At 42.5% G+C, this 144,179-nt stretch overlaps 1 protein-coding gene across 1 annotated transcript; it reads right to left on the minus strand.

The window, feature by feature from the left end:
* Positions 1 to 7,740: 7,740 nt before the first annotated feature.
* LOC148019345 (transcription elongation factor SPT6-like) lies at positions 7,741 to 101,003 on the minus strand. Its single transcript, XM_087660978.1, has 15 exons — positions 100,735 to 101,003; positions 100,556 to 100,649; positions 92,538 to 92,595; positions 92,374 to 92,464; positions 92,094 to 92,145; positions 91,803 to 91,980; positions 64,073 to 64,264; positions 63,880 to 63,999; positions 63,332 to 63,700; positions 63,141 to 63,248; positions 36,331 to 37,119; positions 36,126 to 36,252; positions 34,899 to 36,043; positions 34,607 to 34,816; positions 7,741 to 10,936 (listed from the first exon to the last, which is right to left on the minus strand). The coding sequence occupies exons 1-15, from the start codon at positions 100,844 to 100,846 to the stop codon at positions 8,393 to 8,395; spliced, it is 6,189 nt and encodes a 2,062-aa protein (XP_087517104.1). The 5' UTR covers positions 100,847 to 101,003; the 3' UTR covers positions 7,741 to 8,392.
* Between the last annotated feature and the right edge of the window lie 43,176 nt (positions 101,004 to 144,179).

Below are 144,179 nucleotides of genomic sequence, written 5' to 3' on the forward strand. Positions count from 1 at the left end.
TTTGCTAACCCATGAAAAATGGGCAACAGTGCTCCTAATGCCGGTTAATCCGGTGTACCTACTGGAATTGCGATAGGTCGTGCCATGGCTACAACCGGATTGCAACAGGAGTTTTATATCCAACCATCGTCTAGCCCTCTCAGCACGTTCTGCTTTTTGTATTTCGGCTTGACGGTCCTTGTCAGAGGACATAAACCAACTATTTGGTCCCTAAAAACCCTAGATTCGAGAACCACCACTTGTTGGCGGCTCCTGGCAGACGCGCCACTAATGGGACCTAAAATGGGTCGGCACTAGCTATGGCACTAGCCGGACCTCATGCATACGACAGACAACCCCACCACACGGCCTCATGGGCCAGGAGCATCTAAAACTCACTTTGCACTAAATGCTTATGACGACTTTACGGTTGTATCTAATATGTAGTCCAACATTCACCTTCCCTTCTCCACAGAGGGAGATCCCATAACATATAGGCATAATGCCTCGTAATACACACATACGGAAGCACCTCTCGGCTAATTGCCGCGGCTCCACTGCGACTCTCCTGCACCTCGAGGATTGGCCCCAAGATGCATCGCTCCAACATATAAAACATAACACACAAACTCCACTCTTTCATAATTCAGTGTTCCAGGAGATTTTGATTTTCCTCACAAAACTTTCCCCAATGGAAGCACCCATCTAACCGACAACTTAGGTTTCCTGTCCTCTCAGCGTTGGTCAAAGTTTATCAATCAATTACAATGCATTCTAGGAGATACCACGTGGCATGCTTGATGATGACGATTGTGCACAACCATTTTATGATTAAAAAACTAGCCATGTGAGGTGTGGAAAACAGCCCTTTCATGAATTTTAACTAGGCGTTACGTGCTGCGTTGCTTTAGGGACTAGCACTAGAACTTCCGTGCTACTAGTCACCTATATTTAATTATGGAACAATCCCTAAATGCTATGCACAAAGAGGAAAATCAGAATTTGTATCTTTTCAGCAATTAGATTGTCACACAAACTTCCTCCCCCCTCACCGTTTAGGTGTTGCTGCGGTGCATAGGTGTAAATGGTTCTTTTGTATCATTTTTGTATGCAAAAAATAATAAACACATACTATAACACAAAGGAAAAGGCCAAACTGAGGCTTAACCTCATGCTTTAACCTCGCCAAACATTCACGCATATAAATCTTATTTTTCCATATTTTTTAAGCACGAAACTCCCAATTTTCTCTATTTTTCACTATTTTTTCTATTTATTATTCATAAAAAATAGGTATTCTCTGATTTATTTGTGTTGCCTTATTATTTTGATTGAAACTTAACATTTTCTCTGAGTTTATCCCATTTCCACTCCTTTTTCCCAACTCCAAATCGAAAAAACCACTAATTTCCATTGAAAAATGACATTTTGTGGATTTTAAAGAATTAATAACGGCTCTAAATCATTACGGGTTTTGCATTTCTGTATTTACAGCCCTCAAACATGATGTAAACAAGATTCAAACAATCATTCATCGCATATGAACAACATTTGGACCATGAAACAACAAAAACAATCAAATTTCTTCATAAAATTGGAGCATACCACGTGTCTTGCGTGTTGCGGGTTTTTTAATGATTATTCTGGGTAGTCCACAGACCCACCAGCAGCCATTCTTCAGTGCTCAACCTCTTTCCTTAGCCTTCTCTTCATCTTGAAGCAATCCAATCACAGTCGGACAAGCATTCTTCAGCCCCTCTTCTTCTTGATTTCTTGCACATGAATTGCCTCTATGCAGGAAAGAGAGGGAGGAAAGACTGGTTTTTTATCTCTTTGCTCAGTGCATCATTCCTTGATCCATTTTTGGCGATGGAGGGTGAAGGATAGAAGCATCTCAGGGCCAAGAGGATTCCTCCTGCCTCAAACCGATCAGAAAATGATAAAAATTGGGGAAAAAATGGGGCGCAAAAAACTGATGCCCCTCCCTCTCCCCACAACATTTCATTTGTGAGCTTCTTTTAAGCTCCCAATTAGAGCTTAAGCTTAAAACCCAAATTATCTAGTTCATGACTTTTGCTTTCACACTTCCAGCAAAAGTGGTTTTTTCGCTTTTGGAGGGGCAAACAATATTGGATTCGAGATCCGTCTAGATGGGTGGTTCCATGGCATCGAAATTTACAAATATGGGCCCTGTCACGCTCTTCTCGGCTTCCAGATCCAATAGTCGCTTCACAACCCCGAAGCTTACAGGGATTAAATGGGGGATCAAACAACCTCGGAATTGAGATCTAAGACTTGCGTTGGATTCCTGACATCGTTTTGCATCTAGAAAAACTTCAGCTTGGCCATCCGCCATCATTTGATTTTCCATGAAAATTAGCACTAGCGCTTTAGGGACTTGCCGCTTAAAATCGTACTGATTTCCACTGCCGCCTTCAACGAAGTCTATTTTTTCCCTGATATTCGTAATTTTTGGCTATTTTTAAGCACTTCTCAACATCAAAAATCATCTATCATATGCTAACTTGGAAAGAGCAAGAACATCTTGATGAGCACTATGATGGGCTTCTAGATAACCTTCAATGACACATCTCAGATCAAGAAGCCAAAAAGCACCACTTCATATTTACATTTCATGAAGCACTTTGTCACTATGACTTTTCTGGAATAGAGGAGTTAAAAAAAATAAGTTGATGGATGAAGCCAATTTGAGAAATATCAAGCTTCGATAACGACTGAACTCAAATGCCATCTAATGACTATCTTAAAGGAACAATGAGCTATGTGGTGGTTTCAAAGAGACCTGATTTATGTAAACCCTACTTACTTTTGTATACTAACTTATGTCCATGGTATGGCCTTAGTGGGACCCATCTAGGCTATCCCTTGCTTGACAAAATTCTAACAGAAGAGGAGCTACATATTGCTAGCAAACTAGGGTAAGAAACAATACTACTTAATGTTGGACAATACTTATCCTTCCTAGTAAAGTTTCCATGACTCCTTTGATGCTTGTGCTGCACTAGAGTATAATCTTGAATTCTATAATTGGCTTCTAACATCTTGGAGTGACATGAATTCATAGTTGTAAACATGCACATAAATTGATTATATTTTCAATGGTTGTGTACAAATCAAACAAAATTTTATTTATTTATATTTTCTTTTGTCAAAAAAACCACACACCCTACAAGGAATAATAGTCAAGCAAAGATAACCACAATCAAGGTCAACAAACCTAGACTCAAGTAAGTGATACTTTTTCTAACATATCCCTATCAATGGGTTTTGAAGCACATCAAATGTATGCACTCTCATACTTTTATCAAGTGAATATAAAATAGTCAAGTGATTACACATGCGGATCAGATGTTTAAAGCCACTAAGGACTACCGTCCCTTGGAAATTTTACCAAAAGCATCATCAAGCAATGAAGGTCTACAAGGAAACTATCACTGAAAGAGATTTTGAAGACCACATCTATAAGATCATGCTCCATATATAAGTCTTCCTCCATTGACATTCTCTTAGCTATTTCCTATTTCCAAGGATAAGTCACAATACAATGAGAAGAGAAGTGCCAATCAATGGTGGCAATTCTACTATCAACCAAGCACTAACCTATGGGATACCCTTTCTCGAGTCCCATGAACCACTCTATCATTACTTCTTCGGGTTATCCCATCTTAAGAGCCTCCTTAAGTCTCTTGAACTTGTTGTATTCTTCTCACCGATGCTGGAAAGTCCTATATCATATTGTATTTCAAAAAAAAGGGAGAGAAAAATATGCATGCATAAACATGGAATTACACTTATGGGTGCTTAAATTAGATATGACTAGTGGCCTTGGTCAACCTACTCCATCCCTAACCCCTAGCCTCACTTCCTATTCCCCTACATAAACTCAAGGCAAATCAGGGCAAGACACACCTAGGGAGTCTCCACTCGCCTATGCTTGGACCTATCTCCCCAATTCACTCACATAACTTTTTCTAATCTCTCATACCTACGACAATAATCTAGGAAGCCTGACAATCAACAAGTCAATTAGGCATTAGTCAATGTTGTAGTCCTACTTAACATTGTAGTCTATATTCATGGAAAAGGACCTCCATCATCACACCGATGAGACTATGAGCCCCATGGGCCACACAACACTCCAAGGTTATTTTCATGATGCCCCACTAACTCCTCTATCCCTCGGTAACAACTATACTTCCCATCACCTACCCATCAATTAGCGCCCTACTTTATCAATGATGGAAAAGCAAAAGCCATCGTTCTATCTTGTAATTATGTAATAGCCTATACAAGCACATACACTCACATAATAATTGCACTATAACCAATACACAGATTGGGTCCTCAAGTGTGGGACAACAGTGTGGCTTTTGCCTCAAGTTCATGACCCATCTCCCAATCCATACATATGTTGTGTGTACACAATCGAATTAGCACTCCCCTAGGGAGATAGGACAAGAGGTTTGCCCTTGCAGTCACAAGCTTTTATAGCAGCTTGCAACTTCTACCTCCAACTAATAACCTCCATAATGACTAACGTAATCTATTCTACTTAATTATAAACAGTCTCCCACTAGAAGATCCTAATTCCGTGAGCTGCATCTAATTCCCATCGCCACTTGTTTCTTAACATCCAATGTGCAAAACAACTCCAATCCCCACAATGATCTCCCAATAACATCAAACTCCAAATCCAGCTCCAACAATAGCAACTACTCTTCTCACAAGATCACACAACTATCCCCACATTCTTCATCTTTGGTGTAAGCTAAAGCATGCTACCCCCCATGACAAAGAGTGCCATAGGACTAGCACTAAGCTAGGAGGGGGTAATGTTAATAGTCAAGTGGAAAGAATCGTAGAGCAAAAGGTGGACACAGGCACCAAAAGTAAAGAGAAGTGAAAATCAATCGAAGGGTGCAAGGCTTACAATAATTTTCTATCAAAGTCCATAATTATACAGTTAATTATAATATTACTTTAAAAGTCGAGAGTAATGCCCGTGCAAGTTGTAATAACTTTTCTTAAGAAGAAAAAACCCTATCTTGGAAAGGGCATAAGCACTAGCTTTCATTCAATTTTGTGAAAGTTAGTGTAATCTAAGTATGTATGCATAAACTAGGGAAGACTAGCCAAGAGCCAAGCTAAGAGCCAAATAGGAGGAATGAGCACCCAACTTAAGTGGAAGCCCAAACTCAAAACCCCATGTATAAAAACTGAAAATTAAATGGATAAGCTCATTTTTTTAGTGTGCAAACTTGAGAGCGTGCTTCTTCTTCTTGCTTCTATTCTATTTACTTGTGCTTTATTTTGAGAGTGAGGGAGAGTGCGTAAGGTAGGTGAATCTCCTTTCTTGTGTGTGCTCTTCTCTTCTTCCTCTTCTTGGGTGAGAGGTAGATTCGAGGAGAGATTGGGTTATCTTTCTCTTTCTTCGCATTTCCTCTCGTGGATCAGATGTTTGTTGATCAGATCATGAGCCATGGAGAAGAGGTGATGGATTGTGTACCATTGCATGGATCATGAAGCCACTATCAAGCCTTCAATTTGTAGCATTCAAAAGGAAAGGTGATGAGTTCATTACACCCTCGTTGGTTCAGTTCTTGCTCAGGTTGATGAGTTTAGAGAATGTATAGGTTATGTGCAAGGTAGTCATTCCCAAATTGGATGAAGTATTTGAAATAATAAGCATTCTGTCAGGTCCAACATTCGAGCTTGGTTATGTGCAAGGTAGTCATTCCCAAATTGGATGAAGTATTTGAAATAATAAGCATTTTGTCAGGTCCAACATTCGAGCTTGCGAAAGCTCTGATAGCATTTCATAAGTATCCACTGTCAAACCTGGTAGGTAAATGAATTGGCATCTCAATCTATCTTTCCTTTCTTGAACAATCGATCCAAGGCTATCAATTGCTTACTATGAGAAGACCCTTCATTTATGCAAAATTGATTGTACCTAATTTTGCCTTATTCATCACTTGTTTGATTTGCCCACAACCATTGTGGGCATATACATCACATCACATCATAGAATATTATAATATAGCACGTGGTTCTTAGAAATTATGTTAGAAAGTTTGGCATTGTTCTTCTTTAGGAGCACAAGCTCACCTACTTGCAAGCCACATTGGTCCAAAAAGTAGTTCTAAGGAACTCCTTTGCCTTGTGGGACTCAATTTTATTGCCCACTCTGGACATGCACATGTTTGGAGCAAACCTCCATTTCTCTAAAGATCATGAGTTACGACGGGATTCTCACAAGGTGAGAAATTTGGGTCAAATTTGAGATTAGGGGCTCATGCATTGGGACCCACAACTGAGACCAAAAGGTTTTTATACAAGTTGACAATTTGGTTTACTTTTTAGAATCTTCAAAGGACGTTTTGAGGCAAAGGTTTTGAGAATCTAGGACTATGATACAAATGACAGCAATGAGAGTGCCTCAAAAGTGGAGGCTAAGCATAAGCACTTGTTAGATGTGGATTGGTCTCTTGTCTAAAGCGAATGCTCTAAATGAAGTGATTACTACCACATGTAAAGAGTGGAGGAGGATAGCAAACTTACCAAAGAGAATCAAAATCATATTAGAGCACATAGGATGTTCTTATTAGAGGAACAATGTGATTCCTTGAGCTAACAAGAGATGACACATAGATCCCAATCAACTTACTTGCATGATAGATGGATCGAGACAGATGCATTCACATTATCTTTTTGGCTATATTAACAAGTTTAGGGGGAGGTTTCAAATAATTGGGATCACTATGATCTAGATAGTGGAAATGATTTTAGTTACTAATATTCACCATTGACTAGTCTTCTCAACAAATCTCAATTAGAGCTCTAAATCATATCAGACTCATTGAGAACTATCTTGAAAGAAGAGTCGTAAAGTTGAGATGCATAGTTGAGAGAGAAACACGGCTAGATCCCCTATCCACCAAACTACAATATTGTATGCATTTCCTCATTTCACAAATGACTAGTAAGCTTGCTTGAGCAATCTCAATGGGCACTTGAGTGCTCAAGTGAGAACCATAGTTACAATAGGAGTTTGAGATGATCTAAGGATACTCATCTCCTTGGCATCTAAATGGTGATAAAAGGTGCAGATACATGGATGTTCTGCAACATCCACTAATATGCTTGCAATGTGTGGCATAACAACATGCAAGCCTATGACTCGGCTATTGGATCCAAACACAATTTTTAGCACCATGGTGATGATATTGAGGGCCCGAACATGTACAAGCACATGGTAAGCAACTTGATCTACCTTACCATTACACATTCCAACCTTAATTATGGAGATGAGTTAGTGCATCTAATCACCTAGGAAACCTCACATGGATAAGTACAAAGGATCATGCAATATGTTAAACTAGAATATGGATTGCATTGTAGGTTCGATGTAAATCCCACACTTTATAGATATGGGGATGCCGATTGGGTAGGTAATGCATATGATAGGAGATTGACATGCTTGCTAATAACCTAGTGTTTAATCACATGAGCACATAGAGGTCCACTACAACTTTATTTATGAGAAGGTTCTCTGTGGAGATGTGCACCTACAATGTCTATAAAAACATCATGTTGTAGATGTCTTCACAAAATCATTGCACCTAGAGAACTTAAGAGTACTTCTAAGATGCTCTTGTACTACATAATGTAGACCAATTTATATCTAGAGCAGTCCGAAGTACTGAAGAAGTTGGCTTGATATGGACTACCACTACATTTTCTCTTTGAACTAAGACTGCCGTTAGTGTCAACTTCACATTTTGAAAATCACCTTAAAAATACCTCTAGTTCAGCCCGTGAACATCTGTCTCTCTAAACTGAGATTAGACAATTTTTGCCACAGGACAATCTTTCTATTTGAACGACCCAACTATACACTGGTTGTCAAAACAGCTCCAAGAACAGTCAACTATCCTCATATTGAGTGACAGTAATACAATTAACATCACACACATTGAGCTCACTATACACTGGTCTTCAACAAAACCTCCCAAGCAAAGTTCAACTATCCTTACATTGAGTGGCAATAATACGACTAATATCAGATCCACTAGTGTTCTTTTCAACACTCAATTTGTCCATCCTCTGGTTCTCTCACTGTCACCATATGATAATGCACAAGATTTGCTCGCAGTCGATAAAATTCCTTCCACATTGACCCTTACATAGAGTGCAAGATTGGCATCCTGATACAACGCCTCTACTTTGTCCTGTAATCTGTCCTCAACAATCATACAAGTCTTTTTAGCTACATTCACATGACAATTCAGTACCATTGCAAAACTTGTGTCCCAATCCAACTTTCATTTTTGGTCATGCAGATTATATTCCTATCAATTACTCCCAATTTCTGCTTCAGTCACACTATTCATCAACCCCATCCCTCACTTTGATTATCATTTACTGAACCTTCTGCCCATGAACCCCATGATTTATCAGCATTGTCATGGCCTTGATTTTGAGATTCACTACTTTGCCCCATATCAAAGCCCAATGCTCCATCTCCACCAAAATTGCCAGGAGTTTGTGACCATTTCCCACTGCCACCTCCATATCCACCTCTATCACTTTGCTTGTGGGAATCCCATCCACCTCTGCCACTTCTTCCCCTTCCACTATCCCACGCTTTATCTACACCATCATCAATATCTTGTGCCCATCTGCCGGAATACACTTTATTGTGTACCTCAGTCGGTGTGCACTCTGCCCATCCACCTGAATTCACATTCTCCTGAACCTCAGTCTCTGTGCGATTAGTCCATCTACCTGAAAACTTATCATGCACCTCAGTCAGTGTCCTATCTGTCCACCCACATGAATTCTCATGCCTTCTTTGTGACCAGCGACCTCTACCTCTACCTCTTCCCAAGGCTCCTCTGCGTCCTCTACTGCCCCTAAAACTTTCCTTTCCATTTACGAAGTCACAGCCCCCTCCTGCCCATTTTCCAAACAATCCATCAGACTTTGCATCAATGCCTAAATCGTTGTCTTTCTTCCAATTGACATCACCCCATCCTGATCCTGGCCCTTGCCTCTCACTTTTACGATCTCTTTCCAGTGCCTCAATTGGTGTGCAATCTGCCCATCTGCGTGAATCCTTATCAAGAGCCTCAGGTGTGCAATTTGGCCATCCGCCTATATCCACCTTGTCCTGTGCCTCAATCGTGGTGCAATCTGCCCATCTGCCTAAGACAACCTTCTTCTCTGCCTCAGTCAGTGTGCAATCTGCCCATCCACCTGAATCCACTTTCTTGTCTGGCTCAGTCGGTATCCAGTCAGCCCATCCACCTGAACTCACCTTGTTCTGTGGCTCAGTGACTGTGCAATCTGCCCATCCCCCTGAAACCACATTATTCTGGACCTCAGTTTCTCTACAACCAACCCATCCACCTACGGCCAATGTATCATCGGCCTCAGTTGGTGGGTGACATGTCCACCCAACAGAATTCTCATGTGCTGATCTTTGTGACCAGCGACCTCTACCTCTACCTCTTCCCACGCCTCCTCTTCGTCCTCTACTGCCTCTAAAACTCTCTCTTCCATTGCCAAAGTCACAGCTCCCTCCTGCCCATTTCCCCAACAACCCATCAGAATTTGCATCTATGCCTGAATCCACCTTCTCGTCTGCTGCAGTCAGTGTCCAATCTGCCCATCCACCTGAATCCACATTATGTGGCTCACTCGGTGTGCAGTCTGCCCATCCACTTGAAACAACATCATTCTGGACCTCAGTTTGTCGACAATCGGCCCATCCACCTGAGTCCAACGTATCATCCACCTCAGTTGGTGGATGATCTGTCCACCCAGCTGAATTCTCATCCACTGATCTTTGAGACCAACGTCCTCTACCTCTTCCCATGCCTCCTCTACTGCCTCTAAAACTCTCTCTTCCATTGCCAGAGTCAGAATTCCCTCCTGCCCACTTTCCCAACAACCCATCAGAATTTGCATCTATGCCTGAATCCACCTTCTCATCTGCCTCAGTCGGTGTCCAATCTGCCCACCCACCTGAATCCACCTTATTGTGTGGCTCAGTCTGTGTGCAGTCTGCCCATCCACCTGAAACAACATCATTCTGGACCTCAGTCTGTCTACAATCTGCCCATCCACCTGAGTCCAACGTATCATCTGCCTCAGTTGGTGGATGATCTGTCCACCCAGCTGAATTCTCATCTGCTGATCTTTGTGACCAAGGACATCTACCTCTACCTCTACCTCTTCCCATGCCTCCTCTTCGTCCTCTACTGCCTCTAAAACTCTCTCTTCCATTGCCAGAGTCAGAGTTCCCTCCTGCCCATTTTCCCAACAACCCATCAGAATTTGCATCCATGCCTGAATCATTGTCTTTATGCCAACTGACATGATCTTTTTGCTCATTAGAGCCCCACCAAGAACTGTACCCAGAACCTTGGCCCACGTCTGTATTATTTTCATCATCTCTTGCTCTGTCATTCCCAATCCAATCATCTGACGAGTTCGTTCCCCTTCCTCTACCTCTTCCTCTAAACCCACCACTCCTCCCACTGCTCGCAAATCGACCACCTCTTCCACGCCTTACTTTACCATCATTTTGAGAAAATCCATAGCCACCCTGACCTTCAGATTTGGAGCCACTCTTTGCAAGAGAAACTGATTTCATAAAATTGACAACTGTGTCTATCCTACGAAACATTTTATCACTGTAGCTGTAGCCATCTGGACACAATTCAAAATTTGCATGATGAACCTCACCATCCATGCTGTATGAAACTCTTATAGTCCCAGGACTTTGATGGCAGACTGAGAGACAGTAAGCAATGCCAGTATTCTGATTAAGAAAACTGCACACATCTGTGTTGTCATCAGTTTTAAACTCCTTCAACTTTGTTAGTTCTTTCCATCTGTCCATCAAAGGACAAACATAGCATGCAATCACCTGCAACATAAATCCAAATCTTAGGTGATAATACTTGGATGGAAAAATGCTGTCCTACTTAAAAACTGATCTTTATCTCTCTGCTTGAAGTAACAAAACAAAAAGATTAAAGAATATAAGGATCTGTGAAACTTGGACTTGTTAAGCCACTAAAATTAAGTCATGCACTGATCTCAATTTCACATACATTAATCCCTAATTTAGAATCCTTAAAACAGCCCCAAAAGCAATTACCAAATATTAAAATCTTTATTTTTGAACAGCCAGACAAATGCCCAAATCCTTTGCAAAAGAGCAACTTTTGGGCATCCACACTAAATCCTTGATCAAGCAGCCATTAGCTCTTCACCTTCTCCTGCTGCCCACACCCCATCACGAGCTTCTGCCCTGCTGTTTCAGCCTGTTGTCATCACCATCTGGCTGCTGCTCTGCCCTGGAGGACATCACCCAGATTCCAGAGGTCCACCACTGCTGCTGAAGGCTGTCAACCTGTCTCGAGGCTATGTTTAGCCTTCATTGCCACCCATCCCTGTCATTATTAGCTTCAACATTATCATTTGCTGCTGCATTCTGCAGTTTCCAGCCTGCGTTTCATCATCCAGCAGGCCTGCCTGCTGTCCACATCATCCTCCATCTACAAACATGGAGCTGTCATCACAGCTGGCGAACCTTGCATTTTGCTATCTAGAGTTATCTATGACATCCTGATTCCCAGAAAACTGTGTTTCACTCCCTCCTTTGCTGCCCACATCATTATCATCATCATTGGTGGATTTTTGCTGCTGCATTTGGGATCCATCATTAGTACCACAAGAGTTCTCCGCAACTTTGACACCATTCTGAGCTCATCTCTACCACCAGTCCTTGATACATGGTGGTTCAAGGTCCTCTTAATATCATTCAAATTCTCCTACACTCACCTTCATTGAGCATTCATCAGATCATGGTCACCATGTTGCAATACACTATGTGTTTTCCCTAGCTTTCTTTCACATGGTACCCAAGACTGTCCTCTCATAAGATTATCATGCAACTATTAAGAAAGCTCAGCACCCAAGAGCATGTGAGAAAACCTTCCAAGATTGTCTCACATCTTCGGCACCCAAGAGCATGTGAGAAAACCTTCCAAGATTGTCACACATCTTCATCAAAGGAGTCCCCCTCAGAGCCTGTTCCATAAGGCACTAAGTACCCTCAATCTCCTACGATAGAAGAGATAAATCTCCCTCAGATGGAAGGTCTCTGGAGTCTCACCAAGGAAAATGTTATTTTCTCACTCAAGATGAATACAAAAATGTTATCTTCTCACTCAGGATGGATACACTGCACATTATGCAAATTCCTTCAATTGCCTACTCACACCCCCATTCCACAATACTCCACATTGGGCGGTACTAATCCATTAGGCATGCATCCCATAGGTTTCAAACTTGTCAATGTTGGGCACTAGTCAATGAAACTACTACTAGGTGGAGCAAATGCCAAAGAGGCAAGAGTCATGTAACTAAAAAAGACAGGAGTGACATATTCAATCGTGTGTGTAGAAATCTATCGATTGCAAAATGTAACCATATGTTGTAATGAGATACAATGTAATGCACAATGTGTTGGGAATAAAGGGTCACCGTGCCTCTTATAGTGTTCGGGTGTGCACACACCCTTACACATGTACTACATACATATTATCAAAAACCTAAAGTGGTACACTTTGTGATTGTACCCACATCGAATCTCGTGCTCTCTCTTCCTCACTCTACTCTGCACTCACTCTCTTTATGTTGACAAAAAGCATTGTGTGTCGCAATCCTCGCGCACTTGCTAACAAACTAGTATCAAAGCAAGCAAAGGATTGCACACTTCCTGAGGCAGGCAATACTTGACAGGTCAATCTTGACCAAACAATCAAGCTTGAGCTGGACAGGTCAGACGGGTGGCGTGAGTCAAGCATCAGCAAGTGACGGCCTAAAGCATCAGCCATGAGCTGCGATAGCCAGCTGAGACAAGTCGAGCGAGCAGGCAACGGGCTGAAGGTGGGTCAAGCATGACCACGCAGGCACAACAGGCCAGCACAAGTGATGGCCTGGCAAGCAGGCAACAAGCTAGAGGTAGTTGTCAAAGTGCCACAATTTGACGTAGGTGACTGTATGGTCAACAACATTAACAATCTGGCTTTTGTCATTTTTTTATTTATTTAATTTTCTGCGATCTGTTCCCTTCCCTCTAAGGGGTGTTTGCATGCACAAGCTCAGTGTGAAATTTCAAGCCGAAAAATTGGGGCTTTTCTCGCATTTGGGGATTTTGATGCAAAACTGAACAATTTGACTCAGAAATTGCAAAATTGGTGCACATTTGCTCAGGAAATTTTGGGCTTTTCACATTTTAGTGAAATTTTGTCAATTTCACTGAAAATTGTGCCCACCGGACCCGAGAAAATTGGGGCTTTTGTAGATCAATTTGGGCGGATTTGCCTTTGAAAATTTGGGGCTTTTGACTGCAATTGTCAAATTTGTGCCCGAGAATGCATTTGGAGTAAAAATTGTTGCAGAATTTTCAGGATTTCAGATGCAATTGGTGCATTGGCCTATAAATTTGATTGTAATTGATTGTGGAGTGCAGTAGCAGACATTCTCAAATTCTGGAAATCAATTTGCAGATCTGAAATTTCTGCAAATTCTTGATTTTCACTGCTGGTTGGTACTTGCAGCATACCGTGGTCAAATTTTGGGGCTTTTCTGTTTTTAGTGCTGCTGAGCATTGTTCTTGCATTCGACAGCATGCTGCTTGCTGAAAATTGGAAAAATTTCAGCACATTGAGACAATAGTGGTCAAGTGTGACACAATTTAGTTGAATACAGCTTGCCATTTGCTGTAATTTCCAAAAATTTCCAGATTTCTAGGTCAAGCCAGCTTCTGTTTATGCTCTTGTGCGTTTGGAAGAGTGACATTTATCATGAAAAATCAAGGACAAAGTGATGTCTTCACTTATGTATCTAAAGAGGATAGATTGGGAGGCACTAACTATTCTTTGTGGTCCTTCATGATAAAGAATGTACTTGCTGCAAAAAGTCTTTGGATTATGTCAGTGGGGAAGAAGTTCACCCTAGAGATATAGCTCCTCCTACTCCTCCAGAAGGTCATGGTCAAAGGCAAGTTCCTATTCAGCCACCACCCCAAAGAACAGTTGCATAGAAGGCTTGGGGCACTAGGGATGCCCAAACATTGTCACTTATTGCATTGGTAGTTCAGCGGTCTATAATCCCACATATCCAGTCTGCTACTACTTCAAGAGTAGCATGACTTGCACTTGAACATATGTTTGCTGGAAAAAATGATACTCACATTTCTTTCTTAAAGGAGCTTGAAAATGTGAAGATGGAACTAGGTGATGCTATGCAAGATCACCTTAATAAAATTCAAGACTTGTGCGAGTAGTTGATGAATGTTGATGAGTATTGCTCTAATACTCAGATGATATCTACTACTTTGAATTCTCTACCACCTTATTTGGCCTTTCACGCAACACCGAATCTTACAATGCAAATTTCTACGCAGCCACTTACCTTTCTTCAATTGGTTAGTGGCTTGTGGTTGACTAGGTGCTTTATGCAGCATTGAAGTGCGGAGCATGATGAATCTAGGTGTTTGCCCCAAATAGGATATCTAGCAAGCTTGAGGTACATGTGTTTATTAGCAAGTTGTGTGGCCACCTAAGGGATGTGAGGACTTGATACATGCAAGTTCGATACCATGTGTGTAGGTCCCCATGGGTGCTTGGTTTTGAAGGGGAAATCCAACTACTATTGCACCTCCACCACCTTGTTGAGTGACAAGATTGAAACCTATGGGATACATGCCTAATGGATTAGTACCTTCCAATATGGTATATTGTGGAATGGGAGTGTGTTTAGAGGCAATGGAAGGAATTTTTGTAATGGGTGGCCACCTAAGGGATGTGAATGAAGACTTGATATGTGCAAGTTTGATACCCTTGTGTGTAGGTTTCCATGGGTGCTTGGTTTTAGAGGGAAAATCCAATATTGCACCTCCACTATCCTGTTGAGTTGGGTGCTGGTTCTGACTGGCTCAGTTTCATCTGGACCAAGGTAGACTATAGATAATTCATCCTTTGTGACCCTTGTCACCTTCTGAAGGTGGGCCTCAAATTCTCACTATTGCTACAACACTTCTACCACATCTGAATTTACAATAGCCGCAGCTCTTGCTTCTTACTCCCCAAATTCGGGACAACTGAATCCATTGATGCTTGTACCAACGTTGGCTGTACAGCCTTCCAAATCTCATTTGGAAGGAGAGGTGCTGACAACTGCAAATTGAGATATTGCTGACTTATGTGTAAGACATCCACAAAAAAGGGTTCCAAATCAACATTTCCTGCCAAGAAGGTTGCCTCCTCATCATCATCTAAACCTTCCACCATATTAACAGCCTTGGCCACCGCTGGCCTGAATGTAGTTGGTGGGGGAGAAACCTTGCTCAAGGAGAACCAGACTTTATGATGTTCCCAGCAGATAGTCAACAGATATCAATCCCACTTATGACTAACCCAAGCATACCGTAAACATGGCCATCTTCGTAGGAGGCGATAATCTTCTCCTGCATGTTGCATGTTCAGAACCACTCTTGCTCAAGCAGCAAATTTCCACAGACACGACTCCTCTGTTTTTGGCTACACAACTCTTGCCTCTTTAGCATTTGGTCCACCCAATAGCATTCTTGTTGATAATTGCTGAACACATGGCATGCATCGGTGGACTTGAATCCACAGTTGTAGCTAATCTTCAATGTCACCTTTGGTGATCTAGGGTGGGCTCATCATGGGCAGTGACCAAGGGAGCTTGAATAGGAGCATTTTGAATTTGGAATTGTAGAACAAACTAGAATGGGAATCATAAGGGAAGGCACTCAGAATGGAGCTGAAGGATGTAGTAAAGCAGGAATAGGAATTAGACTTAGTCCACCATGTCCCTGAAGCACCATTGGACCCATGGGAATAGGAGGGAGAGGAGGTCAATTGTGGACCAATTGTGGACTAGTAGGCCAACGAGGTAACGGTGGCCAATGGATGGTAATTCAAGTGATGTTGTTGCATCCATTGGTCAATTTGATTCCATAGAGGGGGTTGCAGAATATTGTAAAAGACAATGTTTGAAGCCAACATGTCAATGAACGAGCTCAAATTGCACCTTTTGTACTTCCTCAAAGAGGATTTTTGCAGTGATGGCTGCTACCTTCTACACCAATTGAACAAGGTGATCCGATTGAATCATCTTTAGAAGGTGATCTTTGAATGTCGGAACTGGGTTTAGGAGATGGCCCAAAAGAATAGTGATTGAAAATGGCATACACCCAAATTCTACTGGTGATAACATCAGAATAGCTCTGGACTATGGGATTGCCGAATTTCCTAAGATTGAGAGACTCTTCAAGTCTACCTGCTATTGTCCGGACCTCGAAATAGGGATTGGCTGCAGATCCTCCATTGTGGCCATACCATCCCGCAACTTGATGGTGTACTTCATCCTGTTCCACCCAAGGACTGGTAGGATTGTCCCATGAAAATTTGAGTTGTTTTCTAGAGTAGGTTACTAGATTCATTGCTAGATTCGAAATTTGTTCAATTTTCACCATAATCATAAGCTTGGGTATCGAAACATTCCGCCTACCAATGCCTTTCCTGCATAAAGAGGAAACATTGTTTTCTAGAGGGGCGGGGAACACCACCTTGACCACCTCGATCGCGTCGCGTCCTCGTCCTCCACAACCCATGGCAGTAGATGGATAGTCTTGTTGAGTATAGTCTAGCTCTTGTTGAAACCACTTTGTGAATGCCACTCGTTGCATCATAAGTAACCCACCCTTGCTCTTTTACCAGCCACGTTGCCACTTTCTTTTGCATGCACAATTCAAACATTGCTTCCTGATGGACTGGATCTTTTTTTTATTGGGAAAATTTATGTCATAGGCCACTCGAACTACTGAGTAAAGCCATCTAGATCTGAAGCTGATCGCTTGAACTTAGGAAAGGGGACCTTAGGCACCATCCGATGGCGATAAGGAGGAATAGAAGGAACGACACTCATAATCATTTATATATTTTGTTGCAGCCAACATATGGGCTCTAGTAGAATGAATGTGCAAAAAATGAAAGAGGTGGCGAGGAGAAGTACTGACCAGCTAACTTTAATGTTGTCAAAGGGGCGATCAGCAGACATGGTGGAGATCCCCCGGTGTCGAGCTTAAACAAGCATTACATGCTGATTTAGCCTCTTAAACAGCCCCAAAATGCTTAATTAATTAAATCCCTAATTTGGTGCACAATTCGAGAGAGTTTTAAAACGGTACATGGTATGAGGTCCTTAAACTTTCTATAAATAGGCTGGCTGCCCTCCATTCAGCCTCAATCTCGCTTTTGCAGTTTTTACGTACTAGAGCTTTGCTGCCCACGACCCGTTCACAGAGGCCATCTCAAATGAAGTTGCCCTCGCCTTGTGCCCATCCACTAGTGCATGTTTTGCTGTCTTCATCTCAATGTTCAATTGTATATTTATACAGACCATCTCCTAGGCTGTGTTTGCTGATTGGCGACATCTTCTCCAACTTGGAGACTCCCTTTCCCTACCTGGCCACTTCACTCCCAGCTGCATTTGACATCTTTGAGGTTCATACTGATTAGGGCAACCCTGTTCATTGCTGCGCTTGCTGATTTTGCTGCTACCTGCCATCTGTTTGACACTTGGAGCCTGCATTTACACCCTACTGTTGCTGCCAAGACTGGTCACACCATCCAAGTACTTGCTTTGCTGATTTTCTCTTTTCCATTTCTTGCTTGCAACAGAACCACTCTTCGTGGCTGCATTTGCTGGTGTTCGACTCTCAAAAGCTGCCTTTGTTGCATTTTGGGATCTATCAAGAGTACAACACACTCTATTTCTCAACACCTCCGCCTGGGTCCTCGAGACATGAGAGTTCACGCTACAATTTTCATTCCTACATGGATTGTTTGTTGCATGAGCATTGTATATTCAATAGTCATTCATTCATTCAAATTCATTGTGCTCATTGTCTCTATGTTGCCCTAACCTTAATTGTGTTCTAAGTTTATGCTTTGTTGTACGCTTTAGTTTATGTTTTTGCATTTGGGGTGGGCTTCACAGCTTGTTCCTCTATCTAACATGGTCAGAGATTCTTCGAACTACCATGGAGTCCACAGATCTTATGAGATTTCACAAGATGAATACGACCTCATTCTCATATATCAAGCTCAACACGAGATTAAAACTAAATTTGAGTTTTTCCCTTTAGATTCAATGCACTGGTCTAATGATTTCTCAAGAAGGACGGAAGTTTCACAAAGAATTGATCACCCTTACATGGAAACTGGCATGGAGTGCAAGCTATTTTCTGCTCCACCATCATTCACTCCCATGTCGCGTACGCATGATACTTCTCAATCTTTTGATTTTACTATCTCTTTTCCGCAAGATATCGAAGATGCTTATGATCAAGAAGCTATCTACGCCAAGTATTGGTACATTAGCCTTGTGCCCCAACCGTCTACTGGATAGGGCTTAGGTATCCCAAGGCCTCCACCTTCACTAGCACTTTATGCAAACATTCATGTTCCAGTGCCTCCACATCAATCAGCATCCATTGGACACTATCTGCCTATTTCTATCTACCCACCTCCCTCTCCTACTTATCCGCCTCCACCACCTCCTTATTCCACTTATCCCACAACTATTGGTTCTTTGTTCTCATTAGTCAAACATGCCTTTAATGATAAAACTCTTTTTAACGGGTCAAACTTCACTACTTGGTCAAATCTGATGAGACATGTCCTTGACTCCTAAAACCTATGGGATCTTATGCAAGAGTTGGAATCCCAACTCGATCCTGCACTTGTCCCATACAAGGTTGTCCATTCATGGAAGGCTAGAAATGCCCCCCCTATTGTCGAGCTAATGCAAGGTCTATTACTTCAATTTCATTCACGGCCTCAATATTTTGACTTGGCATCTAAGCATTGGGTACACTTGACTTATTGTTCTGCGGCTCAAGATAGGACCCGTCGCATCAATTTAGATCATGAGCTCCAAAATTTTAAAATCACTAACCAACCTTCTCGTTGAGTTCTCTAGCATGGAGGCTCCTAAGTCCTCGGATGATCAGGTCACATTGTTTCCAAACAAGTTGTTAAGGAAATACTTCTATTTTGTGCAATAGGTGATCTCATAGCCCATCATGCCCACATTCTACGAATTCAAGTGTCAGCTACTGTTGGGTTGTTCGATTAGTTTCATAGTTTGACCTCTATAAAGGGAGCTTTTGTTGCTTCTTCTTAGAAGGGGCAATGAGGGAAGGGCAGACAAAATCAAAATTCCAATCAAAATCAAAATCAAAACCAAACTAATGAGACCCGAGGAAACTCGTAGTCATCCCTAAAACCTGGGTGGTAGAATGTATCGAAGAAAAATTGGTATTTTCAACATTGTTAGAAGGCTGGTCATTTTGATAACAAGAGTTGATCACAAACAAGATACATAACACCAAAAACTAAGAATTATACCCTCGCCCCTCAGTTGGGCAAGCCACAACAAGGGAGGCAAGGTGGTGGTAACCCTTAGTAGGGGCAATGGCAAGGCCAGACCCACGCTGCCACTGGTGAGCAATCACAGTTGACAATGTTCTCAAAGCCAAAGGGCTTGTCTAACTAGTCAGGAGAGGGCCTACATTGTCTCCATGGAGACATTTGAGGATACAAGTCATCTACATTTGCAAGTTGCCTCTTGACAAGGTGACTACAAAGGCCCACTCATTACGGCCAAGTACTTCAACTACTCCTTGGATTGTGAACAATGGAGCTACCCATCACATGACACCCATCGTGAACATTTTTCCCTCCCAAGCCCTTGTAGCTGAGCACCTTCGAGTTGGAAACAACTCAGTCACAATTTAGACTCGCACTTGCATCAGTTTTTCCATTGACTAGGGCCCAAATCGAGCTACACTGGATTATGTATACATATTACAATGTCCCCCAGCTTGGGGTGAATTTGTTATTCATTCAATCACCTTGCCAATTGGGTCGAGCAATCTTCTTCACAACAACCACAGTTGAGGTCCTTGACTCTTAGATTGGTCTAGTGATTGCTCGCGATGGGGCACAACCTAGAGGTCTGTACCACATGATATAGTTTCTTTCCAAGCCAACAATCAAGGCCCTTGAGTTCCACTGCTTCTAGGCTTTAGCTCCTATATGGGAGCCTACGAGCATTGAGTGTCTTTGGTATTTTTCCTCAAGACATCAAGGATATGACTCTCTTTATGAGTTGCCGTGTTGACAAATTGTTGATGGCCTTCCTATCCTCAAGATATCGCGAGGTGTCTATAAAGGTTGTCAACTCAAAAAACAGCACCGTATCCTTCCTCAACAATCTACACATAGAGTTGAGGCACCTCTCAAATTGATTTGGGTTGATCTTTGTGGTTCAACATCCACCCCTACCTTAAACAGTACATTGTACTTGGTTTTTTATTGTGGATGATTATTCTTGTTACATGTGGGTGTACTTTTTCAAGCATAAGTCCAATGCCTTCATATATTTTTCTACTTGGGTATTGATGGTGCATAACCAAAGTGGTCTTTGTGTAGGACGCGTGAGGAGTGATAATGGGAGCAAGTTTACCTCCCCTCCCACAAGTTGTTCGATCCTCGGACAAATAAGGTGGTTATTATGAGAGAGATTGTTTGATGAAAGGGACATTGTTTGTTCTTCTATACTAGATTTTGTGCCCTTTTCTCACATTGTTCCTACGGAGATAGTGCCTTCTAAGCCGGGTCTACTACCTTCTTCTAACCCACCCATAGATTCTTCACCTCTTCAAGCCCCCTCCGCAAGACCCATTACCTCGTTGGTACCAACAGACCATGCGGGATTCGGGGATCCTTCCATTGGATTCCACTCCTTAGTGCCCTAGAAGATTTGCCCAAGTCTGCATCTTAGAATTCATTTATGTCGCTATTTACAACTGATTATATAGTGCATTTTGAGCCGGATAGTTGACAGGAGGCTCTTTAGCACCCCCAATGGCGAGAGGCCATGAAAAATGAGCTTGAGAGTATTGACCAAAATAAGGCTTGGACCTTGGTGGATCGTCTGAGCCACAAGAAATTCATCGCGACAAAGTGGATTTTTAGGACTAAGCTAAAAGATGATGGGACTTTGGACAGATTCAAGGCTCACCTTGTGGTGTAAGGGTTACAACAAAACCAAAGTATTGACTATGAAGAGACCTTTGTTTCTACAAGGCTAGCTTCATTTCATTTGTTGGTTGCGCTTGCCACTCTCCACGGTTAGCCAATCTATCAAATGGATGTCAAGGGTGCCTTTCTGAACGGTTATTTGGAGGGAAGGTCTATATGGAGCACCTTAGATTTTCTTTTGTTGATCGGAAGGATAAGGTCTTTCACTTATGGAATGCTCTTTACGGGCTAAAGCAAGCAATGTGGTCTTGGTTCTAGAGGATGGATAAGTTCCTTCGGACTCAAAGTATCATTTTATGCCTTATGACACAAACTTATATCTGTACTACTTCAGAGGGAATCATCTACATCTTACTATATGTAGATGATTTACTTATCACTAGCTCTAATTCTATTGCCATAGCAAAAATAAAGGCCCAACTTTGCTCTACTTTTGAGATGAGAGACCTTGGTTTGTTGTCTTACCTTTTAGGGATGAAGGTAGTTCAATCTGAGGCAGTATTTTTGTCTCTCAACAAAAGTACGTTCTTCAGTTAGAGGACTAGCATTGCACAGATCAGACATGGCATGTGGCCACGCCTCTTGATCCCATTGTCCATCTTTCTAAGAATACCCTCAATCAACCCTTTGACGAGCACACCTATAGGTATGTTGTAGGGAATCTTCTTTCGTTGATTCACACTAGGCTAGATTTAGCCCTTTGATGAGCACACCTATAGGTATGTGTAGGGAATCTTCTTTCGTTGATTCACACTAGGCTAGAGTTAGCTTACTCTTTGATTTCTTAGCCGGTATTTTAATGCATCACATTGAATTGCTTGTTTGTGTGTTTTGAGATATTTGTGGTGTACCTATTTTTATAGCCTTAACTTATAGATCTAGTTTATGTTTGCGGGGGTACACTGACTTTAACTAGGCAAGAGATCCTAACACTCGGTGTTCCCACGGTGGCTACCTCTTTACCTTGGGCATGGCATCCACCAAGCCATAAGCGAGAGACGATGGCAGCTTCCACGACGAAGGTTGAGTATTAGGCTCTCTTCAATGGTACCATGGAGGCCATCTACTTGAGGAGCTTATTGCCAGCACTACCCTTCCCATGTGACTCTCCCACCGTTGTTTAATTGGAGATAGCAGCAGTTAGCTTAGCTCAAAGTGTGAAGACAATAGAGTAAGAGAAAGTGTAGTCACTGCTCGATACACAATTAGTTGGGAAGTGTGTAACTCAAAGTACAAAATACAACCCTTAGACTTTAGGATTATGTGGCAGCATTCACACATGAAAGTGTGTAATGTGTAATAAGTGACCGAACTGTGTAACATAAATACACAAATAAAGGGTAATATGATTGGGGAAAAAAACTTCTTATGGAGAGTAAAAAGTGCCCCAGTGTCCTACGTGCAGATCACCAATACTCTTATGTAAGCGTAGGCGTGAGAGAAACCCAATAAACCCCTCTGGAGTGAAAAGTGATCAACATACAAGGATTGTCCACCAAAGGAGATCAAATTTAAAGCATTGTGAAATGCTGCACATTTGTCACAAGGAAGAGCTTTGGTGAAGATGTCTACCGCATTTTTTTTGGTAGGACAATAGACAAGGTTGATATCCCCTGCATGTAACCTCTCTCTGACAAAGTGATAGCGTATCTCAATGTGTTTCGTGCGTGCATGAAACATTGGGTTCCGTGCCACTGCAATGGTGCGACCCCCCACCCCGACTGTCTCGCCACACCACCCTCGCCCAATCACTGCCCGTTACCCCGTCACGTCGTTGCATGCCGCCATCGCACCTCCCCCATCTCTCCTGCCACCATAGCCCCCCCCCCTTCTCTGACCGTCATCGCGTCCCCCTCCCTAGCCGCCATTGCGCCACCTCTGCGCCTCCCCCCCCCCCCCACTTCCATCCGTCCGTCACTGGGCCCCTACCGACGTACTGTCCTTCCACCGTCTTGCAGCCTATTCACCACTGCCTCCCCTCCCCCCGAGTGACATCTCCGACTGGCTCTGGTCCCCCCCCCCCCCCCGGCACCTGGCCACTCGCCTACTCCCCCTGCGACAGCCCTCCCGCATGCCCCATGTGATAACCCCCCACCCTCCTCCGCCTGACTCACGCCTATCCCGCACCCTTAGCCCCGGCCCTGCGCAGAGTCCCCCGCCCCCCCCCCCCCCCCGGCCGCCCTAGAAAGGACTGTCCCCCCTACCCTAATAGCTCGCTGCCCCCCCCCCCCTCTCGCCGCACTGCCTCCGTCTGCAACCCTGAATCCATTTGTGGTGTGTCAAAACAGAAGTGGTCTCCCCCCCTCACCATTGATCCCCCACCCTCCAAGTTGCTCCCTCGATCTGTAGCAACTTCCCCCCCCCCCCCCCTCAGGTAGCACCGAGACTTGATTGGTAGTCCTCGTAGAAGGTACACGCAATGCAAACCTCTGGTCAGACGCTGGCGCACTCAGTGAGTGCCTCCCAATCAAACACCTTGCGCATCGTCCTCTTTGAGGAGCAGCTCTTAGCCGTCCGAGCTAAGGAGTTGGAGCTAAAGGAAACAGCGATTTACGATCAAGTAGTAGGACATTCCCCAACCAGGGCCCAGCTTCGGGACTAGCTTCACTCCATGCTGCACATCGGCATAGCGCAGATCTTGGAGGCGGTCCTAATGGGCCCAGGGATCTTCATGGTCCGGCTCAGTTCAACGGACGCAGCTCGTGAGTTACTCGCCAATTCACCATATGCATCCACGAAGGGGTTCATATACATGGTCCCTTGGTACAACGGCTTTACTGTGGAGGCGTTTGCACTCCACCAACAGGTTTCTCCGGCACCCAATCACCCTTCCTTTCCCTAGCCTGGCGATAGAGTATCGCCAGTTGGTGAAAGACTTTAGTCGGCTCTTCAACACTATCCTCCCCGCGTCCTTTGTGGATGCAGTGACAGCGGCAGAAGTCCCAAAGGTACGGATGGCAATGAAAGAGGTCAAGGATATCCCACAGTTCCTAGAGATTGAGGCGGGCGAGCACCCCTTTAGGTAGCAGGTCCTTGTGACGGGGCAGCCAGGGCAGTGCCTGCACTGCCACGACTTTGGGCATTAGGCAACAGGTTGCATGCGTTTCGGAGCCAAGGTGGCTCCGCCGACAGGCCCACAAGTGGACACTGATGGCTTTACACGGTTTCAGGGACGACAGAGAGGGAGACGGGAAGGGGGGGCACAGCCACTGTCTCAGACCCAGCCTCAGCAGGGAGTAGGAGGGCGAGTGACGCCCCCTCGACAGAGCACTACACAGCCCTCCCCTACCCGCCCCACCCAACAGGACCACAGCCCCCCACATCCACTGCCAGTGCCACACACTACCTCTCCTGAGTCCCCACAGGCCCCACGCCCACTGCCCTCCACATCCCATGCCCCCCCCCCCCCCACTGACCCTGACCCACAACCCCCCCACTTCCAGGACCACCAGCCCCCCCCCCACACTTGCCATGTACTTCCGTCCATCCCACCATCCCTCGATCATCCTCCCCCCCACCGCCTCCCGTACCGAGCACCCCCCCGGATCCGCACTTGGTTCAGGTGATCCCCCCAAACCCTCCCCCCCTCCGCCCACAGGAGGTGATGAGCCACACATGCCTACACCCTCTTCGCACCAGCAGTCCTCCCCTTCCCATACTGCCACCAGCTCATCCACCCCTACCGTCCGTCACACGTTCCCAAGACAGGCACACCTGTTGCCACAGGAGTTCTCCCGCAGTGGCCCATGGTCTTACTTGAGAGTTGCGGAGCACGGAGAGTTCCCACTACCTCTAGAGGTGGGGATCTTCATGGTTCGTAAGTCAAGGAGGGGCAAGGTCCATCTTCTAGCACCACCGGACGGACCAAACTACGCTTTTTTTCTTCGGTCCTCTCACTCAGGGGAGTGGATGATGACACAGATAGAGAAAGAGTTGAAGAGTCAGGTGGCGGACCACACGTCCCAGTGGATGGGAGAAGGACTAGCATTGTTTGCATAGCACTGGCCTAGTTGCATGATGGACATTAACTGGTGGGCTGGTGCCGAGGTCCCTCACCTGAGCATTATCTTTCGAACCCCTCTGGGCACAAGCGGCCCGTTTCTACCAGTGCACAGAGTCTCGACTCTCCACATGGCTGATAGATGCATTGATAGTACCACCTGGAACTTCTATCACCCCTATAGTCCGGGCGAGGGCCACCGTGGGGAAATGAAGCTCGCCGTCTAGACCGGCAGCAAAGCGCACCTGCATGCCTCATAGCTCCTCCTCGTCATCAGCAACCTCCACACCGAACAGATGCCTGTTCGGGCAATCACAGGTTTCCCTATGAGCTTACACCTTGCATCCTGGAATGTGAATAGCCTCCACTACAGTGGGGCACGTGGTTCCAAGAAATTGATTGTTCGACAGGACCTGCAGCCTGCCATGGCTGGAAGGATCGACATCTTACTTCTACAGGAGCACAAGCTCACCCTCGCCCAGGCCCAACGGGTAGGGAAGGTACTCCTAGGCAGCTCGCGCACTTACTGGGAGCATGCCATAGGAGCCCACGGTAGGAGTGGAGGCGTGTGCACCTCTATTGGTCCGAGTCTTACCGCTTGTGTTCGAGACCACGGGACGATAGTGGCAGGGAGGGTGCTATGGATCAGATTGGATATTGGGGACTCGTGCCTTGGAGTCCTTAATATCTATGCCTCTACGGAGGTTAGGGCACGCAGCAGGTTCTGGGTGGAGATCGTGGAAGGACTCCCAGAGGTGGATTCCTGGATTGTTGGAGGAGACTTCAACAACCTAGAGGCTTTGGAGGACTAGCAGGAAAGAGGGAGAAACTACCAGGGCATGGCCGAGGAGGAGCAAGAGACATGGGAGGTATTTCTATCGGCAGTAGGAGCACGCGATGCCTAGAGAGACCTTGCCTTCCACAGGAGGGAGAGGTCGCTGGACTTCTCTTGGGGATACAGACGGCTAGGTGGAGCCCTGCTGGAGCGGTTAGACAGGTTTTATGTGGGAGAGTGGGGAGGCTCTCGGGGAGGCCAGATTGGCGGCCACCATGTTGTCCGATCATTGCCCGGTTCTCCTGACACTAGATCCCCCAGCATCTGCCCTAGATTCATGTTCTTGTCGGATCCCTGACTCAATCTACAGGAGGGAGGAGGTGACGAGACAGATAGAGCAGATTTGGACCAGAGAGAGGCAGGAGGGGCCAGATCGCAGAGGAGGTCGCAGAGGCCCTAGCTGGGTCGAGCAGGATTTGCCAAGAGGCAGCCATACAAGCCAGGCAGCAGAGCTGGGAGGAGGAGAGAGCACTTCGGCGGGACCTTGCAACCACGCAAAGATTATTACAGGTGGCACCTGGGGATCCCACTCTCCACGCACAAGAGGTGTGTGCGCGAGCAGCCATTGCTCGCCTAGAGGACAGGCGCTCTAAGTTCTCTTTCCGCACCTCAGCAACTTTCTAGGCACGGAAGGGGGACACGATGCGCAGGGAGTTTTTTCATGTGCACCAGCCTCGCACCTCACGAGAGCTGATACACAGCCTCCGAGATCAGTATGGGAGGATCCGTTCTAGCCCAGACGAGGTGATGGAGATTGCCACCGACTACTATCGTCGCCTCTTCCAGCAGGAGACAACCTCACCTAGAGAACAACGATGTAGACAGTAGGTCTGGGATAATATCTCATCCCTTGTCACAGAGGAGATGGGGCACTCCCTCCTAGCCCCCTTCACAGAGAAGGAACTAGACGAGGCTTTCCATTCACAGGACGGGCAGAAATGCCCGAGAGAGAATGGCCTCTCTAAGGCTTTCTCCACTACCTTCTGGGAAGTGGTGAAGGACCCCCTACTGTTGGCCTTTCAAGAGATTTTCACTTCAGAACAAATGCCAGGGAGTCTATCAGCAGGCCTTATCAGTCTTCTCCCCAAAGGGGAAGACCGGTTGGAGCTTTCCCAGTGGAGACCAATCACCTTACTATCAATGGCCTATAAGGCACTGGCAAAGATGATTGGTAGGCGACTACGCCCCTTGCTTCCAGACATCACCCATGACACACAAACAAGCTTTGTCTAGGATAGAAGCATCTTGGACAATATATTCATCTTCTTTGAGACAACAGAGTGGGCCTAGTACAGTGGGCAGAGACTGGCTGTACTACTCTTGGATTTTGAGAAAGCCTATGACAGGGTGGACTGGGATTTCCTAGAGGGTACCATGGTGAGATTAGGTTTCCCCCAGGCTTGGATTTTCGAGATCTCTGCACTTTACAGATCGGCCACCAGCAGGGTTCTCATAGGAGGGAGGCGAGGGGAGGAGTTTCAGCTGTAGAGATCGGTCCGACAGGGCTGTCCCCCTGGCCCCATACCTGTTCCTTCTCTTTGCAGAGGCGATGTCTCACTTCCTTAGGTCACGTGTGAGCGGTTTAGGTGGCCTCCGACTTCCAATAAGAGAGGAGGCCAAGTTGTTAGACTCAGAGTATGCAAATGATATAGCGCTTTACATAGAGGATGATGAGTTGATACTGGAAAGAGTGAGATTGGCTCTTGAGTTGTTCTGTTCTGCAGCAGGAGCGAAAATCAACTGGTGAAAGTAGGTTGGTTTCCTCACAGACCCAGACTCTAGCACGGAGTGGGGAGTCCACCTGGGATTTAGATGGGTGAGCAGAGGACAAACTATCCGGTACCTAGGGTTCCAAGTGGGACTCCACATCACTCCCGCCTAGCAGTTTCTTCCAGTCCTCGATTCTATTTGGAGGAAGCTGACCTACTAAAGCACGGCTCGCCTCTCACTAGCCGGCCAAGCCCTGGTAGTTGACCAGGTCCTCCTACTAACGGTAAATTCTACATGGCCACTCATCATGCAGGGAGATTGATACTGAAAACAAAGAAAAAAAGTAGGCATGTGAGCCATCGATCAGAAAGAATGTAGAAGCTTAAGCAATCTCCGCAAGAACCATAGGCATGGCATCTTCCCCTCTTTCTTTCTCTTCTTCGTCTTCTTCTTCTTCATGGGGACCAAGAGATTGTGGCGAGAAGGGGAAGATGATGATTTAAGGCATCGACTGCTCTACTTATAAAGGAGATGATGACAAGGAGACTATGCTCTCTCTCCAGGGATCCCAGGGCCAAGGTGGCATGGGCGACCATTATACGACATCGGTCAGAGGGAGGGCTTGGGATCATAGACCCAGAGTTTCAGAGTATGGCCCTCCTGGGCAAGCTAATTGTCCGCGGCCTCACATCGGGAGGGCAAACTTGGAAGGTCCTATTGCAAGAGGGTCTTCAGGACTGTGGACCGAGGCTTGGCGGTGAGTGGAGGCCGTCCCTGAGATGGATCTTCACATCAGCCCAGATCACCCTTCCTACGCAGCTTGCTCCGTGTGTGGCAAGGCCTCCGTAAGGCCCTTATCCAGAGCCCCCCAGGCTGCCAGGAGGAGATAGACCGTCAACCGGTGTTTTGGAACCCCCAGGTCAGGGATCGGGAAGGGGCACAGATTGGCGAGCGCCCCCACATCCAATGGGCTGGTTGGGAGGCTGGCCTGGCTCGTACCATCAGGACATGGCGGGAGGTGTACAGGATGGCAGACGAGGAGGTGCTAAAGCAAGCATCTGGTTGCCAACGAGAAGTGGAGCAGAGGAGAAGGGAGATAGACGCAGCAATACCTTAGGAGTGGCTTGCTCCCCCGATTCGAGAGCCGATAGAGCCCGGGGAGGTATGGACTGCTAGGTTTTCACCAGCAAGCACCCCCCTACAGGTGGCAGGAAGAGTGGGTGGCGCTCCACCTGGGACCTTTTTCACAGTGCAAGAGGGGGGACGTCTGGCTCTTGACAGAGGGCAGCAGGATGAGGGGATCACTGTCCTTTCATGGAAGAGGATCCGGGTGGTTGGCCTTCAAGGGAAGATATGGCGGCTGGACCCTTTGGTCTTTTGGCAGGAGCTCAAGGAGTGGCGTCTCTGGATCTGGGAAGGAAGGCCACTTGAGGAGCTGGAGTGGGATCCAAGAGAGTGGCTTTGGTCGGCCACTGCGATCGCCAAGAAGCCATTGAGGTTCTTGGAGTACACCGCCAGGATTGGCAGACACATATTGATGCAGGAGGACATGGATTGGGCGTCGTCACGTAGCAGGCACTGGGCGGTCTGGCGCTGCCTATGGGTTAGCTGGAGGCCGAGGAGGGTATCGTATTTTTTATGGCTGGTGGCACATGGAGGCTTAGCGGTGGGAAGCTGGCTTGCCCAAATGCAGGAGAAAGTTTGTAAGTGCCGCACACAACAGTCGATGGAAACCCCAAAGCACTGCCTTTGGTCATGTGAGGCGGTACAACTCGTGTGGAGAGGAGTATGCCGCATCTTGCGCCGCATAGCACCCAACCTTGGATGTATCTCTTGGGGTGCTTTCTGTTGGCAGGCGGTCAGCCAGGGCCGTCTCCTTCTATATGAGGCGGGATGTAGGGCACGATATTCATGATCGAGGCAGGGTCGTGCGCAATGGTGGGTTTAGAGGCTCTACCCATCCGCCAGGTGCTGGAGCCCATAGCAGACCGCTCTGAGGTATGGGAAATCATAGGGAGTCTTACTGGTTGGCATATCTGGAAGGCGCGGTGTCAAGTGGCTTTCGGCGGAGAGAGACTTTTGTACAAGCGATCCTAGCGGAGCTCTAGACCTCCATCATCCACTCCCTTCGAGGCCAATGGGATCAGGTGCAGGGCGAGTCCAGGGCTCGTCAAGAGCTCCGAGGTCATTTCATACGCACTTGGGACGGCTAGGACCTGTTCGTGATGCAGGCAGGCAGCCCCAGATGGCGATACACCCCCCTCCACGGATTCTTGCCCCTATCCCCCCCAGACCGCCTTGAGAGGCTTGTATATATGATGTATCTGTGACTTTCACCAGCTCCAGCTTGGTCTATCGAGCATGAGCACTTCTTTGTATTTCGGTTTTTTTCTTAAGTAATATAATTAGCCACACCTTATTTACCAAAAAAAAAAGCATGTAACTATAGCAACCCCCTCCCCCCCGGCATAAAGCAATCCAAGAGTCCTAGTATCTTGCAAGTAATGAAGAACACGGTTCACAGCTTGCCAATGTGACATGCGTAGACTGTGCATATATCAACTCAGGGCTGAAACTGCAAACTAAATACTTGACCTTGTGTTGCATAAATAAATGAGACATCCAGCTACTGGAGCATATATATGAATGTCAAACATGTCACTGGCAATTTGCAAAGACAGCTCAAGTCCTATCTCCATTGGTATACTTACTAGCCTGCAATTCGAGAAGCCAAATCTCTCAAGGAGTTTACCAATATATCTGGACTGTGACAATCCAATGCCTCTAGTATCATGAATAAGCTGAATGCTAAAATAGTAATGCAAAGGCCCCAAATCTGATATTTTAAAACCTTGCTGCAAATTTTTCTTAAATGCTGAAATCTGATCAACATGTGTCCTTGTGAGCAAAAGGTCATCCACATAAAGACAAATGACCAACAAGGATCCCCCCTCTTTACATACAACATGTGTCCTTGTGAGCAAAAGGTCACCCATATAAAGCCAAATGACCAACAAGGATCCCCCCTCTTTACATACATAATGAGTAGACTCCGATGGGCTGTTAATGAACCCTTGGCTGAGTAAGAAGGTATCAATTTTGGCATACCAAGCTCATGGAGCTTGCTTCAAACCACAAAAAGTTTTTTTCACCTTACATACGAAGTATTCAGATCCTTCAACTACAAAACCCATGGGTTGTTGAACATACACTTCTTCCTGAAGTTCCCCATGTAAAAATGTAGTTTTTATATCAAGCTGGTGCACAATCCAACCATGGGCAGCCAATGCAACCATACACCTGATAGTAGTCATGCAAGATGTAGGAGCAAATGTCTCCTCATAATCAATGCCTTTCTTCTACGCATAGCCTTTTGCCACAAGCCTAGCCTTGTACTTATCGATGAATCAATCCGCTTTTCGCTTCAGTTTATAGACCCATTTAATATCATTGGCTTTCTTTCCAATAGTCAATGTAACTAAATCCCATGTTTGATTCTTCACGATAGAATCAAATTCAGCTTGCATTGATGCCATCCAATGCAAACTTTGTTATGCATCCTCAAAAGAATCAAGCTCATCATCAAGTGTGTTTGTTGCCATAACAAACTCCATAGCATTAGCATGATCATGCAGATGTATTTGTCTTCGAGTACGACCAGCGAGAGGAGCATCGAAATGATTGTCTTGCAGAGTCTACAAGTACCATCTAGGTATTGTTTGGCCTCCTAATTTTGATGAACCTAAGTTCAGCATCTTGCTGAATATTCAGATCAGCCATAGGTTGAATTTCTGCATAATTTAATGGAGCAGCCAGCTGAATATTTTGTTTGTTTAATGAAGCTCCAACTGTATCACCAAAAGAAATAGGCAGCAGCCCTTCAAACACATCGTTTGCAGCCTGATATGTGTCATAACCAGCGAGAGATCATTTTAATTTTTCATCAAAGATCACATCTCTACTGACGAAGACTTTCTTGGAAACAAGATCGTAGAATTTGTACCCTTTGCTTTCACTACTATACCCCACAAATATGCACTTGACAAGCTTGTTGTCCAACTTTTTTCTCTCAATACTTTGGGAATATGAGCATATCCAAGATACCCAAAAGTACGAAAGTGACCAACTGAAGGTTTTCAGCTATTCCAAGCCTCAAAAGCGTTATATTTTCAAAGCCTTAGTAGGGCATCTATTCAAAACGTGACAAGCACACATAATTGCTTCCATCCTAAATCCATATGGTAATTTTTGGCTTTCAACATACATCTGGCCATCTCCACAAGTGACCAATTCTTCCTTTTAGCAACCCCATTCTGTTGTGGAGTATATGCAACAGTAGTGTATTGATGTGCAATGCCTTTTTGCTTCAAAAAATTATTCAGCAAGGAAAACATGTATTCCCCCCCCTCCGTCCAAATGGAGAGTCTTAATCTGATAGCTAGATTGATTTTCCACAAGTGGAGTAAATGCCAAAAATGTATCATACACTTCTGACTTTTTCACCAATGAATAAACCCAACAAAAACGAGTAAAATCGTCAACGAAGGTGACAAAATAATAACATCCACCCAATGACTTTGTTTGCATGGGTCCACATACATCTGAATAGCACAATCTACAACCTAGCCGTAGCTTTAAAAGAAACATCACGAGGAAAAGAAAACCAATGCATTTTTTCCAAAATTCATCTCTTACAAATGTGCTCAAGAGGTCTCTCCAAAAGAGGTAAGCCTTCCAACATTTGAGTACACTACATAAGCATCAAACTACCATAGTTCACATGCCCCATACGAGTATGCCATAACTCTGCCTATGGCATAGCAAGAGTAATAGTAGATGCCAAATAGACTGATTGATCAACCGAATGAGCATCTAACTCATAAAGTCCATGACATAATATGCCAATGAGTACCAAAGTGAAGAATTCCTTATTCCTAACCATGCATTTATCATCATTAAATATGACTTACATTCCACATTTTGCTAAAGAAGAAACGGACAACAAATTCTTTTTTATCCTTGGCACATATAAAGCGTCCTACAAACGGAGAGTAGAGCCATCGATGGCTTTCAAGACAATCTCTCCAATACCTGTAATAGGATAAGATGCATTGTTGGCACATTGCATTGATTTGCCAACAAGAGCTGCAATAACAAAGGTAAACAAATCCCTATGAGATGTAATGTGCTTAGAAGCACCATTGTCAAAGAACCAAGTGCTAGCATCCTCTATAGAGTTGAATAATCTATCTACCTAAGAAGAATCATAACTGCAAGTGTAAACACAATAGTCATGGTCAACGACGGACAAGGGGGACTCTGTAGCAATAGCAATAGAAGGTGCATCTAAAACAAACATCCCAGACTCCTTTTCTCCTTGGCAATGTGTTTTTTTCATTTTGTGATATAATGACCTAGTTTTTTTCACAATAATGGCACTTGTCCTTCTTGGTTTGCATGTCCCCCTTGCTTCTTGTTGTTTCGTGAAGTTCGTGAACTTCTAGAACTCTACGGAGCATTTCTAGACTAACAGCCCTTGCCCTTCTGTCTTGCCATAAAAGCCTGTTCAGAAGTACAGCATCCACCCCCCTATTCTTCCTTGTTTGCTCTTCCTCCAGCAGCTACAATGACACCCATTCTTAGACACTTCATCCATTCTTTTGCTACAATTGAAGCATGCGTTCAGTGATAAGACTCTTTTAACATGTCAAACTTCACAACATGGTCCTCTATTATTTGGTTATTATTATTATTTTGTTATTAAGATTTATTTTTAATTAAAGCAGGTCATCTATTTGTGACCCATGCTGCTAGTACTCAAGACCCTAGTCCCAAGGAATAACAGTTTGAAAGCTTTTGATCCAAACCTTGTAAGCTCTAAGATAGTTCTAAATACAATGTCTATGAGTCTCCTCATTTGCACCACATCTTGACCGCGTGTTTGGAGCTCTAACGTAACCAAGGCACGTGCCTATTGGCAAGCTCCCACATGCCAATAGCCAAATAAAGAGTATGACCCTCTTGGCTTAAAGCTCTCTCTAGTCTTTGCACATTGAGAAGTGTCGCCCTTGAACCAAGGTCGAGCAACTCCTTCCCAACTTATGACCTATCCTAGAAGAAAGTAAAGTCTAGAGATATAACTTGAAGGGGTATCTCCAAGGTTTTAAGCCCACTCTCTTTAATTCCAATTGAGCCTTTGTAAAAGAAATCCTTGAAAGACCCAAAATCTTCATCCCTCCTGTGTGCCACAAGTTCAATCTAGGTCAGTATACCACTTCAATCAACAATCTATAAACTTCATTCTTTGGCAAGTACAACTAGTGCACTTTGTCAAGGTAGCCCTCTCCCTAAGAATCTTCTTTCCTCTGAAAAAAAGAGGTTCTCTCTTATGATTACCTTGCATTGTTGTGCGTTTTCCAAAAGCTTTATAGAACCAGAATTTTTCCTGGTGTCAAACGCTTCCAGAAGACGAGACTCAAAAGAAACCAAAAAAATGGGGAAATCAAGCTGTGAATACCTCCATTCAGGAAATGAAGGTCTGCAGGGGGAATAAAGTGAGCTCAATCTGACACATACAATCAGTGAAGCACAACTAAAAATTGCATCAGTGTAAGAATTCACAGTCAGCTTAGTAGTGAGATCCTCCACTCAAAAAGAAGGAAGCCTTACAATCAAGGTTAGAATCCATTCAGCTACGTTAGAGATGTGAAGACATCCCTTGTACTTCTTTGTGATGTATGGCAGTATATAAAGTTCACAAAAAGTAGAAGTTTTATAACTCCATTTTTGTATGTACAGTAAGATTGTTTAAAATGAAGAAAAATGGTTATCTTTTTGTACCTCATCAAGGTTCTGAAAGCTTCTGTTACCAATTTTAAGTATCGTTCCAAGTTTCAGAAAGCTGGATAAGGTTGTGCTATCCTTGCCTATTTCAACAATCTCTTTCTGAACATATAAATTGTTGTGAAGTTTGAAAACCATCGATAAGCAAGAGGGTCCTCTGCTGCTGGGATGGAAAACGATCTCTCCACACTCTTTGTTTGACAATACCTGTAGGATATAAAGCATGTAAGACCCTCCTTTAACAACAAATATAGTCATCATATGTACACAATCATTAAAAGAGTGACACCTTGATAGCATCTGAAATGGCTATGTTCTGAAATAGTTTGTGTGATATAGGGCGCTGTCTGAAATGAAGTGCTGCTGAATCCTTCTTTTCCTGAGTCAGATTTCTGGTTAAAAGCTGATAATCATTTTCAGATTGTGTGATGTGTTGATTGCACATCAAATTGACCAAAAATCTATCTTTTTGTACACCAGAAATTTGACACATCAAATTTGTTCCTTCAGTGATTACTTTGGACAGGTCGCAATTCAATTCAGGTGTGAAATTCTCCTTCTGTATTACACCCCAAAGTCCTGACTCTAGGACGCACATAACTCGATTTGAATAAATCTTCTGTGCAGTTGCATTCACAAGCCTCCCATTTGATAGGCTATCATCATTCTCTCCGGTCATCCACGCAAACTCTTCATCCTGTGTTGGGGGTGTATATGGAGTTCGATAATCTTGAAATGGATTGATTAATTCTTCTTGTATAAGCTTTAGCATCTGTATGTTTGAAATGTCTCTTGATTCTTCAATTGATGTAGAAAAGTCCGTGATATCAACACTCCTGACAAACTCAGGATGCTCCTTAATATTATCAAGGGCCCTTATCATGAGATCAACATCATCTTGGTCTGCTTGGTTTGTTGAAACTTGGCCTTTCTGCAGAATACCAAGGGCAATACTTTCTGCAACTGTATAAGACTCAGGATGGATTCTTGTACCATCTAGAGGATTTATTTTTGTCAGTGTACCGAAAGCATTCCCAACTTTACAGATACGTAAGAATCCACAACAGTTTTTGTAAATATTTTCCTTCATTGAAAGTGGTGGCTTGGACAGGTCCTGTCTGCTAGATATACCTCTTCCTGATTGGAGGTAAACCTTTAGATAAGAAGACTTAAGGGGACCAAGGCCAGAAATAAACTGTAGTGGAGACAACATCCACTCATGTGCACCAGCAAGATTTATATCCACCCCAACCTGATTCGACACAGTTATCATGACCTCCTCCACTGCCTCATAGACCTCATCTGCAGTAAGAAATCGCTGCATGGGATGTAGAATTAGTGCAACAATATCTCGGCTAGGGCTGCATAGAGAAGCTACCATAGCAAGGGGGTTCTGAATATATCGGCCTAAAGCAACAGCACGTCGAATGATGCCTGCAAATATACACAGCCTTCAGAATCTAACAGCTTAAAAGCAGCCGATCATTCAGAAGCAGAACGAGCATGGAGATATTACTTGGCTGCTTCTGTAATTGTACAAGAGAAACCCCTGATTTCTCATAAAGTAAAGGCACAGATTCGTCACCATACACAACAGTCAAAGGACCCAAACCAGGATTTTCTTCTGCAACCCTGACAACAACCTATCATAACAAAGGTAATCAACCTTAGTATATGGGTCTGTGCCTGCACAATCAGATAAATATGCATGTTTCACAAACCTCAGATAATATGTCCTTAAGATGACGGCATGCTGGATTCGATGCCCCAAGAACCACTACATGAGGCTGATAATCTGCCATAAACTTTTCCAGTTTCTGTTGGTCATTATTCTTTCTTTGGAGGTGCTCGTAGTTCCCAGATGGAGAATTCAAATAGCCAGTCTGAAGAGTGTCCATTACCTCCCCGAAAGCATCTAGCATAACAAATGTGGTTGGAGGATTTCGGGAACCCCAACAACATGCCAAGACTCTTGGAGCTACTTCACAGGAACTTTTTCCTATTGAATCGGTAGATGGCAGGGGATATGGAGCAATGGAGACCCTCTTCCACAAATCCTTACCACATTGATCTTGAACCCATGATTTTGCCCTCAAAGAAAGTATTATCTGCATTTCTCTATCTAAGTAAGGTAGGAGCATGTCTTTTACAGCAACTTGTAAAATCTGCTTACGCTGCTGGTTCCAAAGTTCAGCAACCCTAGTGGATTCAGTACTTAAATAGTATTCCTGGAGCTCTTGAATAAGGATATCAGATATGATGTCCTCTGGCAATACGACCACAACATCTATAAGGTCTTCTTCTTTTGCCTTTTGTATCAACAGCCACTCCCCATTTTCAAATTGCGTTACTGGTTTTGCTTGCAGTGACTTGACACTTGCATATTCATGAAACTCATCAATGATGACATTTCCTTTACCCGATGGTTTAGTGTTCACAACAGAATGTGTCAGGAAGATGTTTCGGACATACTCTCTGACAAGAGGCTCACAACTTATTTCGGTAGAAGCCTGCAATAATATAGTAGACCAGTACGGTCATGTATAACAGATAATTAGAAATCTTTACAGGAGCTAGCTAATTTTAACTGAAGACAAAAATGTGGAAACTTATGAGATGAAAACAGAAAGAGAAATATCAAACCAAACTACCACTAAATTCTTTCACACATAAAGATCATATACTGTGTTAGCAGAATTCTTTTGGACATACTCTGTCAAAAGGCTCGACCTATTTCAGAAGAAACCTGCAGAAATATATACTGGCACGGTCATGTATACCAGATGTTTACAAATCCTCGTAAAAGACAGCATATTATAATTGATAAGAGGAACCTTGGAATTTACAATATGTAAGCAGAAAACATTGACAAATTGCCAGCCTGCGCATACGAAAGCAGTGGGGATTCTAAAGGTGCTGAGCTATCAACAGTCATCAAAGAAGCATCCTCATTAAACACTTACTACAAGTTGTACATCAGAGCTTGGAGCCACTTCCTCAGCCATCTCCTCCATGCACAGTACCATCTCATCCTTGCCCTCTGAATCAAGCCCCAAAGCATCAACAACCTGGTCTATAAATGCCGTATTGAGCTTAGACATGCTGAGTCTGTGATATACAGATGCCGAGGCAAGATACATGTGGATCAGGTTACCTACAAATAGAACTCAAGACATAAACATTGCCATATGCAACTTTCCCCCTGCATACTCTTAAGTCTTCCCCTAAAGAGGCATTCCCATATACACCACTGTACAAGGACATAATGAGATTTATGAGCATTGGGGATGTTTCACTAGTAGGAGACTTTAATGCACACACAAGAAGCAACCAATCCGCTTTCTTTGACTCTAGCAATGAGATGTTCAGAGATATTGCACTAGATGAAGTGGGATTAGTCAGATGAGCCCACGATAGAGAGAGAACAGAATATGGAACACACCTACTGGCACTGGGAAGTGCACATGGTTTGGTCATCCTTCATGGGCTGCCATAGTGGCCACGATCTAATGGTTTGACATGCTGGAATGACAAGAAAGGGTCAAGCATAGTGGATTACTTGATTGGATCACCCAACTTGCTACCTGACATAAAAACCTTTGAAATCTCCGACATATTGATTGGATTAGCAACAGACCATGCTATTCTAGCTTTCACAATGCAATATGGGCATATACATGAGAAGCACACTATGATTTGTGGAAGTGACCTCACACATATACAGCACTATTGTGCAAGATGTATTGAGGGAGCTAGACACACGCGCCTCTCTAGATGAGTTTACAGGACAGCTGGCCTAGATAATACATACCTCAGCAGCCTACACTTTCCCACACACTACTCCATCAGATAAGCCTCCACGAGGTAATGCCCCACAGAATGGCTAGTATGAGGATGAGAGTAGAGAGACATGAGCACATTTTCAGTGAGAGATAGCACTTGGCATATGTACACACAAGCATGCTCAAACACTCTTTAGACGATTGGTACGCAAAAAGAAGCGGGAATACGTGAGTAGACTAGAAACAAAAATGTATTCCATGTTCTTGGGAGACAGCAAGAGAGCATGGAAAAGGATACATGAGAGCCAACCATCTATACAAATCACTAGACCGGATGATTGGTATGAATATGCTTGCACACATTTTGATGTTCATGGCCAAGAGCCTATGCCACTCCCCTCAACTCCAAGACCAGAAAATTGCAGATTTTTCACCAAAAAAAAAAGTGAGCAATGCTATATGGAAACTGAAAAATGGGAAAGCCCACGATCATGATAGTTTAGTGGCAAAACACTTCACACATGCCTGTGATATCTTGGCACCGGAGCTGACTCTCATCTTTAATAGGGCAGTCTGTGAGGCATTTCCAACTAGTTGGTCAGACCATATTATTGTGCTGCTCTTTAAGAGTGGAGACCCCATGCTACTTAGTAACTATCAAACCATCATGATTGACACATGTTGGCAAAAATATATGGCTCTATTGTGGAACAAGCATTGAGTGAATGGGCCGAGATGCATGGCCTGATATCAAAAGGTCGGGCTAGCTTCAAGAGGGGATGTACAACTCTAGACCATATCTTTACATTGAGGGTAATCATCGAAGAAGCCAAGACATTTAAGAAAAAGATCTACTACTACTTTGTGGACTTTCGCAAGGCCTTTGTTGACACGGTGCCACGTGCTAGACTCATGAGAAAAATGCAAGACATTGATGTGCCCATAGGGCTACAATGGAGTATCTATGCCTTATATGAGACAGTGACAAGCAGAGTACAAACACTTGAGGGCATCTCAAATACAGTCAATAGCACCGTTGAGGTGAAACAAGGCTGCCCACTTTCACCGACACTATTTGGGCTGTACATAGATGAGATTTCAAAATATGTGAACAGAACTGGTGGGACCAGAGCCAGCCTAGCTGGAGTGCTAACACCATTACTGCTTAATGCAAACGATATTGTACTTATATCAGACTCAACTAAGGGACTAAATAGACACTTGGATGAATTATTAGCTTTTTGCAAGGATAGAGACCCTAAGGTGAACATTGGGAAAACTAAAGTTATGGTATCTAACACTTCAACTGCTTGGGTAAAGAAAGCTAAGCACCAATTTATTTTGATGGAGAGCCAGTGGAGATGGTCAAGCAGTATGTTTATTTGGGGGTCATATAGAAGGGACCATGGTTCTCTTGGAGAGAGACACCAAAGGCTCGTTTAGCAAAAGCATATGCAGCCTTGGGTGCATCAAAGAGCCAATGTGCTCACATACAGTTTCTTGAACCGCGCACCAAACTATGGCTTTTTGACACCCTGGTTACACCCACACTCATGTATGGGGTAGCTATTTGGGCTCCGAGTCTCTTCCACATGAGGAGACAGCCTTTGGGAGACCAACATGGACCAAAGAAGGAATACTATGACAAGTGGGAGCATGTGGAAAAACCATTGGTCATGATGATCTCGTATATGATACGAGCGAAGAGATCAAACCCACATGAGATTATCAAAGCTGAGTTGGAAGCATCACCCATGGTGGCTTTGTCCTTAGTCTAGGCGGGGACTTTCATACATAGACTATGGGAGCTCCCCCAAGATAGATACCCACAGCTAGCCCTAGCCTCTTCTAAACAGCTAGTAACAAATGGCGACAGACATTGTTGGTATGCTCAGATGAGTACATGGATGAGTTTACATGGGCTGCACATTGACAAACAACCCCCCTTTGACTATAGCCTAGACGGCCCTACAATTGACCAAAGCCAATCAAAGCAGAACCATGTGATCAAAGCAAACATATTGAGATTAGATACAGAGAAGACTTGGATCCAACCCCCCTTCCCCCATGGCACAAGGATGGCACACTACCACACCCACTTCCTTCAAGTATCTAAGGATGGTTTCATCACCTGATCCAATTACATGGATACATAGCTGCCTCATGGATTGCGCATAATTATTGGTCAAATCCACACCTCATCCCACCACCTGAGGATTGAGATAGGCAAATGGGAGGGCATACAGATAGAGGAACACATATGCCCACTATGCAACAGAGAGCCAAAGACAAAGAAACACTACATTTGGCGATGCACTATATATTATGATATACGAGGCAAATACCACTATCTGTTTCAAGAGGGTTTTAGACCCTTGAGACAAATCATGTAGTTTGAGGATCAAAGATGCTTGAGTTTCTTCCTCTTGGAGCTACAAAGGCATAGAGCAGCTATTCTACACAGTAGGAGACCCCCACAACTTGGCTCACATAGACAAAGAGAGGTCACTAACTTTTTCAATGCTACATGACCAAGTATGGCACATACCACTACTACTATCACACAGCCTACAGAAGTACATCATTATTGGACCTCATCTTCTGTAGGTGTTCCTTTGGATAGAGCAATGGCACTCAGCCGGTTTAGGCGCCCACATCCACTCAGACAAAGGCCTAGACATCCACCCCACAAACAAATTAGAGCCATCATTAAGGACCACGAGCCAAATGCTGAGACGCCTCAGCCATGCAGCGATACATCTCCCTAGAGGGCAAACATCTCATTGATGGAGAGTTTCCTTTTTCTACTTTTACTTTAGATAATCGGCATATTTTCTTTTCATAGGACACTATTTAACTTTTCAGCCTTATAGGCATCTTTTCATATTTTCTCGTTCCAGATGAGAAATACACAATCATTATATGTATTGATTTGGTCTCACAGGCCACATTGGCCTTTTAGAGACATTAATATTCTCTCTCTCTCTCTCTCTCTCTCTCTCTCTCTCTCTCTCTCTCTCTCTCTCATGAAGATAATTGAATTAAGTAGTAAATATTTACATCAAACCATTAGGTCAGCATAGAAAATAACAGGCATAAATGAAAGTCTACCAAGACTCTAACACAGAAATGCCACACAAAAAGAACAGCTAGTGTGGAGCGAACAATATCCAACCAAGGAGCAGCAATGTCAAGAAGAACTTGATCAACTGACATCATAGAGGAGATATGCCACAACACTAAACCACGAACACGGGCCACATGACCATGGATGCCCGATACTGAATCAAAAATAAAGGCATTCCGAGTATGCCAAATATGCCACAAGGCTATCCATCTAAGGAAATGAAAAAGGCAGGAATAATCTGAATGCAAAGAGGACGTAGAGGTCATCTTTCCCATAATCCACGAACGAGCTGATATCCGGTGCTGAGTCGCCAAGGACCACACATGGGAAACAAAACTCCAAATCTGTCTCGCAACAAGGCAAGAGACAAAGAGATAAAGCACTCTCTCATCACATGTAGTGCAGAATACACAACGACCAGCAAAGATCTTGTGAGCACGCAACACATCCCCAATTGGAAAGCCCCCCCCAATAAGCAACCTCCACATAAACGCTTTGCCCTGATACGGAACCTTAAATTTCCAGAGCTGGATGAATCTTTCCTGCCACTTCTTTTTGCCATCCCGAATAGGCCATAATTTATTAGCCTTACCCATGACCCATGTCTTGGCCTCCTCCATCCAATGATATATTTGGTTAGCTGACCTTTTCTCGAAATCATCAAGAATCACAAACATCCAATCACGCCAAGGAGACAATGGCTGTAACGTAGGCAAAGGAGAGAACCTCAAAAGTCTATCCTATATGGATGACCAAATATTGTGATATCCTCTAGGCACCCGAAAGTACTAACGAGTACATCGAAAAGAATAAAGACGGGCCTACCCAAGAATGACACCATCAAGGATGTCTCCAACCCCAAACGAGCCATCCAATTACACTTGTCCCTCTGTAAATCTTTATCAAGCCAATCCAACAACCTAGAGGTAGCCAGTACTTCACATTGCAGCGAATTCTCCTCCTTACGAAAATCAAGAGGGCACCAAACTGCAAAACCTAACATCGCTTGCCAAGATGCGATCAAATGAGAAAGGAGAAAAGACTAGGAGAACTTAATAGGTCTCGTGGAATTAAGCACATGACACCAAGAAGCATGAATAACCATGCTACCATCTCTCTCTCTCTCTCTCTCTCTCTCTCTCTCTCTCTCTCTCTCTCTCTCTCTCTCTCGTAAAAGGTAATTGTATTAATTACGAAAAAGGTACAAGTTCACATGATTACAAGATACACGATGGCTCTAAGCCATCTTGTGTAAAATCTTAGTATGAAACCACAAAAGAGTTACAAAAGTCATGGCAAAGACGCAGAGGAAATTGCCATATGCCAAGGAAGTAAGTCCTCCCGAGGGAGCAAGTCAGAGTGCCGAATGAGATCTATCTGCCAGTGCGAGACCTTTAAGCCTCACAATATGTGCCTGGACATTAGAGGCCGAATCAAAAAGAAAGGCATTCCGAGTGGTCCAATTGTGCTAGCATCCCTAGTATCTAAGAAAGTGAAACAAGATCTTCATATGCGACTGTGCCGATGTGGGGTATTTTGGCCGTACAAAAGCCCAATCAAAAGAGCTTAGCGAGAAGCCAACCACTACTCGCCAAACCGTTGACAAGAGCGACCAGATATTCTTAGCGAGAGGGCACGAAAGAAATCGATGACGGGCCGATTCCATAGTAGTGGTGCAAAAGAAACAATTGCCGTTAGAGATTCGACGTTTGGAAAGGGCTGAAGCAAGCGGAAGACCACCAATCATCACCTCCAAAGAAAGACCTTGCATTTGAAAGGTATCTTGTTCAACCAGCCCTCCATCACAGTTGTCTTCCACCATGACTGAGATTTCTGCAATCCCCACACGGTATTAGCTTTAGTAACCAGCCATTGATGATCTTTAATCAGAAGATGATACACCTAGTTAGCTGAGGCCTTTTCCAAATTCAACCAACCTGCAAGGTCCCAGTCCTGCCAAGGACGATCCAAAGCAAGGGCAGGAAATGGTTGCCTGCTCTGTAGCACTAACCCAAGCTGTTCCCATAAATCACGGTATCCACGAGGGATTCTAAAAAGCCTCCTGGCTGGTGAAACGATATCAAGACATTACAATTGGCAAGGGTGGCATCTGCAACAACTGAAGTCAAGCCCAAACGTGCCATGCGGTTAAATTTTGGTCTGAGCTCATGTTTGCCTTCAAACGAAAGTAATCGCGATGCTGCCAGCAATTCCAGTTGAAAAGACTTAGTATGCAAGCGGTCCTCCGCTGGATGCCAACGTGCCTTCCGAAGAACCAATTTCCAAGAGCAGACCAAATGAACAAGCAGGGATGAGGAAGGACCAGAAAACCGTGAATCTGCATTAAGAACATGCCATCAGGAGCTCCGAATTTGCGTATTACCATGCAGAAGCCCGTGATACTCAAGAAAATAACGGGCTATAACAGCCCACGGGTGATGTTCCACGCACACGGCACGAAAAAGAGACCAACGAAGAGCTAGCATATGAGTTTCGACATCCAAAATAGCCCCACCACCCATGCGCTTGGGGATACATGTATGCAACCAAGAAATCCAAGAAATGCCTACATGCAAGGAATCCTTCTTCCATAACAAGAAACGGATGGGCTGCGTAAGAGCATTCAAAGTAGTAGTAGTCCACGGCAGCAATGGCAAGAAATATGTGATCATTGGCAACATAATTGTCTGAGCCACTTTGAGGCGAACATGGAAGGGCCAAGCTTGCGACTTCCAATACAGAAACTTAGCTGCCAGTTTCTGTGAAATCCACTCTAGTAGTTGCTTTGGCCGAGCATCAACACCCGAAGGGTACCCAAGATGCCTGACAATGGAACCACGGGGAACAACCTGTCCCTGCCAGCCCAATGACTGTAAATCGGACTCCGTGCAACTAAGAATGGCTGATTTCAAAGCATTGATACGAAGACCAGAAGCATGACCAAAGAGCGTCCAAACATCTAATGCTTTGCGAAGATTGTCCTTGTCCGCATGCAAAATCATGAAGCTGTCATCAGTCAAAGATTGACTAATGAAGTGCTGCCCAAACGGAAGAGATAATCCAGCCAGCTGAGTAGAAGCTGCCATAGAAGATAACATCCAAGAACCGAATGAGTCGCAAGGGCAAAGAAGAGAGGACTCAAAGGACAACCCTGTCTCACAGAGCGTGCAAGGACAAATGGCTCTGTAACACCACCATTTAACATAACTCGCGATGAAGCCGCAGCATTGATGGTGTAGATCAAGCGAGACATCCGAGTACCAAAGCCCATAGTAGACATAAGTTCTGCAATGAAAGACCAATCTAAATAATCAAACGCCTTTTCCAGATCCAATTGGATCAATACCACTTCCTGGTTAGAATGCCTTGCATAGTCAATAGCCATTTGCACATTTAAGATATTATGCAGAATGTTTCTGCCCTTAATGAAACCATATTGAAGAGGATGCACAATGGCCGGAAGATGCTTGTGCAGCCGATTCGCCATCACTTTGGAAAAGATTTTATACATCGAACCCATCAAAGAAATTGGTCTCCAATGTTGCAACATTGACGGCGAAGAAACTTTTGGAAGCAGTTTGATAAGACCTTCTTTCCATGAGGAAGGCATGAACCCCATTTCCCAAACCTGCTGAAACATAGTCGTCGATGGTTTCACCAGTTGGGTAGCAAAACTCTCAAAGAATTCATTGGTGAGACCATCCCAACCGGGACTTTTATCCTTGGGCAGGTGTAACAAAACATCCATAACCTCCTCCTCACAAATATCTATCTCCAAAGTAGTTTGCATATCAAGTGGAACCTGATGACGGACCAGATCATAGAAGACTGAGCGTGCATGCGTAACGTGGTCAGAAAGTGAAGGAGAAGAACCAAGAAGATCTAGAAAATAATTTCTGCACAGATTGACAATAGTCTGAGGATCACCATTCAGCCTTGTGAATCCTGGAGTCTAGACATATTTTCTCGAGCAGGAGATGCATGTAGAGCGCGAAAGAACTTATGAGTCTGACAAGCATTATCTTGCAAATTCTCAGTCAAATTTTGCAATTTGGCCTGCTGATAAGATTTCAACTGAAACTCTTTAATAAGATCAGCCAAACGCATCGCCAGTGGGACAGCAGAAATACGTCACTGGAGTGTCCACCAGCAGAGAACAAACCAAAGCCAGTAAGTCCTCCGCTGCTTGTCGACGCCGCTGCCAAAGAGAGGCATGATGGATTCCATACTGCCGAGCAACTGCAGGAGATGGAGTTGCAATGACTCATCATCTCCCAAGCGTTCTTTAACTGCCACTCGCAAAGAGGGCAATTCCAGTTCAACAGGAAAGATGGCTTTTGTACCATACACTAGCTCGAAAGGGGTCTATCCTGTAGCTGCCTTATGGGAGGTTTTGTATACCTAGAGGGCCTCTGTAAGTCAATCATCCCAGTCGCAACGATGTGCAGCAATCATTCTTATCAAGATCGAGCAAAGGATGTGATTGGTGACTTCAACTTGGCTATTGGCTCTGGGGTAGTCAAACGAAGCATTGCCCTCAGAGTCGAAGTCCAATAGAAATCTATCAATCAATTGCTGCATATAGCCCTGAAAGATTGCATGCTTCAAATAAGACGAGTTGAAACGCAAAGGGAGTCTGTTCAGCAATTGCTTAAAAGGTGCAATGGGTTGTGCAAGTATCTCAAGCTGTAGAGGAAAATGGTCCGAGAAGGCATATTGTTGCAACACTTTCATTTCCAACATCTCAGGAAGAAAATCATCATCCTGCATGATGTGCAAGCGGTCCAACCGCGACCATGTAGTTACATACTGTGCCGAATGAAAGTAAACCCTGTAGAAGAAGGGTCTAGCCAAGACCAGAGATCTTGCTGAAGTACCGCAAGGGCAAACGCATTCCACACACCACTTTCCGGAGAGTCCATCACCGAATGCTCTGATGTGGACTGTGAAGAATCAACACACATATTAAAATCCCCCATCAAAAAACCCCGTCTGCCAAGTGACAAGGAGGTCTGCAAAGCATTCCAAAGATCCCGGCGGGATAAAGGGTCATTCGGAGCATAGAGGCCCAGCAACCATAAGATCTCTCCTTCAAATAAAACTTCAATTACCACAAAACGGCCATGTACATCATTTTTAATGAGAACCGGCTGATATTTCTCATATACAATCATAAGCACCCCAGAATAATGCATGGCATGTGTCCCTGCATAAAACAAGTGAAACCCATGGCAATCCACAACTTTTCCTGCTTCACCATGACTCTTGTGCTCAACAGCGCACAAGACCTCCCACTGATTCTCATGCAATACAGTCCACATGGCATGTTGCTTATGGCGAGAACAAATGCCTCGCACATTCCACGTGGCTATCTTCATGTGTATTCAAAAAGAAAATCAGGAACGAGGCACAGCTTGCCTCAATTTAACCTTTTCTGCGAGAATGTCAAGGACACCCTCATCCAAAAAATCAGCCAACAAGGCAAAAGAATTCTAATGGCCAGCTTTAGAGGTAGACGGAATATCCACTGTCTTGGGGGTGGAATGGGGATAACAACGATCCCATGGGGTAATCACATTACCTCTAGTATCAAACACCAACTTAGCAGGTGGGCCCTTTGGACCGTCCTTATAAACTTTCCTAGTAGACTGATTACAGGGAGCAGAACAAACTCTAGTAGGAACAGTGGGCTCTAAAGACAACATTTCTTTCCTGCGCATATACCTGCGTATGGAATCTTGTGAAGCAGGAGACCCAGTATCCGCTAGGCCAGCATCAAACCTTTTACCTTTTTTTGGACGTATATCTACCCAATCATTTCCATGGGAATGTTGTTTACCTTTATCCAAAACTTTAGGTGGCTGGGTTGTATCCTATGACGGAGCATCAAGCACCATATCTTCCATGGGCCGCCCAACATGCTCAGCATCTGAAGACGGTTGCTTCTCTGGGCATTCGACCATAAAATGCCCCAATTTTCCACATGAAAAACAATGCCCTGCAAAGTTGCCCCATTTCAAACGAAAGTGCAGAGGATGCATACCAGAGCAATTAATACGTAGCCACGCAGGCCTTTTCCTAGCAGTGTCCCATAACATCCTTACCAGTGGCCAATAAACCGTTGGGCAATTTTCCACTTCAACCCATACCAGGCATTCACGTTGAAGTAGGCACTGAAAGTCGGCCATAGGGCGCCATGGCACAACATGGACCAAACGGCGATCAAAGAACAACGGCAATTTAGACAGGAGATCAGCACGATGCTTCTCAGATTTCAACAACACCTCATAGAAGCCTCGGGGCCCAACAAAAATCTCCTCAACACACTCCCCTTGTAGTAGATTGTGCAACCACTGTCGAATATGGGAAAGCATTGGGATCCTACCATTGAAGAAGAGTATAACAGCACGGTCATAAAACACCGAAAATGAGCACAAGACATTTTTCGAATCCACCGTGGCTTCCAAGTCATCTTCAATTCCCGAGTCAGAAAAAGATTCATGATTATGTTGGACATAATCACCAAGCAGAGTGTTGGCAAACTCCAACAAATGCTCCCAATCAACATCCTAAGAATCCATAGAATCAGAGACAACCTGAGCATAAGAACGTTCCTGATGACCCATTGTCTCTTCTGAAGTATGCTTGGAGTGTTTGCCCGCAGGCTGGAAGTCAGAACCAAGAGGTATTTCTTCTGGGCAAGGAACCATATCCTCTGGTTCCTCTGAATCAGAATCCGGACCAAGGGCTGCCACCGTTTGATCAATCAAAGCCATATCCAGACCAGCCATGCTTTTCTCTTCTCTCTCTCTCTCTCTCTCTCTCTCTCTCTCTCTCTCTCTCTCTCTCTCTCTCTCTCTCTCTCTCTCTCTCTCTCCCTCGTTGTACAGGGGCAGGTCAGCTCTGTGATCTGTGCAGAGTCGCAGTCGCTTGCTCCCCGATTATGTCTCTCTCTCTGTCGGCACAAGAACATGCACTTTGCAGGCACCCACAGGCCGCAGACGCAGTACGGATGGCTGGCGTGGCAACAGTTGGGGTGTATGGGTTACCTCGACAGCTAGCGGAGCATGTCGAAGTGGCCAGGCATGCAGCCCGTAAGCAGCGAGGGAGGGACTGCCTGACGAAAGCAGGCAGGCACAGAACCAGTCGTCGATGGGGGTACAGCGAACAGGTGAACAAGCAACGGGGCGAACAGCTGACGTGGCGAACTGGCGACGGGGCGAACTGCCAACCAGGTGACGGGATGAACAGGCGACCAGGCGAATAGGCGACGGGCGAACAGACAACGGGGCGACCAAAGCGAAAAGTCAAAGGCAGAGCTCGATGTCGGCTTCAAGTGCAGCTCGCTCTCTCTCTCTCTCTCTCTCTCTCTCTCTCTCTCTCTCTCTCTCTCGTAAAAGGTAATTGTATTAATTACGAAAAAAGGTACAAGTTTACATGATTACAAGATACACGATGGCTCTAAGCCATCATGTGTAAAATCTCTCTCTCTCTAAAGTAGTAAACGACAAAAGAGTTACAAAAAGTCATGGCAAAGACGCAGAGGAAATTGCCATATGCCAAGGAAGTAAGTCCTCCTGAGGAAGTAAGTCAGAGTGCCGAATGAGATCTATCTACCGTTGCAAAAGGCCTTTAAGCCTAGCAATATGTCCTTGAACATTATAGGCTCAATCAAAAAGAAAAGCATTCCGAATGGTCCAATTGTGCCAACAGCCCCAGTATCTAAGAAAGTGAAACAAGATCTTCATATGCGACTGAGCCGGTGTGGGGTATTTGGGCCACGCAAAAACCCAGTCAAAAGGGCTTAACGAGAAGCCAACCATTGCTCGCCAAACTGCCAACAAGAGTGACCAGATTTTCTTAGCAAGAGGGCAAGAAATAAATCGATGACGGGCCGATTCCACACTGGTGGTGCAACAATTGCCGTTGGAGATTTGCCGCTTGGAAAGGGCTGAAGCAAGAGGAAGACCACCAATCATCACCCTCCAAAGAAAGACCTTGCATTTGAAAGGTGTCTTGTTCAACCAGCCCTCCATCACAGTTACCTTCCACCATGACTGAGATTTACACAAACCCCATACAGTATTAGCTTTAGTAAGCAGCCATTGATGATCTTTAATCAGAAGATGATACACCTGGTTAGCTGAGGCCTTTTCCAAATTCAACCGGCCTGCAAGGTCCCAGTCCTACCAAGGACGATCCAAAGCAAGGGTAGGAAAGGGTTGTCTGCTTTGGAGCACCATCAAAAGCTGACCCCATAAATCACGGTATCCACGAGGGATCCTGAAAAGCCTCCTGGCTGTACAAAACGATATCAACACATTGCGGATAGCAAGGGTGGCATCTGCAATTGAAGTCAAGCCCGAACGTGCCATGCGGTTAAATTTTGGTCTAAGCTCATGTTTACCTTCCCAAGAAAGTAATCGCGAGGCTGCCAACAGTTCCAGTTGGAAAGAGTTAGTAGCTAAGCGGTCCTCCGCTGGATGCCACCGAGTCTTCTGGAGAACCAATTTCCAAGAACATACCAAATGAGCAAGCAGGGATGATGAAGGACTAGAAAACCGCGAGTCTACATTAAGAACATGCCACCAGGAGCTCCGAATTTGGGTATTACCATGCACAAGTCCGTGATCCTCAAGAAAATAACGAGCTATAAAGACCCACGGGTGATGATCCAAGCACATGGTACGAAAAAGAGACCAACGGAGTTCCAACATATGAGTTTCGGCATCCAAAATAGCCCCACCACCCATGCGTTTGGGGGTACATGCATGCGACCAAGAAATCCATGAAATGCCTGCATGCAAGGAGTCCTTCTTCCATAACATGAAACGAATGTACTGAGTCAAAGCATTCAATGTAGTAGTGGTCCAAGGCAACAGTGGCAAGAAATATGTGAGCATTGGCAACATAATTGTTTGAGCCACTTTGAGGCGAACATGGAAGGGCCAAGCCTGCGACTTCCAATACACAAACTTAGCTGCGAGTTTCTGTGAAATCCACTGAAGTAGTTGCTTCGGCTGAACATCAACACCCAACGGGTACCCAAGGTGCCTAACAATGGAACCACGGGGAATAATCATTCCCTGCCAGTCCAATGACTGTAAATCTAACTCCGTCCAACTGAGAATGGCTGATTTCAAAGCATTGATACGAAGGCCAGAAGCATGACCAAAAAGAGTCCAAACATCCAATGCTTTACGAAGATTATCCTTGTCCGCACGCAAAATCATAAAGCTATCATCAGCCAAGGATTGACTAATGAAGTGTTGTCCAAAGGAAGAGACAATCCCGCCAATTGAGTAGAAGCTGTCATATGAGATAACATCGAAAGAACCGGATGAGTCACAAGAGCAATAGCTGGCATGATATTAGATAATGAGTGCAGAGTCACCCAAGCTTAGCTTTCACAAAGAATGGAGCTCGGCACTCAACACATCATCATGCAAGGACATTCTTCAAACACCTTGTGCGAAAGAAGTGAGACTACTTAGCGAAAGCAAAAGATATATCAATTATTTTTTGGACAAGATTGCAAGAGTGCATGGAAGATGTTTCATGAAAAAGAGTCCCCCCATACAAATTACATCACCAGATGCTTGGCTTCACTATGGAAGACAAATGTATAATCTACCAAGGCAGCCACCTATGCAGGCCCCCACAACCCTATAGGCCAACACAATGGTCTTTCTTCACTTGGAAAATGGTCAAGGCTGCAATTTATAGAATATAAAATGGGAGGGCACAAGATGAGGATGGGCTAGTGGCAAAAGATTTCTCACATGCTTGCGACATACTAGCACCCATACTAGCACATATGTTCAATAGAGTTGTATGTGAGGGCTCTCTACGAGCTAGTCAAACAATACTATAATTCCACTCTTTAAGAGTAGTGATCCTTTGATCCCTAGCAACTATAGGACTATCATGATCAACCATACCTTTAAGCCATACCTTGGCCAAGATATATGGATCTATACTAGAATATGAACTCAATGAGTGAGTTGAGATGCAAGGCAAGAGAGCACCAAGACAAGTAGGTTTGAGACGCAAATATACCACACTAGACCATATCCTAGCACTCAGAGCCATTATCCAGGATAGTCGAGACAATAGGATCTATTGCTGCCTTATAGATTTTCACAAAGCTTTTGATACAGTGCCTCATACACACATTATGCAAAGATTGCAAGATGTTGGAGCGCCAAAAGGTATACGATGAGGCATCTATGCATTATATGAGACAGTGAAAGGTCATGTACAAGCACCTTGAGGGTTATCAAACAGGATTGATACTACCATAGGAGTGAAACAAGGATGCCTGCTTTCACACACATTGTTTGGTTTATATATAGATTAAGTGTCCAATAACATTGACCAAGGTGGAGGAACCGGAGCCAACCTAGCAAGGGTGTTGATACCGATACTATTATATGCAAATGACATTGTTCTTATTTCAAATTCACAAGAGGGATTGCAACACCAAAATGCATGTCTTTTGTAGAGACAAAGATCTCACAATAAACCTTGGGAAGACCAAAACCATGGTCTTCAATACTTCACTAGCATGGGCGACTAGATCCATGTACTAGTTCACATTTGGAGAAGACATAGTGGTGCACATGAGGGAATATATTTATCTAGGAGTCACCTTCTCAGGCCCACGATTTACATTGAGAGGGGCATTAGAGGCACATCTAGCACAAGGCTATGCAACACTAGGGGCACTGGAAAGTCAATGTGCTCACATACAATTCCAAAAGCCTTGCACCAAACTATGGTTGTTTGACACCCTAGTCACACCTAGACTATGGTATCGACCAAAGGTATGGGGCTACAGGTTGTATCACACGGGTCTGTCCACTCATTGATCAAACCAGAATAGAGAGATTATTATGATGGTTGGGATAGCATGGAAAGGCCACTAATCATGATGATAGCTCATATGATTAGGAGTAAGCCCTCCACCCCACATCCCATTGTCATAGCAAAGCTAGGGGCAGCATCTATAGTCACAAAGGCACTCTTCAAGGCGGTAACCTTTTGGCATAGATTATCTCCCGCGTCATAGATACTCTAGATTAGCACTAATTTCATCTAGACAATTAGTAGCAAAGGGCGAGAAGAACTGTTGGTTTTCACAAATAACTACATGGATGGGACTACATGGTTTGGATATTGAACGCCTTCCACCTTTTGACTACAACCTTGACTGCCCTAAATTTCCTTTCAGCCCATCACAGTTGAACCAAGTAGTTAGAGCTGATATCTTGAGGATTGAGACAACGAGGACATGGATCCACCCACCACTCTCTAGGATTAAGGACGGAGTTCTATCGAAGTCACTTGTGTCTTTTTGATGATGGATTCACTATTTGGCTAGCATACATGGACACTCATCCCTTGCACACCATACGGGTTGCTATCGGACAGATTCGTGCCTCCTCAAAGGCTATAGATGGAGACAAGTAGATGGACAGATACTCCAATAGAGGATAGGTCTTGCTAGCTTTATAGCTAAGAGCCTAAGACAGAAGAGCATTATATATGCATATGTACAATATACTATGACATACGAGGATGGTACCCCTACCTCTTCTGTGATGGTTTTGGACCTCTTTGTTGTGTCATGGAGTATGAGGACCACAAATGCCTAGGTCTTTTCCTCCTATAGCTCCAAAGGTGCCCCACAACACTATCACGGGACACGAGACCAACTCACCCAAAGGGACCCACACAAGAGCGGTGAGATTTTTTTCATTGATCTAACCCTACAAACACTACTAGCCTTGCGGAGGCAGAGCCATCCCGCCAGCGGCTAGACACCTCCCATTCCTCGCCATGGAGCCCGTCTATCATGACCATGTCTGAAGAGACCGCACCACAGTCCAATCAGAGCCGTTATCACGAGACACCAAAGATCCACTACTAGGGCATATTAGCGGAGCACTTAGGGATCGCATCATAGTTGAGATCATGTAGAAACCTTGAGTTCAACTGTCTAGAGTCCCCACCACATTCTTGTGTACATAATTCTATCAGATTTGGGTTTCATTTTCCTTCTACTAATGGAACAACACTAGACATGGTTTTACTCCTTACTCATGAGATGACATTAGACATGGATGCACTTTGGATTTTCTCTCATAGGCCACATTGGTTTTATATAGATCTCTCTCTCTCTCTCTCTCTCTCTCTCTCTCTCTCTCTCTCTCTCTCAATCAATCAATCAATCAAGTGGCTACATTAGTGGCAAGCCACTTATTTTATTAACCCGCTGACCTAGTTGAAATCCCCCTTTCTTCTATGCCTATACTAATTGACCATATGGCTCTAGAGCAAAGCCTTACGCATAAATCGAAATGGTTCCTTGGCTTTTTTGAACCATTCTCTCTCTCTCTCTCTCTCTCTCTCTCTCTCTCTCTCTCTCTCTCTCTCTCGGCTGGTATGATGATGAGTGCAGAGAGACACGAGCACGTTTTCAGCGAGAGCTAGCACTTGGTATATGCACCCATAAGCATGCTCGAACACTCTTCAGACGGTTGGTACGCAAAAAGAAGCAGGAATACCTGAGCAGACTAGAAACAGAAATGTATTCCATGTTCTTGGGGCAGGACAGCAAGAGAGCATGGAAAAAGATGCATGAGAGCCAGCCACCCCTACAAATTACTAGACCGGATGATTGGCATGGATATGCTTGCACACTCTATGATATCCCTGGCCAAGAGCCTATGCCACTCCCCTCAACCTCAAGACCAGCAAATTGCAGATTTTTCACAAAAAAAAAAGTGAGGAATGCCATATGGAAGCTGAAAAATGGAAGAGCCCAAGACCATGAGGGTTTAGTGGCTGAACACTTCACGCATGCCTGTGATATTCTGGCACCAACGCTGGCTCACATCTTTAATAGGGCAGTTTGTGAGGGATTTCCAACCTGTTGGTCAGACGATATTATTGTGCCGCTCTTTAAGAGTGGAGACCCCGCGCTACCTAGTAACTACCGAACTATCATGATTGGACACATGCTGGCCAAGATATATGGCTCTATCGTGGAACAAGCGTTGAGTGAATGGGCCGAGATGCATGGCCTGAGGTCAAAAGGCCAGGCTGGCTTCAGGAGGGGATATACAACTCTAGACCATATCTTTACGTTGAGGGCAATCATTGAAGAAGGCAAGGCATTCAAGAAAAAGATCTATTGCTGTTTTGTGGACTTTCGCAAGGCCTTTGACACAGTGCCACGTGCTAGACTCATGAAAAGAATGCAAAACATTGATGTGCCCGTAGAGATACAGTGGAGTATCTATGCCCTATATGAGACAGTGACAGGTAGAGTACGAACACCTGAGGGCATCTCAGATACAGTCAATAGCACCATTGGGGTGAAACAAGGCTGTCCACTTTCACCGACACTTTTTGGGCTGTATATAGATGAAATTTCAGAATATGTGGATAGGACGGGTGGGGCCGGAGCCAGCCTAGCTGGAGTGCTGATACCATTACTGCTTTATGCCGATGATATTGTACTTATATCTGACTCACCTAAGGGACTAAATAGACACTTGGATGCATTATCAGCTTTTTGCAGAGCTAGAGATCTTAAGGTGAACCTTGGGAAAACTAAAGTTATGGTATTTAACACTTCAGCTGCTTGGGTGACAAGAGCTGAGCACCAGTTTACTTTTGACGGAGAGCCAGTGGAGATGGTTAGGCAGTATGTTTATTTGGGGGTCACATTGAAGGGACCACAGTTCTCTTGGAGAGAGACATCAGAGGCTCATTTGGCAAAAGCATATGCAGCCTTAGGGGCATTGGAGAGGCAATGTGCTCACATACAATTTCATGAGCCGCGCACCAAACTGTGGCTTTTTGACACCTTGGTTACACCCACACTCCTATATGGGGCAGCTATTTGGGGTCCGAGTCTGTTTCACACGAGGAGACAGCCTTTGGTCCAGGATGGACCAGAGAAGGAATACTATGATGGATGGGAGCATATGGAAAGGCCACTGGTCATGATGATCTCACGCATGATACAAGCGAAGAGCTCGACCCCACATGAGATTATCAGAGCTGAGTTGGGGGCATCACCCATGGTGGCTGAGGCCTTGGTTCAGGCAGTGACTTTCATACATAGACTATGGGAGCTCCCCCAAGATAGATACCCACGGCTAGCCCTGGCCTCTTCTAGACAACTAGCAGCAGACGGTGACAGACACTGTTGGTATGCTCAGATGAGTACATGGATGCGTATACATGGTCTGCAGATTGACAGACTACCCCCCTTTGACTATAGCCTGGATTGCCCTACACTTGACCTAAGCCGATCAGAGCTAAACCATGTGATCAGAGCAGACATACTGAAGTTAGATACGGAGAAGACCTGGATCCGACCCCCCTCGCCCCATGGCACGAGGATGGCACACTACCAGACCCACTTCCTCCAGTTATCTGAGGATGGTTTCATCACCCGACCCAATTACATGGACACACAGCTGCCTCATGGACTACGCACAGTTATTGGTCAGATCCGCACCTCATCCCACCACCTGAGGATTGAGACAGGCAGATGGGAGGGTATACAGACAGAAGAACGCATATGCCCACTATGCGACAGAGAGCCAGAGACAGAGGAACACTACATCTGCCGATGCACTGTATATTACGACATACGAGGTAGATACCACTGTCTGTTTCGAGAGGGTTTTGGACCCCTGAGACGGATCATGCAGTATGACGATCAGAGATGCTTGGGATTTTTCCTCTTGGAGCTCCAGAGGCGCAGAGCAACAATTCTACGGAGTAGGAGGCCCCCACAGCTCGGCTCACATAGACAGAGAGCAGTCACTGACTTTTTCATGGATACACGACAGAGTATGGCAGATACCACTACTACTGCCACACAGCCTACAGGAGTACATCATCATTGGACCTCATCTTCTGTAGGTGTCCCTTTGGATAGAGCAGTGGCACTTGGCCGGTCTAGGCGCCCACGTCCACCCGGACGAAGGCCTAGACATCCACACCACTGACAAATTAAAACCATCATTGAGCGCCACAGGAGACAGATGCCAAGACGCCTCAGCTATGCAGAGATACACCTCCCTAGAGAACAGACATATCATTGATGGAGAGTTTTCCTTTCTCTACTCTCACTTTCAGATCACTGACATGTTTCCCTTTTATGGGACACTATTTCATTTCCTTTTCAGTCTTATAGGCATGTTTTTCATCTTTTTTCTCGTTCTAGATGAGAAACACACCATCATTGTATGTACTGCTTTGGTCTCATAGGCCACATTGGCCTTTTAGAGACGTTAATATACTCTCTCTCTCTCTCTCTCTCTCTCTCTCTCTCTCTCTCTCTCTCTCTCTCATGTTTGTTGATGCTAAGGTGACGGTCCTATATTTGACGTTCATGTCTCTAGCTCTGATGTGATGGCCCTCTAGTATCATTGATTAATAAGATCCTTACCACCCTATCCAAGGAAGGCTGGTTTCAGAAACAATGTAAAATATCATTTAAAAAATTGCTCAATGGATTGAGGTTGCAGAAAAGAACAAAGGAAGGCACATGAGCAAAGTGGAAGTGATGAATGCCACCATAGAAGAAGAAGCACGATGGAAAAGCCAAGCATTCCAAATTCATGTAGTAGGATAGGCTAAAAAAGACACTCCACAAGCATATGCAACAAGCTTGAGTGAGAAAATGGAAGCAAAAGCTTGTTGCATATGCTTGTGGAGTGTCTTTTTTAGCCTATCCTACTACATGAATTTGGAATGCTCAACTAGCTATTGATTATGCAAGGCATTCTAACCAGGAGGTAGTACTGATTCAATTGGACCTGGAAAAGGCTTTCGACTATCTGGATTGGTCTTTCGTCGCTGAACTTATGTCGGCTATGGGCTTTGGTCCCCGGATGTCTCGTCTAATCTACACCGTTAGCGCTGCGGCATCTTCGCGAGTCATGCTGAACGGAGGTGTTACTGAGCCATTTGTACTTGCCCGCTCCGTCAGACAAGGATGCCCTTTGAGCCCGCTATTCTTTGCCCTCGCGACACATCCAGTTCTTTCCATGTTATCCCATATGGTGGCCTCTTCTCAGTTGGCCGGTCTGTCGCTTCCTTCAGGACAGCACTTCATTAGCCAATCCCTGGCGGATGATACTTTTATGATTTTGCGGGCGGACAAGGACAACCTCAAGCACGCATTGGATGTTTGGGGCATCTTTGGGCAAGCCTCCGGCCTTCGCATCAATGCGCTCAAATCAGCCATTCCCAGCTGCACGGAGTCGGATTTGCAGTCCTTAGACTGGCAGGGTCTGGTTATTCCTCGTGGCTCCATTGTCAGGCACCTTGGGTATCCTTTGGGTGTCGACGTTCCACCAAAGCAGCTTCTGCAGTGGATTTCTCAGAAAATGGTGGCCAAGTTTATGTATTGGAAATCTCAAGCCTGGCCCTTCCATATTCGTCTCAAAGTGGCCCAGGCAATTATGCTGCCAATGCTGACATATTTTTTGCCATTATTGCCCTGGACTACTACCACTCTCAATGCTCTTACTCAGTCTATTCGCTTCATGCTATGGAAGAAGGACTCATTGCATGCAGGTATCTCCTGGATTTCGTGGTCGCATGCCTGCACCCCTAAACGCATGGGTGGCGGAGCTATTTTAGATGCCCAAACTCACATGCAGGCACTCCGTTGGTCTCTCTTCCGCGCCATGTGCTCGGATCATCATCCATGGGTCGATATAGCCCGTTATCTCCTTGAGAGCCATGGGCTTCTACATGGCAATACCCAAATCCGGACTTCTTGGTGGCATGTTCTTAATGCTGATTCGAGGTTCTCCAGTTCCTCTTCGTCGCTGCTCAATCATTTGGTATTTTCCTGGAAACGGGTCCTTCTAAAGGCTCAGTGGCATCCAGCGGAGGATCGCTTGACTACGAATTCTTTTCAATTGGAATTATTGGCAGTCTCGCGTTTACTTGCATGGGAAGGCAAAAATGAGCTTAGACCACAATTCAACCGGATGGCTCGTTTGGGCTTATCTTCGGTCGCGGATGCCACCCTTGCTAGTCGCAATGTGCTTATATCATTTCGTACAGCCAGGAGGCTTTACAGGATTCCGCGGGGATATAGGCCTTTATGGGAACAGCTTTTGCGGATGCTCCAGAGCAGACAACCCTTTCCTGCCCTTGCTTCAGATCATCCCTGGCAGGATTGGGACCTACAAGGCCGGCTGCCTTTAAGCAAAGCTTCTGCTAATCAAGTTTATCATATTCTGATCAAAGATCAACAATGGTTACTTACCAAAGCCAATGCTTTATGGGGCCTACGAAAATCCCGGTCCTGGTGGAGGGCAACTGTGATGGAGGGCTGGTTGAACAAGACCCCCTTCAAATGTAAAGTATTTCTTTGGAGAGTGATGATTGGTGGTCTTCCGCTTGCGTCGGCTCTTTCCAAGCGACGAATTTCCAATGGCAATTGTTTCTTTTGCACCACTGCGGTGGAATCGGCCCGCCACAGATTTATTTCTTGCCCTGTCGCAAAAAAAATCTGGTTCTTTTTGTCGGCTATTTGGCAAGGAGCGGTTGGATTCACGCTGCGCCCCTTTGATTGGGTTTTCGGGCAGCCCAAATACCCCACTCCTGCACAGCCACATATGAAGCTCATGTATCATTTTCTTCGATTTTGGGGCTGTTGGCATAACTGGACAATTAGGAATGCTTTTCTTTTTGACTCCGCCTATAATGTTCAGCGACATATTGCGAGGCTTAAGGGCCTTTTGTATTGGCAGTTAGATCTTCTCCGGCATTCTGATTTGCTCTCTAGGGAGGACTTCCGTCCCTGGCTTATGGCAATTTCATCTGCCCCCTTGCCATAACTTTGTAACATGTAGCACTTAGCCCCTCTTTACATGATGGCCTGGATTGGCGTCATGTATCTTGTAATCAAGTTATCTTGTACCTTTTTTCGTAATTAATACAATTACCTTTTACGAAAAAAAAAAAAATGGAAGCAAAAGAGATATCCATTCTATTAGAAATATTGTTAGCTCATGAGTTAGTATGGGCTATGCCTAGTATTGCTATTTTAGGCATTGCATATTTGGGCATTTATTGCTAGTAAACCTGATGCATTATTTGCATTCTTGTTGGCCTATTTATTTGGGATGCATCTAATGTTCCTAGAGGCTGAGCGACAGCATATGCTACCTTCTAACACTGTTTGTTGGCTGTTTTCCATTTTCTGTAGTCGATTTAGTGTGATCAGCTTGTGAATACTGCTTGTGAACTCTCATTTTCTGCAATCTTCATTGTTTGGTTGGCTGTACTCTCTCTCTCCATACCTTCACTCCTCTATCTCTTCCATGGTTGCATCCACTTCTAACACATTCTAGATAATTGAATGTTGTTGCACCTTTTGATTCATTTTCTAAGGACTTCAATCATATTCCACAAGAGTGGGAGACCCAATGGATAAGAGAGTGTATCCTCATGCTGAAATTTTAAAAATGGACGAGGAAAACGCATTCCTCACAAATTAAGGGGCACTCAAGGGAGAAAAATATACCATGCTTCAAATTTGACATGTGTTCAACTAGAACATAGAAAAGCTAACATACCCAAGATATTGGAGGCACGTAAGGAGAGAAAGTATGCAATGTACAAAGATGGTAGGGTCATTATGACAGTGCACGACATATGAGACACTTAGCATGTCAATCTGGAACTACAATGAAGCACTGTGTTTGAATGCTAGATATTTTGAGGACAGTTTTTGAAAAATGGACATAGCCATGTATACAAAAAAACACCAATGAAAAGGGAGCCAACTACCACATGTTCAAGGGTACAAGTGGGAAAGTGCATTCTGGCCACAAGCTAGAAAGTCTTGTGGCACTAGAGGACCTGGGAATGTGGCTATACTTTTTTGAGAGGGTCTCAAAGATGATGTGCAAGTGGCACACAAAGATGAAGATATACAATACATTTGGGTCAAAAGGGCATGCCCTGCAACAAGTGACACAAAGATGTAGAATGTCTCTTGCATGTTTATTTTTGAGGCAGACAATTGTCTACAAACTCTATAGCACGAGGACATGCATTTTTAAAACTAAAAGCTTTGGCATAACTAAGTTGCGCATAGTGAGATGCATATGTAAAGTGCAAGTTGTTTGGGCATCATGACAATCCAACACCCAAGTTGGGTAGCAAGAGACATTGGCAAAAGTCATTACAAGTTATGTTGGACAAGTACTAGTGGGTGCCTAATGACAATCTTGGTTCTCGCATTAAATGAGCCCTTAGAAAATGATTCACAATATCATTTGGGGTAGAGAAAATTAAACATTTAATATTTAGACTAAAGTTAATGAAAGTTAGAAAGACTTTCAAGTTCAAAGGACTTAGCAGCTAAGATTGTGAATGGGCAATGACCAATTTTGAGAGCAAGACGAGGATTTCTAATTTCCACAATTTTCAAGAGGCTTGAGTCTTGCATTGGAAAGTCTGCCACTTGTTAGAAAGGGAGAAAATGGCAAGTCTGTTCAGGCAGTTTGGGGGCTGCCACTTGTTACAAGGGTAGAATACTTTCCTGCAAGTCTGTCTACGCAGTTTGGGGGCTAGCTAAGGTGCAGAGAGAGGCATTCTGCTGTAGATGACTGCCATTCAGGGAGATTCCAGCCATCATGGAGTAGTTTTGCAGCAGGCGACAGCTCCAAGAGGCCATTGAGCTAAAGGTGACAGCCGCTACAATGCCCATGGCAGCAGCCGACCTGATCTAGAGAGCCCACACAAGCGGCAGAAGATTTGTGGCCCTAGATTGCAGGTGACAGCAGCTGGGGCTGTATTCCAACCTCTACTGACAACTTTCTCTCTCTCCTCTGTCAAGTTCTCAATTCTTCTTGCCATGTTGAATTTCTCATAGTCAATGTGGACTCGAGGACACTATCACATGTAGGAGTTCATAGCTAGTGTCATCGCATGCTATATTTGAATCGCCAAGACTCAAGTGTAGCCATACCATAGATCTATTGGACATATCCATTATAGAGACTCTCTCTAGGATTTGGACAGAGATTATTCATACTCTTCTACAAAGGCGGGAGAGTATACACAGTGATTCAAAGACTATGAGGAGAAAAGATGCTTTTCTCTGGACATGGAATTCTAGCAGTTTCCTTGATTGTCTCTACACATGGTTTGACATTATAAACCTCTTCATTGGCTATTGACTCCAGCCTTCTGATAGAGTCGCTTTGTTTTTTATCATTTTTGTTCTAAAGGTCCCTTATAGGGCTATTTTTTAACTGTGCCACAAGATAATTTGTCCCAAGGAGATTCATTAAATAGATTTTTATTTTGTCCGGGGAAAAAAACAAGCCTATATGGCATAGATTCGTAGCCCATATGCAAACTTACACAAACAGCAAGGCAAAGCCAATGAAAAGACGAGATGAGATGCACAAAGGGAGACAATGCATTAACGACAAAAAAGGAAAATTAGTTGTCAAGGAATAGGGATAAAAGTAACCCACAAGGAGCTCAAACAAAAGGCTACAAATAATTTGAGAAAGCTCTGGCAGCAATGTCTCTAACCTTGAGAGGACCTTTCCCAAATCTGTAGCCAAAGGTTACAACCCTGCCTCCTAATACATGACATCTCCATATCATACACAAAATTGCTCAAATTATTCTCCTTCCCTTCATGTTACAATTTCAGGGACTTTTTCTAGATTTTCCGATAGGGAACTACTGAAACATAAAAGCAACACAATTTTTCCTACATTCCAAGAAACTTTTCAAATTTTCCACCTTGTTTCCTAAACTTACCCTTCAAAAGAAACTAGCATTATTGCTTGGTACATATGGACAGCCAGATGTATCCCGGCTATTGAATTTTTGGGCAGGCATATCTACTACAGAGACTCTCTCCTGGATCTAGACAGAGATTGTGCATACTCTGTACAGGAGATGGGAGAGACAACAGGGCAATTCGTAGACTGTGCAGAGGAGGAGAGATGCCTGTGTCAGGACATGGGATGCTGGACTTCTTTTCTTCTCCAGACCCACATGGTCTGGTATTATAGACCTCCCAACTGGCTATTTATTCAAGCTTTGTAATAGAGTTCCCCTTGTTACATATTTCTTGATATGGAAGTCCCTTGCAGGGCTGCTTTATATTTTACTTTTTACCTTGGTATACTTTGTTCCAAGAAGTGTTAATAGAATTTTTACTTTTCTCTTGAAAAGAAAAGGTAGGCAGCAGGGAGGGTAGCAAGCACATTTGCAGTGTAGGAAGATCCCCCTGGTCACTATCCCCTCCCTATCCCACAACCCAACCCTCGTTTCAAATAGTATGAGGATGCTACAGTCCAGAGCAGCCGGCCTGAGTGCGTGACTTTCCCTTGTTATTGTACCTGTATTAGTAGATCTAGGTGCCCTTTAAATGCTAGTCCAATGGGCGATTTCAACTAATAGAAAGATTCTATTTTCTTTTTTGGAAGAGTGAATTAGAGAGGAAGGGTTATGCAGTCATGTAAGCAGGGAAGTAAAGCACTGGAGAAGTCCTTTCCACACAAGCTTGAACTGTAAAGATATAACCTTATGAAAAACATACCATGTACCTTGCTCCTTCAATTGCAGATTGAATCTCAGTAAATTGACGAGCACAATGGCTTGTGTCAATATCTTCAGGAGCAAAGGAGCAATCAGCAACCTTGTGCCTCTGCCGAGAAGTAAAAACACTGTGAGACATGTTATTGAACAAAAGATTTTGCTGCTATATTCACAAAGAGATTACAAGTGAACCTTGCATTTTGCTTTAAGGTTTTCACCCAGCTGTTCAGCTGTTAGACCAAAGTGGTCAGCTATATTCACCAAACCCGAACTTCGACAGAGATCATAAAATGATTGTCTTCTTTTCGGTCTTTTGTATTGACCCGCAAGAACTTTTGCCTCTTCAGGAGGAAAATGTAATCTAAACTTTGCATCTATATCAGCAAGGGCCTGTTTAGATTCCACCTCCTGCAAACTTCTGATCAACTTACATAACAAAACACCTTTCGTTGACCCCTCTGTCTCTGCAGCAGAACGCTTCTTGTATTCTTCTTGTAACAATTTTCTTTGTTCTTGCAGCAAGATCCATTTTTTATGCCAAAAAAATACCTTCCATAAAGCCTATCAAGCAGAAATACCTATTGAGAAATGCAATGCACCAGTCTTGTTCATGTAGTATTCAAGAACGATTTGTTAAGATTTCTAATTTATGCAATATAGATGGATTGTAATCAACATTCCTAATTTATGCATCCTTTGTTTGATGATCACTTTAAATTTGAGTGCTGCCACTAGACTACCTTGTAGCGGTGCAATGACGCAATCTTTCCTCCATTAGCATCAACATCTGACATGTTTGTATCACACCCATGAGCAAGATTGACACAGCCCTGAGATCGGTACATTCCAATGAATGGAATCTGCATCCAGTAAGTGAAATTGGAAACTGAAATTGAAGAAGCTTTCCATTGTACCGATGTGTCAGCTGATTACCTCAAGTTTATTAAAATGCAGCTGACTCAGTACACAACAAACTTCCTGGACTATATCTGACTTATTCATGTCTGCAAAAGTCTTGAAATCTCCCTGTGGTCCACTATACACATTTCCAAAGGCATGTTCATAAATCCAATCTGCCTCCTTGTGTAAATCCTCATCAGATGCAACTGCAAACTGTTCAAATATCTGCCAAAAAATATATAATCTGTTTTGAGGGCATGAGTTTCAAAGGCAAAGGGTAACACACACAAAAACAAATAAGTTTACCAGGCTAACCATGGCGTTTGCAATAATCAATTATAAGAGCATACATAAACTAGATTAACTGTCCGGACCAGCAGCCTACCACATAACTTGAATTCAGGTAAGATCACACCTTTCCACTAAGCCAGCTATACTTGTTAGCTGGTGTTCCAGTGGTTGAAAGCCTTACAACTAAATCAGAGAAGGATCGTTAAACATAACCATTGGGAAACTTTGCCACAAATGCTTTTTAAACAACAACAAAAATGCAAATATGCACAGAAAATGACACCCAGCAATGCAAAGATTGATTGAAAAAGTAACATACAAAGGAAATCCATGTCCCTAATTTCTTTTAAATAATAGAGACGCTCCATCAGCTTATGCCAAAGTTGAATAAACACATACTGCAACCACATTATCAACCAGATAGTAAGCCTAACAGGCTGCTGGTTTGTAATGTTGGTTTCATCAGGCTTATGCAACCAGTTGCTAACACCATGTATATTTCATGATAATAGAATGGAAATTTACTATGGGGCAGTACTTTGCTTGGAGTGATGCAATGTGGCCACTTTTGTCCAAACTGGGATCATACTTATACCATCAAGAGTTCTTCAACTTGTCAAGGAGCTCCCAACTTGGCAATGCCTAGCCTTCCTTAACCAAATCATTGCAGAAATAAGCATCAGAATCAGTGACTTTAAATGCACCCTTGGTGGATGTGCTGTCTTTTGCTGCATTTCTTTGTTCTTAAACCACATAAAACACAGTATCTTCAAGTTTATAACCTTGAAGTGGCATCTATTAGATCAAATTTGTCACACTGTGCAGGCACGCAAGAACAGTGATTTTGTGGGGCTAGGCTAGATAGATATAGAATCCTCAGCTAGGCTGGGGACTCCATCAAAAAGCCAGCCACACTACATGCAATGGAGCCGGTTCCAAGCAAGGATGTAAGCCTTAAGGACACCAAGGATCTCCAAAATATTTAAAAGAAATGCTGAATTGATGCCGTTGTCCATGGTGGCAATAGGCAGCAGCCCTGAGCCTAGGACTAAATAAGTGGGAGCCAGCTCTGTTTTCCATTAAGATGATAGACAAAGTGGGTGATTCCCTTTTGCATCATCAAAAATCAACCCATCAAAATAGAGCACACTAAGTTAAAGCCTCACTAACCATGATACACATGGAAAGAGAAAAGGGGGTTTACCATATGCTATTAGGAAGATTAGCCAGGAGTTCCTTTTTGAATAGATAGATCTACCAATATTAGAGGCATCAGATTGCCCATCCCTAATTTCGAGGAGCTCCTTGATGTGGATTTTGAAAATGACAACAGTTTATTTAGACAAGGATGAGAGAAACTTTAGGGCCTTTGTTGCAGCCATATGATCTTCAATAGAGCATATGGTGCTTTAGTTAAATTGGCATAACTCTTACAGTTTTGGGGCATAATACACTAGATAGCCAGACTAGATACCTCATGGGGACCCTGTGGGACTGTAGTGAGACATCTTGGATGCCATGTGGGGATTGACATTACTTCAAAGCAGCAGTTGGCACCTCTTTTCTTGAGCATCATGCAAGAGCTCCTTCGTTGGAGCTCCGCGAGGTTTTCTTTAGCAGGGGCACTCATGGTTGCCAAACAAGTTCTTCTCACAACCATGTGGTATATCACTTTCTGTTGGGCATTGTCCAAGCCATGCATGGGCAGCTGAAATCCTCATCATGAGTGTTAGACCAGCCAAGACAAAGGTGGCTTGGGATGCTATAATTCAGCCTAGATCCTAAAAAGGCTTGGGGATCATAGACCAGATAGCTAGAATAGAGCCTTGTTGGTTATGTTTATTGTAAAGGCCTCTTCAACAGCCCCATGTTGTTGAGCCAAATTATAGTTAACGTTAATTAAATAGCCCCAAAACTCAAGATAATTAATGAATTTTAACTATTCTTTAAACTCCGAGCAGTTCAAGAGAGTTTCAATGTCCCACATGTAAAACCCTAATTTGGGAGGCCCCAAACTTTTTGTAAATAGACAGCCTACCCTCCCATTCAGTCAATCTAGTATTTGCAGGTTTCAAGCGCTCTAGCTTTGCTGCCCACACCCCATTCACTGAGGACATCTTAGCTGAGGCTGCCCAAGATTGTCTACATCCATCCGGTACCTCTTTCCAGCCTTCATCGTGCAGTCTACACCATCTACTACTGCTGTCCAACCTCATCGACTGCTGCTGATCACTCACCCTGATGTTGCCATCTGTCACGTGGCAGCAACTACTGCGTTTGCTCCTGCTGGCTGCCACTCTGCCCCTATCGACTGCAGCAACCACTGTGTTTTGACCAGCTGACTGCCATATAGCCTACCACATCATCACTAGCTCCTGTGTTGACTGTTTTCTCTCTCCTCTGCACATCCGCTGGCATTATCATTTGTTACGTTTGGTGTTGTCCGACATCTTGGAGGCTGCATTGCTGTGATTCCAGATCTGTCAAGGGTACGGCACTTGTCTCTATGTTACCCTAACCCTAACTATGTTCTATTGAGTTTATGCTTTGCCGTACACTTTCATTTATGTTTTTGCATTAGGATATTTCCTTACATGGTATCAAAGCTAGGATCTCTTCGAAGAAACCTAGGCCTTTGATCTGAAAGCCCTTCACAAGAAGCAACTTGCAAGAACAACAGGAGGCCATGATGACTTCAAGCATGACATCACCAGTTCATTCTCCCGAGCCAAATCCATCGAGAAATGAGACGGAGTGGGCCTCACAGCTTGTCCTCCATCCTCCAACATGGCTAGAGAGACCTTGGACTACCATGGAGTCCGTCGACCATACGAGATTTCAAGAGCCAAATACGATCTCATCCTCATGTTTTAGCCTCAATAACAGATTAAAGTAAACTTGAGTTTTCCCCTTTAGATTCAATGCACTGGTCTAATGATTTGCAAGAAGGACAGAAACTCCACAACGCGTTTGATGCCAAAGGAAATGTTATTACACCCTGGGATCGGCGTTATCCCCGCCCCTCTCCCAAGGCAGTGGATTGCCCTTCTACCTCCAACGCAGGTCGCCAGAATTCTTTTGCAGTATTGGCTGATTTTCTGGATGAGGGTGTCTTGGATGCTCTCGCGGAAAAGGTGAAATCGAGGCAGCAGGTGCCTCATTCCTGATTTCCGTCTTTGAGGATACATGAAGATAGCCACGTGGAATGTGCGAGGCATTTGCTCTCGCCATAAGCAACATGCCATGTGGACCGTCTTGCACGAGAACCAGTGGGATGTATTGTGTGCAGTTGAGCACAAAAGTCACGGTGAAGCAGGAAAAGTGATGGATTGTCATGGATTCCGCCTGTTTTATGCAGGGACCCATGCTGCGCACTATTCGGGCGTGCTGATGATTGTCCATGAGAAATATCAGCCTGTCCTTGTTAAAAATGATGTGCAGGGCCGCTTTCTGGTGATCGAAGTCTTATTTGAAGGCGAGATTTTATGGCTGTTGGGCCTCTATGCTCCGAATGATCCCGCATCCCGGCGGGATCTTTGGTCCACTTTGCACGGCTCCATGTCACTCGGCCGAAGGGGATTTTTGATGGGAGATTTCAATATGTGTGTCGACTCTTCTCAGTCCACTTCAGGGCATTCGGTAATGGATACGCCGGAAAGCCGGGTGTGGAGTTCTTTTGCTTTGCACGTGCTCAAGCAAGATCTTTGGTCGTGGCTTCACCCTTCTTTTTCAGGATTTACTTTTCATTCCGCACAATATGCAACTACCTGGTCGCGGCTGGACAGAATGTATATCATGCAGGGCGATGACTTTCTTCCCGAGATGCTGGAAATGAAGGTCTTGCGGCAATATGCGTTGTCGGACCATTTCCCCCTCCAGCTTGAGATGCGGGCACACTCTATTGCACCTTTTGTGCAATTCCTGGATAGGCTCCCTTTACGCTTCAACTCCTCTTATCTGAAGCATTCAGTTTTCCAGGGTATGCAGCAGTTGATTGAGAGGTTCTTATTGGACTTCGCCACTGAGGGCTGGCCTTCATTTGCAAGGCTGCTCTCTAATGTGCAGCGGGTTGCTCGCCAGTATGGGATCCATCATGCCTCGCTTTGCCGCCGGCGTCGACATGCAGCAGAAGACTTACTGGCCTTGGTCCGTTCCTTGCTCCTGGATTCCCCTGATGATGATTTTCTGCTGTCTCTGGAGAGGCGGTTGGCCCATCTTATTCAAGTGTTTCAGTTGAAATCTTATCAACAGGCCAAGCTGCACAACTTGATGGACACAATGCAAGATAGCACCTGCCAGTCTCATAAGTTCTTTCGCGCCTTGCATGCATCTCCGCCCCGCGAAAATATGACCAGACTCCAGGATTCGGAAGGTCGCATGGTCACGGATCCGCAGACCATTGTCACTATGTGCAGAAACTATTTTATGGATCTTCTTGGTTCCTCTTCCTCGCCTTCTAGCCAGGTTACGCATGCCCGTGCGGTCTTCTATCATCTGGTCCGCCAGCAGGTTCCAGTTGATATGCAAGCCGCTTTGGAGACGGATATTTGCGAGGACGAGGTTATGGACGTTTTGTTGCACCTGCCGAATGATAAAAGCCCTGGCTGGGATGGTCTCACTAATGAATTCTTTCAGACCTCGGCCACGCAGTTGGCGAAGCCATTGGTGGCCATGTTTCAGCAGGTGTGGGAAACGGGGGTCATGCCCTCCTCATGGAAAGAAGGCCTTATCAAACTAATTCCAAAGGTCCCTTCGCCGTCAAAGTTGCAACACTGGCGACCAATCTCTTTGATGGGCGCCATGTATAAAATCTACTCCAAAGTGCTGGCGAATCGGCTCCACAAGCACCTTCCAGCTATTGTGCATCCTCTCCAATATGGTTTCATTAAGGGCCGCAACATTCTGCATAATATCTTAAATGTGCAAATGGCCATTGACTATGCGCGGCACTCCGATCAGGAAGTGGTATTGATCCAATTGGACTTGGAAAAGGCATTTGATTATGTGGACTGGTCTTTCATTGCAGACCTCATGTCGGCCATGGGCTTTGGTACCCGAATGTCCCGATTGATCTACACCATTAGTGCGGAGGCTTCCTCCAGAGTTATGCTTAATGGTGGAGTTACAGAGCCATTTGTCCTTGCACGCTCGGTCCGACAGGGTTGTCCTTTGAGCCCCCTCTTCTTTGCCCTGGCGACGCACCTGGTCCTTTCAATGTTATCCTCCATGGCAGCCTCTGCCCAGCTGGCCGGTCTGTCTCTTCCGTTGGGTCAGCACTTCGTTAGCCAATCCTTGGCGGATGACACCTTTATGATTTTGCAGGCGGACAGGGACAACATTCGAAGGGCATTAGATGTTTGGACACTCTTTGGTCAGGCCTCTGGGCTTCGCATCAATGCCCTTAAGTCAGCCCTTCTCAGTTGTACGGAGCCTGATTTGCAGTCCTTAGGCTGGCAAGGCCAGGTGGTTTCCCGTGGCTCCATTGTCAGGCATCTTGGATACCCATTGGGGGTGGATGTACGGCCAAAAGCCCTGCTGGAGTGGATTTCACAAAAATTGGCAGCAAAGTTTATGTATTGGAAGTCGCAAGCCTGGCCATTCCATGTCCGCCTCAAAGTGGCCCAGACAATCATGCTTCCAATGCTAACGTATTTCCTGCCATTGTTGCCATGGACTCCTACTACTTTGAAGGCCCTCACTCATCCCATCCGTTTCATGCTATGGAAGAAGGACTCATTGCAGGCCGGCATTTCCTGGATTTCTTGGTCACACGCATGTACCCCTAAGCGCATGGGTGGCGGAGCGATTTTGGATGCACACACTCATATGTTAGCTCTCCGTTGGTCCCTTTTTCGTGCCATGTGTGTGGATCACCACCCTTGGTCCATCATAGCCCGTTATTTTCTTGAGGACAGCAGGCTCCGCCATGGCAACACACGGCTTCGGGCCTCCTGGTGGCATGTCCTTAATGCTGACTCTCATGTTTCCAGTCCCTCGTCCTCTTTGTTACTGCACTTGGTCGGCTCTTGGAAAGTGGTGCTCCAAAAGGCCCGCTGGCACCCGGTGGGGGACCGCTTGCAGACTAACTCCTTCCAGCTGGAATTGTTGGCAGTATCGAGACTCCTTTCATGGGAAGATAAACATCGACTCAGACCAAGATTTAATCGCATGGCCCGTTTAGGTGTGATGTCGGTTGCGGATGCTACCCTTGCTACTCACAATGTCCTCGTCTCATTTCGGACTGCTCGGCGACTCTTTAAGATCCCGCGTGGATACCGTGATTTGTGGGAGCAGCTTTCGTCGAAGCTTCAGGGTCGGCAACCCTTTCCTGCCTTGACGGTGGATCGCCCTTGGCAGGACTGGGATCTTGCAGGCCGCCTGAGTCTGGAAAAGGCCTCCACTAATCAGGTGTATCATCTTCTTGTTCAAGATCACCAATGGCTGGGAGAGAAAGCTAACACTGTTTGGGGACTGCGGAAATCGCTGTCATGGTGGCACAAAACGCTGATGGAGGGTTGGCAAAATAAGACACCTTTCAAATGCAAGGTTTTTCTTTGGCGGGTAATGATTGGTGGTCTTCCTCTGGCCTCGGCCCTTGCCAAGCGTCGCATCTCGAATGGCAATTGTTTCTTCTGTACCACACCGGCGGAATCGGCCCGACATCGTTTTCTTTCTTGCCCGCTCGCCAAGAATATCTGGTCACTCTTGTCGCTCATTTGGCGCGCGGTGGTGGGATCCTCGCTAACTCCTTTCGATTGGGTTTTTGTGCGCCCGAAGTATTCCGCACCGCCACAGTTGCATGAGAAGATCTTATTTCACTTTTTCAGATATTGGGGATGCTGGCACATTTGGACCACGCGCAATGCTTTTCTCTTTGATTCGGCCTCTAATGTACCCCGACATATTGCCAGGCTTAAAGGGCTCTTGCATTGGCAGCTGGATATCATCCGACACTCCGACTTGCTCCCTCGAGAGGATTTGCATCCGTGGCATATGGCAATTGCCTCTGGGTCGTTGCCATGATTGGTGTAACTTTTTCAGTGCATTACTCCGGGGCTTCCCCACATGTTGGCCGAGGGCCCTCGTGTATCTTGTAATCAGAAAAAAGAGAGAGAGAGAGAAAGAGAAAACCTCTTCACATGATGGCTTTGTGTCATCATGTATCTTGTAATCCAGTAATCGTGTATTTTTTTTTCGTAATTAATATAATTACCTTTTACAAAAAAAAAAAAAAAAACTCCACAACGAACTCTAGCCATCCTAATGTGGAAACTAGCATGGAGTACAAACTTTTCATCTCTCTACCACCCTCATCTCGATCTCTACCACTTTCATCTATGCCATTTACATCTCCACCTTCATTCCCTGCTATGTCAAGTATACACAACAACACTTCTTCATCTTTTGAGTTTTCTTCCTTTTCTTAGCAAGATATAGATGATTCTCATTAAGAAGGGACTCTGCGAACACCATTGGTTCATCAATCTTGAAGAAGATAGATTCTTATTTTTGAACACAAAGAAAAATAATGAGTACAAAAGATTTAACTCAAACTCCTATAAGTCCTCCCTCTTCTTTTCCTTTAGATTTTCCTTCTCAAGGTCATTTTGAAGTAGGTGAGTCATCTTCATCTTCATTTAATGCATTTAATGAACAAAAGAAACAAAAATCATTCCCACAACTACATCAACTGATCCATTTAATCTCCAACCCATCCCATCCTCTACTTCCGCTGCACCTTCCTTTCCTATCTTCATTAAGTGCACATCATATGTCTTTTGTGTTTTTTTTCCTTCATCCTTAGGCACAGCCTTTAGGACCTCATCTTTTCCTCACCCACGTGGTGTACCCATGATGGAGGCTCATCCTTCCTTCCCCACACTTTTGGGATTTTCATAGCCTAGGAATGCCACCCAACCATTACCAAGTATAGATCAATTGGTACCACAATTTGCCTCCATGGCATTAGTAATTACCTAGTGGGCCTTCATGTCATTATGTTGTGCACCAGCCGACATTTGGACAAGACTAACATATCTTCATGCCCCCACCTACAACGGCACCCTATGGAAACATTCATGTTCCAGTGCCTCCACATCAATCAACACCCATTGGACACTTCCAACCTATTTCTGCCTACCCACCTCCTCTTCCTCCACCTCCACTACCTCTTTATTATCCATCTTATTCCACCTATTAGACATATCATGGTTATTCATCCTCATTATCCAAACACGCCTTTAATGACAAGACTCATTTTAACGGGTTGAACATTGCTACTTGGTCCAATCTAATGAGACATGTCCTTGACTCCCAGAACCTATGCGATATCATGCAAGGGTTGGAACCCAAGCCTGATCCCACACTTGTTCCATACAAGGTTGTCCCTTCATGGAAGGTTAGAAATGCCTCTACTATCATTGAGCCAATGCAAGGCTTATTGCTTGAGTTTCATTCTCAACTTCAACATTTTGATTTAGCATCCGAGTATTGGGCACACTTGACTGACCGTTATGCGGCTCCAGATAGGACCTGTCGCATAAATCTAGACCATGAGCTTCAAAAATGGGGCTCATTAGTTCTCAGACGATCAGGTCACACTGTTCTTTAACACGGTACCGTGAAAATACTTCCATTGTGTACAGCAAGTGATTTCGTTATGCTCAACTACTCGATCAAAATCATAGTATGACCTCTATGGAGGAGGCTCTCATTGCTACTTCTCAAAAGAGGCAGCAAGGAAAAGGCAAACAAAACCAAGACTCAAATCAAAATCAAAATCAAGCTAGTGAGAGCCAAGGCACACCCGGTCTTTTTTGAAACCTGGGTACCAAAATGTACTAAAAAGAATAGGTATTGCCAACATTGTCAAAAAGCTAGCCACTTTGACGACAAGTGTCAATCAAAGACAAGAGTCACATCGCCAAATTCCAAGAATCAAACCCCTATCCCCAATCGAGCAAACCCCAGCAAGGGAGACAAGAAGGTGGCAACCTTCAAGAAGGGCAATGGCAAGGCTAGACCCACGCTGCCACCGTTTAGCCACATGGGCCATCATAATCTACATCGTTCTCAATGCCAAAGAGCATGTCAAATTGGTTTGCAAAGGCCCACATCATCTCCATAGAGACATTTAAGGATGCAAGTCTTGTCCACATCTGTGAGTTTCCTGCTGATGAGATGACTGTAGAGGTCCGCTCGTCACAACCAAGTACTTCAACTACTCCTTAGAGTGTGGATAGTGGAGTTACTCATCATAGGACCCCTGTCTCGAACATTTTCATCTCCTGAGCCCCTATCACCAAGATAGTCCATGTCAAGAATAACTTCTCAATCAAGATTCAAGCTCATGGTCGCATCAATTTTGTCACTTACCATGGCCCAAATAGCACCATACTAGATGATGTATACTATATTCCCTAGCTTGGGTTGAACTTGTTATCCATTCAACAGCTTTACCAATTGGAACAAGTAGTCTTATTTATTGCAACTACACTTAAGGTCCTTGACTCTCACACTAGTTTAGTGACTGCTCACAGTGAGGCATAGGCTAGTGGCTTGTACCACACGACACGGTTTCTTTCTCAGGCAACAACTAAGGGCTTTGAGTTCCACCACTTCTAGACTTTAGCCACTGCATGGAAGCCAATGGACATTGAGTGTCTATGGCATTTATGCTTAGGACATCTCCGATACAACTCTCTTTATGAGTTGTCGATTGTCAAATGGTTGAGGGCCTTCCACGCCTAAAGCTATCTAGGTGACCGTTAGAAGAGATGTAGTTTTTGGTAAAAGGGATATTATATAGTCTTCTACACCACACTCTGCACTATTTCTTCTTGAGATTATTCCATCGCAGATCATGCCTTCAGAGCGGAGTCTACTATCCACTCCTGACCCACCCACAAATTCTTCAGCTCCCAAGCCCCCTCGAGATTTGTTACCTCATTGATACCAATAGACGTGCAGGATTCGAAGGTCCTTTCATCGGATTCCACTCCAAAGGGCCCTACAAAATCTACCCGGTTTGCACCTCAAGCTTCATTTGCATCGCTATTTACAACTAATTATATTGTGCATTCTAAGCCGAATAGTTGGTAGAAAGCTCTTCAGCATTCCCAATGGTGATAGGCCATGGAAAAGGAGCTAGAGAGTATTGCCTAAAATGAGACTTGGACTTTGTTGGATCGTCTAAGTCACAAGAAATTCGTCAAGACAAATGGAGTTTTCGAACCAAGATAAAAGCTAATGGAACTCTAGATAAATACAAGGCTCGCTTTTGGTAGTGCAAGGGTTTGTGCAAAAGCAAGGCATTGATTATGAAGAGAGACTTTGCTTCATAATCAAAACTTTGCTCCTATTATACGATTGACATCATTTCGTTTTTTGGTTGCACTAGTTGCTCACCACTAGTTGCTCACCACAGTTGGCCCATCTATTAAACGGTTATTTGAAGAAAAAAGTCTGTGTGGAGCAACCACCTGGGTTTTCTTCTACTAACCAAAAAGCTTATGTCTTTCACTTGCAAAAAGCTCATTATGGGCTGAAGTAAGCACCACGACCTTGGTTCCAAAGGGTGGATAAGTTCCTTGGAACTCACAAATATCATTCTACCCCTTATGAACCAAACTTATAGGTCCATATCACTTCAAAGGGGGTTAGATTTATCCTGTTGTATGTAAATGATTTACTTATCACTCGCTCAGATTCTACTGCCATCACAGAAATTAAGACCATTTTTTGTGCTACTTTTGAGATAACTAGCTTCCGTTTGTTACCTTACTTTTCGGGGATGGAGTAGTTCGATTTGGGGAATGTATTTTTATGTCACAACAAAAGTATGCTCCTCAGTTATGGAACAATATTGTCAAGATCGAACGCGACCTATGGCCACACTTTTCAATTCCACTGTCCACTTGTCTAAAGATACCCCAAGTTAGCCCTTCGACAAGCACACCTAAATATCTATAGTAGGAAAACCGCTTTGGTTAATTCATACTAGGCCAGATTTAGCTACTCAGTCAATTAGCTCAATCAATATTTCACTGCACTTAAAATGTCACATTGGATTGCATGTCTTCATGTTTTGAGATATTTGAGATGTACCTATACAAATTCTGATTGGGCAGGAGATCCTGACACCCAGGGCTCCCATGGCAACTACCTTTATGAAAAAGACTGTGGAGGCACTTCTAGGGTTTGCACTGAGGAAACACAAAGTATACAACCACGACAAAAGCACAATGAGACAAACACAGACACAAAAAGTAAAACTCAAATCCTAAACGCAAAACTCAATACTCAAACGCAAATTTAAAAAAGGGATAAAAAAAACACAACTCTGAAGTGACTGAATGTTGTAAATGAATGTAAGAGTATACAATGTGCCCAAGGGCAAAGCAGTGTGTCAGAGAGTGACGTCCACTAGAGACAGATCCCAAGTGTTGTGACCACCAATCAGAGTGACGGAGTGAGAGAAACATCAAATGCTAATCACAAGAATGTGAGGAGGCTGAGGCAAGTGCAAAGGATGATGCATGATTATGTGGGCAAAGCAACAAAACGTAGCAATAGAACGCTGCAATAAAACCTGATAGTAAAACGTTGCAATAAAATGCCGCACTAAAGGAGCAAACGAGTTAATAGCAACAATCGCGAAGGCTAGACCACCACATGGTGGGAGACTAATGACTGAGATCTGCACACAAGGGTGAGAAACCTGCACGGAAGAGATGAAACTGAATGGGGGCAGCCTGTCTATTTATAGATGAGGATGGACCCTCCCAAATCAAGGTTTCATTGAACTCTCTCGAAGCGCTCCCCATTTTAGGGTTTTCATTAAATTAAGCTTGCTTTGGGACAAGTGGCTAATCAGCATGGAATACATTTCTTAGCTCAACAACCTCTTTACCTTGAGTAGGGCTCCCATCTCTCAAGCTAGTTGTAAGCAAGAGACCGTGGTGGCTTCCACAAACAAGGTTAAGTATAAGGTTCTCTTTGATGGTACCATGGAGGCATTCTACCTAGGGAGCCTGCTAGTGGCGCTCCAATCCCCAAGTGTTGCACCAACTATTTTCTACTATGACAACCAAAGTGCAATTGCACTAGTTGATAACCCCATTATCACACCTCAAACACGACATGTTGAAGTCATTTCCATTTTATCAAAGGGCAGATTGAGCTAGGCACCAGATCCCTAGAGTTTGTGCCCTCATCACATAATTTTACAAATATATTGACCAAGGTGATCAATTGGCTGATGCTACAGTGCTTACTACCCAGGATTGGCTCAAGTGTTTTCTCCCTTCCTCCTTCAAATTGACAAGGAGAGGATGCATCTCTCCAACTTTCCCTTCTAGTTTGAGAGGGGGTAGCTTTCTTCTCTTAGTGGTGACAAGATGTTTACAATTTCCTTTGCTTCAACCATTAGGTGTATTGTGCTTTGTATCTTTATCCCCATCATCAAGACGACTATGATTGTAAATCTTTATCCCCATCATCAAGACGACTATGATTGTAAAGGAGTGCTTGGATAAGTGAACAATTCCCCCACGAGTGAACTATCTAAGTGGCACCATTGCATAGTATTTTTCCTGAGCATAATCACATTTGCATTGCCTCTTGCATAACTCCAATGCATTGGGATTTTGTTCTTATAAATGTGCATCTATGCGCATTTATTCATTTTCACTCTTTGGAGTGGTCGACTCTGGATTCACCATCTTCGTAGCATTGCACATAGCAATCTCCCTTGCTTGCTTAGCTTGTCTAGCTTGCTATCCACACTTTTTTTGGCCTCTTCACATAACCACCACATCTGCTTCCTTCACGCTTAGCCTATTTTCTTTGTCATTAATACCCAATAATGGTTGGGATAGGTTTATTTGTTTGGTGAAGGTCTTGGGGCTGCCCATCCCTTTATCTCCCCTTGGGACACTATTAATTAACCAAAAACTTTGAAACCCTCACTTAACGATAAATCTTTTGAAAAGCAAAACAAATCTCTCAATAAATAAATAAATCATCCATTGTGTTTTGCAAGACTTAGTAGGCCATTGGGCAGCCGACAAGCACCCTTTGTTCGATGTTCTATCCTCTCTAGGATGCAAACTCAACTCCCTTGGTAAGATAACCATATCACCTCTATAGTCTTGGTAGGTCACTGGACAATCGACGTGCACCCTTTGTTTGATGCCCCGACTCCTTTAGGGTGCAACACCTTGGAAAAAAGAAAAGAAAAAGGGCTTAGGCTGGTTTACAGTCCCTTCTAGTTCAAGTTTTGGGCCCGAGAGGGGATCTTCAGCTAAATTACCATTAGCCTTGATTAAACAACCCCAAAACTCAAGATAATTAACGAATTTTAACCATTTCTTTAAACCAAGAGCAGTTCGAGAGAGTTTCAATGCCCCACAAGTAAAATCCTAATTTGGAAGGCCCAAACTTTTTGTAAATAGACAGCCTACCCTCCCATTTAGTCAATCTTATTTTTGTAGGTTTCAAGCGCTCTAGCTTCACTGCCCACATCCCATTCGTTGAGGACATCTTAGCGGAGGCTGCCCAACATTGTCTACATCCATCCGGTACCTATTTCCAACCTTCATCACACTGTTTGGAGATGAGATAGACTGGGCCTCACAACTTGCTCCACCATCCTCCAACATGGCTAGTAAGACTTCGGCCTACCACGGCGTCCATTGACCATGTGAGATTTCAAGAGCCGACTACGATCTCATTCTCATGTATTGGGCTCAATAATAGATTGACACTAAACTTGAGTTTTCCCCTTTAGATTCGGTGCCTTGGGAAAAAGAAAAGAAAAAGGGCTTCGGCTTGCTTACAGTCCCTTTCTTGTTCACTTTGAGCCTGAGAGGGAATATTGAGCTAAATTACCATGAGCTTTAATTAAACAGCCCCAAAACTCAAGATAATGAATTTTAATCGGTCTTTTAAACAAGAGCAATTCAAGAGAATTTCAATGTTCCACACGAAAAACCCTAATTTGGGAGGCCCCAAATTTTCTATAAATAGATAGTCTACCCTCCCATCCAATCAATCTCGTTTTTGCAAGTTTCAAGCGCTCTAGCTTCATGGCCCATATCCCGTTCACGAAGAACATCTTAGCCAAGGCTCCCTGACATTGTCTACATCCATCCAAGAACCTGTTTCCAACCTTTACCGCACAGTCTACACCATCCACTGCTCTTGATCACCCTATTGTCGCCAACTGCCACATGGCAAAGACTGTTGCATTTGCACCTTCTGTCTACCACCTTGCCCTTGTCGCCTCCAACAATTGCTGTTTTTTGACCAATTGATTGCTATACAGCTTGCCATGTCATCACCTACTACTACATTGACTATTTTCTCCCTCCTCTACGCACACTAATCCAACATCATCATCTACTACATTAGCTACTATTTGACATCTTGGAGTCTGTTTTCTCCCTCCTCTACGCTTCCAACACTAATCCGCCGACATCATTATCTACTACATTTGCTACTATCCAACATCTTGGAGGTTGTCGTGCTGCGATTCAAGATCTATCAAGAGCACAACACACTCTCCAGCTCATTACCTCTACCTTGGTCCTCGAGACACGAGTTCAAGGTACAATATTCCTTCATTGCATAGTGTGTTTGTTGCATAAGCATTGTATTATTCAAATTCATTCACTTATGATATTCACTATGTTCGTCGTCTTTGTATTACCATAACTCTAATTGTGTTCTATTGAGAATACGCCTTCATTTATGTTTCTACATTAGGGTATTTCTTTACATATGTAAGAAGCCTTGAAGAAACTTTTCCTATGGAGGCTACAATCAACTAAACCTTGCAGGACCAAAGTGTCAGAGTGCAACGATGCGGAAGCTTAGGACAAAGACTAAGAGTGAACACAAAGAGGAGAGAGAGAGAGAGAGAGAGAGAGAGAGAGAAAAGGAGATAGTGTAAACGCAGAAAATCTGCGGTGTAGTATGTTGTATAAGAGTACAAAAATACACAAGGGGGCAGAGGAAATCTCTGTGTATGTCTCCGACTTGATGACCTCGATCTCCGTCAGCCCGAGCGCAGTCTATCTCAGCCAACAGATCTCAAGATCAGAATCTAAAATCACTGAATAATGTACCAACAATGTGCTGGAGGACTGCTATATAAAGCAAAAATAAAAGGCATAAAATAAACTGTCCGACTGCACTGTAGACTGCCACGTGGCACTTGCGCAGTCTGCTGACGTGGTTGGCTGCTAACATGGCACTGTACTCTGTCTGCTCTGCTGACATGGCACTGTACTCTGTCTGCTCTGCTGACACGGCTCTATAATCTATCTGTTGTACCAAACCCTAACTGTGCAGAAACCCTAACACAGCCTATCCAGGGGATGACTCAAATGCTAACACCCCCTCTCAGATCGTGGACGAGGCATTAGACTAAGGGATCTGGAATGCTACCAAAGAAGAGCCTAGGGAAGCGCCTTCGTAAACAAATCTGCAAGATTATCCTCCGTCTTGCAATACTCCACATCAATGGTCCCATCCAAAAGCTTCTCCCGAATGAAGTGATACTGGATCTCAATGTGCTTCGTCCGAGGATGGAATACTGGATTCCATACCAAGGCGATGCAACTCTCATTGTCGCACCGCAAAAGAGTAGGACGAGTCTGGGGGCAGCCAAGCTCCTCCAACAATCTCCGAAGCCACACAACCTCACATATGGCGGAAAACGCAGCCCAATACTCCGCCTCAATAGAAGAAAGGGCTAAGAGAGAACACCTGTACCCAAGATAAAACAGTAGCTTGTAGTAAACCGTCGGTGGTCCACATCATCAACCCAATCCGAGTCACTCCAACCTGCAAGAACCAAATCTGAAGCATCTGCACCTACGGGATAAGAAAGCCCCAAGTCAAAGGTCCCCCTCAAATACCGAAGAATCCTCAGGGCAGCCTGTCAATGCACCTGTTTGGGTTCCGTCATGAACCCTGCCAAAAGACCCACAGCAAAACAAAGATCAATACGAGTGTTGATAAGCCAAATCAAGGATCCAATCAACTGACGGTAGCGTGAAGCATCCATCACAGGAGAATCTAAGTGTGAAGTGGCCTTCCAATTTGGATCCATAGGAGTAGTAATGGGACGACAAGTCTCCATCTCAAAAGTCACCAAGAGCTCTTGAATGTACCTCTGCTGAGAGATGAAAATCCCCCTCTGAGACTGATAAATCTCGTGACCCAAGAAGAAATGAATAAGCCCCAAATCCATCATCTCGAATGCCTGGTGTAAAGCTACCTTGGTCTCTCAGACCTTCTGTGCATGATCGCCTGTCAAAATCAAATCATCAACATATAACACGAACAACACATGACCAACCTCGAAAGTGTGCACATAAAGCTGCGGATCGGCCTTGGAGCGCCGATATCCCAACTTCGACTGAAGAAACGAGTCAATCTTCTCATTCCATGCACAGGGAGCTTGCTTGAGGTCATACAAGGCCTTCTTCAACCTGTAAACTTTCCCATCCGAGGATCCAAAGCCAAGAGGCTACTCAACATAGATCCCCTCCTGCAAGTCACCATTCAAAAAGGCCGACTTCACATCCAACTAATAAAGAAGCCATGTCCTATGGCCAACGAAGGCAAGAACAGCTCGAATAGTCGCCATACGAGCAGTGGGGGCAAAAGTATCATGGAAATCAATGCCTAGGCACTGAGCAAAACCTGTAGCAACAAGGCGAGCCTTGTGCATGTCCAAAGAACTATCGCTAAGGTACTTGATCTTGAAGACCCACTTGACACTGATCACCTTCTTGTGAGAGGGACGAGGCACAAGAGACTAAGTGCCATTGCTCTCAATAGCCTCTAACTCGGCTTCCATGGCCTTCCGCCAATGATCAGACTGCAAAGCCTCCTTCACTAAAGTGGGCTCTCGATCTTGCATAACACAGGTCAATAAACAATAGTTGGAGCAAACAAGTTCCGAAGAATGTGCCTGGTTCCTCCGTGACCTCCGCAGTCCATCCTGCGGTTCCCACTCCTCAGGGACCCCCTCGATCCCTAAATCTCGGAGGGTGTCACGGGCCCAACGAGAAGAAGGACGAACCTCTCCCCGTCGCTCTCCATCTGCTGAAGACTCAGGAACATCCACCGGCGGAAGCTCCTCGGGGATGGTCAGTGAAATAGAAGACTCTGAATCCGAAGAAGAATCTCCATCAAGAGGCTTTGGCTCCAAAGAAACTGTCTCGGGAGCCCAACTCTCCCCTAGATCTCCAAGGATGGGGTGCTCCTCACCCCCCTCTGTGGCCGGTACTTCCACGAACCACACATCTCGGCTCATGTTGACATCCCGCTTGACGAGATCAAACAAACGATAACCTTGGGACTGGTAGCTATAGCCAACAAAAACCTATCATCGAAAAGCTACCTCGAACTTATCACGTTGCGTCTTCGGAATGTGCACATAAGCGGAATGTGCACATAAGCGTCACACCCAAAGATCCTGAAATAAGAGACATCAGGCTTAGTCCCGAAGTAAGCCTCAAAAGGTGTCATCCTATCAATGGTCGAAGTGGGAGATCGATTAAGGATGTGAACTGTGGTAGCCACTGCCTCGGCCCACAAAAACTAAGGTGTCTGTCGGTGCTCCATCATGGTGCGTGCCATCTCCATCACACTTCAGTTCTTCCGCTCCAAAATGCCATTCTCTTGGGGAGTGTTGGTGTTAGCAAACTCCTGGTAAATGCCCCTATCTGCACAAAAACGAGCAAACTCATTAGACATAAATTCACCTCCCTTGTCTGAACGCAAGGTCTTCAGTCGCCGGCCAAAACGGTTCTCCTCAAAGAGAAGCCAATCCTTGAAATGAGAGAAAGCCTCCGACTTCAAAGTCAAGAAATAGGCCCAAGTCATCCTACTGTAGTCATCTACGATCAACATGAAGTACAAGCTCCCCTTCAAGGACTCAGTCCTCATCAGGCCACAAAGATCCGTAGATACAAGCTCCATGGGTGAAGTAGACCTCCTAGAAGCTTTGTTGGGAATCGCATCCCGATGCATTTTCCCACAAATGCAAGAGACACATGGCTGATGGCTCACCACTATGTCTGGCAAGCCTCGGAAAAACAATCCTCGCGACGCCTTCCGAAGGTACTCGTAGTTCAGGTGGCCAAACCGAGCATGCCATACCTCAGACTGTGTCTGAGAAGTAAGAAGAAGAGAAGTAAGGGCTAAAGAAGACTTCAATTTGTAGACTCCATTCTCCTCATACCCTGCAAAGAGAATCTTCCTCGATCCACGATCAAGGACTCGAACAATATCACTATCAAACTCCACCAAGAGGCCAAGAGCACAAATCTTATGAACCGAAAGTAAATGATACCCCAATCCTAGCACATGCAATACCTCAGAGGTGTGGATACCAGCACGTCCATCTGGAATAAGCTGCATCTCACCCTGCGCAGCAATAGACACAGAAGAGCTGTCTCCAATGAGAATCTGCCCACGCGAAGGTCGCAAATGGACAACACCAATGGAAGGAGTCATGTGCCATGAGGCACCACTGTCCACAATCCACTCTCGAGCCTGGGGAGCTATCATCGCAGCATCAGAAGTTGTCGGTGTAGAGTCCTCAATGACTGCTAAGTGTAGAAAAGCAGCTGATGAGGGTGCAGCCACCACTCCAGAATCCTTCGTGTCCTTCTTCTTGGTATCCTTCTTGTCTTTGTCGGGGCAATCCTTCTTCCAATGACCGGTCTTTCCACAAATATGGCAAGTCGATTCCTTCTTGTCATTCTTGGATTTGTTGTCCTCCTCCTTCTTTTGGTCCTTCCCCTTCTTCTGAGAGGCTTGACCAACCAACGCCTCTGATTTGAAAGCATTCTGTCCCTTCAATTGTTCCTCCTGGTCCAAGACCATAGGAACCAACTCTTCCCACCAAAGTTGACTCCCGCCCTGATGCAATAAGAGCGGAATAAAAAGTACCGAATCGTAGCGGCAACTGGGATAGTAAAGTGATCACCATGTCTTCGGAGGAAATAGGCTTCCCCGCATTTTGAACCTGCATCTGAAACTACCGAAGCTTGTTGATGTGTTCCCGAAGCGAAGAAGACTTATTTACAGACAAAGTCCGCATCTGCACCTCCAAAGAAACCCTCTTCATCAGGGTCATCCAATTGTACATCTGGTCGAGCTCTAGCCATATCTCACGAGCCACCGTCAAGTGCTCGATGTGAGCTATCACGGCTGTGGTGCAAGACAGAAACAAAAAAGATTGAATCTTGGCATTCAGTTTGTCCCAATGAGACTGGACCTTGGTCAACTCCGCACGAGCATTGGAAGAGAGTTTGGACTCATCCCTCACCAAGGACCTGTTAATCTCCTCCATCACCAGTTCCGCCAAATCATAAGACTCTAAAACAGGCACCTTCCTATCCATGATCGCCTGGAACTCCAAATCAGTCTTTGTAGACGTGTTAACCTACAATACCTGCACAAACGCAAAAGCAACCCCCCCTGACTGTGAAAACGCAGCCTTCTAGGACTGATTCCTCCGCTGCCCAAACCTTCTTCACCCGCCGGAGGCAATGAAAATGTAAAATCTGCAATGGAAGGCCTCAAACGCAGACTTCCTCCCCTTCGAACAGCAATAACCTGCAGCAAATTCACCGATTAGACTCCTTTCCCACACACCCACGCTCGTTTCAGCCTTGATCCGATGCGCAGCCCTCCCGCTCGCCCTCGAATCCTGGAAACGCAGCCTTGTGTCGCGCTGAAATCTCCTCTTCAGATAGGTTCAGCCCTCAGTCAGTCCATCTTCACCGCTCTGATACCATGTCAGAGTGCAGCAATGCGGAAGCTTAGGACAAAGACTGAGAGAGAGTGAACACAAAGAGAAGAGAAGAGAAGAGAAGAGAGAGAGAGAGAGAGAGAGAGAGAGAGAGAGAGAGAAGGAGACAATGTAAACACAGAAAATCTGCGGTGTAGTATGCTGTATAAGAGTGCAGAAATACACAAGGGAGCAGAAGAAATATCTGTGTATGTCTCTGACTTGATGACCTCGATCTCCGTCAGCCCGAGCACAGTCTGTCTCAGCCAACAGATCTCAAGATCAGAATCTGAAAACACTGAATAATGCATTAACAATGTGCTGGAGGACTGCTATATAAAGCAGAAATAAAAGGCATAAAATAAACCGGTCGGCTGCATTAAATGCAGCCGATTACAATAAAATGATGCCAAAAAAAACTGTCCAAGTGCATTGCAGGCTGCCACGTGGCACCTGCGCAGTCTGCTGACATGGCTGGCTGCTGATGTGGCACTGTACTCTGCTGCTGACGTGGCTCTGTAATCTGTCTACTGTACCAAACCCTAACTGTGCAAAAACCCTAACACAACCTGTCCAAGGGATGACTCAAATACTAACACACAGTAGCCTAACATTTACTCAATTTTTTAGGAGATGGAGAGTCGAGACCTTGGAGGAGATTTGAGGTCAGATTGGGAGCTTCACTCATCAGATCCTCCTCTTGATCTGAGAGAATATCTACATGTTGCATGAAGTTATTTCCAAGCAAGAGGCAATAATCGTGGGAGTCACAAAGATACAAGTTGGAGTATGCATATGCATTGGGAAGCAATGGACCCACTCAATACAAGGTATTGTGATTCCAAGGAGAGCCATGTGGGTCTTTGTAAGAATGGAGGAGACACTTATTGGTCTACTGGTCATTTATGCCACGAATCGTCAAAGAGAAGAGACAATTTTTTATTACCCTCGATCGTTCTCTACCATAGATTGATCATTAGGTAGTAGGGAGTGACTTTAATATGGTGGACGCTCTGGAGGATAGGAGAGGCAAAGGCACAAAAACTATTAAAGGAGAACATGATGCCTAGTAGAAGCTCTTATTTCAGATTTGAGGTCAAGACCCATGGTTCACAACAAAGTTTGGCAAGTCTACAAACTCACTCCTATTCTCAAGGAGAGAAGGTAGTAGGAGCCAAGACTCTCTAGAATTGACCGATTCTAAGTGGATAATTAGGCTTGTGACAAGAGCAACCTAACAAGCATCACACCAATTCAACTACTTTTCTTTGAGAGAGTCAAAGGACCTTATCCCAATGTTACAATTCCAAAGCACTTGTTCTACAAGGGCGATCTTAAAGTGTCGGTTGCATAGATTTGAAGATCTAGACCCTTAAATTGGATGAGCAACTAGTGATTTGGACGAGAGCCTATAAAAAATCAATTCCTTCTTCAAGGAGGAGGCAACAAGGGGGAAATAAGGTCTTCTAGAGAAGGAGAGGTCCACCCCAACATCATTGGTTGTCATTCAACACTACAACATTCAATGTAAGAAACGTATTGCCAAGGAGTCCGAGATATCTATTTCTGATGCACCTTCCACTGCTACTGCTACAGAGTCTGTGTCATTTGTTATTGACCATGACTACTATTTTTACACTTGTAGTTATAATTCTTCTTGGGCAGATAGAGCATTCATCTCTACAGAGGATGCTAGCACTTGGTTCTTTGATAGTGGTGCTTCTAAGCACATTACATCCCGCAAGGATTTGTTTATCTTTGTTGTTGCAGCCCCTGTTGGCAAATCTGTGCAAAGCGCCAACAATGCATCTTATCCTGTTAGAGGTGTTGGAGAGATTGTCTTAAAGGCCATTGATGGCTCTACTCTCCGTTTGCAAGATGTGTTGTATGTGCCAAGGATAAAGAAGAATTTGTTGTCCATTTCTTCTTTGGCAAGAGCTAGCCAAGGTGCAGATGGACAACTTAAAGGATGCACATTGCTAGAGCAAACATTGATGCTATGAAGGAAGCCAAATCAAAGTTTCACACGAGAGCTTCCTTCTAGACTCGATCTAGTGGCACGATTAATAGACTTTTTCGCACACAAAGTCAGAACACTCTAGACAAGGTGTTCGAAGACTCAAAAGAGCTGATGGATCCATTGCATAAGGCTCTTTGGAGGCAAGACAGGTGGTCACACAATACTAGAGATCACACAATGGAGGCAAATCGATTTGCTTGTAACTACATTATATAAGATCCTTGTGAAGGCGATTAGTCTTGGATTAGCCTAATTGATGTCAAATATTGATGTTAAATATTATACACCCCACAGACAGGTTTTGTGCGAGAGGATAACATCTTTACTTTCTAGGAGTACACTTTGGCTCAATCCAAGAATTGAGACTTATAGTGCTCCTACTAGACTTTGAGAAGGCATATGACCACATTGATTGGGAGTTCTTGGAGGGCACAATACTGAAGATGGGATTTCCAAAGCAATGGGTCAAGGGAATAGCAGCTCTCTACTCCTCAGCACATAGCCAAGTTATGACCAATGGGGCAAGGAGACCAGCATTCAAAGATCCATTAGACAGGGTTTTCTTCTAGTTCCCCTTCTCGCTTTTATTTGTAGCAAAGGCTCCTTCTTAAGAGACAAATCTAGAGGTATTAGAGGCATCATGTAACCCATCCTTGAGTATGAGGAGATTCTTGATGTGGAGTTTATTGATTACATAGCAATGATGTGGAGTTTGCAAAACAGGATCCTTCAAGGAGAGGTGTTAATAATGAGGAAAGAAGCTGCTCTATGAGGAGAGAAATGCAATTTTCCGGACAATGGAATATTGGAGCAGACACCAGAAGATGAAGGATGGTAATAGAGGGAGCAAAACACAGTCCTCAGGGGCTGTCAGAGATCAAAATCAGACCTGAACCAGTAAAAATGCAGATCTGGCTGAGACACAATAGTGATCAGCAACCTGAGAATGCTCCAGACAACTGGCAAACAGCAGGGCAGCCTGCTGAACTGAAAATTGCAAGTGTAAACAGCTGAGATGACCTGCTGGCAGCAAACACAGGAGCTGCTGGTGATGGCAAGAGTCTCTAAGAGGCATCTGAGAGCAGGACAGCCAGTGTAGGCTGCAAACGCATGTGTAGACTGCTGCAGGAACAGAAAACACAAGTGGGCAGGACCCTCCAGTCAAAGTGGCAGGCTGGACAGCAGCCAGCTAATCAGGGTGGCAACTCCAAATGGTGTGGGCAGCAGCAAACTGCTCCAGAAGACAGCACAAAAGCCACTCCCATGAGAAGCATCCACTAGGCATTGGAGAGGTGAAGGTGATTAGCGTCAGTGAAGAGGGAGACTGACTGAAGAACGAGAGCAAAAGTGTATAAAGTGATGAATGTACATGCCCTATTTATAGGCAGATGAGTCACTGAACTATCTAGGGTGGCACTCGAACTCTCTTAGGTGGCACCCAACCACTAGAAAATGATACAAATAAAGCCATTTTGGGGCTGTAAATGGAAACCAAAATAGGAACTCATGGAGTACAATGAACTCAATAATTTATCTCAACACTCAGCACATAGCCAGGTTATAACTTGTGGGGAAAGAGGAGACTGATTCAGCATTCAAATATCGATTAGACAAGGTTGTCCACTTGCCCCTTCTTTATTTTATTCTGTAGCAGAGGCCATGAACACCTTGAGAAATGCATCTACAAGTAACAAAGGCATCAAGTTACCCATCGTTGAGTTTGAGAAGCTTCTTGATGTGGAGTTTGCTGATGACACACCAACCCATCTAGACAAGGATGAGAGTAGCTTTAGAGCCTTTGTAATGGCCATGGATATATTTTGCAAAGCAACAAATGCCTTAATTAATTGGCATAAGTCCTATAAATTTTGGGTATGCAACACTATGCAGCCAGAGTGCTGACCACACAAGGATTTCACACAAATTCCCCATGGGACCATAGTGAGGCATCTTGGATGCCACTCCTCTTGAGCATCAAACAAAAGCTTCTTTATCGGAGATCAACAAGATACTCACTAGCAAGTAGAGTAGTGGTCGCCAACACAAGGTTCAAGAGTTCCACCAAATTGGCAGATAGATATAGGCACTTGTCAAACTTGGATCAATCTCATCTCTAGAGGGGACGTTCTTCTCACAATCATTGCGACTAGCAAAGATAGGGCATTTATTTTTATGATTGAGAAGGATGGCCGCCTCCAACAAGAGGACCTTGACCAAACAACATTCATTGGATGCTCCAAACAAAGGATCAAAGTAGTGGCACACATTGAGAGGAAGTGCCACGTTGCCCCAAACCCAACCACTCATCTTGAAGATGGATGGAGATATCAGTCTTATCAAAGCCGGCCTCTACAAAGACTACACTGTGATCCATTGGAGTGGGTCTGGAGCAATCCAATCCTTGATAGACCATGTGACGTGGCCTTCTTTGGCTACACTATTAGGCTAGGGAGGAGAATACAGACAAGCAAGATCAAAGCACGACCAATAGCTTACCCCCATTGCCACAAAGAGTGAATCTCGTATGAGTTCTTATACAACTTTTGAAGGAGGCCACATGACAATTTTAGACCTAGAAAGATATCTTTCTTCTTATGGCTTGTAGTTCACAGAAGCTTAGTGGTTGGCATGCAGCTTGGATATGGCAAGGACCCAGTGGCATATGCGAGCTGCAGTGAAGAGAGAGAGAGAGAGAGAGAGAGAGAGAGAGAGTTCTAAGCCAACCTGATGGTCTAATGTAAAATATTTACTTAATTCAATTATCTTCACGAAAAAAGAGATTGCCTATGGGACTACCCTGGAGCCAAGGAGGTATAGAGGAGATCCCTCAAGATGATATTCCATGGCACAACAAACACCATAGTGGCGACCTAGGGGTTTGTAGCTTGGGTCACAAAAAGGCCCAACAATCAAGATGTTCAAAGTATTGAGCGAAAAATGCATTAGCTTTACTTAAACAGCCCCAAAACATGCTTAATTAATGAAGAAACCTTGTTTATTTAAAAGAAACGCGATCCGAGAGAGTTTCTGTGTCCCACATGCACAAACCATTTTGGGAGGGCCCAAACTTTCTATAAATAGATATGCCGCCCTCCATTCAGGCCTAATCTCGTTTTTGCAGATTTCAGGTGTTTCAACTTGCTGCCCACACCCCGTTTGTGGAGGACATCTCAACCGAAGCTGTCCATTACTATCTCCATCGGACGTCACCTGATTTCCAGCCCTCTTCACCCTATTTGGAGCTGATTTCAGCCAGGCGACAGGTGTTCCTGTGCAGACCTGCTGCCGTACAGCATGCCATATCATCACCGCCCTGCGTTTGCTTCCTGCAGGCTGTCGCCCAGCTATTGCAGGTGTTGACTGGCAATTTTTCTCTCTCCTCCAGCAATCGCCAGCATGCCCTAATCCTTGAGATACAAGAGTTCGAGGTACAGTATTCATTCACAGCATAGTGTGTTTGCTCCATGAGCATCGCATATTCAGTAGTCATATCACTTCATTCATTCACTGTGTTCATTGTCTCTGAGTTACCCTACCCCTAACTGTGTTCTTTTATCAATCTCTGCTTTGTCGGACGGTTTCTAATTATGTTTCTATGTTAGGGTATTTCTTTACACAAAAAGGCTTTTCTTTTCTCACCATTAGACAACATCTGAGTAAGATCCTTGCTACGAATTACTCACGGACACAATGGACCCAAGGACACTGTCATAGATGGGAGTTGATTTCCCATATCATAGCCTAGTACATTTGGACCATGAGATGCAATCATGTTATTGACCTTCAAGATATAGAACGGAGACTCAATCAAGAATCTAGATAGGGATCATTCACACCTTCCCTAGGAAATGGAAAAGGGTGACTTGATGCTATTGACCTTCAAGATGCATCTAGAACGGAGACTCAATCAAGGATCTAGATAGAGATCATTCACTCTCTCCCTAGGAAATGGAAAAGAATGCGAGGCATCTCTAAGAGGATGAGAAAGAGAAAATACGTTTTTCTATGAACATGAGACTTGGGCACTTTCTTCCATACCACCCATTCAATGGTTTGGCATCCCACCAAATTGGTTATTCACACAACCATTGAATTTGTGATGTACTTAGTTACTCTTTATAAAGTTCCTTGAAATTTGTATTTTACCTCAAGTTTTTTTTATCAAGATATTATATAGAACTTGCATTTCTTGGAAAAAAACGAGGCATTTCTTTTCTGACTAGAAGATGGCGGGCTTGATTTCAAGAGCTACTACAGGAGATCCAAAAGCAAAGACTACAAGGTCTTAGAGACATCACAACTATCGTAAAGACAATGACAAAGGGAGTCCCTATCGACGAGTGGAGGACAAATACAAGCACTTCCTTGATAAAACTCACATGGTAGGAAGGCTTGCTTAAACTACTATACCAAACATATATATAATAGATGCAAGGACCGCTCAAACACACAAGAAGAGAGATGGAGGCCAAAGCGTTTTCTTGTTGCCCTTTTCCTTTCTCGCACACAACAGAATGTACACTAATTGTAGATAAAGTACAATAGAAAGGAAAGTGAGCTACTAATTCAAACAATGCATAACTAACTATAGTAATCAGCTAGTGCTATAACAATGCCAATTCTAAGTAGATGTAATTACCCAAATACAACAAAATGAGAGTCAATGTCCTAGAGAAGTGTGACAGCAACAAAACAAGAGTGAGATCGGAGGCTTACAATAATGAAAATAATGTTGGCACCAAAAAAAACAAGTTGGGGCTAAAATATGGTTCCCCCTTGGATGGATGTATGGCCACTTGACAAAAACTTTTCAAAGTTCATTAATTGTGGCCTGTTGGGGCTGTTTTGAAACGAATAAAGGTTGCCATTAATTAGCATTTGGCCTCATTAGGTGATGCGACGAACAGAACTCAAATGCACACATAGCAATCAGACAAATCTCTCCCTCTACAAGAGAAACATATATTCTAGGCTACCATAAGATCTCTGATAATCTAATTCACGCTAATACTAACTAATGCACCTCTTTCTAATAAAAAATGATCTAAATTAGTACAATCTCACAACGTTAGGCTAGCTTAAACGTGGGGGCTTGGACTCAAGGACACTGCCACAAATGGGAGTTAATTGCCAGCATCATAGCCTGGTATATTTGGACTGCGAGATGTAGCCATGTTATTGACCTTCTGAATGTATCCAGAGTGGAGACTATCAAGGATCTGGACAAAGATCATTCACACTTTGCAGGAGATGGGAGAGGATGCAAGGCAGCTTTGAGAGGATGAGGAAGAGAAGAGAGGCTTTTCTGCAAACATGGGATTCGTGCACTTTCTTCCATACTTTCTCTCATATGGTTTGGCATTACAGCCCACCGGATTGGTTATTCACACAACCATTGTATTTGCGATGTACTCAATTACTCTTCACAGAGTTCTTTGCACTTCATATTTTACCTCAGGTTATTCGCCGAGGTGTTATTAATAGATATGTCTTTTCTTGGAACAACCAAAAAATACACACTCACATAGTTCCATCCTGAGAGGATGTGAAAGGATAGACCTCTTGAACACAGAACAATTTAGAAAAGCATTGAACCCAAATGGAACTTCAATGAAAAAAAGGTCCAAAGGACATGCCTGAAGCCTTTCTGGTATATCCAGCATATTGTTGCTAGTCCCTTCTCCTGTGCAAATCTCTGTTTCTTCATTGGAAAGATCCTCTGAAATGTCTTCAACCGGTACAAACCTTTGTTTGGTTTTTGGCGTTCTTTGCCAGCCTGTTGCATTTCGCCTACCTCGTTTCTGGTTATTTTGCCTGTCTCAATGAAAAGGGATGTTTGGAATGATGAACAGAATTGATGCATATGTATAGTATTATGTGCACAAGGCTATTTCATTAATGATTATTGTTAGGGATACAAGAAAGACCTTGAGGATGTGCCTGTAGCCTTTTCAGACTCTCTTTCATTACTACAAAAAACTGCATCATGGATAACATCAGCCTTGAAAAAGGATTTGTCTTGAAAATTGAAAAGTCAACTTTGCAGCAACCACTAAAGATCACATAAAGAAGGATTTTATTCCATGGTTATTAGGTACAGCTTCCTACGATACCATCTATGTCACTGCAGGTTTTGTTTCATGACTACTAGATAGAGCTTCCCACAGTACCATATATATATTGCATCTTGGTATCACATGATAATACCTCTATGTTTTGCCCCACCGTCTCCACCATGGCCTTCCAATGTTTTAACTCCCCAGGACTTCTTGGTATCTGTAGACAACTTTCCCTTACCCTGTAGTCCATTTAGTATTCAATCTCTATTTGCACAATAAGAAATTCAAAATCTTGATTATTGCAGAACTTACAGCCTTATAAAAAACCTCTTGATTTGAATCTCTCTCAGCATTCCTTTGGCTTTTGAACCTGGCACAGCTGATACTTGCATCAGACCACCTTGTGATCATAAACTTCATTTAGGTTGAGATCACAATAAGAAATCATCAGATACTTTCAGAATCTACATGCAAGACATTCACTGATTCTCTGCCACAACTTGGGGTCTGTGCCTCTTTCATGCCTCGAGATTCTAAAAATGAGAAGACAAGTCATGCATCACAATGTTGCACCTCCCCAGTTTCACAAAATCCCAGTTCCCTGCCTGAAAAGAACACATTCTCTGCAGCACAAGCCTGTGCTTCCTTTTTTCCCCAAGGTGATTGATTTTATTAATCAACGCATTAATTGAATAAACCAAGTTCCAAATAAAACAAGCCCTGCATAGGGCAACAATGATAATGCAGAAGACAATAGAGTTACTCTCTCTCAGGAGAATGTCTAGTACAAGGGCCATGTGAAATGCCACTCTGGTGGTCTATAGTACCAAACTGTATATGGCTCCAGGTGTAAGAAAGTGCCCAAATCCTGTGTACCAAGAAATGCCTCCCCCCTCCTCTTGCAGCACTCTGAGCAACCCTATGCTTCCTACCTTTTCTTGGCCTGCATTACCATTCAATATTCTCAGATCCAATTCTAACCTCAGCTTTTAGTCCCCAACGAGTAGGGGTCTTTTACCATGAACAGCTAGTAACCCTTCCTGGACAGTTCTCAAGTCCTTACTTGTGGTTTGTAGAATCCTACATTCAAAGACCACAGATGGCTTTCATGATACAATTGAGCCCCTTAGCAACCATGTGAAACAACATGATAATCCTCAAAAGAAATTCAATGTTTCTTCTTCTGCCTAAAAATAAGTTCCTTTATTAGTTAAGAGCAAACACTATAATAACCTATACAAGTAAAAGGTCCCCATGCCGATCACGCTGTAGGGTGACGAAAGTATTTACAAACATGAATGTTATGGGGCATCCACATATTTTGGATTCACACTAAGTCAAATGCTAGTACTTCCTTGAGATTGTAGCTGAAAATAAGAATACATGGTATTTTGATAGCAATGCTTCCAAGCACGCAAATAATGCTTCATGTGCAACCAAGGGCATTGGACAAATTCCCATTGTTGTAGTAAATGGGGATGTCATCATGCTTCAAAAGGTCTTGTATGTGCCAGGAAAAAAGAAAAATTTGCTTTCAATTTCAAGTAGGTGCTAGTTTTAAGGTTAAACTCTATATAGATTGGTGCAGTATCTATGATTGTAGCGATGGGGATGCTCTCATTGTCATAGGCACATTGTACAATGGCCTTTATCAACTTGATTTGTATGAGAAGAAAGCATCAGAGAATGCACTATAGGTTGGTGCCACTATTATGGATGACACAAAGTTGTGGCATACTCAATTTAGTCAGCTCAACTATAACAATTTGTTTAGAAAAGCAAAAACATGGTCTCCCTGTATTGAAAGCACCTACCAATAATGTATGTGAGAGTTGTATACATGGCAAAATGCATCGTGCCTCGTTTCCCAAAAGTAGATTTCTGCATGCTGATTAGAAATTATAGCTTGTGCCTGGTGATGTTTGTGGACCCATGCATATCAACTCCATTGAGGGATACTTGTATTTTGTGACCTCCATTGATGTCATGACCTATCATCACTCGGTATATGCATTAAAGCGCAAATCAAAGGTGTTTCCATGCTTTGAAATCTTCCTGGCCCTGGCTAAAAACTGAAGTGGTTACAAGCTGATTACTCTACACGCTAATCAAGGGGGAATATATGTCATGTAAGTTATAACACTTTCTTGACTTATTGTACTATATCTTACACACCTCGACAAATGGGTATGGCTGAAAGAAAAAAATAATCGAGGGGGGAATATATGTCATGTAAGTTTAACACTTTCTTGGTTGAAAGGGGCATTAAACATTATTGTACATTAGCATGGTACTACCATAATAGATTATGTACTTGCTCTGCCGATGCTTACCTCATATCCAAGAGCTCTTAGTCTCATCATGTCTTCTAGAGTTGCAATGGATCATGCCCACTTATTATCAACTACAAATCTCCAATTTACTAATGTGCAAAACCTATTTGGCGACCCACCAACGCCCAAGATACTTCTTCTCTAAACAGAGAGGATATCTATAAGGCCAAGATCTTCACACTGTGCACTACAAGAGCTCACCCAGCAGATCAACAGTGCTTTACACACAGCAACAAGTGCAACTTTACCACGCTCATGGTCTACACAGAGAACCTCCACTGAGGTGATATCTCGAAACAGCTAGTATGATGACAAGTGCCGCAAGACTAGAGCTCGCCCATAGAGAGAGGTAGGATTGAGATCCACAACCCCCATAAGCACAACTACTTATCAAACACTTCACATAGCAAAAGAAGAGGGCATTCTTTGCCCAATTGGAAAGAGACCCGTACCACTTGTTTTTTAGACAAGATTCTAGAGAAGCTTGGAGGCTTTTCAAAGAGCATTATCCAGCCACACCCATTACATCCCTCCATACATGGGAGCAATATGCAACCAAACTCTACGCAGTAGTAGATCAACCTATCATGAGGACATGTATTTTTGAAACTTCACTTAACATGTGGATGAATTTTTAATCACATGGTTAAGTAAATGTTGCACATGTGAGGTGTAACTAGGGTTAGAGTAAATTTACGAGTCCAAGACCTGAGAAAATCACAAGATATCAAAGGCAAAAGTTACTATAAGTTATGCCGCATAAGTACTTGGTGCCAATTGTTGACCTAGGTCATTCATTTGACCATAAGTGTCAATTGGTGACACTAGAGAAGTGGCATTTAATGGTACCTAACACCAATCTGATGGTCAAAGATGGCACAGAGACACTCAAGGATGGAAGTTGCCAAGCCAATTTAATTATTGGCCAATCAAATTATTTTTCAGGGCACCGAAATCATTATTAGATTAATTTTCAGTATTTAAAGATTGAAAATTAATATTTAATTATGGATAGTGCTGAAAACCATTTGGAAAGGCTGCCACTTGTCAAAAATGCCCATGCAAGACTAAAAAACGTCTTTAGAGACTGAAGAGAGGCATTTTTAGTGTGTTCAGCCTGCAAGAGAGAGGGAGAAGATGTTGTTGGTCTGATTTACAGGCATTGGAGGACCTTCTAAGGCAGCTAGGGGTAGGATAAGACCAATCAACAGCAAGTGACAACATCTACAGGCTGTAATAAATGACTGCTTTTCTTCAGTTCTTTGCCTCTACAAGCTATTGAGACAGGGCAGCAACAATAAATGACAGATTTTCTTCAGTTCTTCGCAAAGAAAGTCTGAATTCTCTCTCTCCTCAACATTCTCTCTCATCTTCCAGCCTTACTATGGCCTTGCTCGGAAGATTACAGCATTGAGATCACCATAGGCTGAGAAATTTCAGATTTCTCTGCTGTAAACCCTAATCTATAGCAGAAAGTAGGGTTTAGCAGCAACCTTGAGAAGCGTGCCAAAAATTGGAAGCTCCAAGACTTGGATTCAACAAGGCTGAAGCTATTTTTAGCCTATTCAAGTGGACGGACCAAAAATCATTGAATTTGGGGAATTTTTCATCTTCATCAAAGCCCGTGAAGGCCAATTGATTGCCAAATCAAGGGGAAAACCAAATTAAAGACTCGCTGGTCATTTTGGACAGCAAGCGAAGTTAAAATACCGAAAGGGATTGGGAGAATCCCATTGTACATCAACTTATTCTTCAATTAAGTTAAATAAATACCAAAAGGGCGCCAATTTTGGGGCCAACAAGGTGTCCAATTTCCAAGATCATATGGTAAAGTATGCATTTCAATTTTGTGAATTTGTTAATTGTTGTAAATAGTGCTTAATCAAGTTATTTACCACCCTATCCAAGGAGGAAGGCTGGTTACACAGCCACCTCTATGTAATCCACTAGAGCCTTGCCCAAAGACCACCACCTTCTTTACAAAGAGTAGGATCTAAGATGCTAATGACAAATTCAATAGCGAAAAAGCACAAGATGACAATGGATTTGTAGCCAAGTACTTGATTCATGCTAAGGGCCCTTAGTACGACTTCGATTCACTTTGGTGGTGACAAATTGAGCTCTAAATTTGATTATCACCAAGACTTGGCCTCTTGAATTCTCTAAAATCCCCAAATTTCAATAACTAAATTTCAAGTGCTAGGCCTCCAATTTCAGAGCACCCTTCCTAGGGAGGCTAGTAAACCAATTTGGCACTTCATCATCTCAAACAATGTCAAGAGCTCTTACACATACTATAATTGAGAGAGAGATACCCCTCTTAGTGTGCCATATGTCATGACCTAAGAAGAAATGAAGAAGCTCCATATTTGTCATCTCAAAGTTCGCATGAAGTATCATGGAATTCAACACTGGGCCATTGTGCAAAACCTTTGGCAACCAACCATGCCTTGTGTGTGTCGAGTATACTATCACTAAGAGACTTGGTCTTACAGACCCACTTGACTCCAATCACCTTTTGATGATGCGAGAAGATTAACTCATATGTAGTAAAAGCTAGAAGTTATGAATGTTATAAGAGCCCAATCTATGATAAACATATATGAGTTTTCTTGTACAGGCAAAGTCCTTACTACCAAGTAGTAATGTGCATAAGCTCGTGCATCATCATTATTTCCTAATCTTGGTTTTGTTGAGAACTTCAAGGATGCATTGTTGCAACTTGTGCCTTGCTTTGATGTCACCCACTTCATATTTTCCAATGCATAATGGTTTTATGTATATTCTTTTCATTTTAGGGTGTGCGATTTATCATTACACAGTCCATAGGCTAAAAAGCAAAGGGCTGATGGTTGAAGGTCGAGAGTGATAATGTTCAAGGATGAAAGATGCACTAAACAATAGGCTCTATTTATAGAGGACTTTTGTGCCTTTGTCTTGCTATTTAAGAATAAAGCCATTATTTTTGGTAGTTTAGCATGCTTTTTGGAGATGTTTAAAGGAGAGCTAATTAGAAGCCATTGCATAACAATTATGTATTAGTGCAAATCCTAGTATATTAGTGGCTAAACCTTCCCCCCTCCCCCCTAGCAGTTTGGCCGAAATAGGATTGTGCCCAAGAAGGTAAATAAATAAGGTCTCCATGTTCTTCTATTCCTAAAAGATCCCACCCCAAAGAAACCAAGGCATCGAACCAAGGGTGTCTTGAGGGGCTATTAGAGATTTGGTCATCTCCAAGATAGGCAAAGCATGGTCAGGGTAGATTAGGGCAGTTTATATAGCATCACCATGTACAGGAGCAGTTTGGGTAGTAGTTTTAACTTTTGGATAGTTGCAAGGTTTGGGTAGTGATTAGGGCAGGCTAGACATGTTGCCATGCTAGTTAAGATGGACAACATTGTCGTGTGGTAGGCAAAGCATTTGTTATAGGCGGTAGTTGTGTTTATATAGTTGGATAGTTGCAATAGTTTGGACTTGGTCATTATTTTATTATTTTTTGCCCTATTTGGGGCAAGCTTGTCCCCAGTCACATTCACTCGTTTTTTGTTCATATTGAGAGAGAGTTCTCCCATTCACAGCCCTTTGTACATATTGCCTTATCTTTTCAGCATACATTTATTGCAGCCTTCAACTCTCTCTTTTCTCTCTCCTCTCTCTCTCTCTCTCTCTCTCTCTCTCTCTCTCTCTCTCTCTCTCAGTAAGGGTATGGGTTTTGTAGCTATACCATGGCGTTGGAGCCAAAAACACCTATATAGGGAATAGTAGTGACTCTGAGCTCAGCTTGGTTTCCACTGTACGTGTGATTCCCTATGCTCAATGGTGAACCCTCACATGTGCAGCGTCATGAGGGTGTAGTCTTGAGATATGGCTCAATGTTGTATCTCTCGATATCATGAATACAAAGATTCCTTATTGATATATCTTGTGTGCCATTTTGTGCCTCATGACAAGTTATGACTAGAAGTCCCGTGAAGGTCCATAACACACACCCCCCCCCCAACCCCCACCCACCCACCAACCAAAAGAAACCAAGGGTGCCTTGAGGGTTTGCCCAATGGTCTACCGTGTGTTAGAGATTTGGTCATCTCCAAGATGGGCACAAGCATAGTTAGGGTAGATTAGCGCAGTTTATAGAGTATCACCATGTACAGGTACAATTTGGGCAGTAGTTTTAACTTTTGGAAAGTTGCGAGGTTGGACAACACTGTCGTATGGTAGGCGAAGCATTTGTTATAGGCGGTAGTTGTGTTTATACAGCCAGACAATTGCAATAGTTTGGACTTGGTCGTTATTTTATTATTTTTTGCCCTATTTAGGGCAAGCTTGTCCCTAGTCACATTCACTTGTTTTTTATTCGTATTCTCCCATTCACAACCCTTTGTACATATTGCCTTCTCTGTTTAGCATTCATTCATTGCAGTCTTCAACTCTCTCTCTCTCTCTCTCTCTCTCTCTCTCTCTCCGCCCACCCCCCCCTTCCCTTCCTTAGGGCCCCATGTTCACTTCTTTCTTTTAGTCTAATCATACACTTCGGCATCCAATGCACTTTGACATGGTATTAAAGTAGTGTTAAAGGGCTGATTGCTCGTGGGTAGACTTGAGTGTTTTCCATATGCTCTCTTATGTGCTATGAGAATGGTCCTCTTTATTAACTAGTTTCAAAGTAACTTAATGCACTCTAGCGGTGTCTATCAAAATACTCTCAAACAATGTGCAAGTGGAGACAAAAGAAAGGTTGTAGGGTAGATGAGGGACACATAACAAGGCATGGGAAGAGAAGAAAGCATATTCACCAAAAAACTCGTTCCTCTTGGAAGAGCATGTCACGCTATCACTAACCTTACCCATCTTCTCCTTTCAGAATACACATTTACCAAGAGAGAATCATGTGCAAGGGAGAATAGTTATGCTTGCATGTCAAACTATCACCAACTCGATATTCTTGTTCTTGCTTATATAACTCTTCTCATCATTTTTCCTTTTCAATTGCATTAACGCTAACCAAATGGTCTAACAACTCACTAGAACTGGTCACAAAGAGTGAGCCAAGAAAAAGGGAGGAAGGAAAAGAAAGTTAGAAGGGGAAAAGAGAGAGGCAAGAAAGTGAAAAAGTTTATTGATATTACATTAGATCCTCTTATACTCATGGAAAGATTCAGCATCACTCTCAGCAAAAGCTCACATTCACACATACCAATTCACATGTGTAAATACAAGTCAATGTTGGGAAATAGACCTACCTATCCTAATAAATCGTATGGGCTCAGACTTTGAAACAAAGTCAACCTAAGTTCATTTGAACAGTAATTATCCAAGTCAGCCCATGAATATGTAAAGTTTCCAAGGCCAAAGACAGTAAATGTCATGACATCATCACTTTCAATTCCGCATGTCACACTTGACCTAAGCCACCATCAAATTTGTTATAATCGATATTCTTTATTGTCTAATTTGGGTTAATAAAAGATTGACCTTACAATAAGAATTGGAAAGACCAAGCATGGATGCTCAGTTTAATTAGATCTTAGTGAATGCTCCCAAAAAAAAAACCAAAAAAAAAAAAGTTTTCCAAGAAAAGACACACACCCCCAAAAGCCCACGAGGGGTAGCACCTCAACTCCAAACATTAGTTTGAGAGCAATTCAGTTTCTTTAACGAATGCTTGATTTATTACCACATCCAAAACTGCGCACATTGGTTTTTATTCTCCGCATCTTATCAAGGTTTCTACGGTGAGAACATGTAAGAGAAACGCTTAGATGTTTCAGCATGCAAGACCTTTCCAGACATCTCGATGATCAAGAGACAAAAATGCAAACCGATCAGCAGAACAAAGACGAATGTCCACCAAATGGTTCACAATGCGAAGCATTGCGATGCGCAAGGATGCGCCATATTAGTTATTTTAAGCACGCGATTGTATCTCGATGAGGAGGAGACAACACATGCCAACCGATTCAGCAAAATAAGCACGAATATTCATCAACGCGCACACACCTTTTTCTCGCAGCTGAAGTAGGCAGAATAACTGCACGGCCATGGGAGTACTCATCATCGTCATTATCATCATTCTGGCGCACTGCTTTGCCATCTGTGTGAACGGCCGGGGGGGAACGGTCATGCAAAGAAGGGAGACCAACGTTAAAGAAGGAGAGAAAAGGAGCCTTTAAGCTTACTATTGTGTCCCGTCATGGTATGGACGCGCCTGTGCTTCCCGTCGGGCGGATGCATGTCTGAGTCCGAGCTGCTGCTGCTGCTGCTGCTAACGATGCCGGGCCTGAGGCCCATGGTGCCGGAAGCTAGGGTTTATAAATACGATAATGGAGCTTCTGCAGTGTTTCGACAGAGAACTGGCAGAGAACAAGCCTGCCTACATTACATGCCTATAGTAGTGGTAGCTAATTGAGCTAGCAGCTAGCTGCACGCACTCCTGCAAGGTGGCGAGTCTTTGATCATAATGCCCTTTTTTCCCCCTTGTGAATGTGCTTTTTGTTATCCCCCCCTTTCTTCCAAGGGCCTGTTCACACTTGGCGCAATAGTGTCCATGCAAGGCTATCATAGAAAGTTTTACTTCCCACTATATTTCCACATTGCGAACTACCACAAATCATAAATTTTGGCAACAAAGAGACCATATACCTAGCTAGTCGTGGCTAGGGGTAGGGGGTTACTAGCTTGAGATAGGGTCCAACAATGCCCTACCCGCTATGTATGCAATGCCTCCTCCAAGGAAAAGCTCGTGATGTTGAACATTATAGGGAAGAAAAACAAATCATTTTCCCACATGAAAAAATATCAAAAACTTCTACTGTATAGCCTAGGGTTTGAACCCACACACCTAAGAAACTCACCTACACTCTCAACCATTAGGGATTGGCTGTGTGGTACTCTTTGGGATATTTGTTGCTTAGTCATTGAACGGTTTTCCTTCAAAAGTGATTACTCACACACTTGATCTACAATCATGCCAAGATGTCTAGCCTTGTCTAGAATAGTCATGCTACTCCCTAGTTGACATAGCAAACATGCCAACAATTTCTCAATGTCAAGCGACTACAATGAGTCTCACATGGATATTTGAGGAAGAGAATTCCTTAAATTTTAGTATTTTCACAAAACTCCCTTGCAATGCTCACTTTACTTACCACACTTACAAAGAGACTTGCATGAACCATCGCCTATTGCAAGGTGATTCTTCATGATGGTTACCACACGAGCTCCTATAATCATTATGATTTAGAAAAGTCTAGAACTAAGGTGTCTTCCATAGAACAAGCAATCTATGAGGTTCCAACTTCATGCTAGACTACCCATATAGTATTGAACCTAATGTGAAAATAGAAGTATTTGTGACAATGAAAATCTTCAATCCTTTTTGCTTATGATAAACTCAAACATGCATTCATGGAAATATAGTACCCAAGGTGAAATTCCCAAAGATGCATATGAAGAAAATCTCAATCATTCAATTTGTCATATCTTATTCTTGGAATGTCATGGTGACACCCATGTAGCCCTATTATCAAATAATCGCATTTATTTCATATATTTGAGTCTTGTTAAAGTCACAAATGGACCAATGCAAATGCAATCTCTAAATGACAAAGTCCTTAGATAATTATATAGAGTGCTTGGGCAAAATCTCACAAAATCTATCAATATCTAGCCATTTGAAGATCACACCATTTGTATTATAAAATTTAAAGTTAAGAAAATTCTAGTGCTTCTAAAGAGTGTGTTAAGAAAGAGAAGGAAGCAATGGTGGGATGCGGAGTAGAATCTATGGAGTGCAAGAGAGTTGAGAGAGAGAACATAAAAGAGTTATGTGGGTACAATATGAATGGTACCCTTATTCTTTACTACGATTACTTCTATATGATTGTATAATGTGTATGTATACAATGGGTGCTTACTTGGCTATAGACCATTGGCCTTTACTCCAACAACCTTCCACTTAAAGGCCGATGCACCTTTATGGGACTATAAGAAGAAAGTGAATATACTATCCAATGCCCATCAACGCTTTGCACTATGCAAAGCACTCCGAAGGTAAACTATTTGTGAGAAGATTTGCAAGATTGACATCCATATGGATCTTAACATATGCTTGTACTCAAGCACCTCCTTTGTGAAGTGATACTTAACCTCAATATGCTTTATCTTTACATAAAAAAAAAGACTGGCCAATTTAATGGCACTCTAACTATCACAATGCAATGTAGACACCTCTCTTATAATGCTCAAGTCTCCTTTTATACAACTAAACCATATAGCTTCCTTACATACCTTAGTGCCTATAGCATACTTTATCTCAGTGGTAGATGAAGTCGTAGGTGGCTGCAATTGAGAGACCCAAGAGATTACACCACATGTGAAAGTGAAGGCAAACTTGTAGTAGACTCCTAGAGTCTACAATCCCTGCAAAATCAATATATACATATCCAAGAACATATCCATCATTCCTTCTAAAGTATATACACATAGACCTAGTGCCATTCAAGTATCTCATGATACTCTTTACCACTTCCCAATGCTTCTTGATAGGGTTTGCCATATACACCATATACTTGCTAACCACTCCCACTGCATAGGCAATGTCTAAATGTGTGGCAACCATGGCGTACATCAAGCTACCAACTACGTATACATAAGAAGCCTTAGCCATTTAAGGCTTCTACTCATATAACTTGGGGCTACCTTATTGGCTAAGTTTAGAACATGGAAACAATGGAACACTAATAGCCTTCCCCCTTTCCGTATTTGAAACGCTCCAATACCTTACCAGTGTGTTTCTTCTAAGGAAAGTAGAGTATCTTTTTGTCTTGATCTCATATTGTGTGCATACCAAGAACATGACTAGCATTACCCAAGTCCTTCATGCGAAAGGTTTCGTGCAATGCATCCACATCCATGACTAACTTCCCAGCAATCAACATGTCACCCACATAAATATTCAAGATTATAATGTTGCCATCCCTAGCCTTCCTCATCCATAAGTATAATGAGTCTCTCCCCTAGTGTAGCCTTGAGACCACATAAAGACATCAAACCTTTGATATCATTCCATGGAAGCCTGTGTCGATCCAAATAAGCTCTTATGCAACATACACATCAACTACTCCTTGCCTTCCACAACAAACTCTTTGGGTTGCAACATTTAAATAGCCTTATACAAGTCTCCATACAAGAAAGCAATCTTAACATCCATCTACACCTTCTCTCTAGCAACATGTAAATATCCATATGCAAGTCTCCATATAAGAAAGTGGTCTTTACATCCATCTACACCTCCTCTCTAGCAATCAAAGCAAGAACTATACAAAGGGTGGTCATCTTGACTACTGGTGAGAAGATCTCATCAAATTCAATCCCCTTCTCCTACTTAAATCCTTCAGCCATCAACCTTGCCTTATACTTAGGCAATGCATCACATGGAGATACCTTTAACTTAAAAATCAACTTGCATGGCTATGCATATTTTTCCTTAGGTAAAGGAGCTAACTCCATGTAGCACTTTTTTCCAAAGAATCCATCTCTAACTACATAGCTCTCTTTCACTTATGACCATGATATAGTTTAGAGATAGAGTATATCTATTTGGCAATCTAGAAGCCCTCGTAGAGTAGCATGAAATTGGCTCAATAGGAGCCTTTAGTTGTCCCATTTGTCTATCCTATAAGACACGAGATTTTCCTCCATTTTGTAGCACTCCCACCCCAACATTAGTTGGTTGTCCAAGCCTTGATGCATGTGGAACAAGTCGTGTAATTTGCTCATGTGCTAGAGCTTCCCATCTTCTTAAAACACTACTCTACAAATCTTACACTACAAGATATAAGTCTTATACCGACGTTAAAAGCGACGAAAATGTTCATAAAGAAATTTGCCACCGTCGTCACAAAAAACGTCGTTATTGGCGACGCCATAGAATAGTCAATATTAGTGTCGTTATCAGTGTCACTGTTTGTGTCGGTATCAACGTCGATACCGACGCTAATAACGATGCTTTGCAATACATTTTGCGACGCTAATAGCAACGCGTGCAGTAAATTTGCGGCGCTAATAGCAACGGTAACAGGGAAAAAAATTGTGGCAAGGCAGGTGCTTTATTTGGGCCACACAAAATAGTTTCAGTAATGTGTACAATGCTCGTGTAAATGAAGGCAAAGTGTACTTAAATCATAACACTAATACATGAAATAAATACATGATCGCATCATGAAATAAATACATGATCGCATAATGAAAGCGATTTGTACAATCATGGCAAGACACTACTACTACATAGAAAATGTCTACACAGATTACGTGACAAAAAAAGAAGGGTATGTGAGCTCCAGGGATCCAAGGGTGAGCTATAGATCCTCGCCATCCGAAACCTCATCCCGCCGCAAAGGAGCATCGAACGAACTCTGCAAAAAAAAAAAAAACTACACATCAGTCCACCATACAATAATGCATTCTAATTAAACATAGTAACTACGGACAAGAAAGATGAGTAACTTACAGGGCCGTTGTATCCATACAATCGGTTGATCAAAGCAGTGAGACCGTGCCTCTCTGCATATCGAGTCTCAAGGTCGGTGGGATCGCAGTTTGTAATGGAGTGCTGCAAAGAAAAGAAAATACAACTGTTAGAAACACGATTGTCAGTACAAAGGATATTGCAAAAAAATAAGCAAACAGAACAAAATAAAAACTTACAAAGTCCTCCAGATATGTCCTGTGGCCGCCACTCCCAAGATAATGGACCACTCCGGCCTCTAGTCGTGCCCTCGCCGCCTCGCACTACTGTCTCTAACGTCTTGGAGAATCTGTAGCCTCCTCCTTGAGTCGACGCCAGACATTCACGTCTAGCCACTCAGGCTTTGAAGCCCTACTCTTGAGTGCCTTGCGTGCGTCCGATCATTTGTGTGACATGTATGCACGAATGCACTCCATCATCCAGCCCATAGAAAACCTATATGCTGCGGCTGGTACCGGAAACTCCTCATGCAAGGATGCTACTATATAGTCCTTGCTCCCCTCTGGTACATTCTTCTAATGATCCAAGACATTGCGCCGAAAAACTTGTTAGTACAACTCTCTCATGCGAGCCATCACCCTCCTCCCCTCATCATTCATGATGATGGTTCCTGACCTATCATCTACAAGGTTATCCCTCTGGGGTATGCCTAAGATGGGTCCTCTCCCACCTATGACCACGGTCTTGGGTATATCCAGGAGACCCCTGTACATCTAGTGTAGTTACCGGGGTAGTATCTCTTGGAGTAGCACCCATAGGGATACCACCTGCGGATGACTGAGCAAAAGCCAAAGTGACTGGAGTAGACGTTCCCACAGGTGTGACAAATCTAAGAGGTGATGCAACTCCAGTAGAACGACGAGATAGAGGCATTGCGTCGGTACCTCCACAGCAACCACCTGAGCCACGCTCTCTCGAACCGCCACGAGAGCGAGGAGTAACATTTGTATCCCGAGCCGACCGCGGGCTCACTGCATCCGAATCTCCTCGGCATCCCCCTGAACCACTCCCTCCGTCTGGCCTAAGTCTGGAGCGTCGACCTCATCTGCTAGAAACTAAAGCATCAGAGCGTGTCGAAGTAGATCTAATAGAGTGACCTGATGGTGTCTGAGACAGCTCTTGGTCTGCCATATCTCTGAATCTTGCCATCTGATCTGGAAACATACGCATGAAGATCTCCTGTAGCTCCTCGTCGCTCATCCCTCGACATCGTGATGATCTAAATATCCACAAAGGTCACCTGCACAGACAAAAATTGATGTTAGCATAATCAATATAAATCATACAAAGCATGGTAATATAAATCTTTAAAAAATGATATTACTTAAAATGCATATCTTATATACCCTTATAAGCGATTCATCAACGAATTGAGTAGGTGGATGCTCCAAGTATGAAGTACCCTATGGTCCCATGTCAATCTCCTGACACAACTCCACATACACTGGAAGGTCAATAGACATGTCACCACAAAAGGATGAGTCCACCTCATTCTCAAAGAATTCTTAGACTCATGTATTTCCATCATTGTTACCTGATGTTGGCTCCTCTACATGCTCCAAGCTTTCGGTGGCCTCCACCCCTTGCAATATTGACCCCTCTATTTGCATAATGTCCTCATCTATGCGCTCGGAACATCGCTTTGATCATTTACTCTCGCACTTCGAGGAGCTAAATGTATAACGTACTACCATCGAGGTTGTCGGGGGTTTGGATAGAAAATTACATGTTCACAATCACGTATAAGAGAGATTTAACTATTGTGACATGTACCATGCCGTAATACAATTAAAAAACACATGAGTTCATGTACCTGTTCACAATGGGTCGGCAACACAAACGTGTCGCGCAAATCCGTCTATTTTTTTTCAGAATCTATTTCGAGAAATCCAAATGGATCTCATCGAACTGTTGCTCTAGCTTCTTCAAGTACCACTTTGAACCACTGCACATCGAATAGGATCATGGGGAAGCTATGGTAATCCACCCTGAGAATACTTTGCAAGTTCCCAAAATACTCCATCTCATCTATAACCATGTTTGGATCCATTGCTCGTCGTCGACTTGACAACTCCCACTCCCCGGTTGAGACCTCCATCCACTTCGTGAGACGCTGTGCTTAAAGCTCCATGCAACCATCGCATTGACATAAACCACGGCATCTCCTCCATGCCCTAGGGATATCGAATCGGTCAATGGCATGTACTACGTCGAAATTCAAATCGTGCTTCTTCTTGATCTTTCCTAGCTTGCTAGTACCTAGCAAGTCACGTCTCCGTAGAGGCATGGTGCAACATACAAAAGTGATTCACTTTCTCCTCCATTGCAGCATCCATTCTTTTTTTTACCCCATTTCCAACCACCACATCTCGGGTCAGTCTATCATCGTCCTTCAGCGACCATAGCATATTGTTGTCTAAATCCACCATTGGTAGTCATTGTGGAATATGCACAGGTCCAGTAATCCTGCCCATATGTGCTCCAAGAAGAACATCCATCACATATGGACATGTCCATCAATCTCCACTTCATCTACAAAATGCACAAGAAGGGGGATTTGTATTGTGAGCATGCTGGCAGGCAGGTATTTCTCAAAGAGACAGACCATCTCCACTGCTCCCCGCCTCGCGGATTCAATAGAGAACGTCTTAATCTCATTTTGTGAGATCCATTGCACTAAAGTTGACAACCTGTAAATCGCCCCGTATATTTCTGGAGTAAGGCATCCTACGATCGTGATCGGTAGTACAAACTACCACAAACAAGGAAGCATTATGAACAAGGAATACACTCCAAATAGCAAAATACGCAGGCCACTTACAATCCATTCGTAGTACAAACCTAACATATCTTATGCCAATCATGGGATTTTAGCCCTAATAAGTAGTCATCTTTAGAAAACGCAGACATGAGAGAACGCATCATACTTGTTGGAGTGCGGATAGACTTGACTATTTGCTTCACAATGCACTCTTCTTTAGTTAACATAACCCAAGGAGCGTGAGGTAGCTGCAAGCGACCATCAGCACTCGACTGCGGCCAAAGCACCTCCATCTTGCCTACCTCCTTCAAATCCATTCATGCCCTTACAGTGTCTCTGTTTCCTGTGATGTGCTCCCATAGCAAGATGCCCATGTTCTTGAAAATATGCATGGGATCCAAAAAGTGGTTGATCTGTAAGTGATTTCAATATGGCAACTCATAGAAAACTAAGAACCGTCGTATTCCGTTTGGATGTGACTCTGTGAGGACTATTTTCAGCTCGTACTAGCTTTGGGCATTCATACGTGCTGGAGGTCGTCCAAGAAAACCTTCCCTGAGTTCATGACCCTCTAGCAAGAAAGCAGCATGTCTTTGATATACCATCTTCTTCATGGTTCGTGACCTTCGGGAGTCTAACTGTGGCCCACACAATGGACATGCATGATAACCTAAGGTAACCAGACCTGTCCCAATATCTCTATCTAGTGAATACAAACTTGAACGAGCTATGCTAGATATTACCAACAAGAACGGAAGTATATTTACCTGAGCACTCTCCGAATCTTGAAAAGTCATGCATGGTCCACATGAGAATGGCTCGAATATTGGCCGACTGTCGACCATTGTGCTTGCTCATATCTTGCACGGTGATCCTCTCCTCCCACAAAATCTTAAGCTCATCGACTAATGGATGAAGATACACGTCCATATTTTTGACTTTGTAGCGGCCAGGAATGAGCAAGCTAAGGATGAGATGTCCTTTCTTCGTAGAAAGCCATGGATGGATATTGTAGTTGACAAGGACTATAGGCCACACACTGTAAGAAGTTGAGCGCAGACCGAATGGGTTCACGCCATCCATAGCAAGACCAAGCCGAAGATTCCTTGGCTCTCGGGCAAAGCCTGGAAAGGTAGAGTCAATGTGGCTCCATGCGTGTGAATCAACTGATATTTGTTGAACTCCATCTATGGACCTATTCTGCGCATACTACGTTGTCAAGCTCGGCATGCCGGACTTATGAAACATGTGGTTTATGCGGGGGATAAGCAGAAAGTGTTTAAGAACTTTTTGAGGGATGGTTTGCCCTTGTAAGTCTTGTCGATACCTGTGATCACCACACTTTGGACATGTCTCCATAGTCTCGTATTCTCCTCGAAATAGTATGCAATCGTTGATACATGCATGGATGCTGTTGTAGTCCATGCCAAGCTTTCTAAAACATGTCGCACATCATCATGAGACTCATGCATGGTATTTGTAAGTGGTAATATATGATACTTTAGTAACCTGAAAAAAAATCATAAAACACCTTGAAAAAGCACAAATATTTTTTATGATAGTGTCGAAAAGAAATCAATGAAGCGTACGTACAGGGTACCTGAACAACTCGAAGGTTGCGTGTCTCCTCTGGTATTGACAGTATAGATTGGGTAGTACCTTCCAAGTGGTGGATTGGCTCAGGCACTCCATCCATCACACGCCCATGAACTCTTATAGCTGGTTGCAAAGGGTGCACTCCTCCTTAGGATGAGACGTCACCTCCTTGGATAGAAAATTTGCAGCCACACCCAATGTTTTTGTATATGGTATTCAATTAGCTTGCGAATACAATGCATGATTGATATACACTTTTCTTATCGTTTGCTTAAAATCTGAGATTACATGATCAATTATCTCAGATTCAAAGCGTCGTACGTGTTCTATAGACAATCGACATTTTCGTCTAATTGCCAGCTTACATTGAGAGCAAGGACATGAAACACGCTAATTAAGATACGCCTCGCGATCTTGAACATCACAACCTTGATCGTTTTCCATTTGGTCTAGTTACGACAAACAATTTGTTTTTGTTATCATTCTTTTTTCTTTCTTAAATTGTTTGAGAAGGGATTTCTTTTCTTGTAACTCAGCAAAATTAACGTATGTAAAGTCTCCACCCACCCACAAATTAACGTATGTCAGAGTGTTTTTCGTCTCGTGGTATTGCACCAAACCTCGCTACCACTCTCTATTTTTTATCCATTCATTCTCTTCCCTCCTTTCATCTCTCTCTCTTTTTCTCTTTCTTTATTATGTTGTATGTTTATTCCCTCTCTCTCGTTCCTTCTTTCTTTTTCTCTTCCTCTCCCTCTCTCATTTCCTTTAACAAAACATCTCTCTCTCTCTATTACTACCACTACCACTACAATAAATAAGAAAAGAAGAAAAAACAACAACGACAACAACAACAACAACAACAACTACTACTACTACTACTACAAACAAGAAAAGAAGAAAAAACTACTACTACTACCACAACAACAACAACAACAACAACAAACAAGAAAACTAAACAACAATAAACAAGAAAAGAAAAGAAAAAACTACTACTACAACTACAACAAAAAACAAGAAAACTACCACCACCACCACCACCACCACCACCACCACCACCACCACCACTACTACTACTACTACTACTATGACTACGATTACGACTACAACTACCACAACAACAAACCACTACCACTACCACTACAATAAACAAGAAAAGAAGAAAAAACAACAACAACAACAACAACAACAACAACTACTACTACTACAATAACAACAAACAAGAAAAGAAGGAAAAGCTACAACAACAACAACAACAACAAAAAGACAATAAAACTAAACAACAATAAACAAGAAAAGAAAAAAAACTAATACTACTACTATAACAACAAACAAGAAAACTACTATTGCTACTACTACAATCACGATACGACTACCACAACAACAACAAACAAGAAAATAAGAAATTAAACAACAACTACTACTACTATCACTACCACTACTACTACTACTAATACGACTACCACAACAACAACTACCGCTACTGCTACCACTACCACTACCATTATTACTACCACAACAACAAAAAACAATAAAAAAAGAAAAGAATAAATAAAACAACAACCTCTCCCTCCCTCCCTCCCTCTCTCTCTCTCTCCCTTCCTCCTCTCCCTCTCTTTCTCTCTTTCCATATTACGTTTAATGTTTTCTCCCTCTCTCTCTCTCTCTCGTTCCTTCTTTCCTTTTCTCTCTCCCTCTCCCTCTCTCATTTCCTCTCTTTCTCTCTCAATACACCTGATTTTTAACAAAAACAAGCAAAAGAAAAGGAGAAAAAACAAAAACAAAGTAAGAATGAATAATGCACTCACCGCAAAGGCCCAAGGATGGATTCGGCGGCTCCTCTTTGCGACGATGGCTTCTCTTCGCCCTCCATACACTTTCTCCTCTTTTTCGCAAACAATGGCGGCGGCAGCGAGAAGCTTTCCTTCTCCCTCTTTCTCTCTTTCTCTCCCTCTCCCTCTCAAATGCAACATGGACTTCGCTCTCCCTTTCACTCTCTCTTTCGTTCGTTCGTGTAAAATAACGCGCTCGGGTTTCAGCCCGCGTTTTTTTGTTTGAGCACCGTCGCTATTCGTGTCGTATTTGCGACCAAATAGCGACGTCGCTATTTTGCATCGGAAAGCACCATCGCTATGCCTTCGTATCCTTGTAGTGTTAACCATTTTAATTGGTTTCTTATGTATTTTATCCTGATTGAAAGTGACATCATGGCTATGTACCACCTTCGATGAAGCTCAATATGTAAAGGATCCTTGTGGGCACCACGAAAGCTCCATTTGAAGCTTTCCATTCTTGAAGTTCAAGATCGTTGATTTGGGACCCCACAAGAAATAGGCCACTTCACTTGATTCTCCATAGCCGAGAAAAATGCATTTCTTGGACTTAGGATCAAGCTTACTTCACTTGTTCTTAGGTATATGCATAAATGTCTCATAGCCAAATATATGTAAGTGATCATAACTAGGTCTTTTTTTGGATCATAAATCCTTTGGTATCTTGCTATATAGTGGCTTGTTAGGAGACTTATTGATTAAATGCATGATTATATTTACAACTTTAGCCCAAAATCTATTAGTGAGACTAGCATTAAAGAGCATACTATGAACCCTTTCTTGAAATCTATTAGTGAGACTAGCATTAAAGAGCATACTATGAGCCCTTTCTTGAAATCTATTAGTGAGACCAACATTAGAGAGCATACTATGAACCCTTTCCTAAATGGTCCTATTCATCTTCTTAGTCGCACCATTTTGAGCAAGATTCTCAAGATTTTTAACTCTCTCTTGATGTTATAGCTTACACAAAAGTTCATAAAGACAAACAAGGTATACTATCCACCATTATTAGTCCTCAAGCACTTAAGCTTATTACCTGACTAATTCTTTGCAAATGCCAATAACTTTTGAAATGCATCTCACATGTCACTCTTCTTGTGAAGAGGATAAGCCTAAATCTTTCTTATGGCATCATCTATGAAAGTGACAGTGTAAAGCTCCACCTAGTGAAACTATGGGTATTGACCCACACAAATCAAATGAATCAAGCCATTCTAATCTCTAATCTATACCTCTCTTATGTGACATTTTCATTTGTTTTCCAATTCAATATCCTTTTTGTTAACTTGCTTCTCTCATAAGAATTCCCTTTAGCATTTGACCTTCCTCTCACCATAAGTGCATCAGAGCTCTTTGACCCTACATTATTCTTTCAGTTCACATCCTTAGTGAGTAAATTGCTCTCAACATTAGCACTAAGAAGACTACTTGCAAGTGCAAAGTTACTAATGGCAATCTTGAGAGTATCCCAACTCTCAAGAAAGGTGACTAACCATAACATGGCCTTCATTGAATCATGAAAGAAAATCTTCTAAGATGTCAACTGGCTAAAAATATATATTGTTAAACTTGTTGAGGGGATTAGATATTGAAGCCCCCTCCTCCATGTGTAAATTAATGGGTTTTTTCAACAAATAAACCTAAATGGCCAGACTTTCTTTTTCATAAAGATCACCAAGCTTTTTCTATACACCATATGCACCTACTATGTCTTTCACATTAAAATACACAAAGTTTTAAGATTGCCAATATAATTACGAGGGATATGAGCCTCTAGTGCCAATCCCTCATCCCCACGGTGTTGAATCAAGTCGGATGTGTGTTGATACCTCCACCCTTGCTTGTGAACCAAGTCCCTCTAGCCTTCTAGCTCTCTTGTAAACACTCTCTTTGCCTTCGCTCCTTCTAGCAATATAATCTCAGCCCTCAAGAGGGGCCCTTTATTTTTGCCCCCATATCACTTGGCATTTGCTTGTGTTGTGTTGTGTTGTGTTACACTTTGTGTGCTTGTAGGACATCTAGAGTAGTGGTAATACTTCATGAGGCGTGTTCCACGGAGTGACTCACCCCTACCCCAAGATGGACCCATGGTGGGTTTGTCACACTTGGTATCATAGCAAACTTCTCGATGGGTGTGTGTGAGCCCCCGAGAGGGTGAGCTTGGTTAGAGGAAAATGGCCTTTGTGCAAAAGTCAAAAGCCACTATGCTTAAAGAAGAAATCGAACGAATGTATGTCAAAAAGAGGTAGCTCGTAGTAGGTTACATGACATTGGAATCTAAAAGAAGGAAATATTGGCAAATCAAGGTGGACCTACTCAAGGGTAGTGGAAAACCTCTTGGCATGGTGCTATCAGACTTGGATCAGCGCATTGAGTAGGTCTCAAGCAACCTCGCATGGATGAATACCCTAGAATGTGAAAGCACCTCAAGTAAGGGATTACAAGGGACTACTGATGCCAGGAGGCATATTCTACGGTGGATTCCGTGAGGTTTTGCAGTGGATTCCGTAAAATTATATTTATTTGCTGGGGGTCGTACACAAGGTGGATTCCTTGTGCGAAAAGTCGATGGGGACGCCTGTCCTTTTCAACTGTCTCCTTAATTTTATTGTGCAAGTGAGTGATTTCACAAAATACATATTTAAATTAATGGATGTTTATGAGTTTAGAGTGCGCACTCGTATTAAATTAAGGTTAGGATTGAGTTCCAACCTATTTATTTATTTTGTAGCTAAAGACTACTAGGTATTCACTTTTGTCAATTTAATTTTATTATTTTCTAAACAATTGTGAATGCTTCAGTTGATGTGTAGAGCAAGCAATGGTGGCGTTGGGAAGCACTTGGCGATAACATGTATTCAAGTTATTTAGAAGAAATTATCATTTTTGATGGGCACGCATCTTAGGTGTGGCGCCAATATTTATTTTGACGTGCTTATTTATTAAAGTGCTTGACATATATTTATTATTTTGTATGCTCATGGGTGCATGATTTAAATATTCATTATTAGACATTGTATTTGGGCACAACCCGACTCTTGGGGCTCCCAACCGCTTTATTCTTTATTTGGACTAAAGAAAACACAAAAGCTAAAGCATGCTAATTGTAAATTTGGGCTATTTTTTAGCTTGGAGATGAATAATATATTAAATACATGCTTTATGGAGCGCTCACACAAGGCATGGGGGGAGATTGTACCCAATTGGTCTTCTTGCTTCATGTCCTGCAGTTCTTCTCTCTTAGTTTTTGAGCAAAAAGTAGAGTTCTTTGTTCTTGGGGACCTTTCAACGCTCGCTACATACGCATACGACTTCCCATTTGCGCACCAACTACAATGTGGAGATTGTGGTCGGTGCCATGCCATGTCCTTTAACTTAGAAGACAAATCTGCTTTGTCTAAGTCAAAAGCAGGTGACCACATCGACCTTGACTTCCTCCATCACACAACATGTTGCCCCCATTGCACTCAATGGGTTCGATTAGAGTAATGACTTTTTTAGTGACTATACCAATGATGATGATGACTTTGTAGAGTCAAGAGTTGAAGAAGAGAGCTCGAGTGCCCCAACATTTTCAAAGAAGGTTGCAAGGGCCATGATCATGCTATGTTGGGCTTAGACCCAAGCTCAACAAAAGAAACTCATTTGCATGGAGCTAGATTCGAGCTCGTGTGGAGATGACCCCCCTATAGTATGAAGTCAGGTTCAAACTCTTATGAGCACTTCCATGGTAATGCCACTCCCTTACTCCAACCTTCAAGCGAAGGCTGGGCATGTGGTTATGAGGTCCACATTAAAACAACTCTTACTCATGATGTGGAGGGAAAATGAGTCTCCTTGACCTAGGAGGGTAAACAAATGGCCTACCCCAAAGTGATCCCCATAGAAGACTCCTTGACCCGGGAGGATAAACAAATGGCCACTCCCCATGACGCTGACACCAAACAAAACTCCTTGAACTAGGAGAATAAAGAAACGGTCAACCCCCATGCACATGAAGGTTATCCAGCAAGATCCTTGCACTAGGAGGATAAAACCAACGCCCAGCTTTCATGAGACCTCCACACCTACCACAAGGATGAAGAACTCCTTGAGTCAAGAGTCTAAGGAAATGGCCACTCACCATACTGTAAGACATTAGAGTCATGTAGCGTAAGACTTGCAGAGCCACGAGACTAAAGAAATGACCACCCCCCATGCAAATGAAGGTCATCTAGCAATCTCCTTGTGTTGGGAGAATAAAGCAATGGTCCCCGCAACAAAAAGGACAAAAGGATCCAAACCAAGCTCCAACAAGCAGAAAAAAATGAAGGCCCAAGCTGATGTGTTTTTGAAAACTGAGAGCTCACAACTCTGTCTTGAGGAGAAGGGTGAGACTTCCATGTCAACTCCCATGCCTAAATCCAAGTTTGTGATGATTGGGAGAAAGTGGGTGATATCTGTTGAGCAAGCCATCCACTTCTATGAGCATGATGAGAAGCTGACCCCTTATACCCAAATGGCTGATTCAAAGGGGAACGAGCCCAAATGGCTGATTCAAAGGGGAACGAGCCCTCACACAACAAAGGAGAAGCAACTAGCGAGGTGTCTCTCATGTGGACCGATCACAGTGATTGGATCTTTGTGAATGGATCCCAAGTGTTCGAGTTACACATCAATGCAAAGTCCATGCTCACCATGAAGGTGAATTTCAAGGAGATCCCTTTGCATGAAAGGCCTACTTGTGTGTTCAAGCCCATTCTAGTCTCTGGACCAAAATGATGCAATCGTCTTGGTGAGATCAAGGTAGTTGGTTGCCTACATGATCAAACCAAGTTGGTTCCAAGGAGGCTTCACCCTCTAGTCATTCACAATGGATGCATCTCATCATGAAGTGAGATAGGTTGGAATGATCTAGGTGTAAAGACAATGCTCGCGCATGCACCCCTTAGATATATCCGAACATGACAATGTCCAAAAGTGATGTGGGTCGACTTATGCTAGGGCACAATGCTAGCCCACACCCAACCTCATGTTCCTTCACATATCGTGTGGTCGTTAAGGGTCATTTCAAAGTAGTCAAGACACAGGTAATCACATGTGCTCTGCTAGCTAGGCAACTCAATGCTATGCATTTGGCTATCCTATTTGCACCCCTTGAGTGTTAACACTTGATCCAGACATCAACGCGGTCACAGAATACACATAGGCACAACATGGAAAGATTTGCCTAAAGGGTTGCCTACCTAACTTGAGCGTGATAATGCTACATGTGGATGACAAAGGCCCAATGGTTTTGACCATAGGGGAGATGACCCTTGCATTGCAAGCATGGTGATTTGATGCAACCCATCAAGTCACCATGTTTTGTCCAAGTGCTCCACCTATCCAGTCCACACATGATGAATCCCCTCCTCAATCTTTTGCTTCCAGGTGTGCTTCAAAGTGAGGAAAGGTGCTCCAAGCAAGAGAAATTAATCTCTCATGGTGCGCTAAGAGACATGCAATAGCACCATGTGTTCCTCGGTGGCATCCTTGTTCAAGGTGCTCTTGTCCCTCAAAGGTGGAAGAGAAGAAAGACAGATGGTGTGAAGTGTTGGGATTGTGCCTTCTGCATAAGGAGACATGCCACCTTCACAAGATGGTGGTGTGCCCCCTTCAACAAGAAGATTGCTCATGCAAAAATAAAGAACTAGGCAACTAAGATCCAACTCTTTTCAAGGGGAAGTGCGTACTCACAATGCACCTCTTGGATGGTAAGGCATGTGGCTACCTCAAGGTGGTCAAATGCTGCCTCATGCAAGTGGAGGGATGGGACCACTCTAGCATGGTCAAATGATCTTTGCTTGATTGTGGATTGACAAATTTGGCCAAATAGGGCCTCCACAAGCAAGGCACCACCTTCTAGGCCCTTGCCTTCTTGGTGTGGCATGCTCCCCTATGATTGATGGGGTAACAATGCAAAAGTAACAACCAAAGGAACATGGTCTAAAGGAAAATAAGTTTGCAATCAAAGGAAGTTTCAAGGGATTATTCTAATGATATAGATGCTAATGTGGAATTACATAAATGAAATTCTCCTCAATAATCTTATGACCATCCACTATTACATGTGACTTTGACAAATGCGAAAATTCAAGTGGGGGCTGCTCATTCACAAAGAGATTGGTACATCCAATGAAGGGAAAAAAGAACAAAATGAGAAGGTGAACAAGTTTTATTATTTGTGGGGAGCATTAGAATAAGTTGTCTTAACAATCAACCTCATGCAATTGTTAAATATAGTGTCTACATGCTAAAGGAATCCCTATCATAAATTAGATTGGTGTAGAAGTAAAAGAATCAATACTAACAATCCTAAAGTTAGAGTGAATGTACCCAAGAGGAAAAAGCTTATCGCCTTGCTTCTAAGTCCTTTGGTAGCTTTTGCGCACTCATACTGCTAGGCCATGTGTTGGGGTAAGTGCATATGACTTGTCTTAGCTAGGTTATGCTCCACTCTGTGCTAGTAAATATGGTTAGCACAAGTGGACAGATTGAAGTGCACAATAAATAGTTAAAGTATTTGCAATCAAGTATGCTTGGGCTCCACAATTGTAAATTGAGCCAATGGGTGGTACCTTACTCTAAGTCTAAAAAGACCATGTTCCACACTTGTAATTAAGTCAGTGGGCATGGCACCTAGTGGGCAGGCCAACTTGATAACGAGTCGGCAAAGACCCTTGAAATTTTGTACTTCAGAGTCTATCGGGTGGACACTGAGCGACTTGATAGTGAGTTGTATCAAGACCCCTGAATTTCAAAGTCCTCATACAGCCGCCCCTTGGGCTTTGAGTTATGATTTGGGGACTTGACAAGGACATCGAGTTCTTCAAGGGGAGGTGTGTATGAGGGATATGAGAATCTAGTGCTAGTCCCTCACCCCCATGGTATTGAGTTGAGTTGGATGAGTGTTGATACCTCCACCCTCGCTCGTGAACCAAGTCCCTCTAGCCTTCTAGCTCCCTTGTAAACACTCTCTTTGCCTTCATGCCTTCTAGAAATATAATCTCAGCCCTCAAGAGGGGCCCTTTGTTTTTGCCCCCCACATCACTTGGTGTTTGCTTGTGCGGTATCATGTTATGCTTCTGTGCGCTTATGGGATCACCGTGTGGCGGGTAATACCTCATGAGTTGTGTTTCATGGGGCGTGTCACCCCTGTCCCGATACCCATTGTGGGTTTGTCACAATAATAGTGGAGTATGCTGGCTCATCCAATTCCTTCCATATATCTGTATCCATGTTCTCAAGTTTAATCCCACTGCATTTGATTAGCTTCACCTACTTCGTCTAGACCAACACATTATATATTTGCTCTTTCCAATGTGAAAAGTTTGTACCATCAAGCTTTTCAATATTGAATAAGACATTTTTTAAACTAGATGAAGAAGCCATAATGATAAAAGTATGTTTGCACACCAAAAACAACAAGAGATACCCAATTGCAAGCAGGTTCCCTGATTCAAATAAAGCAAAGCTTGAGCTTAAGGAAGCCCCTTGCGCCAAATCCAAGTAGACCCCTTGCTTCTGAGAAGCAAGCTACCACCATACTTAAGTAGCCCCTATGCTTGCATACATCAAAACCATGTATCAAGAACTTTTCCCAAGTATCCAAATCCAAGATATTTTTGTGTCACTAATGCTTGCCGAAATCAATGCCAAAATGGGCTATTGCCACCCCAAATTGAGCCTCAATGGCTCAAGCACTTGCTTAACTTAGATTCATATCTTGTCGATGAGAATAGTGCCTTTATCAATACGCAAGAAACAAGCATCAATGTCAAAGGGGAAGCTCAAATCGTCAACCCTCATGAAAAAGCTTTAATCTTCATGCTCCTCACTCCAAGTACAAGCTCCCCTAAACATGTGCCACTCTAATATCAATTAAGAGAGAAGTAATGAAGGGATGCAACCAAGGTAGAAGCTATGGACTGCAAGAGGGTTGAGAGAGAGTTGTGATCTTCACTTATATATGATTGTACCATATGTATGTATACAAGGGGTGCGGCATAGGCCATTGGTCTTTATGCTTGATAAATAACTCTTTGGTGCTTTGAAGAGCTTACCAAGAAAGTTGAATAATTTGTTGGTAAAAACCCAAAGTGTTACATCTCAAAGTAGGGAGGTTGTTGATTGATTAGTGATCCCATCTCATAAGTAAACATAATTTATTTGGATTTCATTGAGAGTTTAGTAAAGGCTCGGAATGGTCACGTACCATATGGGTAGTGGTAGAGATGCTAAGGTTTTGGTATTTGTGGACTAGGACTTCTGGTAGCATATCTATGAGTTTTTTGTTAGCCTTTGCAAAAAATGACAATTCTCATTTTGAGACACAATCATTTGGATAGATTACATGAGATGATTCATTATGTTTTGACTAGAATAGAATCAAACCCCTATAATTAGATTTATATTTGTGAAAAATCTTATTAAGTGTATGGTTGCAAAGAGTAATCTTGCCTTTTTATTGACACGTGATATTAAATTAGGGGGCATCCATAAATTAAGGGTGATATATTTATGCTAATCACAATGGGATCGCAAATTTTTGAATCCAATACTGAATCAAGCTTTCCAAATGTTGAACTAACATCATCAAATAATAGCATGAATATTTTGTAAATATAATGATAATTTCAATTTGAATTGTGGCAAGGACGTCAAAATTTTAAAGTTTGATTGTGATACCCTCAAGAGTAATAGTTGCCACACAAATTTGTTGATAACAATTTGTTGCTAGGAGTCACTAGTTTCTCCTCTACACTACAGCTAGCAGACATACAATCTAATTTGTTAATGGAAATTGCTAGCTGAACTCAAGTATTCTACCTATGACAAGGAATTGCTAGCTGTAGTAGCATACAACCTATGATAGGGCACATTCTTGAGGGATGAGATGGTTCTCCATAGAGCAAAAAGTTAATGGATATGTTTCTCCTTTTTGAGTGTGACCTTCGCTCTTGTTGCATGGGTGATTCCACGAAGGTTGATTCTAAAATATATATATCATTCAACACTACCATTTACAAGTTTTAAGAGTTCCTACCATCACTCTTTTTCATAGTTGAGTGCCTTTGGAGTATCATTTCACTATTTGTGTGACCACTCATTATTTATCAATTAATATTTTAATGGTGATGAAAATGATTTATTTTATAGATTCTCACACCAAGCCTATTTATTTTTAGATTTGCTTTATGTGTATAGATAGGAGAATATGTTTGCAATTCTAGGTTGAGCACTTATCCTTATTTTGATTTTCTAATTTATCCATAATTTTTGGCACCATTTGGATTTTTTATTTTGGAGATGCACCATTGGATGCATTTTTACACTGCCAACATTGATTGATTTCTATAAAGCATCTAACAATGCAAGGTTATTTTTATTATTGATAAGCATTTAGCCTTGAAACCCAATCAATTATTTAATATATGAACGTTTTAAAGCTTGCTTTGATTAGCAAGCATAATTAGAAGATCTTGTTTACTATTTTTGTAAAGGGACTATTTTGGGCATAAGCTTTCTTAATTTAATCAAATACATGCATTAAGGAGAGTTCTCTCGATGCATGGGGGAAAGTTTCTTCTCACTTGTGTTTGTGCTCTTCCTTCTTTTACTTTGTTTATTTTTGGGGGGAGAGAGAGAGAGAGAGAGAGAGAGAGAGAGAGAGAGAGAGAGAGAGAGAGAGAGAGAGAGAGAGAGAGAGAGAGAGAGAGAGAGAGAGAGAGAGAGAGAGAGAGAGAGAGAGAGAGAGAGAGAGAGAGAGAGAGAGAGAGAGAGAGAGAGAGAGAGAGAGAGAGAGAGAGAGAGAGCACTTTTGGCATTTGTTATGTGTGAAATTCTCATCTCATCTCTACAATACTATTAGTAACTAGCTCCTACAATAATGGAGGTGTCAAAACCTTTGACACTATGGTAATTAACCCCATCCAAAAGAAGTCAAAACAATATCTAGATCAAGTAGAAACATTAATATTTGCCATTTCACACCAAAGTGACATAAGTAATAGGTATTAGATTTTGTAATATCCCATGTCCTCATAGGACAAGGTTAGCAAACATGTGAAATTCTTCAAAATATAGCCTTATCCATGGCCAAGCATTTATTTTTTGGACAGCTTAAAAATAGGATTAGTCCATTTTTTTACCTTTTTGTTTGATTCATCATGCAATTGGCTAACTACCCAATCTTATCTGGAGTCCATGGATACTTGAATAAGAATGCACCAACATCTCTTGATTGGCACTAAGCTACTAAAGGAAGGGAATTTTCAAACTCCATATATATTTGCTAGAGCTAGCTTATAACTTGTATTAGTTTATATTCCATCATCATTTCCAACTTGAACTTTACAAACTCTCAAATAAAACACAAAAAACCTAGGAAAAAGAGAACAGAGAGAGACGAGCACAATACCACATTAGATACTCATCCAACCACAATTGGTGTAACTTCCCTTATGCTTGGCTCCAATCTCTAACTCAGGCAATCCTTCTTTTCAAGACTACTAGGCACTATGTGCCTACTTTCCTCCTGGTGCTATGCACCATCTTGAGTTGGGTGCTTTGCACCAAACTTTGAAGCACCACTATTACTATTAGTTAACAAACATTCTGACATACATACATTAAATAAAAAATCAACACACACACACACACACACACACACACACACACACACACACACACACACACACACACACACACACACACACACACACACACACACACACACACACACACACACACACACACACACACACACACACACACACACACACACACACACACACACACACACACACACACACACACACACACACACACACACACACACACACACACACACACACACACACACACACACACACACACACACACACACACACACACACACACACACACACACACACACACACACACACACACACACACGTATGTATGTATGTTGATCAATATATGCATCATATGTGTTAATTCAATTCGATCACCCAAAGGGACACACATTCACAACCCAAAGTTTGTTGCCGAAAGGTTGCACTAAGTGTGGATCTAAGACGATTCCCCTATGCTTGTTTTCATATTTCCTTCGTAGCAACTCACTCAATATCACAATGCCTATAGGACAATTGTGCAACCCACAGGACAAATAAGGATGGGTGTTTGCAAATGCAAGGCTGGAATCGCCACGTGGAAGTTAGAAAGCAATTTGTGGGAAGGCTAGGAGCTCGACACATGTCCCCACCCACCACCTTTGCTTATTATCACTCACACACACACACACACACACACACACACACACACACACACACACACACGTGCGCATGTGCTAATATATTTATTTACATTAATAAATAAATATCTATGCAAATCTATTACTATTATTTATGTTAATAAATTTACATGAATATATATAAATAATTTATTATAATTTTATGTAACTCATTTATGTAATATGAATAATATATTGACAATATATTAACATAAATATTATTACTTATTTTATGATAATATATTATCAATATGTTATTAATGTTAACGTAATTATTATTAATTTTTATGCTATCATGTTGATGTAAATATCAATATTACTAATATAAATAATATTTGCATTAACATAATAATTTTTATATATTTATGCTAATATTAATGAATATATGTATGCTAATATACTAACTTAAATATTAATAATACAAGTAATATTATTTAACATAATAACATATTAACATAAACATTAATAGATTTACATTATATAAATATGCTTGCTATTTATGTAACATTTTCATTTATATAACATTATACATGTGTGTGTGTGTGTGTGTGTGTGTGGATTAATATTTGTATGCTTTTAATGTTGCATTGGCATTTATATATGCTAATATGTGTTGTGTATTTATGCTTTCAACATATATGCTTTGAAAATACATTTCAAAATTGAGTGGGCACTCAAAGGGGTCATGATTGCAATTCATCTCTACACGCCCCTACCCTTCATTTTATCCTTCCTTTGGGTGGACTCTCTCACTCTTACTATGCCTATGGGACAAATGCGGCTGTACAACAGATGTAGGTGGAGTTTGGAACTAACATGGAGGCATAGAGAGAAGACATGTGGATGTTAAAGACGCACTTACATGGAGGCTTGTAGGTTGACACGCATCACTTGGCCCAACCTTTGGTTAATAGTAGTAAAGGATTACACCATACAACCTCAACTAGATATCTACCAAAGCATCAACATGTATGGAAGAAATTTTTTAAAAAAGAAGAAGAATTCACCATTAATGCTTGCAACTTACAATGTATTGGATAATTTGCATAAGACTTGGTGCATTTACAATTGTCTATTGAAGTGCATCTGCAGGGCATTGGATAAGTTGTATAAGAGACACTCAATGCACTTAGAATTGTCTATTGAAGTGCACTTACAAAAATTCACTACAACCTAGGAATAAAAGTACAAACACCTAATATTTTACCTCTTACTAAAAGGATCTATTTATCATAATAATGTGGATGCCAAGTACTAAGATAATGCAATGTGGAAGATGCATCAAAGTTAATACACTTAAATCTTAAAAGCACAATAATGGTAAGACAACTCTTTATAAGATAATAGAGGAGCAACATGGTATGAATAATTACAACTCCAATACCTTCTTGAATAGCTTGGGAGGAGACTTAAGTAGATCGGGATTATGGATTTCCATCTTAAGGACCTTGCTTGGGCCAAGTAGGAAAAATGAGGATGACAATACAACATTAGAAAAAACATTCATATATTTACCAATGGTTGCATTCTTGCATTTACACAATGTTGATGCTTCCTTGCTTTAAATTATGTAAAATTGCTTTGTCTTGTTAGTTTTAATATAGATCGATAACCATCGTCATATTTTTAAGAGGTTAGCCCCTCAATGATGGCTTGTAGCAACAAAAAAGACTCATGGGTACAAACATAGACTCTCAACACAATGATCACAACCTACTTGACAATCATTTAGGTTTATAATTGGCACATCTTATATTGTGAGGCTCTTTATATGCCCCCACATGCTTGCACTTTTGAGACATGCTCACTTCAACAACTTATAAGTTATGAACCCCTTTGACCCTTTTTATAGGTAATCCTTATACCTGGCTCCCACTTATAAGTTCTGCATTTTGCAGCATTCTGACATAGAAGAATCACTAAAAACAATTCCCTAAATTTGCTTGCAAAAGACATAGGATCTCTTTTGAGCTTATGATTTCTTGGTGTCTCTTTAAAATTCTATTCATTTAAGAGGACTTTTCCCAAGTTGAAACTTCTTGTGGTCTATCTTTCTATGCAACTAGACATTAACAAATCAATATATGCCTTGTCATTTTTCTTTGGAAGTCTAAAAACCTTTCTGATTCGTGTGGTTCTTTAGGAGGTTCAAGAAAGCTAATTAAGGTTTCATCATTAACTTGGCTATCTTCTTCCCCCAATGCTCTCTTGATTTTACTAACATGGAAGACACGATGATACTTTTTTGAGGGGGTGCGCATGATTTGTAAGTAACAACTTTAACCTTCTTGAGTATAGTAAAAGGACCACAATACCTTGTAGACAAGTTTACGCTTGAATTATTCTTTAGGGAAGTAGAGTTCTTAGAATCTTTAAGAATGACATTCTCCTCTTGTTAACCCTTATAAGAGAAAGGCAGATAAACATAAGTGAAAACTAATTCAAGGTGAAAAGGAAGATTGAAGAGGATTATATAAGGATGCCCAAAATGAAATTATCAAATTGTGATAAATCTCAAAGAGTTCAATGTATTATTTAAAAAAACCATTAATCCAAAAAGTGCTCACGAAATATTTCAACCTATTACTTACAATTGAAAATTTGTGAATTATTCTTAGAACTACACTAGAAGACGTGCAACAAATGAGAAGGTTTAGGGCAGTCACTATTTATTGCTATATTAGCCATGTCCACATGAAGTTACTATATGCACAAAAGAAGAGGACTAGTTATAAGTCAATGATAAAAGAGAGGTTGCCATTCAAAAAGTGTAAGCCCTAACCCTAAGGTATAGGATGTGTAAAATTGAATGAAGATATCATCCTTGTGTGTGTAAAATTTGGATGAAGATATCATCCTTGTGTGTGTAAAATTTGGATGAAGATATCATCCTTGTTTGTGTAAAATTTGAATGCCTACATTCCCACCTTTTTGCCTATCATTTTGATGCACCATTGCTTGAGAGTGAGGTAGAAAAAGAGTGAGAGTGCAAGTATGAGTGAGGAATTAGTGAGGGTGAAGCTCATCTTCACCTCCTACTTTCTATATCTTCTTCGCCTCTCACTTCCATAGCCCAAAGGGTAAAAGTGGAGTTGAGGGAGAGTGTGAGAAAGAAGGAAAGAGAGAGTGTGAGGTACCATTGGAACAAGGTCTCCTCATGTTCTATTTCTCCTTCTTCTTCTCTTGACATTGAAGCTACGAGGCATGTATATGAAGGAGTGAAGCTAACAACTTGGAGTTCAATACATGAATCATGAGGCCATCGACAACCTTCCATGCTTTCAAACTATAATGCAATGAAGGTTAGTAGGTGAGTGTACTACACCCTTTGAATCTCTTGGTTTTTTCTTGCACAAGGAGTGGAAGAGAGAAAGTATAGATGGTTTGAAGCTAGAATACAAGCTAATAACTAGGTGAGAGATAGTTGACTCATTGGCTAATCAAGCTCTTGAAATAATAAGTGTCTCTATTGAATATCCCATTGATGAGCTCTTATTGAGTGTAACATTTTGATTCCATTTACTGAGACAAAGAATGGAATCAATTTGCTTAAGAGGTTTGTATACTTTAGTGAAATGGATTGGTGAGAAAATAATGTTCTGCTTGTGCATCTTTCTTACTTCAAAAAAAGAGTGATAAGGTGGAAAACAAATCAACGAAGAATTGGTTTGGGGATTGGAAGTAGATTAGGAAAGATTAAAATAGCTTGGGAACTTTGATAAATGTAAAAACTTTGAATAAATCACAAAAAATCTAACCTAGCAATCTTGTGTGAGAAATGCTATGCTTCAAGATTCACTGATTCAAATGGGTTCTAATGAGATGTTTAGCCCCTTCCTAAGAGCATTGTCTACCATCAACCAATACTATAGCTTCCTTGGCCTTCCATACAAGTTCTATGCATTTAAATCTTACTCCTTAGACTCAAGAGATTTTACAATCTTCTTTTAGGATCAATTGGTCCTTCTCTCACAATAGAAGCGCAACAATAATTGAGAGGATTTGTGATGCTTATGCAAGTTAAGGTATTTGTTTTCCAAGTGTGAGGAAAGAAGAACACCGAATCATTCGTGTATGTTTGAACCTAACACTTCTTTGATGTGTCATTAAATTATACCCCTAAGATTTTGAGGGCTAACATAAAATATGACCATTCTCCATATAAATTCTTTTTGAATAACATAAAATGCAACCTAGATTGGGATACATTACATGCATAGTAGACATATAGAGTAGACTCCAATCTTCTAAAAGAAAATCCTTAAAACATTTTTATAGTTACTATGAATTATAAAATGAATGCATCAACTTGATGCATTGGATCAAACTACACAAAGTTTTGTGTGCTTTCCATGATGCAATGCATCAAGTTACCTTGCAAATCATATGAGTTTTTGAGACTTAGCATTTGGATAATGCCAGAGCACATATGCCATCAAGTGAAGAAAGTATCCACATCCCATGTTGGCTTGTATGACATCAATTATGCTTCATGGAACATCAACTTAAAGAGATTGAGCGTACTGAAGAGGTAGGTAAGGTAGTTGGACTATGTGGATGAGAGAATCTTACACTTGGATACCACATGATTGCACCTATCAATACACAATTGGCAAGCAAAGAGCACCTACCATTAGCTCACCCACAAATTGGACTAGCTTGCCTACTATGCTTAGACAATACATTTAACCACAAAATGGCAAAGAACGATACAAGTCTAGCAAAGGTGTAATTTTTGAGAAATATTCTAGAAGGATTAACCCCTTTGGGATGCATTAATTTATTTTAGGCATTTTCATCCACAACGTGCACATAACATTGGTTGCACTACAAGGGATGAGGAATGTTTTGCCATTGAGTTCCAATACTATTTGAAAAGAATATTGCTGTAAATATAATTGCAAGGATATGCATCAATATATGTATTGGTATGCATGCTAGTATATGTTGTGATAGATATAGTGATGCAAATATTGGCATTTATAAAGAGACATATATCGGCATTGATACCGACATTAATAGTGCCACATTTTTTGGCACACATATCAATGTGGTTAAAAGTATTGTGGTAGAAACTTTCCCTCTCTCTCCAAAGTTTGTAGATGAAAGTGTACTAAAAGTGAGGGTAGAACTTGTGTGTGGCAAAAACATTGAGGTAAGAGCATCTTGCCTCCCACCATTTTGCATTGGTGCTTAATTTGGTTGGTTGTTTGTCTCCTATACATTTGATTTCTTCCAAACTCTCTTACAAAGAAGGCATGGCTTCCAAGTAAGTTTCTTCTCTTACAAAGAAGGCATGGCTTCCAGGTAGGTTTCTTCTCTTACAAAGAAGGCACGGTTTCCAAGTAGGAGTTCTTTCATTTACATATTAGCTTCCATGTTTGTGAGAGCTAAAATGTGAATGAGGAAGGGTATATGTGTGTATACAAGTTGGAAAGAGGGAAAAAAAAGTCAATATAAGCTATTTTACACCGTTCTTACTTTGATATTGATGTAGATTGTATGTAAGAGAGAAAGAAGAGGATAGAGAAGAGACCAAGAAGAGAGATTTAATGCTTGTTATATTTCTTTGAATGTCTGGTTTCTTTATCATTTCTAGCTTTATTTTAGTGTAGAATGTATATTGCAAGAGATAGTGAGAGAGAGAGGAAGAAGAGAGGGAAGTTGGGGGGGGGGGGGGGGGGGGGGGGGGGGGCGGCAAATAGGAGAAATAGATCAGGAGAAGGGGAAAATTGTGTGTATGAGAATGAGATAGACTGATCTTGAGTGACAGAGGGGAGCAATGAGATATTAAGAGAGAGGGGTGTGCAATTTAGGCTAAACTATAAACTTGCTCATAGGTCACATACTAGTGTAGAGAGACTTAGAATGCAAAGCGGTAAAAAAAGGACACATCTTTGATGTTGGCATCTTTGTCAAGCCTAATAATGTGAGGTATGCTACATGACTATTTCTTTTAAATATATGTGATTTAATATTAAGTAGCACTACAATAAAAGTATATAAATTGTACTTAAAATATAAAATATAAAATAATATTATTTAATGGTTTAAATATAATATAATTAATATTTGAAAATATAATATATTTTGAATTTTTAAATATTTAAGAGGAAGATAAATATTAATACTGATTATGATTTATTTATTTTTAAGAGAGATTCCTAAACATGATTAAGATTAGGACATGATTAAAAATTATTTTAGAAGTTCTTGATTAGAAATTGGAAAACCCTTTAGAAGGTTCTTAATTAGGATTATGATGAGGAGCGGAATAAGGAGTAGGATTAGGGTAGTGAGGGCAAGGTTAGGGAGGATACATAGCTTGCATGTGAAATTTGTTATCGCACCCCACTAAATACTCACCAACTTAATTATTTGGAAAAGTAACTCATTATGAGGCAATTTTTTCTTGTATATATGAGAGGCTAGGCTATATATATACATGCTAGAATCCAAGCTAGGTTATAGTAGGTACGTGTAAGCAAAATACTCATTCATGCTTATAGTAGATTCGCGCTAAAGATATGCCAAATAAAGAAGAGGGCTTTTTCAAGCTACACATATGTCTGCACATTCCTATTCCACATAAAATTATAGTTATAGTAAACTTAAGCTTAATGACATCATAAATTTAAAGGTTTGGGCTAATGGGCTTAGTTTACACTAAGCATTTTGTACTTTGACTTAGATATAATAATGTCTTCTTCATTTAGTTTGGACAAGATTCGATACAATTTACATGAATGAGAGATAGATGAATCACATAATACCTCGCCCATGCACCCAATGCAAGACATTTATTAGATGATAATATCACATCACCTTTCAACACATAGAAATGTTATGGAATGTTTGATGCCTCCCAATTACATCAACTTGTAGGAGAAGTTATCTCATCTTTAGTGTGACTCATGAACCTATCCCTTGTATACACAAACATTTATGGATAATCAATTATTATAACTAAAATGTTCATGAAACATAGGATGAGAAGTTGTCACAAAGAGGCAATGTTTACCAACCAATAAGGCATGTTTGATATTTGGCAAATGCTGCAAGTGGAGATAATGCACCATTCACAAATGATTGAGGAGGATAGCCACTAAAGAAGGAATTTAGTGGATGGACTGAGAATTAGGCCTTTGAGGCATAGACAACTCTAATAAGATAGAGATGGATGAAATGATAGACAATCTTCTTAATAACATCAACCCTTCTATGCATACCTAGAAAAAGGAGGCAAATATGCCGTTGTACAAGGGCTAAAGTGTATCCAAAATGAAGGCAATTGTTGTTAAACTTGCAAAGTATTTATGGATGGAGTGATGCATTTGAGTGGGTGTGGGTTAGTTGTCATTCTCTTTAGAAATAAGAATGGTAAATATACAGCTTAGCATTGATCTCTTGCTTTAGATTCTTCATGGGAATGAGCTCCATATACTTATGATCTACTCCATGCAAGGTAATTGGCTGTCCATTATTCCAAGAATATTACAATTGCATGGCATTTAAATCTAGGGTATATTTGCCAACTATTTCAAGCCAATCACTTCCAAGAACTATGTCAATGGGTCCTATTTCTAAGGTCACTAGATTAACTTCTATAGTGCATGATAGTGAAAGCTCAATAGGAGTACATGGGCACACTTCATCGTTAGCTTCAAAAGCCCCATTGGCAACCTATACCCTTTATGGTGCCTCCATATCCTTAGGTAGTAACTTTAGCCCTTCCAAAGATTTTGTATTCACAAAACTATGTGTACTGCTTGTATCCATAAAAATATAGGCAACTTTGTCATTTGCATGCTCTTTGATCCAAAGAGCGTTTTCACCTTCTACTACCCATCTATACATCATGATATATCAAACATATCATAGAAGAACCATGTGGGTCAAAAGGGAACATGCCCATCATATCATAAAACTCCTCATTTTTGGCTTTTTCATCTTCATGTGGCCCTTCTACTATAGATGAGGCTAAGATATGAAAAAGTCTACTCTCATTCACTTCCTCATCTAATCGCTCTTTTATAATCATGTTGATTTTTGCTTCGTTTACAATTTGTCTTATGGTCAGGGATCCATTTCTCCCTGCACTTTACGTATAAATATTTGGTATACGTCTTCTTCAATTTGTATGTAGATAGACACATGCTTTCCTTATGAATTACTAGATGTAAGTTTCCCTCTAAAATCTATCATTTTAAAAACTAATTTAAAATCAAAATTAGGCCTCGGATTCATTCCCTGTTTTGTGCCATAAATTGTAGGGAAAGTTGGAACCTTGCTATAATAATTTGAGAACGTGCCCTCTTATCTAAATGGCTTCTTTTGTTGGATAAATTGTTGTCCCAACCTAGAAGACTAATTTGAAAATATACTTTCCACAAATTTTGGGCTGAAATGATGGCATCTCTCTATGATACTTTTGGTTGTACTATTCAGCAAGCTGAATTGCTTCATGTATGTTCTTGGATTGCATTGCACCCACCTCTAAAGAGAGATATCAATCAAGCCTGTAGATGTCCTTATTCAACTTGGCTATATCAGTGATACCTACTACATACATGGAAAAATTCAAAAACATGTTGGAGGAACCGGTGCATAGACATCCCCCTTTGCTCCAAGTAATACCATTTCCTTTGCAACTTTTCCTTCTCCATTGGAGATATAAATACATCAAACATTACCTGCTCGAATTCACCCCACTTACTAAACTCTTCCCCAATCTTTTGCATATAACTCCACCAAGTGTAGGTATAATCTTCAAGGTGAAGGGTTCTGTAATGAATCTTTTCTTCATCGTTCCTTGGGTAAAGAGTAAAGTATATTTCAAGCTTATTAATCCATTCTTTCCATTCCATAGGCAAAGAATTATCTCCCTTGAAGTTGTAATATTGATCTTCTTCTTATATTCACGATGGTCATTGTATGGGGACTTATTAGAGTTGGGCTCTCTAAAAGGTTTTTGTCTCCAAGAGTCCTTATTCCATGAATATTGCTTATGATACGGCTATCCATTTTGATTGCTACCAAACCCTTGATGATGTGACTGCTGACCATTGTCATGTAGAGGGTCTTTCAAATGATTGTTTCTCTCTTGGGGGTTGATAATGCATTGATCTTCATACACTCTCATGCCTATCATCAACATTGATCTCTACTCATCTTGGAATGGTAGCAAGCTAAGTATAGAATGACTTATAGAAGGGATTGCATCCATGCTCATCATCATCTGCACGTGCATCCTCTTCATGCCTAGTATCATTTCTTTGGTTCAAATGAGAGGTTAGTTTATTCTTGGGCTGATATGAATTAAACCAATATGTGTCTTTGATTTTAGAAGACTCTCCTTTCTCAAAAATTGTGCAATCAAGAAGTGGAGTGGAATTTGGGTCTTTTGGGAGTGGAATACTACCAATTGTAGATTGTGTTTCTTGCATTTTACTTTCCAAGTTCTTAATAATAGCAATTAGCTCATTAAATTTTACTATCCATTGACTGGTTGTGCTTGTGTATAACCCCCCTAAGGATCCCCTCATTCATGCTTCTAAACTCCTTAAACAATTGTTGGTATCCATTGGAACCTTGAGATACATGAATTCTGCATTTTCACGATGACTATGCTGAGCATTAATAGCATTAGTATCCTCATTTGTTTCCAAGATCTGGTATTTTCATTTGTTCTTGGCCATCTTGAACACAAATCTATCTATGGTGTGACTAGAATCATAAAAATAGTGACAACTTTTGATTAGAGTGTCGAGACAAGGTGATTTTTATCTTAAGATCAAATCTTGGAAATAGATGATAATAGTTGTATAGGCGATCATGGTTCTAAGATTTGGTCTTTTCTTTTGTCCTAATGTCCCAAAACTATTCATGCACCTATCTAGACCTCGTTTGCATATGTAAGTCCACGTGTAAGTGATCTTTCTTGTTGTACCAAACCCTTGGTAACACTGAACTAGACCTGTAGGGTAGCTCTATGACTTATAGTACCACTTCCAAAAGTGGAAAAATACCTACAAGTACCTATGCAAAGTGTGAAATACCTATTTAAAATTCATTCTTTAGCCCTATTTGGCTAAAATTCACCTATATAGGGTAAAACCCTCTTGCAAGTGATTGTACAAATCCATTGTACCCCTGCAAACCACATTAAATACCTTGTTTTGTCCCTGTAAGGTTGATATCACCCCATAAGATCTATAATTCTATTGAGGTAAATGGGATTAGTGTAGGGATGTGGAACGACATCCAAATTCAATGCCATAGTACTATCTTTAGTCCTCCACTATGCTTTGAATGTTGAAGGTTCAAAAGAGTATCCCAGAAGAAATTGAGTCAAAAGCTTGTCAAATGGCAAGATTCAAGCTAAGGAATGCTTGGTGTCCATAAACCCCATGTCTAGAGTTTTGAAGCTTCAAGAGAGCTCAAGAAAGAGAGAAATCTTATCAATGCTTTAGGAAAGATAGATGTAGGTTCAATAGCAAGCCTATTCGAGTGCAAGTTTTAGCATGGAGATATGGTCTCTTGTCCATTCTCTGCAGCTTCTATGCTAAAGAATCAAGCTTCAAAGTTGAACATAATACTTCATACTCAATGTAGGAGCCAACCATGAGTCATAATGGAGAGAAAAAAGAGAATATATATGAGATTGAAGATCTGAAGAAGTCATGTAGTAGTCATGGCCAGATCTACACTTGAATTTCAAGTGTAAGCCAACCAACGTGCCTACATGGCTTCGACTTTGGTAGATATGGTGCTTATTCTCCTTAGACTGAAACATAAAATCATGTTTTGTAGGCCTATTAAGCAACAAGAACCATGGAAGAAGGATATGGACAAAATGGTTTGGGAAGAAGCTTGGAGTGTCAGAGAGAGAACTAGAGAGAGAGAAAGAGGAGAGAGAAGACTGCAAAAGAGAGAAAGACTGCAGGAAGAGAGAGAAAGAGAGTGACGAGGAGAGAGACAAAATAGAATTGGAGAGAGAAAGACAGGAAGGAGAGAGAAGCCATAGAAGCTATGAGCAAGATGGGAGAGAAGGATAGTAATTGTATTAACATGTCAAAAATATATGAAAAATTACACGTCCTCTCCTTTTATACCAATGTTAGTGTGATATGGCATAACATCAATACTATTTTTCACACTAAATCCTTATTCCCAGCTTCTTACAATCCATCCATTCCCAAAAGTTTTTGTAAACAAACTTGAAAGACTAGAAAAGGATGGATAGAACAGAGTACTACTTTGTTTTTACAGCTTTACAAATGGAAAAATGAATGCAAAATGACCAACATATGGACTAAAATTGAAGAACAAGACTATGCCTCAGCTATATACATGATCTGGAATACTTAAAAAGTATATGTAGTCATAAAATCTTCAATAGATAATCTCAAAATGAAGTAGTCAGCTTGCTGTGTAAACAGACCCTGCTAGACCAAATTTGCCATAACTTCTAGTAGAAGTGTCCAAATGAGGCGTGCAATATATCAAAACGGAGCTCTTGAAGAGCACTTACGACCCATGTAGATAGCTTAATTCTAAAAATTGGGCGCGATAAAAACTATTCTAAAACAACGTGCTGTCCTGAACTTGTTTGCCCAAAACTAGTTCCATAATCAATAGGCTTCAGCCACTAATGTATCCCTTAAGAAAGGAAACTCATCCAATATAGAATCATGCCTCCAAGATCCTTCTTCAAGTGGTAAACCTCTCCATTTGATCAAATATTCCATGATAGAATGAGATTGAAGCTTCTTCTCATGCTGACCTATAACAGCCTTTGGGATGTACTGAATAAGACCTTCTTCATCAATAGGTGGCAGCTCATCAATTATATCCACTGGATTACCATAAAAGGGCATGAGCTGACTAACATGGAAGACATTGTGAATCTTTGTGGAAGAAGGAAGCTATAATCTGTATGCCAAGTCTCCAATGAGCTTAAGGATCCAGTAGGGGCCACAAAACCTATGAGCAAGCTTATTACTAGATCCATCTTTTAATGTAGAGTACCTAGACTTGGGCACCTTCAGTAAGACCAATTCTCCTTCTTGGAACTCTAAAGGCTGCCTCTTCTCATCAGCATACATCTTCAATTGGTCTTGAGCTTTTCTAAGATTCATCTTACATTGCTGAAGAAGGGTTTTCATTCTTTCTAACTCTTCCTTCCCATGAAGATTGATCCTTTCATTAAAGATGATTGTGGGTAAGGGCACCTTGTAGCCATACAGAGCCTCAAAGGGCGAAACTCCAATACTAGCATGGGTAGAGTTGTTGTAAGCAAACTCAGCCAAGTGTAACCAAGAATCCCATGAAGTTTGGACATCATAGCAGAAATGGCGAAGATAAGTCTCCAACCATTTATTAATTCTTTTTGTCTATCCATCAATTTGTGGATGATAGGCCATAGATGGAGTCAATTTAGTGCCCATAGATGTAAATACTACCTACCAAAAGTTACTCATAAACTTTGAGTCTCTATCATGAACAATCACCTGTGGTAATCCATGTAGTTTAAAAATCTGCACCATAAACTGACTGGCCACTTGAGAGGCAGTAAACTGGATCTTGGTTGGAATAAAATGAGCTGCCTTGGCGAGTCTATCTACCACCACATATATACTATTCCATCCCTTCTTGGTAGTAGGCAAGCCAGTAATGAAATCCATAGTAATATGAGTCCATTTACTTATAGGAATAGGTAATGGCTGTAACAAATCTCCTGGATTATGGGTGCTGCCCTTATTCTACTGACAAGGAATACACTTCATGACAAAGTCCTTGACATCTTTCCACAGTCCTTTCTAATAGAAACTTTCACTGATCCTGTCATATGTTTTGAAAACTCCTAAATGTCTAGCTAAAGGCGAAGAATGTAGTTCCTCCATAATTTTCCATGTAAAAGAAGGGGTAGAAGGAATGACAATCTTGCCTTTCAGCCAAATAAGGCAATTTTTGAACTGATAATGTGAGTTTTCTTCCATAAGACCTTGCTATAATTTCTAAAAACTATGGCTGAATTTTTCATCCAAAAGATAAGCCTCCTGTAGGTCTTTAATCCAATCATTATGCTATTTAGTCATAGCTGAAACTTTGCAAGCCCACATATAAGAAAGAGAATAAGCCACTATATTGTCTTTGCCCCTCGTATGAGTAATGTCAAAATCATAATTTTGTAGTGTAGCTACCCACCAACGTTACTTAGGAGTAAGATTGGACTGAGTAAAGAAATACTTAAGAACCCTGTGATCACTTTGGACTCTGAATCGACTGCCATACAAGTAATGGTGCCATTTCTTAATTACGTGCAAGATAGCCAACATCTCTTGGCCATAAACATTCATGGCCATTTCTTTATCTGTAAGCTTACGGCTTTCAAAGGCAATCACTCCATACTCCTGTAACAAAACAGCCCCGACGCCATGGCCACTAGCATCACACTATATGGTAAATTCTTTGGAGAAGTGTGGGCATACTAAAATAGGAGCAGAGGTAAGGAGTCCCTTTAACTGGTTGAAGCTACTATCTGCAAGAGCATCCCAAAAGAAAGCCTCCTTCTTCAACCTATTAATCAAAGGAGCTGCAATAGCTGCATAATGCTTGATGAATCAGCGATAGAATGAAGATAGACCAAGGAATCCTCTAAGAGAGGTAGTAGTAGTAGGTGTTGGCCAATATTTTATACACCGCACCTTCTTGGGATCAGCGTGTATTCCTTTTTCACTGACAATATGTCCCAAGTATTCCACTTCAGTCTACATGAAAGAACATTTCTTCTCCTTAGCAAAAAGCCTGTGATGTCTCAATACATCAAAAACCCTCCTCATATGTGCTAAGTGATCTTGTAAAGTCTTATTGTAGATCAGAATGTCATCACAGAACACTAAGACAAACTAAAAGAGAAAAGGCTGCAAAATCTTATTCATCAAGCTCTGAAAGGTAGCTGGAGCATTTGTAAGCCCAAATGGCATCAGTAAGAAATGATAGGGCCCTCAATTAGCCTTGAAAGCAGTCTTGACTTCATCACCCTTTTGCATGCTACCCTGATCTCAAATCAATCTTCGTAAAGAATTGAGCCCCCTTGAGCTCATCAAGCAAATCATCAATCCTGGGTATCGGATACCTATTCTTTACTGTGATCTTATTAAGATCCCTGTAGTCAATGCACATTCTAAAAGATCCATCTTTCTTTTTGACTAACAGGACTGGAGATGCATAAGGTAAAGAACTTGGTTTGATGAATCCCATCTCAAGAAGTTCCTTGATTTGCTTGGCTACTTCCTCTTGCTTGCACTTAGATAATCTGTATGTTCCTCAAGAAGAGCTGTCAATGCTGGACGGTTTACTGAATTATTGGGCTGATCTTGCATCTCTTTATTCAAATGCAAAACAAATATTTGTGAGCACCTCTTGTACTCCCTTTTGAGTTGTTGAATGGTAATAAGCTAAATATGTGATCTACTAGGAATTCCTTGTAAATGGATGAGCCATCCATTGAAGATAAACTCCATATACAAATGTGAGAAATCCATAGTGATCATGCCTAATGTCATGAACCAATCACAACCAAGTACAATGTCTATAGGTCCCATTTCCAAAGTAATCAGGTTTACTTTTGCTTCAAAATTTTCAGCCATCTGCTATAAAGAAACCTATGGGCATATCTGTGTGGTGATTTCTTCTTCACCATTGGCCACTTGAACTCTAATGGGCTGCTGTAAATTTATGGGAATAAAATTTAGCTTGTCCATGATGGAATTATTCACAAAACTATGGGTACTACCACTATCTATTAGAATGAACACAGCCTTTCCATGAATGTTACCCTTCATTTGGAGTGTATTAAGGCTCTTAGAACCTGTCCAAGCATCCATGGAAATAGAACAACTACTAGTGGCAACAAATGTGTCATTACAAGTCCCACCTAGATCAAAAGGAACACTTCCACCTGGATCAAAAGGAAAAGGGTCGGCCGGATCATAGAAATACTCTTGCCCAACTTCTTCCTCAAGATCTTCATTTTCAGCATTGATTGCAATTTAATTAGCTTCATCCATCTCATCTTCAAGATCCTCAAAGACTAACATACTCTCAAGCTTGGGTTTGACATTTTATATACACACTTTGAGGCATGATCAGGTGTATACTTTTTCCCACACTTGAAACATAAGCCTTTCTCCTTTCTTTCTTTGTAAAGATCCATAGGAATGGACTTAGGATTCATGTTGGCTGAAATGGATTTAGGCTTGCTGTCCCCTTGTTTGAAGTCAACTCTAGGACTGTTTGCTATCCTGAAATTACTTTGAGGTCTAGAAGAATTGAATGGTGGATAAGTTGCATCCTTAAGCTCCCATTTGGCACATGATTGCTGCCATAAGTGTTACCAACTTGCCCTTGTTTAAAAACAGTCCTTAGCTATCCAAAACCAGGTTGAAATGAAGCTTCTCTTCTATATTTTCTTCCATAATGCTCTGCAAGCTCAATAGCCTTAAAGAGAGAAGTAGGATTTTGTGCCATGACATCAGCTGATAAAGATGGCTCTAAACCATACATGTACTTGTGGAGCTTAGCCTCATCACTAATGCTTTCTACATACATGGTTAGGTTGAGAAATTGGTTAGTGTACTCTCTTACGCTTAGGCCTCTTTGTTCCAAACCATACCATCTCCGTGCCAATTTCTCTTTTTCAAGAGGGGAGACAAATACTTCAGCCATAAGTGCCTTGAAAGCTTCCCAATTCTCTACAAGTATGTTTTCCCTTTTGATATACCTTCACCAAGTATGGGCTAATCCCTCCAAATGCAAAGAAGCAAAATGAATCTTCATGTCATCAGGTTTGGGGAATATGTCAAAGTAAGATTCCATCTTAGAGGTCCACTCCTCTAAATCAGATGGTGAAGATGATTGACCATTAAACTTGGCTAAAACGATCTTGTCCTTTAGCTCTCTTTCATGGAATGGTTGCTGTCCCAAAATAGATTGATCATGAGTCCCATGCATTGAACCCCCCAAATTGAGATGGAAATCTCCCAATAGGTGGCTGAGAACCACTATGCAATCTTCCTGTTGGTAGAGGACCCCTAGGAAGTTGAGTATTCAGCCCAAAATCTTGAGAGTTGGCTCCATTCAAACTGCCCAAATACTCATCATGCCTTTGTGAAGTCTCACCTACTTCATATTGGCTATTCAAAATACCTCTTCATCCAATAATTCCATGACCATGACCATGACCATTTTGGTTAGATGGCTGAAGTGGGACTGAAGGCTCATTGTTTGAATAGGCTTTCTCCTTGGCTTCTTAAGCTCCCATTTGGCACATGATTGCTGCTATAAGTGTTATCAACTTGCCCTTGTTTAAAAATAGTCCTTGGCTGTCCAAAACTAGGCTAAAATGAAGATTCCCTTCTATATTTTCTTCCATAATGCTCCGCAAGCTCAATAGCCTTAAAGAGAGAAGTAGGATTTTGTGCCATGACATCAGTTGATATGATACCACTTGTCAGAGAGAGAACTAGAGAGAGAAGATTGCAGAAGAGAGAGAAAGAGAGTGACGAGGAGAGAGAAAGACTAGAATTGGAGAGAGAAGCCATAGAAGCTGTGAGCAAGATGGGAGAGAAGAACAATAATTACATTAAAGTGTAAAAAAGATATGAAAAATTACATGTCCTCTCCTTTTATACCAATGTTAGTGTGACATGGAATAACATCAATATTATTTTTTACACTAAATCCTTATTCCTAGCTTCTTACATGGAGATAAAAGGGAAAGCCAGGGTTCATGAAAAATAACCATAGCTTAGTCTTCTCTAAACTCACTAACCTCCATTTTGTTTAGGTTACTTCAAAATTAGTCTCCAAAAAGGTCATGACATGCTAAACTAGCATCTTGACCACCATTTCTTTCACAACCTTATCAATAGTCTCTAGAATGATCACAGTTAAGAATGATAAAGCTTGTCTAGCCACAATTTATGATGTGACCACACCTTGTGACCAAGATCCAACTGTAGCTCTCTCCCCTTCAATTGTTTGTGACTAAATGCTAACATGAAAATGACTTTCTAAAAAGATCAATATCCATGCTCTAATACCAATGCAAAAGAGCGAGACTCCATAGCGAAAGAAATACCAGAAATAGACTCGAGAAAATAGGTTAGCCATGATCAAGATTTTCATAGTCTATGAGTTGAATATTAATTTGAAGTATTACACCATGAAAATTGATAGGGGTAGCATGGAACTCACCCCTTGCAATGGTGGAGAAAGGTGCTCATTCCTTAGCTATGGTGGGAGATCCAAAAATAGGAATCCTCAAGAAGGAGATTTTATTAATAGTAAAAAGATAATAGGCACGAGTTTCTCCTAGCTTCATGTATCCCCCACTCTCTATACCACTAAGTACTATGCTTTATTACATCATTCTAATGATGGATAGCAAGTAAATTGATCCTTTGAAATGCACAGTGCAGGTGGCGGGCACCCATCAGCATCACTTTATTATTTATTCTTTTAGTGACATATAAAGGAAGGCATGATCACACATTGTGACTGTTGGAGTTCCCATTTGGTCTCTCTCTTTCTTGCTCTTGCTCTCCCGCCATAGCTCTTCTAAGAAAGCTTCGATCCGTCTCACCTTTCAACTGGTATTAGAGCATGGTTGCTTGAGCATTCCAACTTGGTTTGTGACTCCTTCAACTTCCCATCGATTACCTACATGTGCACATAGTAGGAGACAACTGGTATCAGAGCATGGTTGCTTAAGCATTCCTATCAACTAGTATCAGATCAGGGTGGTCGTCTAGCTCTAGTAGACCATCTCACTACAGGCTTTGCTGCATGTCTAGTAGCCTGTCCAATACCCTGGCCATGTGTACCAAATACTAATGTAGGCTGTCCAACTGGCTATGTAGGAGCACATGGCTCCTCCTGGGATATAACCCTGCTTATCTCTACCACCTTCTGAGGCACCCTATGTATTACTACATTGACAATACCCACCACTGCACACTATAGGTGGCGAGCACCTGTCACCGTCAGTTTATTCTTTATTCTTTTAGTGACAGTTTGAATAAAGTAAGGTCGAGTCACACATTGTGACTGTTGGAGTTCCCGTTTGGTCTCTCTCTCTCTTTCTTTCTCTTGTTCTCCCACCATAGCTCTTCCAAGCACGCTTCGGTCCTTCTCACCTTTCAATTTAAGCCTTGGAGACTAAGGCTTATATAGCCTTTGCCTCTCCCCTCCTCATTCATTGATCTTTGCTTCCTTTGCATCCATGCTTTGCTCCATCATATTAATTTAGGATCAACATCATACCTTTTGTTGGGTGTGATCTTTGCATGATCATGTTGACATGGAGCATGATCGTGATGATGATGATGTAGGTAATGACACTTGATAAGGATGTCATTGTTGACATCCTACTCATGTCTTTGATACCGATGGGAGGGAAGAAATATCCAATGATGTAATTCTTATTGACCTTTTATTAAGGTTATTAAAATATCTCCCCCTTAGGGGAATCAAGATATCCTCATCTCGAGAGAAACTAGGGTTATCATTTTCCCATGGTAAGTTGGATCATACAACTTGTGGGTTAGAACCAACCATGCTTTTGTTGTGCTCCTCTAACTACATACAAACATTCAAACTTCAATACAATACTATGAATTCAAAAACATATTTATTACAATGGATGGTATAAGGCTTATTGCATCAGGATCATGACTTTTATTTACTTTGATGCCATCATATATGTTTTAAGCATCAACTATTGTGTTAGAGGATTACAAATTTTACTTCCTTTAGTCTCTAGCATCATTTTATAACCTAATAGTTTTTGCACCCTATCCCTTATTATAAGGATGTTGTGAGAGAGCGTATTTTGGCCACCTGTTAACATAGTGTAAACTTGTACTGCATTTTAGGTGTTGGGACTAATGGGAATGTGAAGTTGGAAGAATTGGGAAGTTTCCAAGATAGAGCTTTCATGGTTAGTAGCATTCTTATCCAGTGGCGTACCATATAACATGAACCTTTTTATAGATCTACCATGAAGTCATGTCTACAACATGCATGACAACTAATATGGAAATTTTGGCATTAATTAGTGACAATGAGTTTGCACACATTTTGGCATTGCATTGGAGATAATGAGTCTAGGTACATTGCGAAGGGACATCATCTTGGTGTATAGTCTAGTAGGGTTGTATTTGTGAGCCATGTTGAGATTTCTTAGGTCAAAACCGAACTATCAAAATATAGGTTGGATTCAATAAATATGTATTTTGGTGGTCCTCCAAACCTTTTATTCATGAAATCAAAACATATAGATCCACTTTTACATATTACATATATTGTCTATTCCAAAATTAGCATTCATGCACTACGTTTTTCATTTAGTTTTTAGGGAAATGTTTATGGTGATGTCACTTTGATGAAGATGGCGGCCCAATCATGTATGTTTTTCATGATTCCATACAATCATGTGCTTGGGTTTGTAGGCTAGCTTGGTAGAATTTGTGTGTGAGGATGGTATGAGTGGTGTGCAATAGTGATCATGAAGTGGCAAGCTCGTGGGTTGGAGGGTAATGGAATTATGCAGAGCGAGTTTTTGATGGGGTTATCTTGATGAAGACAAGGGCATTTAGGATGTGCGAGTGAGGGCTTTGACAAAGATGAGGACAAAGCTATGCATAGTGCTCCGACTCTCCAGGAATCCTTCACACATGGCTCTATTGAACATGAGAGCTAGTTGTCCTACCATGAAGCCCTTAGCATGAATCAAGTGCTTGGCTATAATCCATTGTGATCCTATGCCATCATGTGCCTTTTCTCTATTAATTCTATCAATATCATCTCAAACCCTACTGTTTATAAAAAAAGGTTGTGGTCTCTAGGCAAGGCTTTAGTGGATCAAGGATAGGAGGATGACTTGCTATTGCATAGAGACTGGGTGCACATTGCTCTCATGTATTGCGGGATGTTATGGATGTGGTGGGAAAATGACATTTGAAAAGCCTCTGAGCCTCTCTAGAATCCAGATTCAAGAAAAACTTCTACAAGTCCTACAAGTCTCTCCCCAACTTGGCTAAGAATGCTCTCTTCTTCCACCATATGAGCCATTTGATGAGTAGTTATGCCTATCAATGAGTAGTGGATGGACTCTCTTTTTTGTGGCACTTATCATCATATCAGCTATTTTGAGGTATCACCTTGATGGAGGCTCTTTGTTATGTAGGCTATGAGTGTAGGAAAGATGCACTTGCTATTGTGTGTAGAGCCTCGCTGAACTATTGTGTGTGTGTGTGAGAGAGAGAGAGAGAGAGAGAGAGAGAGAGAGAGAGAGAGAGAGAGAGAGAGAGAGAGAGAGAGAGAGAGAGAGAGAGAGAGAGAGAGAGAGAGAGAGAGAGAGAGAGAGAGAGAGAGAGAGAGAGAGAGGGGAGAGGGAGAGGGAGAGGGAGAGGGAGAGGGAGAGGGAGAGGGAGAGGGAGAGGGAGAGGGAGAGGGAGAGGGAGAGGGAGAGGGAGAGGGAGAGGGAGAGGGAGAGGGAGAGGGAGAGGGAGAGGGAGAGGGAGAGGGAGAGGGAGAGGGAGAGGGAGAGGGAGAGAGAGAGAGAGAGAGAGAGAGAGAGAGAGGAGGTTGCACAAGACTATCACATCATTACCATACAATTGTTGGTTTCTACCATATGATTTCTCACTATTAGCACATGATTACAACTAGCACATATGATTGCAATCTTTAGGACATGATTAGTTGTACTTCTTATCATATCACACAATTGCTATGCGCACGATTGCCAAGTCAACTACTAGGATGAACCCATAAACTACTTCAAAACCCTAAGCTCTAGTAAATCCTCTAATATATTAAGTGTGAGTATGAAAAGAATTTGATTGTACCAATCGTATCACAATTACTTAGGACTTGAAAAGGCTAAAAGCTAGCTAAGCACAAGGACGTTAGGACCATAATTCAACACAATTGCAGTGAGTAGAAGAAAGTAAACATGGTTGATTGTGCATAGTTGTCTAAATTCTAAAGTCAAGAGGTAGATCAACCAAGAAGAAATTAGAAGCAATAGAATCTAAAAAACTAACAAGGTCTAAGCAAGGACTCAAACTTTAGACCTTGAGATTGAAACCATAAACCCTAAAGAACCGACTTAAACATAAAAATTTCAAGGCATACAAACCTTTTAAAAAACAAAATCATTAGAATGTCACTCTAAATGAGACCTTACAAATAAGCTCCAAGGAACACTAAACTAACGAATGGCTAGACCTACATATGCAAGAGAGATCAAGGAACTTAGCCAAGGTATAAGCAATACACCAAAGATCCAAAACAAACAAGCTCTCAACAAGCTTTAGACTACCTAGAAGAATAAAGAAAGGCACTAGGATATCCAAATGACCTAATCTTGTAGGAGAACAACAATGAGCAATTAGGCTAACCAAGAACCAAAGAACATAGGTGCATGTGCTCAACCAATGGATTAGAGATTCCAACTCCCAAGGAAAGTAGGACTCCTAGACTTGAATGCACCTTCGAGGTGGTAGAGGCCAAAAACATTTTCATACAAATACTAA

This window comes from Lygodium microphyllum, chromosome 20, assembly GCF_053477565.2.
Source record: "Lygodium microphyllum isolate KBCC chromosome 20, Lygodium_microphyllum_v1.1.10, whole genome shotgun sequence".
NCBI lineage: Eukaryota > Viridiplantae > Streptophyta > Polypodiopsida > Schizaeales > Lygodiaceae > Lygodium > Lygodium microphyllum.

Coding starts and splice junctions, on each gene's coding strand:
- LOC148019345 (XM_087660978.1), bottom strand. CDS start 100,846: ATGGGCCTCAGGCCCGGCATCGTTAGCAGCAGCAGCAGCAGCAGCTCG. Junction 92,146..92,373: donor CGGTGGGGCAAAACATAGAG/GTATTATCATGT, acceptor TCCATGATGCAG/TTTTTTGTAGTAATGAAAGA. Junction 37,120..63,140: donor TTGAAGGAGCAAGGTACATG/GTATGTTTTTCA, acceptor ATATTATTGCAG/GCTTCTACCGAAATAAGTTG.